The 144,179-nt window shown below is 40.6% G+C and overlaps 1 pseudogene; it reads left to right on the top strand.

Annotated features, from left to right (window-relative positions):
- LOC145982629 (large subunit ribosomal RNA) overlaps nucleotides 1–5,578 on the top strand; it is a 5,849-nt pseudogene extending 271 nt beyond the window's left edge.
- Nucleotides 5,579–144,179: the final 138,601 nt, after the last annotated feature.

The following is a 144,179-nucleotide window of genomic DNA, read 5'->3' as shown; positions in this document are numbered from 1 at the left end:
GCTGGGCGCTTTCCCAAGGATTCGGGATGCTTTGGAATGCATCCCTAAGTGGGAGGTAGATTCCTCCTAAGGCTAAATATCACCACGAGACCGATAGCGAACAAGTACCGCGAGGGAAAGTTGAAAAGAACTTTGAAGAGAGAGTTCAAGAGTACGTGAAACCGCCTGGGGGTCAAACGGATGGAGCTCGAGAGTTCGATGGGGGAAGGTGATTCAAGGGTTAAGGACCAAGTCTCCGGCCCCCGAGCGGGGTTGTCCCCTTCCTTAGGGACCTCCCGTCTGCGAGGGTGCGTCCGGGACGGTCCCCCTTCATTCCGCGCCCGGTAGGGCACCGCGGCTCGTTGGGATCCGTCCTAAGGGCCTGGGGTGGAGCTCTCCGGCTCGTCCGGAGAACCCCCGGTGACCCGGACGGAACCCGACGGCTCATGGGCAGGCCTGGGGATCCGCCGCCGTTTTTAGGCGGAAGGCGTAGAGGTCGCAGCTCGCTGTGGCGTGCCTGGCAGTGTCCCCCCGTCCCCCGCTCGTCCGGGGGGTTCGCGGGGGGCGTACTGTGAGCCCTGGGCCCGTGCGGTGGTCAACGAGTGGCCCATCCGACCCGTCTTGAAACACGGACCAAGGAGTCTAGCGCGTGGGCGAGTCTAAGGGAATCACTAAACCCGAAGGCGCAGTCAAAGCGACTGGGACGATCGAGGTGACCCGGAGTCGCTCAACGAAGGGCCCTCGCGCAGTCCCGGGGCGATCCCCCACCTCCGGGTGCGGGGATCGTACCTAAGAGCCCACTCGCTGGGACCCGAAAGATGGTGAACTATGCTCGGCCAGGACGAATCCAGGGGAAACCCTGGTGGAAGTCCGAACCGCCTCTGACGTGCAAATCGACCGTCTGAGCTAAGCATAGTGGCGAAAGGCCAATCGAACCGTCTAGTAGCTGGTTCCCTCCGAAGTGTCCCTCAGGACAGCTGGCGCTCGCAAGGGGGGTCCATCCCGGTAAAGCGAATGACCGGGGGCCTCGGGGCCGAAACGGCCTCGACCCACTCTCAAACTCTGAACGGGATGGAGGTCCCGCTTGCCCCTAGGGCGAAGCGGGGCCTTCTTGGACCCGAGTGCTCAGTGGGCCGCTCCTGGTAAGCAGGACTGGCGCTGTGGGATGAACCAAACGCCGGGTTAAGGCGCCTGAATCGACGCTGCTCAAACCATGAAAGGCGTCGGTTGCTCAAGACAGCAGGGCGGTGGCCATGGAAGTCGGCATCCGCTAAGGAGTGTGTAACGACTCACCTGCCGAAGCAACCGGCCCTGAAAATGGATGGCAATCGAGCGTCGTGCCTATACCCGGCCGCCGCCGCAATGCTAATGCATTGGCATCAATGCAAGAATGATGCGGCGGTGAGTAGGAGGGCGCGGCGGTGAGCGTGGAAGGGTCTGGGCGCGAGCCTGCCTGGAGCCGCCGTCGTTGCAGATCTTGGTGGTAGTAGCAAATAATCTGATGAGACCTCGCTGAGGTCAGACGTGGAGAAGGGTTCCGCCTCAACAGCAGTTGCAGGCGGGTGAGCCGGTCCTTAGACCGCGGAAAACTCCCACCGATGCGTCGGGTCAGTTTCGCGCTGCCACCGGGAGAGGTGTAGTGGTTAGCGCGAGGCGCCGGCGTCTCGGCCGCGGTCGAAAGGGAAGTGGGGTATCCAGCCCTCCGCCGCGTCTCGGGACCGGGAGTGCGTCGCGGGTTCCCTCGAAGTCCGTAAGTCCAGGTAACTGGTGCCACCAGGAGAATCTGTCGGGTCCCGGGGGCAGAGTTGTCTGTTCTGTCAGAGCGATCCCCTACGCTCCCCGGAATCTTCCCAGAAGGAGAAGGGGACACTGGGGAAAGCTAAGAGAACCGTAGTTGGGTGCGGTTTCCCCGGGTGCCCGTCGGACCTTGAAAATCTTGGTGGGAACAGCGCAGCAGAGTCCCGAGGCCTGGCCGTACCCGAATCCGCATCTGGCCTCCGAGGTAAAGAGCCTCTTGACGATAGACTAATGTGGGTAAGGGAAGTCGGCAATCTGGATCCGTACCTTCGGAACAAGGATTGGCTCTGGGGACCGGGGCCGGTCGGGGCCCGGGGGGCCACCGCGGGTTCGGTCCGGCGTGGGTCTTGGCGAGGGACATCCTTCCGGGGTTGTTCCAAGCTTGGACCGCGCGTCGGACTTCCGCGAGCGTCCCTGGGCTCTCTGAGGGGAACGCACCTAACCCCTGGCCCCCCTCGGGGGCGCTGGGGGGAACGTGCCTCCCCTCGAGTCGGCCGCCGACGAACGGTCGACTCAGAACCGGCACGGACCAGGGGAATCCGACTGTTTAATTAAAACAAAGCATCTCGACAGCCTGGAAGGGTGTTGACGGGATGTGATTTCTGCCCAGTGCTCTGAATGTCGCGCTGAAGAAATTCAGGGAAGCGCGGGTAAACGGCGGGAGTAACTATGACTCTCTCTATCCGCACTAGCTTACGCAGATGATATAATACTTTTCACAACCAAAGAAGAAGACATGCAGTCGCAATTAGATTTAGTGGTTGAAGAACTAGGTAAACTTGATATGACTCTAGCTCATAACAAGTGTATTGGTTTTGCAATAGAAAATTCAAAACGAAATTGGATTTCTTCTGAACCGGCATTGTACATTACAGGTATACCGATTAAAACTGTTAAGTGTGATGAACCATTTGAGTACTTAGGCAACCCATATACAGTTGCACAGGGCATATCTAATAAATTTACTATACAAAGATTTCAACAAATTCTCACCAATGTTTGCAAACTATCACTCAAACCTTATCAAAAATCAACCATAGTATGTAAGTATATTTTACCCAAAGTCCAATACAACTGGACAAATGCAGGGCTCTCTAAGAATTTCCTAGAGAAAATAGATTTCGAAATCAGGAAATTTCACAAGATCATTTATAAAATTCCAAGTAACACGACAGATTCCCTCTTCTACTCCAGAAGGAGGGATGGAGGCTTAGGGATCCCTAAGATGTCAAACATCGTCCAATTAGCAATCCTAAACAGTTGGAATAAGTTCAAACTTTCAAAGGATAGCAATGTGACTTTTTTGTACAAATTTACAAATTTAGAAAATAGAACAAAAGCCATTGCTAAAACATTGGGAATATCGGGAGAATTAAACGTTAAGCAAATTAACCTAGCCAAGAATCATTTAAAGGTTAAGTCATTCTCGGATTGGAAATCCAAACCCATACAAGGTATGGGTATAGAATATTTTAAGGACGACCCAAAATCCAATATGGTTTTATTCGACCCAGACTTGCTTAAACCTAATATGTACAATGATTTTCTCAGGATGCGAACCAACACTGTGGGTTTAAACTCCATATTGAAAATTGCAAAATGCGTATCCAGCGATCTGTGCAGAAGATGTCAGGCTTCACCTGAGACCATGGGTCACGTCCTGGGCCAATGCCCAGCTAATAAAGGATTAAGAGTGAAAAGACACGATGAAATTACGGATCTAATTTCAAAGAACTTACAGGATATGAGAATAGCTAAAGAGCAAACATTTATTAACAATAATGAAATTCTAAAACCAGATTTAGTAGCTATTAAAGGAGATACTGCTTATGTAACAGACGTTACAGTAAGATTAGAAAGTGGGCAATCACTTAAAGAAGCCCACCATGAAAAAGTCACAAAATACTCAAGGTTAAATCCTGTACTTATAGACAAACTTAATGTTAAAACAGTAGTGCATACACCCATAATTGTGGGTTCAAGAGGAGCTCTACCATCTGGAACGGTAACTTCTCTTAAAAAATTAGGAATTTACTCTTATAAATTAATGAAGACCATTAGCTTAATCGCTATCAGGACTAGTATTAGAATTCTAAATGGTCATTTGGATTCAAAATGAATTTGATAAATGCTGGAGTTTATATTTCACTAGCAATTTGAGGTAATTTCAATATTGCATTATTTTAATGGATCTCATAGACATATGCCAAAAGGTAGTTACTGGCACTAAAATAACTTCTACTATATTTTATGGATATAATAATAATTTTTAATTTTTAATTTAACTAACCTGTCAGAAGCTCACCTTGTTGATTGGTTGAACAATATTTATTATGGATCAGAATTTTTCCCTGTTCTTTTTAGAGGGATTGTTTCGTGGCACAAAAGGGAACAAAGGTGAAACATCCGTAGGGATGCTATCCTGAAGAGTCCCGTGCACAATGGACCTCATATTTTATCTGTATAGATATCCTATAAATGACATACCAAACATATTGTTTGGGAAAGACGAGGCTACTAGGCCCTGTGGAATAGCCAAATGCCTCGTCATCCAATTAGTGACGCGCATGAATGGATTAACGAGATTCCCTCTGTCCCTACCTACTGTCTAGCGAAACCACAGCCAAGGGAACGGGCTTGGAGAATGTCAGCGGGGAAAGAAGACCCTGTTGAGCTTGACTCTAGTCTGCCGCTGTCGGGAGACGTGACGAGGTGTAGCATAAGTGGGAGGGCTCCTTCGGGTGCCCGCCGGTGAAATACCACTACTCTCACGGTTTCCCGACTCACCCGGTTGGGCGGGACGCGGGTGTCGGGGCTCCGGCTTCGTCGCACGCCGTTCATGAACCAAGGCCCCTGCTACTGGCCGGCCGGACCGGACTCCCGGTCCGTGCCGGACAGGGGGCCGACCCGATCCGGGGACAACGGCAGGTGGGGAGTTCGTCTGGGGCGGAACATCTGTCAAAGGATAACGCAGGTGTCCTAAGGGCGGCTCACCGAGGCCAGAAACCTCGGGTAGAGCGAAAGGGCAAAAGCCGCCCTGATCCGCACCCTCAGTACGGGTGGGACCCGGGAAACCGGGGCCTATCGATCCTCCCCGTCCGAAGGATCTTCGGCGGGAGGTGACAGAAAAGTTACCACAGGGATAACTGGCTCGTGGCCGCCAAGCGTTCATAGCGACGCGGCTTTTTGATCCTTCGATGTCGGCTCTTCTTACCGTGGGGACGCAGCGCTCCCCGAGCGTATGATTGTTCACCAACCAACAAGGAACGTGAGCTGGGTTTAGACCGTCGTGAGACAGGTTAGTTTTATCCTCCTGGCGTTTAGAACGCGGCCAAGGTAATCCTGGTTAGTACGAGAGGAACCCCAGGTTCGGACCAATGGTACCGCGCCGGTTCGATCGAACCTTGGTGCGAAGCTACGTCCGACGGCTGAAGCCTGAACGCCTCTAAGGCCGAAGCCGTGCCCGGAGCTGCGTGACCGTGGGTCCCTGCACTCTGAAAGGCAGAACCACCAACGCTGGACCCCCTCACGGGGGACCGGTAAGGCGGGGAGTCACCAACCACCCCCCCCAACCCGGGGGGTGAGGCTCCCCGCGAGTAGTGCCATCGAGACTCCGCCCACTTGCCCCACTGACCGAGGTCTTTGGGATTCTAGATGGGGATTCACGGGGTAATCAAGCACTCGGAAGTTGGGACCCTTGAACCACTCGTAGACGACTTGAGTATCTGGCGGGGCGTCGTGAGCGGTGAAGCCTCCGTACGGTGGCGACCCGTTGAAAGGCAGCCCTCGCTTGCAGGTTCGTGCTGTCGGCTGCACGGCACCTGAAAAGCAGACTCTTTCTTTTAGGAGGTCCCCTACGGGACCTTCGCCGGGAGTCCAGACCCCAGTTTCGACCGGGGGAGGACTCCCAAACCGGCAGCCGACACCTTCACCGGGTGCTGGCAGCCGGGGCTTCCAGCAGGTGGCGGATTGCTGGACTTTGGGGTTTCGACCCAGCCGACCAAACAAGAAGAAGAAGGACCTCCCGGTTTAGCATGGGAGGCAACAACTTGACTCCAAGCCAAGTTGCGAATGAAAAATGTTCTTTCTTTTGCAGTTAGAAACTAACTGTAGAGAACGAAAGCCGCAGTTGAACACTGTGCAGGCAGAAAGATTTGTCTTTTAGACGAGAGGTGTGTATATATGTTATCACATAATGCTAAGTTAACGCTCCCACCTCCGTTGCTGATGGTGCTTGGCCGAGAAGTTTACTCTCCCAGAATTTTTACCTTTAACGGTAATCTGTGGAGCAAAATCCCAATAGAAAGTCAAGCTGGGAAGAAAACAGAGAAGCAGATTTGTGTGCCTTTGCCACATTGCGGTGTTTGTAGATGTTTGTTGGAAAGATCCATTCTCCCAGAATTTTTGCCTTTAACGGTAATCTCTGGAGCAAAAGCCGAATGGAAAGTCAAGCTGGGAAGAAAACTGAGGAGTATGATATTGTGTCAATGCCACATTGCGTTGCTTGTCCAAGTTTCTTGGGAAGATTCATTCTCCCAGAATTTTTGCCTTTAACGGCAATCTCTGGAGCAAAGGCCGAATAGAAAGCCAAGCTGGGAAGATTTATTCTCCCAGATTTTATTTGCCTTTGACGGCAATCTCTGGAGCAAAGGCCGAATAGAAAGTCAAGCTGGGAAGAAAAAAGAGGAGTATGATATTGTGTCAATGCCACATTGCGTTGCTTGTCCAAGTTTCTTGGGAAGATTCATTCTCCCAGAATTTTTGCCTTTGACGGCAATCTCTGGAGCAAAGGCCGAATAGAAAGCCAAGCTGGGAAGAAAACGGAGGAGGATGATATTGTGTCACTGCCACATTGCGTTGCTTGTACAAGTTTCTTGGGAAGCTTTAATGTTCCAGAATTTTTGCCTTTGACGGCAATCTCTGGAGCAAAAGCCGAATAGAAAGTCAAGCAGGGGAGGAAACGGAGGAGGATGATATTGTGTCAATGCCACATTGCGTTGCTTGTCCAAGTTTCTTGGGAAGATTCATTCTCCCAGAATTTTTGACTTTGACGGCAATCTCTGGAGCAAAAGCCGAATAGAAAGTCAGGCTGGGAAGAAAACGGAGGAGTATGATATTGTGTCAATGCCACATTGCGTTGCTTGTCCAAGTTTCTTGGGAAGATTCATTCTGCCAGAATGTTTGACTTTGACGGCAATCTCTGGAGCAAAAGCCGAATAGAAAGTCAGGCTGGGAAGCTTCATTCACCCAGAACTTTTACCATTAACGGCAATCTCTGGAGCAAAAGCCGAATTGAAAGTCAAGCTGGGAAGAAAACAGAGGCGAAGGAGATTTGTGCGGGTGTCACTGCCACATTGCGTTGCTTGTTCAAGTTTCTTGGGAAGCTTTAATCTCCCAGAATTCTTGCCTTTAACGGCAATCTCTGGAGCAAAAGCCCAATAGAAAGTAAAGGTGGGAAGAAAACTGAGGAGGATGATATAGTGTCACTGCCACATTATGTTGCTTGTACAAGTTTCTTGGGAAGCTTTATTCTCCCAGATTATTTTTTGCCTTTAACGGCAATCTCTGGAGCAAAAGCCGAATTGAAAGTCAAGCTGGGAAGAAAACAGAGGAGGATGATATTGTGTCACTGCCACATTGAGTTGCTTGTACAAGTTTCTTGGGAAGCTTTTTTGTCCCAGAATTTTTTTTGCCTTTAACGGTAATCTCTGGAGCAAAAGCCGAATAGAAAGTAAAGCTGGGAAGAAAACTGAGAAGGAGAATTGTTTGTGTGTGTGTGTGCCTTTGCCACATTACCGTGCTTTTAGAAGTTTGTGGAGAAGTCAAGCTGGGAAGAAAACTGAGGTGGATCATATTTTGTCAATGACACATTGCCTTGCTTGTACAAGTTTCTTGGGAAGCTTTATTCTCCCAGAATTTTTGCCTTTAACGGTAATCTCTGGAGCAAAAGCCGAATGGAAAGTCAAGCTGGGAAGCTTCATTGTCCCACATCTTTTACCTTTGACGGTAATCTGTGGAGCAAAAGCCGAATAGAAAGTAAAGCTGGGAAGCTTTATTGTCCAAGAACTTTTACCTTTGACGGTAATCTCTGGAGCAAAAGCCGAATAGAAAGTCAGGCTGGGAAGGAAACGTAGGAGGAGGAGATTTGTGCGGGTGTCACTGCCACATTGCGTTGCTTGTACAAGTTTTTTGGGAAGCTTTATTGTCCCAGAATCTTTGCCTTTGACGGCAATCTCTGGAGCAAAAGCCGAATAGAAAGTCAAGCTGGGAAGAAAACGGAGGAGGATGATATTGTGTCACTGCCACATTGCGTTGCTTGTACAAGTTTCTTGGGAAGATTTATTCTCCCAGAATTTTTGCCTTTGACGGCAATCTCTGGAGCAAAAGCCGAATAGAAAGACAAGCTGGGAAGAAAACGGAGGAGGATGATATTGTGTCAATGCCACATTGCGTTGCTTGTACAAGTTTCTTGGGAAGCTTTATTCTCCCAGAATTTTTGCCTTTGACGGCAATCTGTGGAGCAAAAGCCGAATAGAAAGTCAAGCTGGGAAGCTTTATTATTCTCCCAGAACTTTTAACTTTGACTGTAATCACTGGAGCAAAAGCCGAATAAAAAGTCAAGCTGGGAAGAAAACGGATGATATTGTGTCAATGCTTGTACAAGTTTCTTGGGAAGCTATATTGTCCCAGAATTGTTGCCTTTGACGGTAATCTCTGGAGCAAAAGCCGAATAGAAAGTAAAGGTGGGAAGAAAACTGAGGAGGGTGATATTGTGTCACTGCCACATTATGTTGATTGTACAAGTTTCTTGGGAAGCTTTATTGTCCCAGAATTTTTTTTGCCTTTGACGGCAATCTCTGGAGCAAAAGCCGAATAGAAAGTCAAGCTGGGAAGAAAACAGAGGAGGATGATATTGTGTCACTGCCACATTGCGTTGCTTGTACAAGTTTCTTGGGAAGATTTATTCTCCCAGAATTTTTTTTGCCTTTGACGGCAATCTCTGGAGCAAAAGCAGAATAGAAAGTCAAGCTGGGTAGAAAACGGATGATATTGTGTCAATGCTTGTACAAGTTTCTTGGGAAGCTATATTCTCCCAGAATATTTTTTTGCCTTTGACGGTAATCTCTGGAGCAAAAGCCGAATAGAAAGTCAAGCTGGGAAGAAAACTGAGGAGGAGAATTGTTTGTGTGTGTGTGCCTTTGCCACGTTACCGTGCTTTTAGAAGTTTGTCGAGAAGTCAAGCTGGGAAGAAAACTGAGGTGGATGATATTTTGTCAATGCCACATTGCGTTGCTTGTACAAGTTTCTTGGGAAGCTTTATTCTCCCAGAATTTTTGCCTTTGACGGCAATCTCTGGAGCAAAAGCCGAATAGAAAGTCAAGCTGGGAAGCTTTATTATTCTCCCAGAACTTTTAACTTTGACTGCAATCTCTGGAGCAAAAGCCGAATAGAATGTCAAGCTGGGAAGAAAACAAATGAGGATGATATTGTGTCACTGCCACATTGCGTTGCATGTACAAGTTTCTTGGGAAGTTTTATTGTCCCAGAATTTTTTTTGCCTTTGACGGCAATCTCTGGAGCAAAAGCCGAATAGAATGTAAAGCTGGGAAGAAAACAGATGAGGATGATATTGTGTCACTGCCACATTGCGTTGCATGTACAAGTTTCTTGGGAAGTTTTATTGTCCCAGAATTTTTTTTGCCTTTGACGGCAATCTCTGGAGCAAAAGCCGAATAGAAAGTCAAGCTGGGAAGAAAACAGAGGAGGATGATATTGTGTCACTGCCACATTGCGTTGCTTGTACAAGTTTCTTGGGAAGCTTTATTCTCCTAGAATTTTTGCCTTTGACGGCAATCTCTGGAGCAAAAGCCGAATAGAAAGTCAAGCTGGGAAGCTTTATTATTCTCCCAGAACTTTTAACTTTGACTGCAATCTCTGGAGCAAAAGCCGAATAGAATGTCAAGCTGGGAAGAAAACAAATGAGGATGATATTGTGTCACTGCCACATTGCGTTGCATGTACAAGTTTCTTGGGAAGTTTTATTGTCCCAGAATTTTTTTTGCCTTTGACGGCAATCTCTGGAGCAAAAGCCGAATAGAATGTAAAGCTGGGAAGAAAACAGATGAGGATGATATTGTGTCACTGCCACATTGCGTTGCATGTACAAGTTTCTTGGGAAGTTTTATTGTCCCAGAATTTTTTTTGCCTTTGACGGCAATCTCTGGAGCAAAAGCCGAATAGAAAGTCAAGCTGGGAAGAAAACAGAGGAGGATGATATTGTGTCACTGCCACATTGCGTTGCTTGTACAAGTTTCTTGGGAAGCTTTATTCTCCCAGAATTTTTTTTGCCTTTGACGGCAATCTCTGGAGCAAAAGCAGAATAGAAAGTCAAGCTGGGTAGAAAACGGATGATATTGTGTCAATGCTTGTACAAGTTTCTTGGGAAGCTATATTCTCCCAGAATTTTTTTTGCCTTTGACGGTAATCTCTGGAGCAAAAGCCGAATAGAAAGTCAAGCTGGGAAGAAAACTGAGGAGGAGAATTGTTTGTGTGTGTGTGCCTTTGCCACGTTACCGTGCTTTTAGAAGTTTGTCGAGAAGTCAAGCTGGGAAGAAAACTGAGGTGGATGATATTTTGTCAATGCCACATTGCGTTGCTTGTACAAGTTTCTTGGGAAGCTTTATTCTCCCAGAATTTTTGCCTTTGACGGCAATCTCTGGAGCAAAAGCCGAATAGAAAGTCAAGCTGGGAAGCTTTATTATTCTCCCAGAACTTTTAACTTTGACTGCAATCTCTGGAGCAAAAGCCGAATAGAATGTCAAGCTGGGAAGAAAACAAATGAGGATGATATTGTGTCACTGCCACATTGCGTTGCATGTACAAGTTTCTTGGGAAGTTTTATTGTCCCAGAATTTTTTTTGCCTTTGACGGCAATCTCTGGAGCAAAAGCCGAATAGAATGTAAAGCTGGGAAGAAAACAGATGAGGATGATATTGTGTCACTGCCATATTGCGTTGCATGTACAAGTTTCTTGGGAAGTTTTATTGTCCCAGAATTTTTTTTGCCTTTGACGGCAATCTCTGGAGCAAAAGCCGAATAGAAAGTCAAGCTGGGAAGCTTCATTCACCCAGAACTTTTACCTTTAACGGTAATCTATGGAGCAAAAGCAGAACAGAAAGCCAAGCTGGGAAGAAAACAGAGGAGGTTGATGTTGTGTCACTGCCACATTGCGTTGCTTGTACAAGTTTCTTGGGAAGATTCATTCTCCCAGAATTTTTGCCTTTGACGGCAATCTCTGGAGCAAAAGCCGAATAGAAAGTCAAGCTGGGAAGCTTTATTATTCTCCCAGAACTTTTAACTTTGACTGTAATCACTGGAGCAAAAGCCGAATAGAAAGTCAAGCTGGGAAGAAAACGGATGATATTGTGTCAATGCTTGTACAAGTTTCTTGGGAAGCTATATTGTCCCAGAATTGTTGCCTTTGACGGTAATCTCTGGAGCAAAAGCCGAATAGAAAGTCAAGCTGGGAAGAAAAGTGAGGAGGATGATATTGTGTCAATGCCACATTGCGTTGCTTGTACAAGTTTCTTGGGAAGATTTATTTTCCCAGAATTTTTGCCTTTGACGGCAATCTGTGGAGCAAAAGCCGAATAGAAAGTCAAGCTGGGAAGCTTTATTATTCTCCCAGAACTTTTAACTTTGACTGTAATCACTGGAGCAAAAGCCGAATAGAAAGTCAAGCTGGGAAGAAAACGGATGATATTGTGTCAATGCTTGTACAAGTTTCTTGGGAAGCTATATTGTCCCAGAATTGTTGCCTTTGACGGTAATCTCTGGAGCAAAAGCCGAATAGAAAGTCAAGCTGGGAAGAAAACGGAGGAGGATGATATTGTGTCAATGCCACATTGCGTTGCTTGTACAAGTTTCTTGGGAAGATTTATTCTCCCAGAATTTTTGCCTTTGACGGCAATCTCTGGATCAAAAGCCGAATAGAAAGTCAGGCTGGGAAGCTTCATTCACCCAGAACTTTTACCATTAACGGCAATCTCTGGAGCAAAAGCCGAATTGAAAGTCAAGCTGGGAAGAAAACAGAGGCGAAGGAGATTTGTGCGGGTGTCACTGCCACATTGCGTTGCTTGTTCAAGTTTCTTGGGAAGCTTTAATCTCCCAGAATTCTTGCCTTTAACGGCAATCTCTGGAGCAAAAGCCCAATAGAAAGTAAAGGTGGGAAGAAAACTGAGGAGGATGATATAGTGTCACTGCCACATTATGTTGCTTGTACAAGTTTCTTGGGAAGCTTTATTCTCCCAGATTATTTTTTGCCTTTAACGGCAATCTCTGGAGCAAAAGCCGAATTGAAAGTCAAGCTGGGAAGAAAACAGAGGAGGATGATATTGTGTCACTGCCACATTGAGTTGCTTGTACAAGTTTCTTGGGAAGCTTTTTTGTCCCAGAATTTTTTTTGCCTTTAACGGTAATCTCTGGAGCAAAAGCCGAATAGAAAGTAAAGCTGGGAAGAAAACTGAGAAGGAGAATTGTTTGTGTGTGTGTGTGCCTTTGCCACATTACCGTGCTTTTAGAAGTTTGTGGAGAAGTCAAGCTGGGAAGAAAACTGAGGTGGATCATATTTTGTCAATGACACATTGCCTTGCTTGTACAAGTTTCTTGGGAAGCTTTATTCTCCCAGAATTTTTGCCTTTAACGGTAATCTCTGGAGCAAAAGCCGAATGGAAAGTCAAGCTGGGAAGCTTCATTGTCCCACATCTTTTACCTTTGACGGTAATCTGTGGAGCAAAAGCCGAATAGAAAGTAAAGCTGGGAAGCTTTATTGTCCAAGAACTTTTACCTTTGACGGTAATCTCTGGAGCAAAAGCCGAATAGAAAGTCAGGCTGGGAAGGAAACGTAGGAGGAGGAGATTTGTGCGGGTGTCACTGCCACATTGCGTTGCTTGTACAAGTTTCTTGGGAAGCTTTATTGTCCCAGAATCTTTGCCTTTGACGGCAATCTCTGGAGCAAAAGCCGAATAGAAAGTCAAGCTGGGAAGAAAACGGAGGAGGATGATATTGTGTCACTGCCACATTGCGTTGCTTGTACAAGTTTCTTGGGAAGATTTATTCTCCCAGAATTTTTGCCTTTGACGGCAATCTCTGGAGCAAAAGCCGAATAGAAAGTCAAGCTGGGAAGAAAACGGAGGAGGATGATATTGTGTCAATGCCACATTGCGTTGCTTGTACAAGTTTCTTGGGAAGCTTTATTCTCCCAGAATTTTTGCCTTTGACGGCAATCTGTGGAGCAAAAGCCGAATAGAAAGTCAAGCTGGGAAGCTTTATTATTCTCCCAGAACTTTTAACTTTGACTGTAATCACTGGAGCAAAAGCCGAATAAAAAGTCAAGCTGGGAAGAAAACGGATGATATTGTGTCAATGCTTGTACAAGTTTCTTGGGAAGCTATATTGTCCCAGAATTGTTGCCTTTGACGGTAATCTCTGGAGCAAAAGCCGAATAGAAAGTAAAGGTGGGAAGAAAACTGAGGAGGGTGATATTGTGTCACTGCCACATTATGTTGATTGTACAAGTTTCTTGGGAAGCTTTATTGTCCCAGAATTTTTTTTGCCTTTGACGGCAATCTCTGGAGCAAAAGCCGAATAGAAAGTCAAGCTGGGAAGAAAACAGAGGAGGATGATATTGTGTCACTGCCACATTGCGTTGCATGTACAAGTTTCTTGGGAAGTTTTATTGTCCCAGAATTTTTTTTGCCTTTGACGGCAATCTCTGGAGCAAAAGCCGAATAGAAAGTCAAGCTGGGAAGAAAACAGAGGAGGATGATATTGTGTCACTGCCACATTGCGTTGCTTGTACAAGTTTCTTGGGAAGCTTTATTCTCCCAGAATTTTTTTTGCCTTTGACGGCAATCTCTGGAGCAAAAGCAGAATAGAAAGTCAAGCTGGGTAGAAAACGGATGATATTGTGTCAATGCTTGTACAAGTTTCTTGGGAAGCTATATTCTCCCAGAATTTTTTTTGCCTTTGACGGTAATCTCTGGAGCAAAAGCCGAATAGAAAGTCAAGCTGGGAAGAAAACTGAGGAGGAGAATTGTTTGTGTGTGTGTGCCTTTGCCACGTTACCGTGCTTTTAGAAGTTTGTCGAGAAGTCAAGCTGGGAAGAAAACTGAGGTGGATGATATTTTGTCAATTCCACATTGCGTTGCTTGTACAAGTTTCTTGGGAAGCTTTATTCTCCCAGAATTTTTGCCTTTGACGGCAATCTCTGGAGCAAAAGCCGAATAGAAAGTCAAGCTGGGAAGCTTTATTATTCTCCCAGAACTTTTAACTTTGACTGCAATCTCTGGAGCAAAAGCCGAATAGAATGTCAAGCTGGGAAGAAAACAAATGAGGATGATATTGTGTCACTGCCACATTGCGTTGCATGTACAAGTTTCTTGGGAAGTTTTATTGTCCCAGAATTTTTTTTGCCTTTGACGGCAATCTCTGGAGCAAAAGCCGAATAGAATGTAAAGCTGGGAAGAAAACAGATGAGGATGATATTGTGTCACTGCCATATTGCGTTGCATGTACAAGTTTCTTGGGAAGTTTTATTGTCCCAGAATTTTTTTTGCCTTTGACGGCAATCTCTGGAGCAAAAGCCGAATAGAAAGTCAAGCTGGGAAGCTTCATTCACCCAGAACTTTTACCTTTAACGGTAATCTATGGAGCAAAAGCAGAACAGAAAGCCAAGCTGGGAAGAAAACAGAGGAGGTTGATGTTGTGTCACTGCCACATTGCGTTGCTTGTACAAGTTTCTTGGGAAGCTTTATTGTCCCAGATTATTTTTTGCCTTTAACGGCAATCTCTGGAGCAAAAGCCGAATAGATTGTAAAACTGGGAAGAAAACTGAGGAGGAGTATTGTTTGTGTGTGTGCCTTTGCAACATTGCCGTCCTTTTAGAAGTTTGTGGAGAAGCCGAGAAGGACATTGTCTTTTCCTTTCTTCAATTTTTCATACTTTGCGTGGTTCGAACCTTATCAAATTTTACAATCTGTGAGGAGAGGTACTGATTTACCCGAATCCCAAGTTTTGTCACTTTTGCCCGGAAATTGAATTTCCTGTTCAATTTTGAAAAAGGTCCACGTTATGCAGAGAAAAAATAATACGGTCCTGCACACTTGGGAATTTTGCTTCCCAGTTTGACTCTAAAAGTAACTTTCAGCTTTCCTTCGACGTTTTCGTGTCTGGGAAGGATGTAGCTTCCATCCTAAGAAATTATTTGAGTTTTGCGCTAAAACGGGATTTTCCGTTCAAACTTGAAAAACCGTTAAGATTTAGCATTTTTCATGAATTTCAAATGGAGAATCAAACTTTTCCCGTGACTCGAACACTCCACCCACTGCTTAATTTACCGTCACGTTATCTTCACCAACCACCCTGCGTTAGGGGTTAGCGCGATTCACCGACTGGAGCCAGTTTCAACGGTTGTTCAGGGCCGGATGTGCTGGTCGCTGGGGACAAAATCCGCCATTTTCCAAGATGGAGGCCGCGTTTTTGGAAATATCTCAAAATGGCATTTACGTTTTTTTGTTCCCTTGACTTGATCTACCTCCGTGTGAAATTTGAACTCGCTTGCTCGAAATCGAAAAAATGGCTTAGGGGGCCGAGAAGCGCTTCTTGGGGGCCGAGAAGGACATTGTCTTTTCCTTTCTTCAATTTTTCATACTTTGCGTGGTTCGAACCTTATCAAATTTTACAATCTGTGAGGAGAGGTACTGATTTACCCGAATCCCAAGTTTTGTCACTTTTGCCCGGAGATTGAATTTACTGTTCAATTTTGAAAAAGGTCAACGTTATGCAGAGAAAAAATAATACGGTCCTGCACACTTGGGAATTTTGCTTCCCAGTTTGACTCTAAAAGTAACTTTCAGCTTTCCTTCGACGTTTTCGTGTCTGGGAAGGATGTAGCTTCCATCCTAAGAAATTATTTGAGTTTTGCGCCAAAACGGGATTTTCCGTTCAAACTTGAAAACCGTTAAGATTTAGCATTTTTCATGAATTTCAAATGGAGAATCAAACTTTTCCCGTGACTCGAACACTCCACCCACTGCTTAATTTACCGTCACGTTATCTTCACCAACCACCCTGCGTTAGGGGATAGCGCGATTCACCGACTGGAGCCAGTTTCAACGGTTGTTCAGGGCCGGATGTGCATGTCGCTGGGGACAAAATCCGCCATTTTCCAAGATGGAGGCCGCGTTTTTGGAAATATCTCAAAATGGCATTTACGTTTTTTTGTTCCCTTGACTTGATCTACCTCCGTGTGAAATTTGAACTCGCTTGCTCGAAATCGAAAAAATGGCTTAGGGGGCCGAGAAGGACATTGTCTTTTCCTTTCTTCAATTTTTCATACTTTGCGTGGTTCGAACCTTATCAAATTTCACAATCTGAAAGTAGAGGTACCGAATTACCAGAATCCCAAGTTTTGTCTTCCTCGGTTAGCCACAAGTACACTTTAACGGCATTTTCCCGAAATGGCGGGTTAGGGGGCCGAGAAGGACGCAGGCTCGCGGATTTAATTAGGAAAGTCACCCTTCCGACTTTGCTTTAGGCTAGCCCTGCATGTTTTCGTGTGTGGGAATGATGCAGCTTCCCTCCCACCAGATATTGTGAGTTTCGCGCCAAAACGGGATTTTCGGTTAAAAATTGAAAAACCGTTAAGATTTAGCATTTTTCACGAATTTCAAATGGAGAATCAAACTTTTCCCGTGACTCGAACACTCCACCCACTGCTTAATTTACCGTCACGTTATCTTCACCAATCACCCTGCGTTAGGGGTTAGCGCGATTCACCGACTGGAGCCAGTTTCAACGGTTGTTCAGGGCCGGATGTGCTGGTCGCTGGGGACAAAATGCGCCATTTTCCAAGATGGAGGCCGCGTTTTTGGAAATATCTCAAAATGGCATTTACGTTTTTTTGTTCCCTTGACTTGATCTACCTCCGTGTGAAATTTGAACTCGCTTGCTCGAAATCGAAAAAATGGCTTAGGGGGCCGAGAAGCGCTTCTTGGGGTCCGAGAAGGACATTGTCTTTTCCTTTCTTCAATTTTTCATACTTTGCGTGGTTCGAACCGTATCAAATTTCACAATCTGAAAGTAGAGGTACCGAATTACCAGAATCCCAAGTTTTGTCTTCCTCGGTTAGCCACAAGTACACTTTAACGGCATTTTCCCGAAATGGCGGGTTAGGGGTCGAGAAGGACGCAGGCTCGCGGATTTAATTAGAAAAGTCACCCTTTCGACTTTGATTTAGGCTAGCCCTGCATGTTTTCGTGTATGGGAAGGATGTAGCTTCCATCCTAAGAAATTATTTGAGTTTCGCGCCAAAACGGGATTTTCGGTTAAAAATTGAAAAACCGTTAAGATTTAGCATTTTTCATGAATTTCAAATGGAGAATCAAACTTTTCCCGTGACTCGAACACTCCACCCACGGCTTACTTTACCGTCAAGTTATCTTCACCAACCACCCTGCGTTAGGGGTTAGCGCGATTCACAGCCTGGAGCCAGTTTCAACGGTTGTTCAGGGGCGAAGGTGCATGTCGCTGGGGACAAAATCCGCCATTTTCCAAGATGGAATGAAACATGGTCACTCATGGTCTTTCGCTACATTTTTGTGTTTAAGAAACCGTTTATTGGGCGTTTGCTGCACAGATGGCTGGGAAGTAGACTTTCGACACTCGATGGTGGAAGAAACCGGTCTTACACGTTTCTCAGATACCTGCTTTGGGAGACCAGCTGCATTTCTGCCCCAACCCCCTCCCTTCTTCTTCGGCCGGTCGGTCGCGTAAATCCGATTGATTGACCAATAAACGACCTCGTAATTTAAATTCGAACTGGAAATCTTTTTGGGCAACCTTTTCTTCTTCCCTTCATTGTATTGCTTAACTTGAAGCAGAAAGGAAGCCATAATCTCAAGATGGATTTCAGGTGAGTGTGTGGATTTTAAAATAAGCTATTTGTTGTGTTATTTGTTGATTTATTATGTGCCACGCGCTTAACGATGTCTTGTCATTAAACGAAGGCCATTTTTCTCCAACAGTACAGAAGCTATGCTGCCTTCGGGTAACCATGCAACGCCCGTATTTGGAGGTTTGACAGGCGAGGACATCGAATTTTTAGAGTCAATTAACGGGGCTTTGATTGAACTTCAAAATGACGAAAGGGAACTTCAACTCCCCTACCCAGAGACCATGTCGGTGGAGCAGCTGGAGGCATCTTTGAAGATCGTCAACGAGTTAATTGTAAGTCCAATCAGGTGACGAAGAGGTTTCACTTGTATTTTCGTGTGTGCAATATTCTAAATTGTTATGTCCGTTTCTACAGCTATTTTTCTTTCATTTTTGTCTTTGCAGCGACAAGAGACACAGGTACAGGAAGAGCCACAACAGCAGCAGCCACACCAAATGCAACAACAGCATCTACAACAACAACAACATATTGAGGAGGCTCCGACACCCCCACCTCTACCCGCACTGAAGAAGAAGAACAACAACAACGTAAGGCGGAAGGTGAGTTATTCGTAGAAATTCAAACGTTCGCTCTGTGCCTGTATTTAATTGTAAATCGATAAATCTCTGCGTGTCGGTGTTAAACTCATGTCTTTGTCTTCCCTCTTTGTATTTTGCAGAAGATCTGCCCAGAGTGCGGGGAGGAGTCGGCAACTGTTCCACGGCACCTTCGGAGGAGGCACTTATATTCCAACAAGCAGATGGAGGACTACTTTGCCTCCTCTGAGGGGATGAGGAAGATAAAAAATCCGGACCGGCGCGTCAATTGTAAGGTCGACGGCTGCCGGGGAAGCGTCATAAAGATGGGCCAGCACCTTATTCAAGATCATTCATTGAAGCGGGGTACAAGAGAGTACAAGAGACTGATGGCGCTTTCCCGGGGGTGGGTGAGGGTTGACGAGGAGGAGAAGGGTGCAGCTTTGCAAATATTTTTAGTTTAATTGTATTTGTCGTTATCATTATTATAAACATCGAGGTGTTTAATATTTTGATTTTCTTTGATTTTAATATTGTAAATAATATTTCTTGTGTTTAATTATGTTATATTCATTGTTTCTTGTATTGTATCATAAGGCTTCTTTGATTTGTAAATATCTATGTGCTTTTTATTTTCTATTGTTATTTTTTAAAAGATTTGGTAATTTATTTTGATTGTATGTGATTCATTGTCTTATTTTTTCTATTGTTATTTTGTTAAATAAAATTATTTTTCTTTTTTTAAAAAATAAATATGGAATTTTATTTAAACCATCTTTGCTTCTTGTTTTTGTAATGAATATTTTGGTTTTGATAAAATTAAAGAAATGAGTAATGATAATCGTTAATCGCAACGACAGTGGTTGATGATGATTGAATTGTTTAAAGTAAACTTTATGCACAGAAAGGCTAATCAGGACTGGACCTACAGTTTAAAGTGGAATTCGAACCATTTGGTTTAATCGCAAAAATGAATATTTAATCGTTAAGTCCACTTTATGCACAGAAAGGCTAATCAGGACTGGACCTACTGTTTAAAGTGGGACTCGAACCATTTGGTTTAATTGCAAAAATGAATATTTAATCGTTAAGTCCACTTTATGCACAGAAAGGCTAATCAGGACTGGACCTACAGTTTAAAGTGGAATTCGAACCATTTGGTTTAATCGCAAAAATGAATATTTAATTGTTAAGTCCACTTTATGCACAGAAAGGCTAATCAGGACTGGACCTACTGTTTAAAGTGGGACTCGAACCATTTGGTTTAATTGCAAAAATGAATATTTAATCGTTAAGTCCACTTTATGCACAGAAAGGCTAATCAGGATTGGACCTACAGTTTAAAGTGGAATTCGAACCATTTGGTTTAATCGCAAAAATGAATATTTAATTGTTAAGTCCACTTTATGCACAGAAAGGCTAATCAGGACTGGACCTACAGTTTAAAGTGGAATTCGAACCATTTGGTTTAATCGGAAAAATGAATATTTAATTGTTAAGTCCACTTTATGCACAGAAAGGCTAATCAGGACTGGACCTACAGTTTAAAGTGGGATCCTATATAAGCACAGTTTCCATTGAGGCAGAAATGCTGTAGCGTCCTTGCGACTCCATCGAAGCACAAATCATGTAGCGTGCTCTGGGAGCACAGTGAACATGGAAACACAAAGCCTACGTTCGAGCCTGCTTATCCTCAGTTGACGTCTCTGCAACCTCTTGAAGAGGTCTCTCTTCTATAGCTGGAGCAAGACGGTGAGCGGTCACGGTGGAATTTGATCAGGCACCTCATCTGGATGGTGAGTTTAATCTTCGTTTTAAGTGAAGGTAGTGATTCGCCGAGAAGCGCTTCTTGGGGGCCGAGAAGGACATTGTCTTTTCCTTTCTTCAATTTTTCATACTTTGCGTGGTTCGAACCTTATCAAATTTCACAATCTGAAAGTAGAGGTACCGAATTACCAGAATCCCAAGTTTTGTCTTCCTCGGTTAGCCACAAGTACACTTTAACGGCATTTTCCCGAAATGGCGGGTTAGGGGGCCGAGAAGGACGCAGGCTCGCGGATTTAATTAGGAAAGTCACCCTTTCGACTTTGATTTAGGCTAGCCCTGCATGTTTTCGTGTGTGGGAATGATGCTGCTTCCCTCCCACCATATATTGTGAGTTTCGCGCCAAAACGGGATTTTCGGTTAAAAATTGAAAAACCGTTAATATTTAGCATTTTTCATGAATTTCAAATGGAGAATCAAACGTTTCCCGTGACTCGAACACTCCACCCAGTGCTTAATTTACCGTCACGTTGTCTTCACCTACCACCCTGAGTTAGGCGTTAGCGCGATGCGTCTGCTGGAACCAGTTTCAACGCTTGTTTAGGGGCGAAGGTGCTGGCCGCTGGGGACGAAATCCGCCATTTTCCAAGATGGAGGCCGCGTTTTTGGAAATATCTCAAAATGGCATTCACGTTTTTTTGTTCCCTTGACTTGATCTACCTCCGTGTGAAATTTGAACTCGCTAGCTCGAAATCGAAAAAATGGCTTAGGGGGCCGAGAAGCGCTTCTTGGGGGCCGAGAAGGACATTGTCTTTTCCTTTCTTCAATTATTCATACTTTGCGTGGTTCGAACCTCATCAAATTTTACAATCTGTGAGGAGAGGTACTGATTTACCCGAATCCCAAGTTTTGTCACTTTTGCCCGGAAATTGAATTTCCTGTTCAATTTTGAAAAAGGTCCACGTTATGCAGAGAAAAAATAATACGGTCCTGCACACTTGGGAATTTTGCTTCCCAGTTTGACTCTAAAAGTAACTTTCAGCTTTCCTTCGACGTTTTCGTGTATGGGAAGGATGTAGCTTCCATCCTAAGAAATTATTTGAGTTTTGCGCCAAAACGGGATTTTCCGTTCAAACTTGAAAAACCGTTAAGATTTAGCATTTTTCATGAATTTCAAATGGAGAATCAAACTTTTCCCGTGACTCGAACACTCCACCCACGGCTTACTTTACCGTCACGTTATCTTCCCCTACCTCCCTGCGTTAGGGGTTAGCGCGATTCACCGCCTGGAGCCCGTTTCAACGGTTGTTCAGGGCCGAAGGTGCATGTAGCTGGGGACAAAATCCGCCATTTTCCAAGATGGAGGCCGCGTTTTTGGAAATATCTCAAAATGGCATTTAAATTTTTTTGTTCTCTTGACTTGATCTACCAACGTGTGAAATTTGAACTCGCTTGCTCGAAATCGAAAAAATGGCTTAGGGGGGCCGAGAAGCGCTTCTTGGGGGCCGAGAAGGACAATGTCTTTTCCTTTCTTCAATTTTTCACACTTTGCGTGGTTCGAACCTTATCAAATTTTACAATCTGTGAGGAGAGGTACTGATTTACCCGAATCCCAAGTTTTGTCACTTTTGCCCGGAAATTGAATTTCCTGTTCAATTTTGAGAAAGGTCCACGTTATGCAGAGAAAAAATAATACGGTCCTGCACACTTGGGAATTTTGCTTCCCAGTTTGACTCTAAAAGTAACTTTCAGCTTTCCTTCGACGTTTTCGTGTATGGGAAGGATGTAGCTTCCATCCTAAGAAATTATTTGAGTTTTGCGCCAAAACGGAATTTTCCGTTCAAACTTGAAAAACCGTTAAGATTTAGCATTTTCCATGAATTTCAAATGGAGAATCAAACTTTTCCCGTGACTCGAACACTCCACCCACGGCTTACTTTACCGTCACGTTATCTTCCCCTACCTCCCTGCGTTAGGGGTTAGCGCGATTCACCGCCTGGAGCCAGTTTCAACGGTTGTTCAGGGCCGAAGGTTCATGTAGCTGGGGACAAAATCCGCCATTTTCCAAGATGGAGGCCGCGTTTTTGGAAATATCTCAAAATGGCATTTAAGTTTTTTTGTTCTCTTGACTTGATCTACCAACGTGTGAAATTTGAACTCGCTAGCTCGAAATCGAAAAAATGGCTTCTTCGATTTGTCTTTCTCAACTGGTCTCGTATATCGTTCCCCTTACTTGTGCAACAGTCTCGGAAAGAAAATATGGACTTTCGTTACATACGGAGCTTGGATTTTGGTTACCACGATCGAAGAAGATAACATAATCCCTAATACAAATTGGTCTTTCTGCTGCAAAACCCATGGCCTCTCGCTACATTTCTGGGTTTAAGTTACCCTATATTGGGTGATGGCTACATAGTTGGTTTAATTGCAAACATTTCCCGTGACTCGAGCCCTCCACCTCCCGATTACGTCACCTTTCAGTTATCTTCCAGGGCCCTTCCTCTGTAACAGTGGCTCAGGGGTTAGCGCTTTCTTCAATTTAAAGTGACAAAGAGGCTGTTTTATGAGTGGACCGCACAGCATCAGAACGGCTTCAGACATCATCAGAAGGAGCACACTTGGGATTTTTGCTTCCAAAAACGGACTCTAACAGTTGCGCTTAGCTTCCCTTGATACGTAAGCCGTTTCTTTTAAGGAAAAGGAGTTCCTTGTGTAAGGCAATTTTCATTTACATTGGATATTGTTTAAGTTGTGAAATGTGCAGGCGAGTGGGAAGTAACTTGTTTTCCTCCCACTCCACTGACTGGAATTTGAGACACCTGGGACGTTGATAACTTTCACTTCCTTGTTTGCTGTCTGAGACGAAGGTTGTCAAGTTTCCGATTGCAGTGTTTGTAAATCTGTACTGTGATATAGTGTAGGTTAAAGTTGATCCTTACTTATGAAATAGAAGAAAATGGTACGTATATTTAGTAGGTATTCATCAGATGTGGATAAATTTTTGTGTTATTTATTTTGTCTTTTAGGACATTGTCTTTTTCTTTATTCACTTTTTCACACTTTGCGTGGTTCGAACCTCATCAAATTTTACAATCTGGGAGGAGAGGTACTGAAATACCCGAATCCCAAGTTTTGTCTTCCTCGGTTAACCACAAGTACACTTTAACGGCCTTTTCCAGAAATGGCGGTTTGGGGGGGCGAGAAGGACGCATGCTCGCGGATTTAATTAGAAAAGTCACCCTTTCGACTTTGATTTAGGCTAGCCCTGCATGTTTTCGTGTATGGGAATGATGCTGCTTCCCTCCCACCATATATTGTGAGTTTCGCGCCAAAACGGGATTTTCGGTTAAAAATTGAAAAACCGTTAATATTTAGCATTTTTCATGAATTTCAAATGGAGAATCAAACGTTTCCCGTGACTCGAACACTCCACCCAGTGCTTAATTTACCGTCACGTTGTCTTCACCTACCACCCTGAGTTAGGCGTTAGCGCGATGCGTCTGCTGGAACCAGTTTCAACGCTTGTTTAGGGGCGAAGGTGCTGGCCGCTGGGGACGAAATCCGCCATTTTCCAAGATGGAGGCCGCGTTTTTGGAAATATCTCAAAATGGCATTCACGTTTTTTTGTTCCCTTGACTTGATCTACCTCCGTGTGAAATTTGAACTCGCTAGCTCGAAATCGAAAAAATGGCTTAGGGGGCCGAGAAGCGCTTCTTGGGGGCCGAGAAGGACATTGTCTTTTCCTTTCTTCAATTATTCATACTTTGCGTGGTTCGAACCTCATCAAATTTTACAATCTGTGAGGAGAGGTACTGATTTACCCGAATCCCAAGTTTTGTCACTTTTGCCCGGAAATTGAATTTCCTGTTCAATTTTGAAAAAGGTCCACGTTATGCAGAGAAAAAATAATACGGTCCTGCACACTTGGGAATTTTGCTTCCCAGTTTGACTCTAAAAGTAACTTTCAGCTTTCCTTCGACGTTTTCGTGTATGGGAAGGATGTAGCTTCCATCCTAAGAAATTATTTGAGTTTTGCGCCAAAACGGGATTTTCCGTTCAAACTTGAAAAACCGTTAAGATTTAGCATTTTTCATGAATTTCAAATGGAGAATCAAACTTTTCCCGTGACTCGAACACTCCACCCACGGCTTACTTTACCGTCACGTTATCTTCCCCTACCTCCCTGCGTTAGGGGTTAGCGCGATTCACCGCCTGGAGCCCGTTTCAACGGTTGTTCAGGGCCGAAGGTGCATGTAGCTGGGGACAAAATCCGCCATTTTCCAAGATGGAGGCCGCGTTTTTGGAAATATCTCAAAATGGCATTTAAATTTTTTTGTTCTCTTGACTTGATCTACCAACGTGTGAAATTTGAACTCGCTTGCTCGAAATCGAAAAAATGGCTTAGGGGGGCCGAGAAGCGCTTCTTGGGGGCCGAGAAGGACAATGTCTTTTCCTTTCTTCAATTTTTCACACTTTGCGTGGTTCGAACCTTATCAAATTTTACAATCTGTGAGGAGAGGTACTGATTTACCCGAATCCCAAGTTTTGTCACTTTTGCCCGGAAATTGAATTTCCTGTTCAATTTTGAGAAAGGTCCACGTTATGCAGAGAAAAAATAATACGGTCCTGCACACTTGGGAATTTTGCTTCCCAGTTTGACTCTAAAAGTAACTTTCAGCTTTCCTTCGACGTTTTCGTGTATGGGAAGGATGTAGCTTCCATCCTAAGAAATTATTTGAGTTTTGCGCCAAAACGGAATTTTCCGTTCAAACTTGAAAAACCGTTAAGATTTAGCATTTTCCATGAATTTCAAATGGAGAATCAAACTTTTCCCGTGACTCGAACACTCCACCCACGGCTTACTTTACCGTCACGTTATCTTCCCCTACCTCCCTGCGTTAGGGGTTAGCGCGATTCACCGCCTGGAGCCAGTTTCAACGGTTGTTCAGGGCCGAAGGTTCATGTAGCTGGGGACAAAATCCGCCATTTTCCAAGATGGAGGCCGCGTTTTTGGAAATATCTCAAAATGGCATTTAAGTTTTTTTGTTCTCTTGACTTGATCTACCAACGTGTGAAATTTGAACTCGCTAGCTCGAAATCGAAAAAATGGCTTCTTCGATTTGTCTTTCTCAACTGGTCTCGTATATCGTTCCCCTTACTTGTGCAACAGTCTCGGAAAGAAAATATGGACTTTCGTTACATACGGAGCTTGGATTTTGGTTACCACGATCGAAGAAGATAACATAATCCCTAATACAAATTGGTCTTTCTGCTGCAAAACCCATGGCCTCTCGCTACATTTCTGGGTTTAAGTTACCCTATATTGGGTGATGGCTACATAGTTGGTTTAATTGCAAACATTTCCCGTGACTCGAGCCCTCCACCTCCCGATTACGTCACCTTTCAGTTATCTTCCAGGGCCCTTCCTCTGTAACAGTGGCTCAGGGGTTAGCGCTTTCTTCAATTTAAAGTGACAAAGAGGCTGTTTTATGAGTGGACCGCACAGCATCAGAACGGCTTCAGACATCATCAGAAGGAGCACACTTGGGATTTTTGCTTCCAAAAACGGACTCTAACAGTTGCGCTTAGCTTCCCTTGATACGTAAGCCGTTTCTTTTAAGGAAAAGGAGTTCCTTGTGTAAGGCAATTTTCATTTACATTGGATATTGTTTAAGTTGTGAAATGTGCAGGCGAGTGGGAAGTAACTTGTTTTCCTCCCACTCCACTGACTGGAATTTGAGACACCTGGGACGTTGATAACTTTCACTTCCTTGTTTGCTGTCTGAGACGAAGGTTGTCAAGTTTCCGATTGCAGTGTTTGTAAATCTGTACTGTGATATAGTGTAGGTTAAAGTTGATCCTTACTTATGAAATAGAAGAAAATGGTACGTATATTTAGTAGGTATTCATCAGATGTGGATAAATTTTTGTGTTATTTATTTTGTCTTTTAGGACATTGTCTTTTTCTTTATTCACTTTTTCACACTTTGCGTGGTTCGAACCTCATCAAATTTTACAATCTGGGAGGAGAGGTACTGAAATACCCGAATCCCAAGTTTTGTCTTCCTCGGTTAACCACAAGTACACTTTAACGGCCTTTTCCAGAAATGGCGGTTTGGGGGGGCGAGAAGGACGCATGCTCGCGGATTTAATTAGAAAAGTCACCCTTTCGACTTTGATTTAGGCTAGCCCTGCATGTTTTCGTGTATGGGAAAGATGTAGCTTCCATCCTAAGAAATTATTTGAGTTTCGCGCCAAAACGGGATTTTCTGTTCAAACTTGAAAAACCGTTAATATTTAGCATTTTTCATGAATTTCAAATGGAGAATCAAACGTTTCCCGTGACTCGAACACTCCACCCAGTGCTTAATTTACCGTCACGTTGTCTTCACCTACCACCCTGAGTTAGGCGTTAGCGCGATGCGTCTGCTGGAACCAGTTTCAACGCTTGTTTAGGGGCGAAGGTGCTGGCCGCTGGGGACGAAATCCGCCATTTTCCAAGATGGAGGCCGCGTTTTTGGAAATATCTCAAAATGGCATTTACCTTTTTTTGTTCTCTTGACTTGATCTAGGTCTGTGTAAAATTTCAACTCGATTGCTCGAAATCGAAAAAATGGCTTAGGGGGGCGAGAAGCACTTCTTGGGGGGACGAGAAGGACATTGTCTTTTTCTTTATTCACTTTTTCACACTTTGCGTGGTTCGAACCTCATCAAATTTTACAATCTGGGAGGAGAGGTACTGAAATACCCGAATCCCAAGTTTTGTCTTCCTCGGTTAAACACAAGTACACTTTAACGGCCTTTTCCAGAAATGGCGGTTTGGGGGGGCGAGAAGGACGCATGCTCGCGGATTTAATTAGAAAAGTCACCCTTTCGACTTTGATTTAGGCTAGCCCTGCATGTTTTCGTGTATGGGAAAGATGTAGCTTCCATCCTAAGAAATTATTTGAGTTTCGCGCCAAAACGGGATTTTCTGTTCAAACTTGAAAAACCGTTAATATTTAGCATTTTTCATGAATTTCAAATGGAGAATCAAACGTTTCCCGTGACTCGAACACTCCACCCAGTGCTTAATTTACCGTCACGTTGTCTTCACCTACCACCCTGAGTTAGGCGTTAGCGCGATGCGTCTGCTGGAACCAGTTTCAACGCTTGTTTAGGGGCGAAGGTGCTGGCCGCTGGGGACGAAATCCGCCATTTTCCAAGATGGAGGCCGCGTTTTTGGAAATATCTCAAAATGGCATTTACCTTTTTTTGTTCTCTTGACTTGATCTAGGTCTGTGTAAAATTTCAACTCGATTGCTCGAAATCGAAAAAATGGCTTAGGGGGGCGAGAAGCACTTCTTGGGGGGACGAGAAGGACATTGTCTTTTTCTTTATTCACTTTTTAACACTTTGCGTGGTTCGAACCTCATCAAATTTTACAATCTGTGAGGAGAGGTACTGAATTACCAGAATCCCAAGTTGTGTCTTCCTCGGTTAACCACAAGTACACTTTAACGGCCTTTTCCAGAAATGGCGGTTTGGGGGGGCGAGAAGGACGCATGCTCGCGGATTTAATTAGAAAAGTCAACCTTTCGACTTTGATTTAGACTAGCCCTGCATGTTTTCGTGTATGGGAAAGATGTAGCTTCCATCCTAAGAAATTATTTGAGTTTCGCGCCAAAACGGGATTTTCGGTTGAAACTTGAAAACCGTTAAAATTTAGCATTTTTCATGCATTTCAAATGGAGAATCAAACGTTTCCCGTGACTCGAAGTTACACCCACTGCTCAATTTACCGTCACGTTGTCTTCCAGCCTCCTTCACCTACCACCCTGAGTTAGGCGTTAGCGCGATTCACCGGCTGGAGCCAGTTTCAACGCTTGTTTAGGGGCGAAGGTGCTGGCCGCTGGGGACGAAATCCGCCATTTTCCAAGATGGAGGCCGCGTTTTTGGAAATATCTCAAAATGGCATTTACCTTTTTTTGTTCTCTTGACTTGATCTAGGTCTGTGTAAAATTTCAACTCGATTGCTCGAAATCGAAAAAATGGCTTAGGGGGGCGAGAAGCACTTCTTGGGGGGACGAGAAGGACATTGTCTTTTTCTTTATTCACTTTTTCACACTTTGCGTGGTTCGAACCTCATCAAATTTTACAATCTGGGAGGAGAGGTACTGAAATACCCGAATCCCAAATTTTGTCTTCCTCGGTTAACCACAAGTACACTTTAACGGCCTTTTCCAGAAATGGCGGTTTGGGGGGGCGAGAAGGACGCATGCTCGCGCATTTAATTAGAAAAGTCACCCTTTCGACTTTGATTTAGGCTAGCCCTGCGGATTTCGTCATTCCGCACAACTTGGGGTGATGTGATTGACAGCTTTATCTGGGTACACTTGTAATCCTCTTACCTCTATGTGCTCTTTATGATTCACGGTTGGTTGGTTCCCGGCTACCTGAGGTTGCCGGCCACCTGGGGTTTTCTGATTGACAGCTTTATCTGGGTACACTTGTAATCCTCTTACCTGTATGTGCTCTTTATGTTTCGCGGTTTCAAATGGAGAATTTTCCAAGATGGAGGCCGCGTTTTTGGAAATATCTCAAAATGGCATTTACCTTTTTTTGTTCTGTTGACTTGATCTAGGTCTGTGTAAAATTTCAACTCGATTGCTCGAAATCGAAAAAATGGCTTAGGGGGGCGAGAAGCACTTCTTGGGGGGACGAGAAGGACATTGTCTTTTTCTTTATTCACTTTTTCACACTTTGCGTGGTTCGAACCTCATCAAATTTTACAATCTGGGAGGAGAGGTACTGAAATACCCGAATCCCAAGTTTTGTCTTCCTCGGTTAACCACAAGTACACTTTAACGGCCTTTTCCAGAAATGGCGGTTTGGGGGGGCGAGAAGGACGCATGCTCGCGGATATAATTAGAAAAGTCACCCTTTCGACTTTGATTTAGGCTAGCCCTGCATGTTTTCGTGTATGGGAAAGATGTAGCTTCCATCCTAAGAAATTATTTGAGTTTCGCGCCAAAACGGGATTTTCTGTTCAAACTTGAAAAACCGTTAATATTTAGCATTTTTCATGAATTTCAAATGGAGAATCAAACGTTTCCCGTGACTCGAACACTCCACCCAGTGCTTAATTTACCGTCACGTTGTCTTCACCTACCACCCTGAGTTAGGCGTTAGCGCGATGCGTCTGCTGGAACCAGTTTCAACGCTTGTTTAGGGGCGAAGGTGCTGGCCGCTGGGGACGAAATCCGCCATTTTCCAAGATGGAGGCCGCGTTTTTGGAAATATCTCAAAATGGCATTCACGTTTTTTTGTTCCTTTGACTTGATCTACCTCCGTGTGAAATTTGAACTCGCTAGCTCGAAATCGAAAAAATGGCTTAGGGGGCCGAGAAGCGCTTCTTGGGGGCCGAGAAGGACAATGTCTTTTCCTTTCTTCAATTTTTCACACTTTGCGTGGTTCGAACCTTATCAAATTTTACAATCTGTGAGGAGAGGTACTGATTTACCCAAATCCCAAGTTTTGTCACTTTTGCCCGGAAATTGAATTTCCTGTTCAATTTTGAAAAAGGTCCACGTTATGCAGAGAAAAAATAATACGGTCCTGCACACTTGGGAATTTTGCTTCCCAGTTTGACTCTAAAAGTAACTTTCAGCTTTCCTTCGACGTTTTCGTGTATGGGAAGGATGTAGCTTCCATCCTAAGAAATTATTTGAGTTTTGCGCCAAAACGGGATTTTCCGTTCAAACTTGAAAAACCGTTAAGATTTAGCATTTTCCATGAATTTCAAATGGAGAATCAAACTTTTCCCGTGACTCGAACACTCCACCCACGGCTTACTTTACCGTCACGTTATCTTCCCCTACCTCCCTGCGTTAGGGGTTAGCGCGATTCACCGCCTGGAGCCAGTTTCAACGGTTGTTCAGGGCCGAAGGTTCATGTAGCTGGGGACAAAATCCGCCATTTTCCAAGATGGAGGCCGCGTTTTTGGAAATATCTCAAAATGGCATTTAAGTTTTTTTGTTCTCTTGACTTGATCTACCAACGTGTGAAATTTGAACTCGCTAGCTCGAAATCGAAAAAATGGCTTCTTCGATTTGTCTTTCTCAACTGGTCTCGTATATCGTTCCCCTTACTTGTGCAACAGTCTCGGAAAGAAAATATGGACTTTCGTTACATACGGAGCTTGGATTTTGGTTACCACGATCGAAGAAGATAACATAATCCCTAATACAAATTGGTCTTTCTGCTGCAAAACCCATGGCCTCTCGCTACATTTCTGGGTTTAAGTTACCCTATATTGGGTGATGGCTACATAGTTGGTTTAATTGCAAACATTTCCCGTGACTCGAGCCCTCCACCTCCCGATTACGTCACCTTTCAGTTATCTTCCAGGGCCCTTCCTCTGTAACAGTGGCTCAGGGGTTAGCGCTTTCTTCAATTTAAAGTGACAAAGAGGCTGTTTTATGAGTGGACCGCACAGCATCAGAACGGCTTCAGACATCATCAGAAGGAGCACACTTGGGATTTTTGCTTCCAAAAACGGACTCTAACAGTTGCGCTTAGCTTCCCTTGATACGTAAGCCGTTTCTTTTAAGGAAAAGGAGTTCCTTGTGTAAGGCAATTTTCATTTACATTGGATATTGTTTAAGTTGTGAAATGTGCAGGCGAGTGGGAAGTAACTTGTTTTCCTCCCACTCCACTGACTGGAATTTGAGACACCTGGGACGTTGATAACTTTCACTTCCTTGTTTGCTGTCTGAGACGAAGGTTGTCAAGTTTCCGATTGCAGTGTTTGTAAATCTGTACTGTGATATAGTGTAGGTTAAAGTTGATCCTTACTTATGAAATAGAAGAAAATGGTACGTATATTTAGTAGGTATTCATCAGATGTGGATAAATTTTTGTGTTATTTATTTTGTCTTTTAGGACATTGTCTTTTTCTTTATTCACTTTTTCACACTTTGCGTGGTTCGAACCTCATCAAATTTTACAATCTGGGAGGAGAGGTACTGAAATACCCGAATCCCAAGTTTTGTCTTCCTCGGTTAACCACAAGTACACTTTAACGGCCTTTTCCAGAAATGGCGGTTTGGGGGGGCGAGAAGGACGCATGCTCGCGGATTTAATTAGAAAAGTCACCCTTTCGACTTTGATTTAGGCTAGCCCTGCATGTTTTCGTGTATGGGAAAGATGTAGCTTCCATCCTAAGAAATTATTTGAGTTTCGCGCCAAAACGGGATTTTCTGTTCAAACTTGAAAAACCGTTAATATTTAGCATTTTTCATGAATTTCAAATGGAGAATCAAACGTTTCCCGTGACTCGAACACTCCACCCAGTGCTTAATTTACCGTCACGTTGTCTTCACCTACCACCCTGAGTTAGGCGTTAGCGCGATGCGTCTGCTGGAACCAGTTTCAACGCTTGTTTAGGGGCGAAGGTGCTGGCCGCTGGGGACGAAATCCGCCATTTTCCAAGATGGAGGCCGCGTTTTTGGAAATATCTCAAAATGGCATTTACCTTTTTTTGTTCTCTTGACTTGATCTAGGTCTGTGTAAAATTTCAACTCGATTGCTCGAAATCGAAAAAATGGCTTAGGGGGGCGAGAAGCACTTCTTGGGGGGACGAGAAGGACATTGTCTTTTTCTTTATTCACTTTTTAACACTTTGCGTGGTTCGAACCTCATCAAATTTTACAATCTGTGAGGAGAGGTACTGAATTACCAGAATCCCAAGTTGTGTCTTCCTCGGTTAACCACAAGTACACTTTAACGGCCTTTTCCAGAAATGGCGGTTTGGGGGGGCGAGAAGGACGCATGCTCGCGGATTTAATTAGAAAAGTCACCCTTTCGACTTTGATTTAGGCTAGCCCTGCATGTTTTCGTGTATGGGAAAGATGTAGCTTCCATCCTAAGAAATTATTTGAGTTTCGCGCCAAAACGGGATTTTCGGTTGAAACTTGAAAACCGTTAAAATTTAGCATTTTTCATGCATTTCAAATGGAGAATCAAACGTTTCCCGTGACTCGAAGTTACACCCACTGCTCAATTTACCGTCACGTTGTCTTCCAGCCTCCTTCACCTACCACCCTGAGTTAGGCGTTAGCGCGATTCACCGGCTGGAGCCAGTTTCAACGCTTGTTTAGGGGCGAAGGTGCTGGCCGCTGGGGACGAAATCCGCCATTTTCCAAGATGGAGGCCGCGTTTTTGGAAATATCTCAAAATGGCATTTACCTTTTTTTGTTCTCTTGACTTGATCTAGGTCTGTGTAAAATTTCAACTCGATTGCTCGAAATCGAAAAAATGGCTTAGGGGGGCGAGAAGCACTTCTTGGGGGGACGAGAAGGACATTGTCTTTTTCTTTATTCACTTTTTCACACTTTGCGTGGTTCGAACCTCATCAAATTTTACAATCTGGGAGGAGAGGTACTGAAATACCCGAATCCCAAATTTTGTCTTCCTCGGTTAACCACAAGTACACTTTAACGGCCTTTTCCAGAAATGGCGGTTTGGGGGGGCGAGAAGGACGCATGCTCGCGCATTTAATTAGAAAAGTCACCCTTTCGACTTTGATTTAGGCTAGCCCTGCGGATTTCGTCATTCCGCACAACTTGGGGTGATGTGATTGACAGCTTTATCTGGGTACACTTGTAATCCTCTTACCTCTATGTGCTCTTTATGATTCACGGTTGGTTGGTTCCCGGCTACCTGAGGTTGCCGGCCACCTGGGGTTTTCTGATTGACAGCTTTATCTGGGTACACTTGTAATCCTCTTACCTGTATGTGCTCTTTATGTTTCGCGGTTTCAAATGGAGAATTTTCCAAGATGGAGGCCGCGTTTTTGGAAATATCTCAAAATGGCATTTACCTTTTTTTGTTCTGTTGACTTGATCTAGGTCTGTGTAAAATTTCAACTCGATTGCTCGAAATCGAAAAAATGGCTTAGGGGGGCGAGAAGCACTTCTTGGGGGGACGAGAAGGACATTGTCTTTTTCTTTATTCACTTTTTCACACTTTGCGTGGTTCGAACCTCATCAAATTTTACAATCTGGGAGGAGAGGTACTGAAATACCCGAATCCCAAGTTTTGTCTTCCTCGGTTAACCACAAGTACACTTTAACGGCCTTTTCCAGAAATGGCGGTTTGGGGGGGCGAGAAGGACGCATGCTCGCGGATTTAATTAGAAAAGTCACCCTTTCGACTTTGATTTAGGTTAGCCCTGCATGTTTTCGTGTATGGGAAGGATGTAGCTTCCATCCTAAGAAATTATTTGAGTTTCGCGCCAAAACGGGATTTTCTGTTCAAACTTGAAAAACCGTTAAAATTTAGAATTTTTCATGCATTTCAAATGGAGAATCAAACGTTTCCCGTGACTCGAAGTTACACCCACTGCTCAATTTACCGTCACGTTGTCTTCCAGCCTCCTTCACCTACCACCCTGAGTTAGGCGTTAGCGCGATTCACCGGCTGGAGCCAGTTTCAACGCTTGTTTAGGGGCGAAGGTGCTGGCCGCTGGGGACGAAATCCGCCATTTTCCAAGATGGAGGCCGCGTTTTTGGAAATATCTCAAAATGGCATTTACCTTTTTTTGTTCTCTTGACTTGATCTAGGTCTGTGTAAAATTTCAACTCGATTGCTCGAAATCGAAAAAATGGCTTAGGGGGGCGAGAAGCACTTCTTGGGGGGACGAGAAGGACATTGTCTTTTTCTTTATTCACTTTTTAACACTTTGCGTGGTTCGAACCTCATCAAATTTTACAATCTGTGAGGAGAGGTACTGAATTACCAGAATCCCAAGTTGTGTCTTCCTCGGTTAACCACTAGTACACTTTAACGGCCTTTTCCAGAAATGGCGGTTTGGGGGGGCGAGAAGGACGCATGCTCGCGGATTTAATTAGAAAAGTCACCCTTTCGACTTTGATTTAGGTTAGCTCTGCATGTTTTCGTGTATGGGAAGGATGTAGCTTCCATCCTAAGAAATTATTTGAGTTTCGCGCCAAACCGGGATTTTCTGTTCAAACTTGAAAAACCGTTAAAATTTAGCATTTTTCATGCATTTCAAATGGAGAATCAAACGTTTCCCGTGACTCGAAGTTACACCCACTGCTCAATTTACCGTCACGTTGTCTTCCAGCCTCCTTCACCTACCACCCTGAGTTAGGCGTTAGCGCGATTCACCGGCTGGAGCCAGTTTCAACGCTTGTTTAGGGGCGAAGGTGCTGGCCGCTGGGGACGAAATCCGCCATTTTCCAAGATGGAGGCCGCGTTTTTGGAAATATCTCAAAATGGCATTTACCTTTTTTTGTTCTCTTGACTTGATCTAGGTCTGTGTAAAATTTCAACTCGATTGCTCGAAATCGAAAAAATGGCTTAGGGGGGCGAGAAGCACTTCTTGGGGGGACGAGAAGGACATTGTCTTTTTCTTTATTCACTTTTTAACACTTTGCGTGGTTCGAACCTCATCAAATTTTACAATCTGTGAGGAGAGGTACTGAATTACCAGAATCCCAAGTTGTGTCTTCCTCGGTTAACCACAAGTACACTTTAACGGCCTTTTCCAGAAATGGCGGTTTGGGGGGGCGAGAAGGACGCATGCTCGCGGATTTAATTAGAAAAGTCACCCTTTCGACTTTGATTTAGGTTAGCCCTGCATGTTTTCGTGTATGGGAAGGATGTAGCTTCCATCCTAAGAAATTATTTGAGTTTCGCGCCAAAACGGGATTTTCTGTTCAAACTTGAAAAACCGTTAAAATTTAGCATTTTTCATGCATTTCAAATGGAGAATCAAACGTTTCCCGTGACTCGAAGTTACACCCACTGCTCAATTTACCGTCACGTTGTCTTCCAGCCTCCTTCACCTACCACCCTGAGTTAGGCGTTAGCGCGATTCACCGGCTGGAGCCAGTTTCAACGCTTGTTTAGGGGCGAAGGTGCTGGCCGCTGGGGACGAAATCCGCCATTTTCCAAGATGGAGGCCGCGTTTTTGGAAATATCTCAAAATGGCATTTACCTTTTTTTGTTCTCTTGACTTGATCTAGGTCTGTGTAAAATTTCAACTCGATTGCTCGAAATCGAAAAAATGGCTTAGGGGGGCGAGAAGCACTTCTTGGGGGGACGAGAAGGACATTGTCTTTTTCTTTATTCACTTTTTAACACTTTGCGTGGTTCGAACCTCATCAAAGTTTACAATCTGTGAGGAGAGGTACTGAATTACCAGAATCCCAAGTTGTGTCTTCCTCGGTTAACCACAAGTACACTTTAACGGCCTTTTCCAGAAATGGCGGTTTGGGGGGGCGAGAAGGACGCATGCTCGCGGATTTAATTAGAAAAGTCACCCTTTCGACTTTGATTTAGGTTAGCCCTGCATGTTTTCGTGTATGGGAAGGATGTAGCTTCCATCCTAAGAAATTATTTGAGTTTCGCGCCAAAACGGGATTTTCTGTTTAAACTTGAAAAACCGTTAAAATTTAGCATTTTTCATGCATTTCAAATGGAGAATCAAACGTTTCCCGTGACTCGAAGTTACACCCACTGCTCAATTTACCGTCACGTTGTCTTCCAGCCTCCTTCACCTACCACCCTGAGTTAGGCGTTAGCGCGATTCACCGGCTGGAGCCAGTTTCAACGCTTGTTTAGGGGCGAAGGTGCTGGCCGCTGGGGACGAAATCCGCCATTTTCCAAGATGGAGGCCGCGTTTTTGGAAATATCTCAAAATGGCATTTACCTTTTTTTGTTCTCTTGACTTGATCTAGGTCTGTGTAAAATTTCAACTCGATTGCTCGAAATCGAAAAAATGGCTTAGGGGGGCGTGAAGCACTTCTTGGGGGGACGAGAAGGACATTGTCTTTTTCTTTATTCACTTTTTAACACTTTGCGTGGTTCGAACCTCATCAAATTTTACAATCTGTGAGGAGAGGTACTGAATTACCAGAATCCCAAGTTGTGTCTTCCTCGGTTAACCACAAGTACACTTTAACGGCCTTTTCCAGAAATGGCGGTTTGGGGGGGCGAGAAGGACGCATGCTCGCGGATTTAATTAGAAAAGTCACCCTTTCGACTTTGATTTATGTTAACCCTGCATGTTTTCGTGTATGGGAAGGATGTAGCTTCCATCCTAAGAAATTATTTGAGTTTCGCGCCAAAACGGGATTTTCTGTTCAAACTTGAAAAACCGTTAAAATTTAGCATTTTTCATGCATTTCAAATGGAGAATCAAACGTTTCCCGTGACTCGAAGTTACACCCACTGCTCAATTTACCGTCACGTTGTCTTCCAGCCTCCTTCACCTACCACCCTGAGTTAGGCGTTAGCGCGATTCACCGGCTGGAGCCAGTTTCAACGCTTGTTTAGGGGCGAAGGTGCTGGCCGCTGGGGACGAAATCCGCCATTTTCCAAGATGGAGGCCGCGTTTTTGGAAATATCTCAAAATGGCATTTACCTTTTTTTGTTCTCTTGACTTGATCTAGGTCTGTGTAAAATTTCAACTCGATTGCTCGAAATCGAAAAAATGGCTTAGGGGGGCGAGAAGCACTTCTTGGGGGGACGAGAAGGACATTGTCTTTTTCTTTATTCACTTTTTAACACTTTGCGTGGTTCGAACCTCATCAAATTTTACAATCTGTGAGGAGAGGTACTGATTTACCAGAATCCCAAGTTGTGTCTTCCTCGGTTAACCACAAGTACACTTTAACGGCCTTTTCCTGAAATGGCGGTTTGGGGGGCGAGAAGGACGCATGCTCGCGGATTTAATTAGAAAAGTCACCCTTTCGACTTTGATTTAGGTTAGCCCTGCATGTTTTCGTGTATGGGAAGGATGTAGCTTCCATCCTAAGAAATTATTTGAGTTTCGCGCCAAAACGGGATTTTCTGTTCAAACTTGAAAAACCGTTAAAATTTAGCATTTTTCATGCATTTCAAATGGAGAATCAAACGTTTCCCGTGACTCGAAGTTACACCCACTGCTCAATTTACCGTCACGTTGTCTTCCAGCCTCCTTCACCTACCACCCTGAGTTAGGCGTTAGCGCGATTCACCGGCTGGAGCCAGTTTCAACGCTTGTTTAGGGGCGAAGGTGCTGGCCGCTGGGGACGAAATCCGCCATTTTCCAAGATGGAGGCCGCGTTTTTGGAAATATCTCAAAATGGCATTTACCTTTTTTTGTTCTCTTGACTTGATCTAGGTCTGTGTAAAATTTCAACTCGATTGCTCGAAATCGAAAAAATGGCTTAGGGGGGCGAGAAGCACTTCTTGGGGGGACGAGAAGGACATTGTCTTTTTCTTTATTCACTTTTTAACACTTTGCGTGGTTCGAACCTCATCAAATTTTACAATCTGTGAGGAGAGGTACTGAATTACCAGAATCCCAAGTTGTGTCTTCCTCGGTTAACCACAAGTACACTTTAACGGCCTTTTCCAGAAATGGCGGTTTGGGGGGGCGAGAAGGACGCATGCTCGCGGATTTAATTAGAAAAGTCACCCTTTCGACTTTGATTTAGGTTAGCCCTGCATGTTTTCGTGTATGGGAAGGATGTAGCTTCCATCCTAAGAAATTATTTGAGTTTCGCGCCAAAACGGGATTTTCTGTTCAAACTTGAAAAACCGTTAAAATTTAGCATTTTTCATGCATTTCAAATGGAGAATCAAACGTTTCCCGTGACTCGAAGTTACACCCACTGCTCAATTTACCGTCACGTTGTCTTCCAGCCTCCTTCACCTACCACCCTGAGTTAGGCGTTAGCGCGATTCACCGGCTGGAGCCAGTTTCAACGCTTGTTTAGGGGCGAAGGTGCTGGCCGCTGGGGACGAAATCCGCCATTTTCCAAGATGGAGGCCGCGTTTTTGGAAATATCTCAAAATGGCATTTACCTTTTTTTGTTCTCTTGACTTGATCTAGGTCTGTGTAAAATTTCAACTCGATTGCTCGAAATCGAAAAAATGGCTTAGGGGGGCGAGAAGCACTTCTTGGGGGGACGAGAAGGACATTGTCTTTTTCTTTATTCACTTTTTAACACTTTGCGTGGTTCGAACCTCATCAAAGTTTACAATCTGTGAGGAGAGGTACTGAATTACCAGAATCCCAAGTTGTGTCTTCCTCGGTTAACCACAAGTACACTTTAACGGCCTTTTCCAGAAATGGCGGTTTGGGGGGGCGAGAAGGACGCATGCTCGCGGATTTAATTAGAAAAGTCACCCTTTCGACTTTGATTTAGGTTAGCCCTGCATGTTTTCGTGTATGGGAAGGATGTAGCTTCCATCCTAAGAAATTATTTGAGTTTCGCGCCAAAACGGGATTTTCTGTTCAAACTTGAAAAACCGTTAAAATTTAGCATTTTTCATGCATTTCAAATGGAGAATCAAACGTTTCCAGTGACTCGAACACTCAACCCACTGCTCAATTTACCGTCACGTTGTCTTCCCTACCACCCTGCGTTAGGCGTTAGCGCGATGCGTCTGCTGGAACGAGTTTGAAAGGGTGTTCAGGGGCGAAGGTGCTGTTCGCTGGGGACGAAATCCGCCATTTTCCAAGATGGAGGCCGCGTTTTTGGAAATATCTCGAAATCGCATTTACCTTTTTTTGTTCTCTTGACTTGATCTAGGTCTGTGTAAAATTTCAACTCGATTGCTCGAAATCGAAAAAATGGCTCGGGGGGGCGAGAAGCACTTCTTGGGGGGACGAGAAGGACATTGTCTTTTTCTTTGTTCACTTTTTCACACTTTGCGTGGTTCGAACCTCATCAAATTTTACAATCTGGAAGGAGAGGTACTGAAATACCCGAATCCCAAGTATTGTCTTCCTCGGTTAACCACAAGTACACTTTAACGGCCTTTTCCAGAAATGGCGGTTTGGGGGGGCGAGAAGGACGCATGCTCGCGGATTTAATTAGAAAAGTCACCCTTTCGACTTTGATTTATGCTAGCCCTGCATGTTTTCGTGTATGGGAAAGATGTAGCTTCCATCCTAAGAAATTATTTGAGTTTCGCGCCAAAACGGGATTTTCGGTTGAAACTTGAAAACCGTTAAAATTTAGCATTTTTCATGCATTTCAAATGGAGAATCAAACGTTTCCCGTGACTCGAAGTTACACCCACTGCTCAATTTACCGTCACGTTGTCTTCCAGCCTCCTTCACCTACCACCCTGAGTTAGGCGTTAGCGCGATTCACCGGCTGGAGCCAGTTTCAACGCTTGTTTAGGGGCGAAGGTGCTGGCCGCTGGGGACGAAATCCGCCATTTTCCAAGATGGAGGCCGCGTTTTTGGAAATATCTCAAAATGGCATTTACCTTTTTTTGTTCTCTTGACTTGATCTAGGTCTGTGTAAAATTTCAACTCGATTGCTCGAAATCGAAAAAATGGCTTAGGGGGGCGAGAAGCACTTCTTGGGGGGACGAGAAGGACATTGTCTTTTTCTTTATTCACTTTTTCACACTTTGCGTGGTTCGAACCTCATCAAATTTTACAATCTGGGAGGAGAGGTACTGAAATACCCGAATCCCAAATTTTGTCTTCCTCGGTTAACCACAAGTACACTTTAACGGCCTTTTCCAGAAATGGCGGTTTGGGGGGGGCGAGAAGGACGCATGCTCGCGCATTTAATTAGAAAAGTCACCCTTTCGACTTTGATTTAGGCTAGCCCTGCGGATTTCGTCATTCCGCACAACTTGGGGTGATGTGATTGACAGCTTTATCTGGGTACACTTGTAATCCTCTTACCTCTATGTGCTCTTTATGATTCACGGTTGGTTGGTTCCCGGCTACCTGAGGTTGCCGGCCACCTGGGGTTTTCTGATTGACAGCTTTATCTGGGTACACTTGTAATCCTCTTACCTGTATGTGCTCTTTATGTTTCGCGGTTTCAAATGGAGAATTTTCCAAGATGGAGGCCGCGTTTTTGGAAATATCTCAAAATGGCATTTACCTTTTTTTGTTCTGTTGACTTGATCTAGGTCTGTGTAAAATTTCAACTCGATTGCTCGAAATCGAAAAAATGGCTTAGGGGGGCGAGAAGCACTTCTTGGGGGGACGAGAAGGACATTGTCTTTTTCTTTATTCACTTTTTCACACTTTGCGTGGTTCGAACCTCATCAAATTTTACAATCTGGGAGGAGAGGTACTGAAATACCCGAATCCCAAGTTTTGTCTTCCTCGGTTAACCACAAGTACACTTTAACGGCCTTTTCCAGAAATGGCGGTTTGGGGGGGCGAGAAGGACGCATGCTCGCGGATATAATTAGAAAAGTCACCCTTTCGACTTTGATTTAGGCTAGCCCTGCATGTTTTCGTGTATGGGAAAGATGTAGCTTCCATCCTAAGAAATTATTTGAGTTTCGCGCCAAAACGGGATTTTCTGTTCAAACTTGAAAAACCGTTAATATTTAGCATTTTTCATGAATTTCAAATGGAGAATCAAACGTTTCCCGTGACTCGAACACTCCACCCAGTGCTTAATTTACCGTCACGTTGTCTTCACCTACCACCCTGAGTTAGGCGTTAGCGCGATGCGTCTGCTGGAACCAGTTTCAACGCTTGTTTAGGGGCGAAGGTGCTGGCCGCTGGGGACGAAATCCGCCATTTTCCAAGATGGAGGCCGCGTTTTTGGAAATATCTCAAAATGGCATTCACGTTTTTTTGTTCCTTTGACTTGATCTACCTCCGTGTGAAATTTGAACTCGCTAGCTCGAAATCGAAAAAATGGCTTAGGGGGCCGAGAAGCGCTTCTTGGGGGCCGAGAAGGACAATGTCTTTTCCTTTCTTCAATTTTTCACACTTTGCGTGGTTCGAACCTTATCAAATTTTACAATCTGTGAGGAGAGGTACTGATTTACCCAAATCCCAAGTTTTGTCACTTTTGCCCGGAAATTGAATTTCCTGTTCAATTTTGAAAAAGGTCCACGTTATGCAGAGAAAAAATAATACGGTCCTGCACACTTGGGAATTTTGCTTCCCAGTTTGACTCTAAAAGTAACTTTCAGCTTTCCTTCGACGTTTTCGTGTATGGGAAGGATGTAGCTTCCATCCTAAGAAATTATTTGAGTTTTGCGCCAAAACGGGATTTTCCGTTCAAACTTGAAAAACCGTTAAGATTTAGCATTTTCCATGAATTTCAAATGGAGAATCAAACTTTTCCCGTGACTCGAACACTCCACCCACGGCTTACTTTACCGTCACGTTATCTTCCCCTACCTCCCTGCGTTAGGGGTTAGCGCGATTCACCGCCTGGAGCCAGTTTCAACGGTTGTTCAGGGCCGAAGGTTCATGTAGCTGGGGACAAAATCCGCCATTTTCCAAGATGGAGGCCGCGTTTTTGGAAATATCTCAAAATGGCATTTAAGTTTTTTTGTTCTCTTGACTTGATCTACCAACGTGTGAAATTTGAACTCGCTAGCTCGAAATCGAAAAAATGGCTTCTTCGATTTGTCTTTCTCAACTGGTCTCGTATATCGTTCCCCTTACTTGTGCAACAGTCTCGGAAAGAAAATATGGACTTTCGTTACATACGGAGCTTGGATTTTGGTTACCACGATCGAAGAAGATAACATAATCCCTAATACAAATTGGTCTTTCTGCTGCAAAACCCATGGCCTCTCGCTACATTTCTGGGTTTAAGTTACCCTATATTGGGTGATGGCTACATAGTTGGTTTAATTGCAAACATTTCCCGTGACTCGAGCCCTCCACCTCCCGATTACGTCACCTTTCAGTTATCTTCCAGGGCCCTTCCTCTGTAACAGTGGCTCAGGGGTTAGCGCTTTCTTCAATTTAAAGTGACAAAGAGGCTGTTTTATGAGTGGACCGCACAGCATCAGAACGGCTTCAGACATCATCAGAAGGAGCACACTTGGGATTTTTGCTTCCAAAAACGGACTCTAACAGTTGCGCTTAGCTTCCCTTGATACGTAAGCCGTTTCTTTTAAGGAAAAGGAGTTCCTTGTGTAAGGCAATTTTCATTTACATTGGATATTGTTTAAGTTGTGAAATGTGCAGGCGAGTGGGAAGTAACTTGTTTTCCTCCCACTCCACTGACTGGAATTTGAGACACCTGGGACGTTGATAACTTTCACTTCCTTGTTTGCTGTCTGAGACGAAGGTTGTCAAGTTTCCGATTGCAGTGTTTGTAAATCTGTACTGTGATATAGTGTAGGTTAAAGTTGATCCTTACTTATGAAATAGAAGAAAATGGTACGTATATTTAGTAGGTATTCATCAGATGTGGATAAATTTTTGTGTTATTTATTTTGTCTTTTAGGACATTGTCTTTTTCTTTATTCACTTTTTCACACTTTGCGTGGTTCGAACCTCATCAAATTTTACAATCTGGGAGGAGAGGTACTGAAATACCCGAATCCCAAGTTTTGTCTTCCTCGGTTAACCACAAGTACACTTTAACGGCCTTTTCCAGAAATGGCGGTTTGGGGGGGCGAGAAGGACGCATGCTCGCGGATTTAATTAGAAAAGTCACCCTTTCGACTTTGATTTAGGCTAGCCCTGCATGTTTTCGTGTATGGGAAAGATGTAGCTTCCATCCTAAGAAATTATTTGAGTTTCGCGCCAAAACGGGATTTTCTGTTCAAACTTGAAAAACCGTTAATATTTAGCATTTTTCATGAATTTCAAATGGAGAATCAAACGTTTCCCGTGACTCGAACACTCCACCCAGTGCTTAATTTACCGTCACGTTGTCTTCACCTACCACCCTGAGTTAGGCGTTAGCGCGATGCGTCTGCTGGAACCAGTTTCAACGCTTGTTTAGGGGCGAAGGTGCTGGCCGCTGGGGACGAAATCCGCCATTTTCCAAGATGGAGGCCGCGTTTTTGGAAATATCTCAAAATGGCATTTACCTTTTTTTGTTCTCTTGACTTGATCTAGGTCTGTGTAAAATTTCAACTCGATTGCTCGAAATCGAAAAAATGGCTTAGGGGGGCGAGAAGCACTTCTTGGGGGGACGAGAAGGACATTGTCTTTTTCTTTATTCACTTTTTAACACTTTGCGTGGTTCGAACCTCATCAAATTTTACAATCTGTGAGGAGAGGTACTGAATTACCAGAATCCCAAGTTGTGTCTTCCTCGGTTAACCACAAGTACACTTTAACGGCCTTTTCCAGAAATGGCGGTTTGGGGGGGCGAGAAGGACGCATGCTCGCGGATTTAATTAGAAAAGTCACCCTTTCGACTTTGATTTAGGCTAGCCCTGCATGTTTTCGTGTATGGGAAAGATGTAGCTTCCATCCTAAGAAATTATTTGAGTTTCGCGCCAAAACGGGATTTTCGGTTGAAACTTGAAAACCGTTAAAATTTAGCATTTTTCATGCATTTCAAATGGAGAATCAAACGTTTCCCGTGACTCGAAGTTACACCCACTGCTCAATTTACCGTCACGTTGTCTTCCAGCCTCCTTCACCTACCACCCTGAGTTAGGCGTTAGCGCGATTCACCGGCTGGAGCCAGTTTCAACGCTTGTTTAGGGGCGAAGGTGCTGGCCGCTGGGGACGAAATCCGCCATTTTCCAAGATGGAGGCCGCGTTTTTGGAAATATCTCAAAATGGCATTTACCTTTTTTTGTTCTCTTGACTTGATCTAGGTCTGTGTAAAATTTCAACTCGATTGCTCGAAATCGAAAAAATGGCTTAGGGGGGCGAGAAGCACTTCTTGGGGGGACGAGAAGGACATTGTCTTTTTCTTTATTCACTTTTTCACACTTTGCGTGGTTCGAACCTCATCAAATTTTACAATCTGGGAGGAGAGGTACTGAAATACCCGAATCCCAAATTTTGTCTTCCTCGGTTAACCACAAGTACACTTTAACGGCCTTTTCCAGAAATGGCGGTTTGGGGGGGCGAGAAGGACGCATGCTCGCGCATTTAATTAGAAAAGTCACCCTTTCGACTTTGATTTAGGCTAGCCCTGCGGATTTCGTCATTCCGCACAACTTGGGGTGATGTGATTGACAGCTTTATCTGGGTACACTTGTAATCCTCTTACCTCTATGTGCTCTTTATGATTCACGGTTGGTTGGTTCCCGGCTACCTGAGGTTGCCGGCCACCTGGGGTTTTCTGATTGACAGCTTTATCTGGGTACACTTGTAATCCTCTTACCTGTATGTGCTCTTTATGTTTCGCGGTTTCAAATGGAGAATTTTCCAAGATGGAGGCCGCGTTTTTGGAAATATCTCAAAATGGCATTTACCTTTTTTTGTTCTGTTGACTTGATCTAGGTCTGTGTAAAATTTCAACTCGATTGCTCGAAATCGAAAAAATGGCTTAGGGGGGCGAGAAGCACTTCTTGGGGGGACGAGAAGGACATTGTCTTTTTCTTTATTCACTTTTTCACACTTTGCGTGGTTCGAACCTCATCAAATTTTACAATCTGGGAGGAGAGGTACTGAAATACCCGAATCCCAAGTTTTGTCTTCCTCGGTTAACCACAAGTACACTTTAACGGCCTTTTCCAGAAATGGCGGTTTGGGGGGGCGAGAAGGACGCATGCTCGCGGATTTAATTAGAAAAGTCACCCTTTCGACTTTGATTTAGGTTAGCCCTGCATGTTTTCGTGTATGGGAAGGATGTAGCTTCCATCCTAAGAAATTATTTGAGTTTCGCGCCAAAACGGGATTTTCTGTTCAAACTTGAAAAACCGTTAAAATTTAGCATTTTTCATGCATTTCAAATGGAGAATCAAACGTTTCCCGTGACTCGAAGTTACACCCACTGCTCAATTTACCGTCACGTTGTCTTCCAGCCTCCTTCACCTACCACCCTGAGTTAGGCGTTAGCGCGATTCACCGGCTGGAGCCAGTTTCAACGCTTGTTTAGGGGCGAAGGTGCTGGCCGCTGGGGACGAAATCCGCCATTTTCCAAGATGGAGGCCGCGTTTTTGGAAATATCTCAAAATGGCATTTACCTTTTTTTGTTCTCTTGACTTGATCTAGGTCTGTGTAAAATTTCAACTCGATTGCTCGAAATCGAAAAAATGGCTTAGGGGGGCGAGAAGCACTTCTTGGGGGGACGAGAAGGACATTGTCTTTTTCTTTATTCACTTTTTAACACTTTGCGTGGTTCGAACCTCATCAAATTTTACAATCTGTGAGGAGAGGTACTGAATTACCAGAATCCCAAGTTGTGTCTTCCTCGGTTAACCACTAGTACACTTTAACGGCCTTTTCCAGAAATGGCGGTTTGGGGGGGCGAGAAGGACGCATGCTCGCGGATTTAATTAGAAAAGTCACCCTTTCGACTTTGATTTAGGTTAGCCCTGCATGTTTTCGTGTATGGGAAGGATGTAGCTTCCATCCTAAGAAATTATTTGAGTTTCGCGCCAAACCGGGATTTTCTGTTCAAACTTGAAAAACCGTTAAAATTTAGCATTTTTCATGCATTTCAAATGGAGAATCAAACGTTTCCCGTGACTCGAAGTTACACCCACTGCTCAATTTACCGTCACGTTGTCTTCCAGCCTCCTTCACCTACCACCCTGAGTTAGGCGTTAGCGCGATTCACCGGCTGGAGCCAGTTTCAACGCTTGTTTAGGGGCGAAGGTGCTGGCCGCTGGGGACGAAATCCGCCATTTTCCAAGATGGAGGCCGCGTTTTTGGAAATATCTCAAAATGGCATTTACCTTTTTTTGTTCTCTTGACTTGATCTAGGTCTGTGTAAAATTTCAACTCGATTGCTCGAAATCGAAAAAATGGCTTAGGGGGTCGAGAAGCACTTCTTGGGGGGACGAGAAGGACATTGTCTTTTTCTTTATTCACTTTTTAACACTTTGCGTGGTTCGAACCTCATCAAAGTTTACAATCTGTGAGGAGAGGTACTGAATTACCAGAATCCCAAGTTGTGTCTTCCTCGGTTAACCACAAGTACACTTTAACGGCCTTTTCCAGAAATGGCGGTTTGGGGGGGCGAGAAGGACGCATGCTCGCGGATTTAATTAGAAAAGTCACCCTTTCGACTTTGATTTAGGTTAGCCCTGCATGTTTTCGTGTATGGGAAGGATGTAGCTTCCATCCTAAGAAATTATTTGAGTTTCGCGCCAAAACGGGATTTTCTGTTTAAACTTGAAAAACCGTTAAAATTTAGCATTTTTCATGCATTTCAAATGGAGAATCAAACGTTTCCCGTGACTCGAACACTCCACCCAGTGCTTAATTTACCGTCACGTTGTCTTCACCTACCACCCTGAGTTAGGCGTTAGCGCGATGCGTCTGCTGGAACCAGTTTCAACGCTTGTTTAGGGGCGAAGGTGCTGGCCGCTGGGGACGAAATCCGCCATTTTCCAAGATGGAGGCCGCGTTTTTGGAAATATCTCAAAATGGCATTTACCTTTTTTTGTTCTCTTGACTTGATCTAGGTCTGTGTAAAATTTCAACTCGATTGCTCGAAATCGAAAAAATGGCTCGGGGGGGCGAGAAGCACTTCTTGGGGGGACGAGAAGGACATTGTCTTTTTCTTTGTTCACTTTTTCACACTTTGCGTGGTTCGAACCTCATCAAATTTTACAATCTGGAAGGAGAGGTACTGAAATACCCGAATCCCAAGTATTGTCTTCCTCGGTTAACCACAAGTACACTTTAACGGCCTTTTCCAGAAATGGCGGTTTGGGGGGGCGAGAAGGACGCATGCTCGCGGATTTAATTAGAAAAGTCACCCTTTCGACTTTGATTTATGCTAGCCCTGCATGTTTTCGTGTATGGGAAAGATGTAGCTTCCATCCTAAGAAATTATTTGAGTTTCGCGCCAAAACGGGATTTTCGGTTGAAACTTGAAAACCGTTAAAATTTAGCATTTTTCATGCATTTCAAATGGAGAATCAAACGTTTCCAGTGACTCGAACACTCAACCCACTGCTCAATTTACCGTCACGTTGTCTTCCCTACCACCCTGCGTTAGGCGTTAGCGCGATGCGTCTGCTGGAACGAGTTTGAAAGGGTGTTCAGGGGCGAAGGTGCTGTTCGCTGGGGACGAAATCCGCCATTTTCCAAGATGGAGGCCGCGTTTTTGGAAATATCTCGAAATCGCATTTACCTTTTTTTGTTCTCTTGACTTGATCTAGGTCTGTGTAAAATTTCAACTCGATTGCTCGAAATCGAAAAAATGGCTCGGGGGGGCGAGAAGCACTTCTTGGGGGGACGAGAAGGACATTGTCTTTTTCTTTGTTCACTTTTTCACACTTTGCGTGGTTCGAACCTCATCAAATTTTACAATCTGGAAGGAGAGGTACTGAAATACCCGAATCCCAAGTATTGTCTTCCTCGGTTAACCACAAGTACACTTTAACGGCCTTTTCCAGAAATGGCGGTTTGGGGGGGCGAGAAGGACGCATGCTCGCGGATTTAATTAGAAAAGTCACCCTTTCGACTTTGATTTATGCTAGCCCTGCATGTTTTCGTGTATGGGAAAGATGTAGCTTCCATCCTAAGAAATTATTTGAGTTTCGCGCCAAAACGGGATTTTCGGTTGAAACTTGAAAACCGTTAAAATTTAGCATTTTTCATGCATTTCAAATGGAGAATCAAACGTTTCCCGTGACTCGAAGTTACACCCACTGCTCAATTTACCGTCACGTTGTCTTCCAGCCTCCTTCACCTACCACCCTGAGTTAGGCGTTAGCGCGATTCACCGGCTGGAGCCAGTTTCAACGCTTGTTTAGGGGCGAAGGTGCTGGCCGCTGGGGACGAAATCCGCCATTTTCCAAGATGGAGGCCGCGTTTTTGGAAATATCTCAAAATGGCATTTACCTTTTTTTGTTCTCTTGACTTGATCTAGGTCTGTGTAAAATTTCAACTCGATTGCTCGAAATCGAAAAAATGGCTTAGGGGGGCGAGAAGCACTTCTTGGGGGGACGAGAAGGACATTGTCTTTTTCTTTATTCACTTTTTAACACTTTGCGTGGTTCGAACCTCATCAAATTTTACAATCTGTGAGGAGAGGTACTGAATTACCAGAATCCCAAGTTGTGTCTTCCTCGGTTAACCACAAGTACACTTTAACGGCCTTTTCCAGAAATGGCGGTTTGGGGGGGCGAGAAGGACGCATGCTCGCGGATTTAATTAGAAAAGTCACCCTTTCGACTTTGATTTAGGCTAGCCCTGCATGTTTTCGTGTATGGGAAAGATGTAGCTTCCATCCTAAGAAATTATTTGAGTTTCGCGCCAAAACGGGATTTTCGGTTGAAACTTGAAAACCGTTAAAATTTAGCATTTTTCATGCATTTCAAATGGAGAATCAAACGTTTCCCGTGACTCGAAGTTACACCCACTGCTCAATTTACCGTCACGTTGTCTTCCAGCCTCCTTCACCTACCACCCTGAGTTAGGCGTTAGCGCGATTCACCGGCTGGAGCCAGTTTCAACGCTTGTTTAGGGGCGAAGGTGCTGGCCGCTGGGGACGAAATCCGCCATTTTCCAAGATGGAGGCCGCGTTTTTGGAAATATCTCAAAATGGCATTTACCTTTTTTTGTTCTCTTGACTTGATCTAGGTCTGTGTAAAATTTCAACTCGATTGCTCGAAATCGAAAAAATGGCTTAGGGGGGCGAGAAGCACTTCTTGGGGGGACGAGAAGGACATTGTCTTTTTCTTTATTCACTTTTTCACACTTTGCGTGGTTCGAACCTCATCAAATTTTACAATCTGGGAGGAGAGGTACTGAAATACCCGAATCCCAAATTTTGTCTTCCTCGGTTAACCACAAGTACACTTTAACGGCCTTTTCCAGAAATGGCGGTTTGGGGGGGCGAGAAGGACGCATGCTCGCGCATTTAATTAGAAAAGTCACCCTTTCGACTTTGATTTAGGCTAGCCCTGCGGATTTCGTCATTCCGCACAACTTGGGGTGATGTGATTGACAGCTTTATCTGGGTACACTTGTAATCCTCTTACCTCTATGTGCTCTTTATGATTCACGGTTGGTTGGTTCCCGGCTACCTGAGGTTGCCGGCCACCTGGGGTTTTCTGATTGACAGCTTTATCTGGGTACACTTGTAATCCTCTTACCTGTATGTGCTCTTTATGTTTCGCGGTTTCAAATGGAGAATTTTCCAAGATGGAGGCCGCGTTTTTGGAAATATCTCAAAATGGCATTTACCTTTTTTTGTTCTGTTGACTTGATCTAGGTCTGTGTAAAATTTCAACTCGATTGCTCGAAATCGAAAAAATGGCTTAGGGGGGCGAGAAGCACTTCTTGGGGGGACGAGAAGGACATTGTCTTTTTCTTTATTCACTTTTTCACACTTTGCGTGGTTCGAACCTCATCAAATTTTACAATCTGGGAGGAGAGGTACTGAAATACCCGAATCCCAAGTTTTGTCTTCCTCGGTTAACCACAAGTACACTTTAACGGCCTTTTCCAGAAATGGCGGTTTGGGGGGGCGAGAAGGACGCATGCTCGCGGATTTAATTAGAAAAGTCACCCTTTCGACTTTGATTTAGGTTAGCCCTGCATGTTTTCGTGTATGGGAAGGATGTAGCTTCCATCCTAAGAAATTATTTGAGTTTCGCGCCAAAACGGGATTTTCTGTTCAAACTTGAAAAACCGTTAAAATTTAGAATTTTTCATGCATTTCAAATGGAGAATCAAACGTTTCCCGTGACTCGAAGTTACACCCACTGCTCAATTTACCGTCACGTTGTCTTCCAGCCTCCTTCACCTACCACCCTGAGTTAGGCGTTAGCGCGATTCACCGGCTGGAGCCAGTTTCAACGCTTGTTTAGGGGCGAAGGTGCTGGCCGCTGGGGACGAAATCCGCCATTTTCCAAGATGGAGGCCGCGTTTTTGGAAATATCTCAAAATGGCATTTACCTTTTTTTGTTCTCTTGACTTGATCTAGGTCTGTGTAAAATTTCAACTCGATTGCTCGAAATCGAAAAAATGGCTTAGGGGGGCGAGAAGCACTTCTTGGGGGGACGAGAAGGACATTGTCTTTTTCTTTATTCACTTTTTAACACTTTGCGTGGTTCGAACCTCATCAAATTTTACAATCTGTGAGGAGAGGTACTGAATTACCAGAATCCCAAGTTGTGTCTTCCTCGGTTAACCACTAGTACACTTTAACGGCCTTTTCCAGAAATGGCGGTTTGGGGGGGCGAGAAGGACGCATGCTCGCGGATTTAATTAGAAAAGTCACCCTTTCGACTTTGATTTAGGTTAGCCCTGCATGTTTTCGTGTATGGGAAGGATGTAGCTTCCATCCTAAGAAATTATTTGAGTTTCGCGCCAAACCGGGATTTTCTGTTCAAACTTGAAAAACCGTTAAAATTTAGCATTTTTCATGCATTTCAAATGGAGAATCAAACGTTTCCCGTGACTCGAAGTTACACCCACTGCTCAATTTACCGTCACGTTGTCTTCCAGCCTCCTTCACCTACCACCCTGAGTTAGGCGTTAGCGCGATTCACCGGCTGGAGCCAGTTTCAACGCTTGTTTAGGGGCGAAGGTGCTGGCCGCTGGGGACGAAATCCGCCATTTTCCAAGATGGAGGCCGCGTTTTTGGAAATATCTCAAAATGGCATTTACCTTTTTTTGTTCTCTTGACTTGATCTAGGTCTGTGTAAAATTTCAACTCGATTGCTCGAAATCGAAAAAATGGCTTAGGGGGGCGAGAAGCACTTCTTGGGGGGACGAGAAGGACATTGTCTTTTTCTTTATTCACTTTTTAACACTTTGCGTGGTTCGAACCTCATCAAATTTTACAATCTGTGAGGAGAGGTACTGAATTACCAGAATCCCAAGTTGTGTCTTCCTCGGTTAACCACAAGTACACTTTAACGGCCTTTTCCAGAAATGGCGGTTTGGGGGGGCGAGAAGGACGCATGCTCGCGGATTTAATTAGAAAAGTCACCCTTTCGACTTTGATTTAGGTTAGCCCTGCATGTTTTCGTGTATGGGAAGGATGTAGCTTCCATCCTAAGAAATTATTTGAGTTTCGCGCCAAAACGGGATTTTCTGTTCAAACTTGAAAAACCGTTAAAATTTAGCATTTTTCATGCATTTCAAATGGAGAATCAAACGTTTCCCGTGACTCGAAGTTACACCCACTGCTCAATTTACCGTCACGTTGTCTTCCAGCCTCCTTCACCTACCACCCTGAGTTAGGCGTTAGCGCGATTCACCGGCTGGAGCCAGTTTCAACGCTTGTTTAGGGGCGAAGGTGCTGGCCGCTGGGGACGAAATCCGCCATTTTCCAAGATGGAGGCCGCGTTTTTGGAAATATCTCAAAATGGCATTTACCTTTTTTTGTTCTCTTGACTTGATCTAGGTCTGTGTAAAATTTCAACTCGATTGCTCGAAATCGAAAAAATGGCTTAGGGGGGCGAGAAGCACTTCTTGGGGGGACGAGAAGGACATTGTCTTTTTCTTTATTCACTTTTTAACACTTTGCGTGGTTCGAACCTCATCAAATTTTACAATCTGTGAGGAGAGGTACTGAATTACCAGAATCCCAAGTTGTGTCTTCCTCGGTTAACCACAAGTACACTTTAACGGCCTTTTCCAGAAATGGCGGTTTGGGGGGGCGAGAAGGACGCATGCTCGCGGATTTAATTAGAAAAGTCACCCTTTCGACTTTGATTTAGGTTAGCCCTGCATGTTTTCGTGTATGGGAAGGATGTAGCTTCCATCCTAAGAAATTATTTGAGTTTCGCGCCAAAACGGGATTTTCTGTTCAAACTTGAAAAACCGTTAAAATTTAGCATTTTTCATGCATTTCAAATGGAGAATCAAACGTTTCCCGTGACTCGAAGTTACACCCACTGCTCAATTTACCGTCACGTTGTCTTCCAGCCTCCTTCACCTACCACCCTGAGTTAGGCGTTAGCGCGATTCACCGGCTGGAGCCAGTTTCAACGCTTGTTTAGGGGCGAAGGTGCTGGCCGCTGGGGACGAAATCCGCCATTTTCCAAGATGGAGGCCGCGTTTTTGGAAATATCTCAAAATGGCATTTACCTTTTTTTGTTCTCTTGACTTGATCTAGGTCTGTGTAAAATTTCAACTCGATTGCTCGAAATCGAAAAAATGGCTTAGGGGGGCGAGAAGCACTTCTTGGGGGGACGAGAAGGACATTGTCTTTTTCTTTATTCACTTTTTAACACTTTGCGTGGTTCGAACCTCATCAAAGTTTACAATCTGTGAGGAGAGGTACTGAATTACCAGAATCCCAAGTTGTGTCTTCCTCGGTTAACCACAAGTACACTTTAACGGCCTTTTCCAGAAATGGCGGTTTGGGGGGCGAGAAGGACGCATGCTCGCGGATTTAATTAGAAAAGTCACCCTTTCGACTTTGATTTAGGTTAGCCCTGCATGTTTTCGTGTATGGGAAGGATGTAGCTTCCATCCTAAGAAATTATTTGAGTTTCGCGCCAAAACGGGATTTTCTGTTTAAACTTGAAAAACCGTTAAAATTTAGCATTTTTCATGCATTTCAAATGGAGAATCAAACGTTTCCCGTGACTCGAAGTTACACCCACTGCTCAATTTACCGTCACGTTGTCTTCCAGCCTCCTTCACCTACCACCCTGAGTTAGGCGTTAGCGCGATTCACCGGCTGGAGCCAGTTTCAACGCTTGTTTAGGGGCGAAGGTGCTGGCCGCTGGGGACGAAATCCGCCATTTTCCAAGATGGAGGCCGCGTTTTTGGAAATATCTCAAAATGGCATTTACCTTTTTTTGTTCTCTTGACTTGATCTAGGTCTGTGTAAAATTTCAACTCGATTGCTCGAAATCGAAAAAATGGCTTAGGGGGGCGAGAAGCACTTCTTGGGGGGACGAGAAGGACATTGTCTTTTTCTTTATTCACTTTTTAACACTTTGCGTGGTTCGAACCTCATCAAATTTTACAATCTGTGAGGAGAGGTACTGAATTACCAGAATCCCAAGTTGTGTCTTCCTCGGTTAACCACAAGTACACTTTAACGGCCTTTTCCAGAAATGGCGGTTTGGGGGGGCGAGAAGGACGCATGCTCGCGGATTTAATTAGAAAAGTCACCCTTTCGACTTTGATTTATGTTAACCCTGCATGTTTTCGTGTATGGGAAGGATGTAGCTTCCATCCTAAGAAATTATTTGAGTTTCGCGCCAAAACGGGATTTTCTGTTCAAACTTGAAAAACCGTTAAAATTTAGCATTTTTCATGCATTTCAAATGGAGAATCAAACGTTTCCCGTGACTCGAAGTTACACCCACTGCTCAATTTACCGTCACGTTGTCTTCCAGCCTCCTTCACCTACCACCCTGAGTTAGGCGTTAGCGCGATTCACCGGCTGGAGCCAGTTTCAACGCTTGTTTAGGGGCGAAGGTGCTGGCCGCTGGGGACGAAATCCGCCATTTTCCAAGATGGAGGCCGCGTTTTTGGAAATATCTCAAAATGGCATTTACCTTTTTTTGTTCTCTTGACTTGATCTAGGTCTGTGTAAAATTTCAACTCGATTGCTCGAAATCGAAAAAATGGCTTAGGGGGGCGAGAAGCACTTCTTGGGGGGACGAGAAGGACATTGTCTTTTTCTTTATTCACTTTTTAACACTTTGCGTGGTTCGAACCTCATCAAATTTTACAATCTGTGAGGAGAGGTACTGATTTACCAGAATCCCAAGTTGTGTCTTCCTCGGTTAACCACAAGTACACTTTAACGGCCTTTTCCTGAAATGGCGGTTTGGGGGGCGAGAAGGACGCATGCTCGCGGATTTAATTAGAAAAGTCACCCTTTCGACTTTGATTTAGGTTAGCCCTGCATGTTTTCGTGTATGGGAAGGATGTAGCTTCCATCCTAAGAAATTATTTGAGTTTCGCGCCAAAACGGGATTTTCTGTTCAAACTTGAAAAACCGTTAAAATTTAGCATTTTTCATGCATTTCAAATGGAGAATCAAACGTTTCCCGTGACTCGAAGTTACACCCACTGCTCAATTTACCGTCACGTTGTCTTCCAGCCTCCTTCACCTACCACCCTGAGTTAGGCGTTAGCGCGATTCACCGGCTGGAGCCAGTTTCAACGCTTGTTTAGGGGCGAAGGTGCTGGCCGCTGGGGACGAAATCCGCCATTTTCCAAGATGGAGGCCGCGTTTTTGGAAATATCTCAAAATGGCATTTACCTTTTTTTGTTCTCTTGACTTGATCTAGGTCTGTGTAAAATTTCAACTCGATTGCTCGAAATCGAAAAAATGGCTTAGGGGGGCGAGAAGCACTTCTTGGGGGGACGAGAAGGACATTGTCTTTTTCTTTATTCACTTTTTAACACTTTGCGTGGTTCGAACCTCATCAAATTTTACAATCTGTGAGGAGAGGTACTGAATTACCAGAATCCCAAGTTGTGTCTTCCTCGGTTAACCACAAGTACACTTTAACGGCCTTTTCCAGAAATGGCGGTTTGGGGGGGCGAGAAGGACGCATGCTCGCGGATTTAATTAGAAAAGTCACCCTTTCGACTTTGATTTAGGTTAGCCCTGCATGTTTTCGTGTATGGGAAGGATGTAGCTTCCATCCTAAGAAATTATTTGAGTTTCGCGCCAAAACGGGATTTTCTGTTCAAACTTGAAAAACCGTTAAAATTTAGCATTTTTCATGCATTTCAAATGGAGAATCAAACGTTTCCCGTGACTCGAAGTTACACCCACTGCTCAATTTACCGTCACGTTGTCTTCCAGCCTCCTTCACCTACCACCCTGAGTTAGGCGTTAGCGCGATTCACCGGCTGGAGCCAGTTTCAACGCTTGTTTAGGGGCGAAGGTGCTGGCCGCTGGGGACGAAATCCGCCATTTTCCAAGATGGAGGCCGCGTTTTTGGAAATATCTCAAAATGGCATTTACCTTTTTTTGTTCTCTTGACTTGATCTAGGTCTGTGTAAAATTTCAACTCGATTGCTCGAAATCGAAAAAATGGCTTAGGGGGGCGAGAAGCACTTCTTGGGGGGACGAGAAGGACATTGTCTTTTTCTTTATTCACTTTTTAACACTTTGCGTGGTTCGAACCTCATCAAAGTTTACAATCTGTGAGGAGAGGTACTGAATTACCAGAATCCCAAGTTGTGTCTTCCTCGGTTAACCACAAGTACACTTTAACGGCCTTTTCCAGAAATGGCGGTTTGGGGGGGCGAGAAGGACGCATGCTCGCGGATTTAATTAGAAAAGTCACCCTTTCGACTTTGATTTAGGTTAGCCCTGCATGTTTTCGTGTATGGGAAGGATGTAGCTTCCATCCTAAGAAATTATTTGAGTTTCGCGCCAAAACGGGATTTTCTGTTCAAACTTGAAAAACCGTTAAAATTTAGCATTTTTCATGCATTTCAAATGGAGAATCAAACGTTTCCAGTGACTCGAACACTCAACCCACTGCTCAATTTACCGTCACGTTGTCTTCCCTACCACCCTGCGTTAGGCGTTAGCGCGATGCGTCTGCTGGAACGAGTTTGAAAGGGTGTTCAGGGGCGAAGGTGCTGTTCGCTGGGGACGAAATCCGCCATTTTCCAAGATGGAGGCCGCGTTTTTGGAAATATCTCGAAATCGCATTTACCTTTTTTTGTTCTCTTGACTTGATCTAGGTCTGTGTAAAATTTCAACTCGATTGCTCGAAATCGAAAAAATGGCTCGGGGGGGCGAGAAGCACTTCTTGGGGGGACGAGAAGGACATTGTCTTTTTCTTTGTTCACTTTTTCACACTTTGCGTGGTTCGAACCTCATCAAATTTTACAATCTGGAAGGAGAGGTACTGAAATACCCGAATCCCAAGTATTGTCTTCCTCGGTTAACCACAAGTACACTTTAACGGCCTTTTCCAGAAATGGCGGTTTGGGGGGGCGAGAAGGACGCATGCTCGCGGATTTAATTAGAAAAGTCACCCTTTCGACTTTGATTTATGCTAGCCCTGCATGTTTTCGTGTATGGGAAAGATGTAGCTTCCATCCTAAGAAATTATTTGAGTTTCGCGCCAAAACGGGATTTTCGGTTGAAACTTGAAAACCGTTAAAATTTAGCATTTTTCATGCATTTCAAATGGAGAATCAAACGTTTCCCGTGACTCGAAGTTACACCCACTGCTCAATTTACCGTCACGTTGTCTTCCAGCCTCCTTCACCTACCACCCTGAGTTAGGCGTTAGCGCGATTCACCGGCTGGAGCCAGTTTCAACGCTTGTTTAGGGGCGAAGGTGCTGGCCGCTGGGGACGAAATCCGCCATTTTCCAAGATGGAGGCCGCGTTTTTGGAAATATCTCAAAATGGCATTTACCTTTTTTTGTTCTCTTGACTTGATCTAGGTCTGTGTAAAATTTCAACTCGATTGCTCGAAATCGAAAAAATGGCTTAGGGGGGCGAGAAGCACTTCTTGGGGGGACGAGAAGGACATTGTCTTTTTCTTTATTCACTTTTTCACACTTTGCGTGGTTCGAACCTCATCAAATTTTACAATCTGGGAGGAGAGGTACTGAAATACCCGAATCCCAAATTTTGTCTTCCTCGGTTAACCACAAGTACACTTTAACGGCCTTTTCCAGAAATGGCGGTTTGGGGGGGGCGAGAAGGACGCATGCTCGCGCATTTAATTAGAAAAGTCACCCTTTCGACTTTGATTTAGGCTAGCCCTGCGGATTTCGTCATTCCGCACAACTTGGGGTGATGTGATTGACAGCTTTATCTGGGTACACTTGTAATCCTCTTACCTCTATGTGCTCTTTATGATTCACGGTTGGTTGGTTCCCGGCTACCTGAGGTTGCCGGCCACCTGGGGTTTTCTGATTGACAGCTTTATCTGGGTACACTTGTAATCCTCTTACCTGTATGTGCTCTTTATGTTTCGCGGTTTCAAATGGAGAATTTTCCAAGATGGAGGCCGCGTTTTTGGAAATATCTCAAAATGGCATTTACCTTTTTTTGTTCTGTTGACTTGATCTAGGTCTGTGTAAAATTTCAACTCGATTGCTCGAAATCGAAAAAATGGCTTAGGGGGGCGAGAAGCACTTCTTGGGGGGACGAGAAGGACATTGTCTTTTTCTTTATTCACTTTTTCACACTTTGCGTGGTTCGAACCTCATCAAATTTTACAATCTGGGAGGAGAGGTACTGAAATACCCGAATCCCAAGTTTTGTCTTCCTCGGTTAACCACAAGTACACTTTAACGGCCTTTTCCAGAAATGGCGGTTTGGGGGGGCGAGAAGGACGCATGCTCGCGGATATAATTAGAAAAGTCACCCTTTCGACTTTGATTTAGGCTAGCCCTGCATGTTTTCGTGTATGGGAAAGATGTAGCTTCCATCCTAAGAAATTATTTGAGTTTCGCGCCAAAACGGGATTTTCTGTTCAAACTTGAAAAACCGTTAATATTTAGCATTTTTCATGAATTTCAAATGGAGAATCAAACGTTTCCCGTGACTCGAACACTCCACCCAGTGCTTAATTTACCGTCACGTTGTCTTCACCTACCACCCTGAGTTAGGCGTTAGCGCGATGCGTCTGCTGGAACCAGTTTCAACGCTTGTTTAGGGGCGAAGGTGCTGGCCGCTGGGGACGAAATCCGCCATTTTCCAAGATGGAGGCCGCGTTTTTGGAAATATCTCAAAATGGCATTCACGTTTTTTTGTTCCTTTGACTTGATCTACCTCCGTGTGAAATTTGAACTCGCTAGCTCGAAATCGAAAAAATGGCTTAGGGGGCCGAGAAGCGCTTCTTGGGGGCCGAGAAGGACAATGTCTTTTCCTTTCTTCAATTTTTCACACTTTGCGTGGTTCGAACCTTATCAAATTTTACAATCTGTGAGGAGAGGTACTGATTTACCCAAATCCCAAGTTTTGTCACTTTTGCCCGGAAATTGAATTTCCTGTTCAATTTTGAAAAAGGTCCACGTTATGCAGAGAAAAAATAATACGGTCCTGCACACTTGGGAATTTTGCTTCCCAGTTTGACTCTAAAAGTAACTTTCAGCTTTCCTTCGACGTTTTCGTGTATGGGAAGGATGTAGCTTCCATCCTAAGAAATTATTTGAGTTTTGCGCCAAAACGGGATTTTCCGTTCAAACTTGAAAAACCGTTAAGATTTAGCATTTTCCATGAATTTCAAATGGAGAATCAAACTTTTCCCGTGACTCGAACACTCCACCCACGGCTTACTTTACCGTCACGTTATCTTCCCCTACCTCCCTGCGTTAGGGGTTAGCGCGATTCACCGCCTGGAGCCAGTTTCAACGGTTGTTCAGGGCCGAAGGTTCATGTAGCTGGGGACAAAATCCGCCATTTTCCAAGATGGAGGCCGCGTTTTTGGAAATATCTCAAAATGGCATTTAAGTTTTTTTGTTCTCTTGACTTGATCTACCAACGTGTGAAATTTGAACTCGCTAGCTCGAAATCGAAAAAATGGCTTCTTCGATTTGTCTTTCTCAACTGGTCTCGTATATCGTTCCCCTTACTTGTGCAACAGTCTCGGAAAGAAAATATGGACTTTCGTTACATACGGAGCTTGGATTTTGGTTACCACGATCGAAGAAGATAACATAATCCCTAATACAAATTGGTCTTTCTGCTGCAAAACCCATGGCCTCTCGCTACATTTCTGGGTTTAAGTTACCCTATATTGGGTGATGGCTACATAGTTGGTTTAATTGCAAACATTTCCCGTGACTCGAGCCCTCCACCTCCCGATTACGTCACCTTTCAGTTATCTTCCAGGGCCCTTCCTCTGTAACAGTGGCTCAGGGGTTAGCGCTTTCTTCAATTTAAAGTGACAAAGAGGCTGTTTTATGAGTGGACCGCACAGCATCAGAACGGCTTCAGACATCATCAGAAGGAGCACACTTGGGATTTTTGCTTCCAAAAACGGACTCTAACAGTTGCGCTTAGCTTCCCTTGATACGTAAGCCGTTTCTTTTAAGGAAAAGGAGTTCCTTGTGTAAGGCAATTTTCATTTACATTGGATATTGTTTAAGTTGTGAAATGTGCAGGCGAGTGGGAAGTAACTTGTTTTCCTCCCACTCCACTGACTGGAATTTGAGACACCTGGGACGTTGATAACTTTCACTTCCTTGTTTGCTGTCTGAGACGAAGGTTGTCAAGTTTCCGATTGCAGTGTTTGTAAATCTGTACTGTGATATAGTGTAGGTTAAAGTTGATCCTTACTTATGAAATAGAAGAAAATGGTACGTATATTTAGTAGGTATTCATCAGATGTGGATAAATTTTTGTGTTATTTATTTTGTCTTTTAGGACATTGTCTTTTTCTTTATTCACTTTTTCACACTTTGCGTGGTTCGAACCTCATCAAATTTTACAATCTGGGAGGAGAGGTACTGAAATACCCGAATCCCAAGTTTTGTCTTCCTCGGTTAACCACAAGTACACTTTAACGGCCTTTTCCAGAAATGGCGGTTTGGGGGGGCGAGAAGGACGCATGCTCGCGGATTTAATTAGAAAAGTCACCCTTTCGACTTTGATTTAGGCTAGCCCTGCATGTTTTCGTGTATGGGAAAGATGTAGCTTCCATCCTAAGAAATTATTTGAGTTTCGCGCCAAAACGGGATTTTCTGTTCAAACTTGAAAAACCGTTAATATTTAGCATTTTTCATGAATTTCAAATGGAGAATCAAACGTTTCCCGTGACTCGAACACTCCACCCAGTGCTTAATTTACCGTCACGTTGTCTTCACCTACCACCCTGAGTTAGGCGTTAGCGCGATGCGTCTGCTGGAACCAGTTTCAACGCTTGTTTAGGGGCGAAGGTGCTGGCCGCTGGGGACGAAATCCGCCATTTTCCAAGATGGAGGCCGCGTTTTTGGAAATATCTCAAAATGGCATTTACCTTTTTTTGTTCTCTTGACTTGATCTAGGTCTGTGTAAAATTTCAACTCGATTGCTCGAAATCGAAAAAATGGCTTAGGGGGGCGAGAAGCACTTCTTGGGGGGACGAGAAGGACATTGTCTTTTTCTTTATTCACTTTTTCACACTTTGCGTGGTTCGAACCTCATCAAATTTTACAATCTGGGAGGAGAGGTACTGAAATACCCGAATCCCAAATTTTGTCTTCCTCGGTTAACCACAAGTACACTTTAACGGCCTTTTCCAGAAATGGCGGTTTGGGGGGGGCGAGAAGGACGCATGCTCGCGCATTTAATTAGAAAAGTCACCCTTTCGACTTTGATTTAGGCTAGCCCTGCGGATTTCGTCATTCCGCACAACTTGGGGTGATGTGATTGACAGCTTTATCTGGGTACACTTGTAATCCTCTTACCTCTATGTGCTCTTTATGATTCACGGTTGGTTGGTTCCCGGCTACCTGAGGTTGCCGGCCACCTGGGGTTTTCTGATTGACAGCTTTATCTGGGTACACTTGTAATCCTCTTACCTGTATGTGCTCTTTATGTTTCGCGGTTTCAAATGGAGAATTTTCCAAGATGGAGGCCGCGTTTTTGGAAATATCTCAAAATGGCATTTACCTTTTTTTGTTCTGTTGACTTGATCTAGGTCTGTGTAAAATTTCAACTCGATTGCTCGAAATCGAAAAAATGGCTTAGGGGGGCGAGAAGCACTTCTTGGGGGGACGAGAAGGACATTGTCTTTTTCTTTATTCACTTTTTCACACTTTGCGTGGTTCGAACCTCATCAAATTTTACAATCTGGGAGGAGAGGTACTGAAATACCCGAATCCCAAGTTTTGTCTTCCTCGGTTAACCACAAGTACACTTTAACGGCCTTTTCCAGAAATGGCGGTTTGGGGGGGCGAGAAGGACGCATGCTCGCGGATTTAATTAGAAAAGTCACCCTTTCGACTTTGATTTAGGCTAGCCCTGCATGTTTTCGTGTATGGGAAAGATGTAGCTTCCATCCTAAGAAATTATTTGAGTTTCGCGCCAAAACGGGATTTTCTGTTCAAACTTGAAAAACCGTTAATATTTAGCATTTTTCATGAATTTCAAATGGAGAATCAAACGTTTCCCGTGACTCGAACACTCCACCCAGTGCTTAATTTACCGTCACGTTGTCTTCACCTACCACCCTGAGTTAGGCGTTAGCGCGATGCGTCTGCTGGAACCAGTTTCAACGCTTGTTTAGGGGCGAAGGTGCTGGCCGCTGGGGACGAAATCCGCCATTTTCCAAGATGGAGGCCGCGTTTTTGGAAATATCTCAAAATGGCATTCACGTTTTTTTGTTCCTTTGACTTGATCTACCTCCGTGTGAAATTTGAACTCGCTAGCTCGAAATCGAAAAAATGGCTTAGGGGGCCGAGAAGCGCTTCTTGGGGGCCGAGAAGGACAATGTCTTTTCCTTTCTTCAATTTTTCACACTTTGCGTGGTTCGAACCTTATCAAATTTTACAATCTGTGAGGAGAGGTACTGATTTACCCAAATCCCAAGTTTTGTCACTTTTGCCCGGAAATTGAATTTCCTGTTCAATTTTGAAAAAGGTCCACGTTATGCAGAGAAAAAATAATACGGTCCTGCACACTTGGGAATTTTGCTTCCCAGTTTGACTCTAAAAGTAACTTTCAGCTTTCCTTCGACGTTTTCGTGTATGGGAAGGATGTAGCTTCCATCCTAAGAAATTATTTGAGTTTTGCGCCAAAACGGGATTTTCCGTTCAAACTTGAAAAACCGTTAAGATTTAGCATTTTCCATGAATTTCAAATGGAGAATCAAACTTTTCCCGTGACTCGAACACTCCACCCACGGCTTACTTTACCGTCACGTTATCTTCCCCTACCTCCCTGCGTTAGGGGTTAGCGCGATTCACCGCCTGGAGCCAGTTTCAACGGTTGTTCAGGGCCGAAGGTTCATGTAGCTGGGGACAAAATCCGCCATTTTCCAAGATGGAGGCCGCGTTTTTGGAAATATCTCAAAATGGCATTTAAGTTTTTTTGTTCTCTTGACTTGATCTACCAACGTGTGAAATTTGAACTCGCTAGCTCGAAATCGAAAAAATGGCTTCTTCGATTTGTCTTTCTCAACTGGTCTCGTATATCGTTCCCCTTACTTGTGCAACAGTCTCGGAAAGAAAATATGGACTTTCGTTACATACGGAGCTTGGATTTTGGTTACCACGATCGAAGAAGATAACATAATCCCTAATACAAATTGGTCTTTCTGCTGCAAAACCCATGGCCTCTCGCTACATTTCTGGGTTTAAGTTACCCTATATTGGGTGATGGCTACATAGTTGGTTTAATTGCAAACATTTCCCGTGACTCGAGCCCTCCACCTCCCGATTACGTCACCTTTCAGTTATCTTCCAGGGCCCTTCCTCTGTAACAGTGGCTCAGGGGTTAGCGCTTTCTTCAATTTAAAGTGACAAAGAGGCTGTTTTATGAGTGGACCGCACAGCATCAGAACGGCTTCAGACATCATCAGAAGGAGCACACTTGGGATTTTTGCTTCCAAAAACGGACTCTAACAGTTGCGCTTAGCTTCCCTTGATACGTAAGCCGTTTCTTTTAAGGAAAAGGAGTTCCTTGTGTAAGGCAATTTTCATTTACATTGGATATTGTTTAAGTTGTGAAATGTGCAGGCGAGTGGGAAGTAACTTGTTTTCCTCCCACTCCACTGACTGGAATTTGAGACACCTGGGACGTTGATAACTTTCACTTCCTTGTTTGCTGTCTGAGACGAAGGTTGTCAAGTTTCCGATTGCAGTGTTTGTAAATCTGTACTGTGATATAGTGTAGGTTAAAGTTGATCCTTACTTATGAAATAGAAGAAAATGGTACGTATATTTAGTAGGTATTCATCAGATGTGGATAAATTTTTGTGTTATTTATTTTGTCTTTTAGGACATTGTCTTTTTCTTTATTCACTTTTTCACACTTTGCGTGGTTCGAACCTCATCAAATTTTACAATCTGGGAGGAGAGGTACTGAAATACCCGAATCCCAAGTTTTGTCTTCCTCGGTTAACCACAAGTACACTTTAACGGCCTTTTCCAGAAATGGCGGTTTGGGGGGGCGAGAAGGACGCATGCTCGCGGATTTAATTAGAAAAGTCACCCTTTCGACTTTGATTTAGGCTAGCCCTGCATGTTTTCGTGTATGGGAAAGATGTAGCTTCCATCCTAAGAAATTATTTGAGTTTCGCGCCAAAACGGGATTTTCTGTTCAAACTTGAAAAACCGTTAATATTTAGCATTTTTCATGAATTTCAAATGGAGAATCAAACGTTTCCCGTGACTCGAACACTCCACCCAGTGCTTAATTTACCGTCACGTTGTCTTCACCTACCACCCTGAGTTAGGCGTTAGCGCGATGCGTCTGCTGGAACCAGTTTCAACGCTTGTTTAGGGGCGAAGGTGCTGGCCGCTGGGGACGAAATCCGCCATTTTCCAAGATGGAGGCCGCGTTTTTGGAAATATCTCAAAATGGCATTTACCTTTTTTTGTTCTCTTGACTTGATCTAGGTCTGTGTAAAATTTCAACTCGATTGCTCGAAATCGAAAAAATGGCTTAGGGGGGCGAGAAGCACTTCTTGGGGGGACGAGAAGGACATTGTCTTTTTCTTTATTCACTTTTTAACACTTTGCGTGGTTCGAACCTCATCAAATTTTACAATCTGTGAGGAGAGGTACTGAATTACCAGAATCCCAAGTTGTGTCTTCCTCGGTTAACCACAAGTACACTTTAACGGCCTTTTCCAGAAATGGCGGTTTGGGGGGGCGAGAAGGACGCATGCTCGCGGATTTAATTAGAAAAGTCACCCTTTCGACTTTGATTTAGGCTAGCCCTGCATGTTTTCGTGTATGGGAAAGATGTAGCTTCCATCCTAAGAAATTATTTGAGTTTCGCGCCAAAACGGGATTTTCGGTTGAAACTTGAAAACCGTTAAAATTTAGCATTTTTCATGCATTTCAAATGGAGAATCAAACGTTTCCCGTGACTCGAAGTTACACCCACTGCTCAATTTACCGTCACGTTGTCTTCCAGCCTCCTTCACCTACCACCCTGAGTTAGGCGTTAGCGCGATTCACCGGCTGGAGCCAGTTTCAACGCTTGTTTAGGGGCGAAGGTGCTGGCCGCTGGGGACGAAATCCGCCATTTTCCAAGATGGAGGCCGCGTTTTTGGAAATATCTCAAAATGGCATTTACCTTTTTTTGTTCTCTTGACTTGATCTAGGTCTGTGTAAAATTTCAACTCGATTGCTCGAAATCGAAAAAATGGCTTAGGGGGGCGAGAAGCACTTCTTGGGGGGACGAGAAGGACATTGTCTTTTTCTTTATTCACTTTTTCACACTTTGCGTGGTTCGAACCTCATCAAATTTTACAATCTGGGAGGAGAGGTACTGAAATACCCGAATCCCAAATTTTGTCTTCCTCGGTTAACCACAAGTACACTTTAACGGCCTTTTCCAGAAATGGCGGTTTGGGGGGGCGAGAAGGACGCATGCTCGCGCATTTAATTAGAAAAGTCACCCTTTCGACTTTGATTTAGGCTAGCCCTGCGGATTTCGTCATTCCGCACAACTTGGGGTGATGTGATTGACAGCTTTATCTGGGTACACTTGTAATCCTCTTACCTCTATGTGCTCTTTATGATTCACGGTTGGTTGGTTCCCGGCTACCTGAGGTTGCCGGCCACCTGGGGTTTTCTGATTGACAGCTTTATCTGGGTACACTTGTAATCCTCTTACCTGTATGTGCTCTTTATGTTTCGCGGTTTCAAATGGAGAATTTTCCAAGATGGAGGCCGCGTTTTTGGAAATATCTCAAAATGGCATTTACCTTTTTTTGTTCTGTTGACTTGATCTAGGTCTGTGTAAAATTTCAACTCGATTGCTCGAAATCGAAAAAATGGCTTAGGGGGGCGAGAAGCACTTCTTGGGGGGACGAGAAGGACATTGTCTTTTTCTTTATTCACTTTTTCACACTTTGCGTGGTTCGAACCTCATCAAATTTTACAATCTGGGAGGAGAGGTACTGAAATACCCGAATCCCAAGTTTTGTCTTCCTCGGTTAACCACAAGTACACTTTAACGGCCTTTTCCAGAAATGGCGGTTTGGGGGGGCGAGAAGGACGCATGCTCGCGGATTTAATTAGAAAAGTCACCCTTTCGACTTTGATTTAGGTTAGCCCTGCATGTTTTCGTGTATGGGAAGGATGTAGCTTCCATCCTAAGAAATTATTTGAGTTTCGCGCCAAAACGGGATTTTCTGTTCAAACTTGAAAAACCGTTAAAATTTAGCATTTTTCATGCATTTCAAATGGAGAATCAAACGTTTCCCGTGACTCGAAGTTACACCCACTGCTCAATTTACCGTCACGTTGTCTTCCAGCCTCCTTCACCTACCACCCTGAGTTAGGCGTTAGCGCGATTCACCGGCTGGAGCCAGTTTCAACGCTTGTTTAGGGGCGAAGGTGCTGGCCGCTGGGGACGAAATCCGCCATTTTCCAAGATGGAGGCCGCGTTTTTGGAAATATCTCAAAATGGCATTTACCTTTTTTTGTTCTCTTGACTTGATCTAGGTCTGTGTAAAATTTCAACTCGATTGCTCGAAATCGAAAAAATGGCTTAGGGGGGCGAGAAGCACTTCTTGGGGGGACGAGAAGGACATTGTCTTTTTCTTTATTCACTTTTTAACACTTTGCGTGGTTCGAACCTCATCAAATTTTACAATCTGTGAGGAGAGGTACTGAATTACCAGAATCCCAAGTTGTGTCTTCCTCGGTTAACCACTAGTACACTTTAACGGCCTTTTCCAGAAATGGCGGTTTGGGGGGGCGAGAAGGACGCATGCTCGCGGATTTAATTAGAAAAGTCACCCTTTCGACTTTGATTTAGGTTAGCCCTGCATGTTTTCGTGTATGGGAAGGATGTAGCTTCCATCCTAAGAAATTATTTGAGTTTCGCGCCAAACCGGGATTTTCTGTTCAAACTTGAAAAACCGTTAAAATTTAGCATTTTTCATGCATTTCAAATGGAGAATCAAACGTTTCCCGTGACTCGAAGTTACACCCACTGCTCAATTTACCGTCACGTTGTCTTCCAGCCTCCTTCACCTACCACCCTGAGTTAGGCGTTAGCGCGATTCACCGGCTGGAGCCAGTTTCAACGCTTGTTTAGGGGCGAAGGTGCTGGCCGCTGGGGACGAAATCCGCCATTTTCCAAGATGGAGGCCGCGTTTTTGGAAATATCTCAAAATGGCATTTACCTTTTTTTGTTCTCTTGACTTGATCTAGGTCTGTGTAAAATTTCAACTCGATTGCTCGAAATCGAAAAAATGGCTTAGGGGGGCGAGAAGCACTTCTTGGGGGGACGAGAAGGACATTGTCTTTTTCTTTATTCACTTTTTAACACTTTGCGTGGTTCGAACCTCATCAAATTTTACAATCTGTGAGGAGAGGTACTGAATTACCAGAATCCCAAGTTGTGTCTTCCTCGGTTAACCACAAGTACACTTTAACGGCCTTTTCCAGAAATGGCGGTTTGGGGGGGCGAGAAGGACGCATGCTCGCGGATTTAATTAGAAAAGTCACCCTTTCGACTTTGATTTAGGTTAGCCCTGCATGTTTTCGTGTATGGGAAGGATGTAGCTTCCATCCTAAGAAATTATTTGAGTTTCGCGCCAAAACGGGATTTTCTGTTCAAACTTGAAAAACCGTTAAAATTTAGCATTTTTCATGCATTTCAAATGGAGAATCAAACGTTTCCCGTGACTCGAAGTTACACCCACTGCTCAATTTACCGTCACGTTGTCTTCCAGCCTCCTTCACCTACCACCCTGAGTTAGGCGTTAGCGCGATTCACCGGCTGGAGCCAGTTTCAACGCTTGTTTAGGGGCGAAGGTGCTGGCCGCTGGGGACGAAATCCGCCATTTTCCAAGATGGAGGCCGCGTTTTTGGAAATATCTCAAAATGGCATTTACCTTTTTTTGTTCTCTTGACTTGATCTAGGTCTGTGTAAAATTTCAACTCGATTGCTCGAAATCGAAAAAATGGCTTAGGGGGGCGAGAAGCACTTCTTGGGGGGACGAGAAGGACATTGTCTTTTTCTTTATTCACTTTTTAACACTTTGCGTGGTTCGAACCTCATCAAATTTTACAATCTGTGAGGAGAGGTACTGAATTACCAGAATCCCAAGTTGTGTCTTCCTCGGTTAACCACAAGTACACTTTAACGGCCTTTTCCAGAAATGGCGGTTTGGGGGGGCGAGAAGGACGCATGCTCGCGGATTTAATTAGAAAAGTCACCCTTTCGACTTTGATTTAGGTTAGCCCTGCATGTTTTCGTGTATGGGAAGGATGTAGCTTCCATCCTAAGAAATTATTTGAGTTTCGCGCCAAAACGGGATTTTCTGTTCAAACTTGAAAAACCGTTAAAATTTAGCATTTTTCATGCATTTCAAATGGAGAATCAAACGTTTCCCGTGACTCGAAGTTACACCCACTGCTCAATTTACCGTCACGTTGTCTTCCAGCCTCCTTCACCTACCACCCTGAGTTAGGCGTTAGCGCGATTCACCGGCTGGAGCCAGTTTCAACGCTTGTTTAGGGGCGAAGGTGCTGGCCGCTGGGGACGAAATCCGCCATTTTCCAAGATGGAGGCCGCGTTTTTGGAAATATCTCAAAATGGCATTTACCTTTTTTTGTTCTCTTGACTTGATCTAGGTCTGTGTAAAATTTCAACTCGATTGCTCGAAATCGAAAAAATGGCTTAGGGGGGCGAGAAGCACTTCTTGGGGGGACGAGAAGGACATTGTCTTTTTCTTTATTCACTTTTTAACACTTTGCGTGGTTCGAACCTCATCAAAGTTTACAATCTGTGAGGAGAGGTACTGAATTACCAGAATCCCAAGTTGTGTCTTCCTCGGTTAACCACAAGTACACTTTAACGGCCTTTTCCAGAAATGGCGGTTTGGGGGGGCGAGAAGGACACATGCTCGCGGATTTAATTAGAAAAGTCACCCTTTCGACTTTGATTTAGGTTAGCCCTGCATGTTTTCGTGTATGGGAAGGATGTAGCTTCCATCCTAAGAAATTATTTGAGTTTCGCGCCAAAACGGGATTTTCTGTTTAAACTTGAAAAACCGTTAAAATTTAGCATTTTTCATGCATTTCAAATGGAGAATCAAACGTTTCCCGTGACTCGAAGTTACACCCACTGCTCAATTTACCGTCACGTTGTCTTCCAGCCTCCTTCACCTACCACCCTGAGTTAGGCGTTAGCGCGATTCACCGGCTGGAGCCAGTTTCAACGCTTGTTTAGGGGCGAAGGTGCTGGCCGCTGGGGACGAAATCCGCCATTTTCCAAGATGGAGGCCGCGTTTTTGGAAATATCTCAAAATGGCATTTACCTTTTTTTGTTCTCTTGACTTGATCTAGGTCTGTGTAAAATTTCAACTCGATTGCTCGAAATCGAAAAAATGGCTTAGGGGGGCGAGAAGCACTTCTTGGGGGGACGAGAAGGACATTGTCTTTTTCTTTATTCACTTTTTAACACTTTGCGTGGTTCGAACCTCATCAAATTTTACAATCTGTGAGGAGAGGTACTGAATTACCAGAATCCCAAGTTGTGTCTTCCTCGGTTAACCACAAGTACACTTTAACGGCCTTTTCCAGAAATGGCGGTTTGGGGGGGCGAGAAGGACGCATGCTCGCGGATTTAATTAGAAAAGTCACCCTTTCGACTTTGATTTATGTTAACCCTGCATGTTTTCGTGTATGGGAAGGATGTAGCTTCCATCCTAAGAAATTATTTGAGTTTCGCGCCAAAACGGGATTTTCTGTTCAAACTTGAAAAACCGTTAAAATTTAGCATTTTTCATGCATTTCAAATGGAGAATCAAACGTTTCCCGTGACTCGAAGTTACACCCACTGCTCAATTTACCGTCACGTTGTCTTCCAGCCTCCTTCACCTACCACCCTGAGTTAGGCGTTAGCGCGATTCACCGGCTGGAGCCAGTTTCAACGCTTGTTTAGGGGCGAAGGTGCTGGCCGCTGGGGACGAAATCCGCCATTTTCCAAGATGGAGGCCGCGTTTTTGGAAATATCTCAAAATGGCATTTACCTTTTTTTGTTCTCTTGACTTGATCTAGGTCTGTGTAAAATTTCAACTCGATTGCTCGAAATCGAAAAAATGGCTTAGGGGGGCGAGAAGCACTTCTTGGGGGGACGAGAAGGACATTGTCTTTTTCTTTATTCACTTTTTAACACTTTGCGTGGTTCGAACCTCATCAAATTTTACAATCTGTGAGGAGAGGTACTGATTTACCAGAATCCCAAGTTGTGTCTTCCTCGGTTAACCACAAGTACACTTTAACGGCCTTTTCCTGAAATGGCGGTTTGGGGGGCGAGAAGGACGCATGCTCGCGGATTTAATTAGAAAAGTCACCCTTTCGACTTTGATTTAGGTTAGCCCTGCATGTTTTCGTGTATGGGAAGGATGTAGCTTCCATCCTAAGAAATTATTTGAGTTTCGCGCCAAAACGGGATTTTCTGTTCAAACTTGAAAAACCGTTAAAATTTAGCATTTTTCATGCATTTCAAATGGAGAATCAAACGTTTCCCGTGACTCGAAGTTACACCCACTGCTCAATTTACCGTCACGTTGTCTTCCAGCCTCCTTCACCTACCACCCTGAGTTAGGCGTTAGCGCGATTCACCGGCTGGAGCCAGTTTCAACGCTTGTTTAGGGGCGAAGGTGCTGGCCGCTGGGGACGAAATCCGCCATTTTCCAAGATGGAGGCCGCGTTTTTGGAAATATCTCAAAATGGCATTTACCTTTTTTTGTTCTCTTGACTTGATCTAGGTCTGTGTAAAATTTCAACTCGATTGCTCGAAATCGAAAAAATGGCTTAGGGGGGCGAGAAGCACTTCTTGGGGGGACGAGAAGGACATTGTCTTTTTCTTTATTCACTTTTTAACACTTTGCGTGGTTCGAACCTCATCAAATTTTACAATCTGTGAGGAGAGGTACTGAATTACCAGAATCCCAAGTTGTGTCTTCCTCGGTTAACCACAAGTACACTTTAACGGCCTTTTCCAGAAATGGCGGTTTGGGGGGGCGAGAAGGACGCATGCTCGCGGATTTAATTAGAAAAGTCACCCTTTCGACTTTGATTTAGGTTAGCCCTGCATGTTTTCGTGTATGGGAAGGATGTAGCTTCCATCCTAAGAAATTATTTGAGTTTCGCGCCAAAACGGGATTTTCTGTTCAAACTTGAAAAACCGTTAAAATTTAGCATTTTTCATGCATTTCAAATGGAGAATCAAACGTTTCCCGTGACTCGAAGTTACACCCACTGCTCAATTTACCGTCACGTTGTCTTCCAGCCTCCTTCACCTACCACCCTGAGTTAGGCGTTAGCGCGATTCACCGGCTGGAGCCAGTTTCAACGCTTGTTTAGGGGCGAAGGTGCTGGCCGCTGGGGACGAAATCCGCCATTTTCCAAGATGGAGGCCGCGTTTTTGGAAATATCTCAAAATGGCATTTACCTTTTTTTGTTCTCTTGACTTGATCTAGGTCTGTGTAAAATTTCAACTCGATTGCTCGAAATCGAAAAAATGGCTTAGGGGGGCGAGAAGCACTTCTTGGGGGGACGAGAAGGACATTGTCTTTTTCTTTATTCACTTTTTAACACTTTGCGTGGTTCGAACCTCATCAAATTTTACAATCTGTGAGGAGAGGTACTGAATTACCAGAATCCCAAGTTGTGTCTTCCTCGGTTAACCACAAGTACACTTTAACGGCCTTTTCCAGAAATGGCGGTTTGGGGGGGCGAGAAGGACGCATGCTCGCGGATTTAATTAGAAAAGTCACCCTTTCGACTTTGATTTAGGTTAGCCCTGCATGTTTTCGTGTATGGGAAGGATGTAGCTTCCATCCTAAGAAATTATTTGAGTTTCGCGCCAAAACGGGATTTTCTGTTCAAACTTGAAAAACCGTTAAAATTTAGCATTTTTCATGCATTTCAAATGGAGAATCAAACGTTTCCCGTGACTCGAAGTTACACCCACTGCTCAATTTACCGTCACGTTGTCTTCCAGCCTCCTTCACCTACCACCCTGAGTTAGGCGTTAGCGCGATTCACCGGCTGGAGCCAGTTTCAACGCTTGTTTAGGGGCGAAGGTGCTGGCCGCTGGGGACGAAATCCGCCATTTTCCAAGATGGAGGCCGCGTTTTTGGAAATATCTCAAAATGGCATTTACCTTTTTTTGTTCTCTTGACTTGATCTAGGTCTGTGTAAAATTTCAACTCGATTGCTCGAAATCGAAAAAATGGCTTAGGGGGGCGAGAAGCACTTCTTGGGGGGACGAGAAGGACATTGTCTTTTTCTTTATTCACTTTTTAACACTTTGCGTGGTTCGAACCTCATCAAATTTTACAATCTGTGAGGAGAGGTACTGTATTACCAGAATCCCAAGTTGTGTCTTCCTCGGATAACCACAAGTACACTTTAACGGCCTTTTCCAGAAATGGCGGTTTGGGGGGGCGAGAAGGACGCATGCTCGCGGATTTAATTAGAAAAGTCACCCTTTCGACTTTGATTTAGGTTAGCCCTGCATGTTTTCGTGTATGGGAAGGATGTAGCTTCCATCCTAAGAAATTATTTGAGTTTCGCGCCAAAACGGGATTTTCTGTTCAAACTTGAAAAACCGTTAAAATTTAGCATTTTTCATGCATTTCAAATGGAGAATCAAACGTTTCCCGTGACTCGAAGTTACACCCACTGCTCAATTTACCGTCACGTTGTCTTCCAGCCTCCTTCACCTACCACCCTGAGTTAGGCGTTAGCGCGATTCACCGGCTGGAGCCAGTTTCAACGCTTGTTTAGGGGCGAAGGTGCTGGCCGCTGGGGACGAAATCCGCCATTTTCCAAGATGGAGGCCGCGTTTTTGGAAATATCTCAAAATGGCATTTACCTTTTTTTGTTCTCTTGACTTGATCTAGGTCTGTGTAAAATTTCAACTCGATTGCTCGAAATCGAAAAAATGGCTTAGGGGGGCGAGAAGCACTTCTTGGGGGGACGAGAAGGACATTGTCTTTTTCTTTATTCACTTTTTAACACTTTGCGTGGTTCGAACCTCATCAAATTTTACAATCTGTGAGGAGAGGTACTGAATTACCAGAATCCCAAGTTGTGTCTTCCTCGGTTAACCACAAGTACACTTTAACGGCCTTTTCCGGAAATGGCGGTTTGGGGGGGCGAGAAGGACGCATGCTCGCGGATTTAATTAGAAAAGTCACCCTTTCGACTTTGATTTAGGTTAGCCCTGCATGTTTTCGTGTATGGGAAGGATGTAGCTTCCATCCTAAGAAATTATTTGAGTTTCGCGCCAAAACGGGATTTTCTGTTCAAACTTGAAAAACCGTTAAAATTTAGCATTTTTCATGCATTTCAAATGGAGAATCAAACGTTTCCCGTGACTCGAAGTTACACCCACTGCTCAATTTACCGTCACGTTGTCTTCCAGCCTCCTTCACCTACCACCCTGAGTTAGGCGTTAGCGCGATTCACCGGCTGGAGCCAGTTTCAACGCTTGTTTAGGGGCGAAGGTGCTGGCCGCTGGGGACGAAATCCGCCATTTTCCAAGATGGAGGCCGCGTTTTTGGAAATATCTCAAAATGGCATTTACCTTTTTTTGTTCTCTTGACTTGATCTAGGTCTGTGTAAAATTTCAACTCGATTGCTCGAAATCGAAAAAATGGCTTAGGGGGGCGAGAAGCACTTCTTGGGGGGACGAGAAGGACATTGTCTTTTTCTTTATTCACTTTTTAACACTTTGCGTGGTTCGAACCTCATCAAATTTTACAATCTGTGAGGAGAGGTACTGAATTACCAGAATCCCAAGTTGTGTCTTCCTCGGTTAACCACAAGTACACTTTAACGGCCTTTTCCAGAAATGGCGGTTTGGGGGGGCGAGAAGGACGCATGCTCGCGGATTTAATTAGAAAAGTCACCCTTTCGACTTTGATTTAGGTTAGCCCTGCATGTTTTCGTGTATGGGAAGGATGTAGCTTCCATCCCAAGAAATTATTTGAGTTTCGCGCCAAAACGGGATTTTCTGTTCAAACTTGAAAAACCGTTAAAATTTAGCATTTTTCATGCATTTCAAATGGAGAATCAAACGTTTCCCGTGACTCGAAGTTACACCCACTGCTCAATTTACCGTCACGTTGTCTTCCAGCCTCCTTCACCTACCACCCTGAGTTAGGCGTTAGCGCGATTCACCGGCTGGAGCCAGTTTCAACGCTTGTTTAGGGGCGAAGGTGCTGGCCGCTGGGGACGAAATCCGCCATTTTCCAAGATGGAGGCCGCGTTTTTGGAAATATCTCAAAATGGCATTTACCTTTTTTTGTTCTCTTGACTTGATCTAGGTCTGTGTAAAATTTCAACTCGATTGCTCGAAATCGAAAAAATGGCTTAGGGGGGCGAGAAGCACTTCTTGGGGGGACGAGAAGGACATTGTCTTTTTCTTTATTCACTTTTTAACACTTTGCGTGGTTCGAACCTCATCAAATTTTACAATCTGTGAGGAGAGGTACTGAATTACCAGAATCCCAAGTTGTGTCTTCCTCGGTTAACCACAAGTACACTTTAACGGCCTTTTCCAGAAATGGCGATTTGGGGGGGCGAGAAGGACGCATGCTCGCGGATTTAATTAGAAAAGTCACCCTTTCGACTTTGATTTATGTTAACCCTGCATGTTTTCGTGTATGGGAAGGATGTAGCTTCCATCCTAAGAAATTATTTGAGTTTCGCGCCAAACCGGGATTTTCTGTTCAAACTTGAAAAACCGTTAAAATTTAGCATTTTTCATGCATTTCAAATGGAGAATCAAACGTTTCCCGTGACTCGAAGTTACACCCACTGCTCAATTTACCGTCACGTTGTCTTCCAGCCTCCTTCACCTACCACCCTGAGTTAGGCGTTAGCGCGATTCACCGGCTGGAGCCAGTTTCAACGCTTGTTTAGGGGCGAAGGTGCTGGCCGCTGGGGACGAAATCCGCCATTTTCCAAGATGGAGGCCGCGTTTTTGGAAATATCTCAAAATGGCATTTACCTTTTTTTGTTCTCTTGACTTGATCTAGGTCTGTGTAAAATTTCAACTCGATTGCTCGAAATCGAAAAAATGGCTTAGGGGGGCGAGAAGCACTTCTTGGGGGGACGAGAAGGACATTGTCTTTTTCTTTATTCACTTTTTCACACTTTGCGTGGTTCGAACCTCATCAAATTTTGCAATCTGTGAGGAGAGGTACCGAGTTACCAGAATCCCAAATTTTGTCTTCCTCGGTTAACCACAAGTACACTTTAACGGCCTTTTCCAGAAATGGCGGTTTGGGGGGGCGAGAAGGACGCATGCTCGCGCATTTAATTAGAAAAGTCACCCTTTCGACTTTGATTTAGGCTAGCCCTGCGGATTTCGTCATTCCGCAAGACCTGGGGTGATGTGATTGACAGCTTTATCTGGGTACACTTGTAATCCTCTTACCTGTATGTGCTCTTTATGTTTCATTGTGAATGAAAATGGCAATTAAGATGTAAAGTAAAACTTTGTTTTCTTTTGTCTCCAGGAAAACAAGCGTGCACGCAACAGGAAGGTGTGCCCGGCTTGCGGAATTTCCATGATGGACGTCCCGAGGCATCTCAGAAACAAACACGGATGGAGCCGCGAGAAGTCTTCTGCATTCCCTTACTTGCCAAGCTCTTTGAGGAAAAGCATTCAAAAGAGACGTTTGAAAGTTTGCCCGATTTCCGGCTGCCCTGCTAAGGTGAGGAGGTTGGACCAGCATGCGGTGGTGGTTCACGGATACGACAGGAGTTCCAAGGACTACAGAGGTCTGCTTGCAGAGGAGCGGCGAATGAGAGTCGACTCAAGATCGTGTCGAGAGGATGAAGATGGTGCTGGTGGAGAATATGAAGAGGATGTAGTGGATGCAAGATCTGTGATATCGGAACGACTGTATGCAGATTTTCGGTCGTGGCTTGGGACGCTGGATGGCGGGCTCGTAAGGGAACGTCGGATAGTGGATCAACATGCATTTCAGGCAAAGTCGGCGATTGACTTTGCTTGCTTGGAACATCTGAACGAGTTAGCTTCGGCTCGAGGGATCTCCAAGACTAGAGCTTTTTTCGAAGACAGCCTGGCCGACCGAAGACCGGGAACTTGCCTCTCCTACCTCGGTTCTCTGTCGAACCTTGTGAAATTTGCGCTGCAGCGGAAATTGGTTTCTTCCGAGCAAGCTGGATGCTGTCTGGGTCACTACCAGAAATGGGCAAAGTCGTTTCGAGTTCTGGAGAAGAAGAGGCGATCCGAGGTAATGGAAATAGAACAGAAAAATGCCGTAACCCCCGAAAATGTGTCAAAGTTTGAAAATGGGCCGGTATCCCGGCGCTTCGAGGAGATTCTGCGGAAGGTAACTTCGGACGAAAGCTTCACGCCATCAAGAGCTGATCGCACCACTGTCCGCAACTACTTGTTGTTGCAGATTCTACTCTCCACCGCGCAAAGGCCGTCAGCAATTGTAAACATGACACTGAAGGAATTCCAGGAGACTTCCTGCTTGCAGGTACAGGTGGAGGAAGGGAAACGTGATGTGCACGTCATTAGAGTTCATGATCACAAGACGGCGGCACACTGTGGACCTGCTAACATTTGCGTCACCCACAAAGTGTACGGCCATTTGAAGACCTACGTTGAAAACATTAGACCCGGCTGTTTCCCCGATCACGACTTTGTCTTCGTTACAGACGGAGGGAAGAGGATGTCGGTTTCCCAATTTTCACACTGCATACAGAGTATATGGGCCCAGGCTGGGTGCAACACCAAGATTACCTCCAGGGTTATGAGAAAGACGGCTGTTTCTCTTGTACACTCCCAAGCGCCGAACGAAAGGAACGATCTGGCAGGTTTGATGAGCCATTCGCTCACCACGGCTGAGAACACTTACAAGTTTTACACGCGTCCCTACCAGAGTGCTTTAACATCGGTAACCCTTCAAAACATGCTGAGGAAACCAACCAGCGCACCACACTCGGATGCAATAAGAAATGAGGACATTCAGCCTTTGTGAAATTGACACGTGTATGTTTCAGTTTGTGTTGTGGCGCAGTGTAATTTGAAACATGTTTGAACAAATGTGTAATTATCTCTCATCTATAGTATAATTTGAAATAAGGCTAGATCGATCGTTCAAGTATGAACAAATGCATTTGGTGTATTTTAATCATTATCTCTCATCTTTAGTAAAATTTGAAAAAAGTTAGATCAATCCTTCAAGTGTGAACAAATGTATTTTCAACCAATGTATCTCTCATCTTTGTTGTGATCACTGTAGATAAGGGAAAATGTTTTCCGACAAGTCGTGCTCTCATTATTTTAATCGTGTAAGTGTACTCTAGATATCAATGTTTAACGTAATTGCTATTTTTGTGAGGTATTGTATAGATTACGCAATAAAACATGGAAATTACGTACATTACTATTTTTCTAATGATGTGTAAGAATCTACCTGCAATTGAATATTTCTGTGTAAGGGCCTCCCCGATGGCGCAGTGGTAGAGTTCGTCGCCTTGTAATCAAGGGGTCCCGGGTTCGATACCCGGTGGAGGCACATAGTGGTTCGGATCCCACTTTAAACTGTAGGTCGCATCCCGATTAGCCTTACTGTGCACAAAGTGGACTTAAAATACCAAATCAATCAATATTTCTGTGAGAAAACCTTGACCTTTCCTTATGGAAAGAGTTACATTACACGTGTCTGCATCAAGGATGTTGATTGATTGATGGATAATTGCCAAGGTAAGGACAAGTGATGATACACCGAGATTTTTCGTGCTAACCACTACCCCACGGAGGTCGGCACCAGCATATATATATATATAATAAAAATATCTGATAGGTTCAATGTAATGAATTACGTATTCAACAACATAACTACACAAATTATTAATTATGGTAGTTTATTTATGTAGTTGGATGCTTTGTAATAAAGGGGTCACGGGTTCGATACACAGATGGTTCGTACTGTAGATTAGCCTTACCGTCCTAGAAGTAATTCCATTCATTCCATTCCCGTGGTTTATTTCTAATTCGCTATTCTGACACTTTTCGCTAATCGCGAAGACGAGGATGAGTGGTGATGCAATCACCTAAAGCTGTTCGCGTTGCTATGTAGCACAAGGCACGGTCTCCAGAGTACACCCTGATCTTTGCGACTCCCTGTTTGACTTTTGGCATCCCTTAACTTCGCTTATAAAAGGAAGTGTGTCATCTTCTCTCTGTTGCATTTGGGGTTTGTGCTACTTTCCGCACAGTTCTTTGAGCTTCATGGAGGAACCCAGAGACCAATGCACCTCGGTGAGCAGCGATGCTGTTGCACCCATCGACAAATTTGAGGGAGAAGGTGGATTCTTGCGAGTCCTGCCTCACCAGGCAGAGGAAGTTGGCCGCATCGAGTTGGAAGGCCTGAAGCCGGGGGAGACCGAAAGCGTTCAAACTCTAACCACTCTCCCAGAGTTGCAGGAAACGGAGTCAAACTCGCTAGTTCCAAAGGATGTCGCCTTTACGATGGGGCTCTTGCGAGCGTACAGAAGGATCAAGGAAAAAGCCATGGTAATTTTTTACTTTCATTCTCTGTGCGTGTATTCAAGTGTGAAGTTTTCTTTCTAATCAATGTATATTATAATTGTAATAATTTATCTTGATATAGTAACTTTTTGTTACATTTGTTTGTATGCTTGCTTACTTATATTTCATTTATCACATATTAAAAACATCATTCTCACATTACAACGTGCATTTGGGCATGATTGTTTTGCACAAGGTACTTGCTCCCATTGTTGCTTACTCCTTTGAATGGTGTTCTATTCCACGTAAACTCCCAGTCCATTTTATGCAGTTGAGGTAATCACGACGGTGTCATGTTGGCCGGGATTCGAACCCACGTCCACTGCATTGCCAGGATAGCAATATGATGCATGTTCTAAACTTATTTTTACGATTCATCTTTAAAATTGTGCGATCGGAAAGCTTGATTATAATTACTTGGAACTTCTTATCTTTTCAGGTTACCGGCAGCGAGCGGAAGCGGATGAAAAAGGTCTGTCCCGAATGTGAAGCCAGTTTAGTCAACGTCCCGAGACATCTCCGCAGGAAGCATTCCTGGAGCCACGAGAGATCTGCGGCCTATCGCTACACGCCGGGAGGATTGAGGGAATGTATCAGGGCAGGGCGTCGCAAGGACTGTCCTCTTCCTGGTTGTCCCTCGAAGGTGAAAAGGTTGGATAAGCACTGCAAGTTTGTTCACGGTTACAAGAAGAACGCGATGCCTTTCGGAAAGTTCACGGCCGAGTCGTCGAACTGCTTGGAGCAGGTTGCCAACCACAACTACGAGAAAGAACAAGCATGTCCCCCCAACCCCGAAATGGACTCGTTTGCCGAATTCCGGGAGTGGTTGAGATCGACGGATGGGATCACTGATTCTAGGATTGCAGCACAGCACATGTCACAGGCGAAGTCGGTCATCGACACCGCCGGTCTGGAAAGTCACGACGAAATCGCCAAGGAACCGGCAATTGCCAAAGTCGGTCTCTTCTTTCGAGATCAAATACGGGATAGAAGACCTGGGACGTGTCTATCTTATCTAGGTTCCATTTCTCGTTTCGTTAAATTTCTTGAGCTTCGGAGGAAGGCCATTTCATCAGACGAGGCAGAACGCTGTCTCGCCGAGTATCGTGAGATTGGAAGATGGTTACGTGCTTCGGGGAACAAGAAAAGATAAAAAACTTTGATATAAAACTTTTTGAAAGCTCGTTGGTGGCTGTAGGCCTTATGCATTTTGACTGAAATATTTGCTGTTGGTATTTTTAAAATCAGATAATTATAATAATTTTTCAATCTTCAGTATACGTTAATGAGGCTGAAACTTTGTATTGTTTTTTCTCTTGGACATTGAAAACGAACGAATCGCATACAGAAGAAACTTTACGAACTTGAATGTGTATCTTGCAAATTTAATGTAAAGAACAGTGTTTTCTATTTTGTGTATTGTGGAGTGCAGTTAGTTTAAATAAATCACTCATTCATAATAAAAAATGTACTTTCACTCTGTTGCATGTAATTTGAAATAATAAATGAACATTTAATTTCAAACAAATATTCAGAAGTTTTACGAACTTGAATGTGTATCTCCCAAATTTAATGTAAAGAAAAGTGTTTTCTATTTTGTGTATTGTGGAGTGCAGTTTAAATAATTCACTTATTGTTAATAAAGAAATATGTACTTTCACTCTGTTGCATGTTATTTGAAATAATATATGAACATTTAATTTAAAACAAATATTGAGAAACACTTTCTTTATTCCACTCTAAAAATGTCTTTCTCAACTGGTTCCACAAATAGTTCCACGTATATGTGCTACATCCGGAGGTTGGATTTTGGTTACCACGAGAGAACCTACCCTAACCTAACCTAACCTAACCTAACCTAACCTAACCTAACCTAACCTAACCTAACCTAACCTAACCTAACCTAACCTAACCTAACCTAACCTAACCTAACCTAACCTAACCTAACCTAACCTAACCTAACCTAACCTAACCTAACCTAACCTAACCTAACCTAACCTAACCTAACCTAACCTAACCTAACCTAACCTAACCTAACCTAACCTAACCTAACCTAACCTAACCTAACCTAACCTAACCTAACCTAACCTAACCTAACCTAACCTAACCTAACCTAACCTAACCTAACCTAACCTAACCTAACCTAACCTAACCTAACCTAACCTAACCTAACCTAACCTAACCTAACCTAACCTAACCTAACCTAACCTAACCTAACCTAACCTAACCTAACCTAACCTAACCTAACCTAACCTAACCTAACCTAACCTAACCTAACCTAACCTAACCTAACCTAACCTAACCTAACCTAACCTAACCTAACCTAACCTAACCTAACCTAACCTAACCTAACCTAACCTAACCTAACCTAACCTAACCTAACCTAACCTAACCTAACCTAACCTAACCTAACCTAACCTAACCTAACCTAACCTAACCTAACCTAACCTAACCTAACCTAACCCAAATTGGTCTTTCTGCTGCCAAACCTATGGTCTTTCGTTCCTTTCTTGGGTTTAAGAAACCGGGTATTGGGTGTTTGCTGCACAGCTGGTTTATTAGCAACCGGTCTTTTATCAGCATCTGGTTTAATTGCAACCAAAACAGTACACGATCCGGCAATCTCGCGATTCCGGTTCAAAAAAGGGTGCTCATCCCTTCGCGATAAACCTCCCTTGTACAAATTCTGTTAGGGCAAGGACCTAGCCTGCTTCCACCCGACTTTTTACACTTTCGCGCAGAAATTGAATTTTGTGTGAAATTTTGAAAAAGGTCCACCTTATGCAGAAAAAACAGCACACGTTCCTGCACACTTGGGAATTTTGCTTCCCAGTTTGACTCTAAAAATAAATCACTTTCAGCTTTCCTTCAACTTTTTCGTGTAGAGGAATGATGCAGCTTCCATCCTGAGAAATATTGTCAGTTTCGCGCCAAAACTCAATTTTCGATTCAAATTTGAAAAACGGTTAAATTTAGCATTTTTCATGAATTTCAAATGGAGAATCAAACTTTTCCCGTGACTCGAACACTCCACCCACGGCTTACTTTACCCTCACGTTGTCTTCCCCTACCAACCTGCGTTAGGCGTTAGCGCGATACGTCTGCTGGAACCAGTTTGAAAGGGTGTTCAGGGGCGAAGGTGCTGGTCGCTGGGGACAAAATCCGCCATTTTCCAAGATGGAGGCCGCGTTTTTGGAAATATCTCAAAATGGCATTTAACTTTTTTTGTTCTCTTGACTTGATCTACGTCTGTGTAAAATTTCAACTCGCTAGCTCGAAATCGAAAAATGGCTGAGGGGGCCGAGAAGCGCTTCTTGGGGGGCCGAGAAGAACATTGTCTTTTCCATTCTTCAATTTTTCATACTTTGCGTTGTTCGAACCTTATCAAATTTTACAATCTGAAAGGAGAGGTACCGAATTACCCGAATCCCAAGTTTTGTCTTCCTCGGTTAGCCACAAGTACACTTTAACGGCATTTTCCCGAAATGGCGGTTGGGGGGGCGAGAAGGACGCAGGCTCGCGGATTTCATTAGAAAAGTCACCCTTTCGACTTTGATTTAGGATAGCCCTGCATGTTTTCGTGTATGGGAAGGATGTAGCTTCCATCCTAAGAAATTATTTGAATTTCGCGCCAAAACGGGATTTTCTGTTCAAACTTGAAAAACCGTTAAAATTTATCATTTTTCATGAATTTCAAATGGAGAATCAAACGTTTCCCGTGACTCGAACACTCCACCCACTGCTTAATTTACCGTCACGTTGTCTTCACCTACCACCCTGCGTTAGGCGTTAGCGCGATGCGTCTGCTGGAACCAGTTTGAAAAGGTGTTCAGGGGCGGAAGTGCATGTTGCTGGGGACAAAATCCGCCATTTTCCAAGATGGAGGCCGCGTTTTTGGAAATATCTCAAAATGGCATATAACTTTTTTTGTTCTCTTGACTTGATCTACGTCTGTGTAAAATTTCAACTCGATTGCTCGAAATCGAGAAAATGGCACAGGGGGGCGAGAAGCACTTCTTGGGGGGACGAGAAGGACATTGTCTTTTTCTTTGTTCACTTTTTCACACTTTGCGTGGTTCGAACCTCATCAAATTTTACAATCTGTGAGGAGAGGTACTGAGTTACCAGAATCCCAAGTTTTGTCTAACTCGGTTAACCACAAGTACACTTTAACGGCCTTTTCCAGAAATGACGGTTTGGGGGGGCGAGAAGGACGCAGGCTCGCGTCCTAACCTAACCTAACCCAACCCAACCCAACCCAACCTAACCTAACCCAACCCAACCTAACCCAACCCAACCTAACCCAACCCAACCTAACCCAACCTAACCCAACCGAACCCAACCGAACCCAACCCAACCCAACCCAACCCAACCCAACCCAACCCAACCCAACCTAACCCAACCTAACCCAACCCAACCCAACCGAACCCAACCCAACCCAACCCAACCCAACCCAACCGAACCCAACCTAACCTAACCTAACCTAACCCAACCTAACCCAACCTAACCTAACCTAACCTAACCTAACCTAACCTAACCTAACCTAACCTAACCTAACCTAACCTAACCTAACCTAACCTAACCTAAATCTTGATGTCACCAATCCTATGTTTTGTATGTTTTTTCCACGTGTCTTGACATGCAAAGTATTCCTGCAAAGTTTGGTGAAGATCTGAGTATGTAGTTTTTGACCTCATCTGGAACCTCCTATCTGAAAATTTGAAAATTCTTAAAAAATTCGTCCAAAATCTTGATGTCTCCAATCTCTTGTTTTGTACGTTTTTTCCACGTGTCTTGACATCCAATGTATCCCTGCAAAGTTTGGTGAAGATCTGAGTATGTAGTTTTTGACCTTATCTGGAACCTCCTATCTGAAAATTTGAAAATTCTTAAAAAAATCGTCCAAAATCTTGATGTCTCCAATCTCTTGTTTTGTACGTTTTTTCCACGTGTCTTGATATCCAATGTATCCCTGCAAAGTTTGGTGAAGATCTGAGTATGTCGTTTTTGACCTTATCTGGAACATCCTTTCTGAAAATTTGAAAATTGTTAAAAAATTCGTCCAAAATCTTGATGTCTCCTATCTCTTGTTTTGTACGTTTTTTCCACGTGTCTTGACATCCAATGTATCCCTGCAAAGTTTGGTGAAGATCTGAGTATGTAGTTTTTGACCTTATCTGGAACCTCCCATCTGAAAATTTGAAAATTCTTAAAAAATTCGACCAAAATCCTGATGTCTCCAATCTCTTGTTTTGTACGTTTTTTCCACGTGTCTTCACACATAATGTATCCATGCAAAGTTTGGTGAAGATCTGAGTATGTAGTTTTTGACCTTATATGGAACCTCCTATCTGAAAATTTGAAAATTCTTAAAAAATTCGTCCAAAATCTTGATGTCTCTCTTGTTTTGTACGTTTTTTCCACGTGTCTTGACATCCAATGTATCCCTGCAAAGTTTGGTGAAGATCTGAGTATGTAGTTTTTGACCTTATCTGGAACCTCCCATCTGAAAATTTGAAAATTCCTAAAAAATCCGTCCAAAATCTTGATGACCACAATCTCTTGTTTTGTACGTTTTTTCCACGTGTCTTGACATTCAATGTATCCCTGCAAAGTTTGGTGAAGATCTGAGTATGTAGTTTTTGACCTTATATGGAACCTCCTTTCTGAAAATTTGAAAATTCTTAAAAAATTCGTCCAAAATCTTGAAGACCCCAATCTCTTGTTTTGTACGTTTTTTCCACGTGTCTTGACATCCAATGTATCCCTGCAAAGTTTGGTGAAGATCTGAGTATGTAGTTTTTGACCTTATATGGAACCTCCTTTCTGAAAATTTGAGAATTCTTAAAAAATTCGTCCAAAATCTTGATGTCTCCAATCTCTTGTTTTGTACGTTTTTTCCACGTGTCTTGACATCCAATGTATCCATGCAAAGTTTGGTGAAGATCTGAGTATGTCGTTTTTGACCTTATCTGGAACCTCCCATCCGAAAATTTGAAAATTCTTAAAAAATTCGTCGAAAATCTTGATGTCTCCAATCTCTTGTTTTGTACGTTTTTTCCACGTGTCTTGACATGCAAAGTATCCCTGCAACGTTTGGTGAAGATCTGAGTATGTAGTTTTTGACCTTATCTGGAACCTCCTATCTGAAAATTTGAAAATTCTTCAAAAATTCGTCGAAAATCTTGATGTCTCCAATCTCTTGCTTTGTACGTTTTTTCCACATGTCTTGACATCCAATGTATCCCTGCAATGTTTGGTGGAGATCTGAGTATGTAGTTTTTGACCTTATCTGGAACCTCCTATCTGAAAATTTGAAAATTCTTCAAAAATTCGTCCAAAATCTTGATGTCTCCAATCTCTTGTTTTGTACGTTTTTTCCACGTGTCTCGACCTCCAATGTATCCCTGCAAAGTTAGTGAAGATCTGAGTATGTCGTTTTTGACCTTATCTGGAACATCCTTTCTGAAAATTTGAAAATTCTTAAAAAATTCGTCGAAAATCTTGATGTCTCCAATCTCTTGTTTTGTACGTTTTTTCCACGTTTCTTGACATCCAATGTATCCCTGCAAAGTTTGGTGAAGATCTGAGTATGTAGTTTTTGACCTTATATGGAACCTCCTTTCTGAAAATTTGAAAATTCTCAAAAAATTCGTCCATAATCTTGATGTCTCCAATCTCTTGTTTTGTACGTTTTTTCCACGTGTCTTGACATCCAATGTATCCCTGCAAAGTTTGGTGAAGATCTGAGCATGTAGTTTTTGACCTTATATGGAACCTCCTATCTGAAAATTTGAAAATTCTTAAAAAATTCGTCGAAAATCTTGATGTCACCAATCCTATGTTTTGTATTTTTTTTCCACGTGTCTTAACATCCAATGTATCCATGCAAAGTTTGGTGAAGATCTGAGTATGTCGTTTTTGACCTTATCTGGAACCTCCCATCTGAAAATTTGAAAATTCTTAAAAAATTCGTCGAAAATCTTGATGTCTCCGATCTCTTGTTTTGTACGTTTTTTCCACGTGTCTTGACATGCAAAGTATTCCTGCAAAGTTTGGTGAAGATCTGAGTATGTAGTTTTTGACCTCATCTGGAACCTCCTATCTGAAAATTTAAAAATTCTTAAAAAATTCGTCCAAAATCTTGATGTCTCCAATCTCTTGTTTTGTACGTTTTTTCCACGTGTCTTGACATCCAATGTATCCCTGCAATGTTTGGTGAAGATCTGAGTATGTAGTTTTTGATCTTATCTGGAACCTCCCATCTGAAAATTTGAAAATTCCTAAAAAATCCGTCCAAAATCTTGATGACCCCAATCTCTTGTTTTGTACGTTTTTTCCACGTGTCTTGACATCCAATGTATCCCTGCAAAGTTTGGTGAAGATCTGAGTATGTAGTTTTTGACCTTATCTGGAACCTCCCATCTGAAAATTTGAAAATTCCTAAAAAATCCGTGCAAAATCTTGATGACCCCAATCTCTTGTTTTGTACGTTTTTTCCACGTGTCTTGACATCCAATGTATTCCTGCAATGTTTGGTGAAGATCTGAGTATGTAGTTTTTGACCTTATATGGAACCTCCTACCTGAAAATTTAAAAATTCTTAAAAAATTCGACCAAAATCTTGATGTTCCGAATCCTATGTTTTGTATGTTTTTTCCACGTGTCTTGACATCCAATGTATCCATGCAAAGTTTGGTGAAGATCTGAGTATGTAGTTTTTGACCTTATATTGAACCTCCCATCTGAAAATTTGAAAATTCTTAAAAAATTCGTCCAAAATCTTGATGACCCCAATCTCTTGTTTTGTACGTTTTTTCCACGTGTCTTGACATCCAAAGTATCCCTGCAAAGTTTGGTGAAGATCTGAGTATGTAGTTTTTGACCTTATATGGAACCTCCTTTCTGAAAATTTGAGAATTCTTAAAAAATTCGTCCAAAATCTTGATGTCTCCAATCTCTTGTTTTGTACGTTTTTTCCACGTGTCTTGTCATCCAATGTATCCATGCAAAGTTTGGTGAAGATCTGAGTATGTCGTTTTTGACCTTATCTGGAACCTCCCATCTGAAAATTTGAAAATTCTTAAAAAATTCGTCGAAAATCTTGATGTCTCCAATCTTTTGTTTTGTACGTTTTTTCCACGTGTCTTGACATGCAAAGTATCCCTGCAACGTTTGGTGAAGATCTGAGTATGTAGTTTTTGACCTTATCTGGAACCTCCTATCTGAAAATTTGAAAATTCTTCAAAAATTCGTCGAAAATCTTGATGTCTCCAATCTCTTGTTTTGTACGTTTTTTCCACGTGTTTTGACATCCAATGTATTCCTGCAATGTTTGGTGGAGATCTGAGTATGTAGTTTTAGACCTTATCTGGAACCTCCTATCTGAAAATTTGAAAATTCTTCAAAAATTCGTCCAAAATCTTGATGTCTCAAATCTCTTGTTTTGTACGTTTTTTCCACGTGTCTCGACCTCCAATGGATCCCTGCAAAGTTTGGTGAAGATCTGAGTATGTCGTTTTTGACCTTATCTGGAACCTCCCATCTGAAAATTTGAAAATTCTTAAAAAATTCGTCGAAAATCTTGATGTCTCCGATCTCTTGTTTTGTACGTTTTTTCCACGTGTCTTGACATGCAAAGTATTCCTGCAAAGTTTGGTGAAGATCTGAGTATGTAGTTTTTGACCTCATCTGGAACCTCCTATCTGAAAATTTGAAAATTCTTAAAAAATTCGTCCAAAATCTTGATGTCTCCAATCTCTTGTTTTGTACGTTTTTTCCACGTGTCTTGACATCCTATGTATCCCTGCAATGTTTGGTGAAGATCTGAGTATGTAGTTTTTGACCTTATCTGGAACCTCCCATCTGAAAATTTGAAAATTCCTAAAAAATCCGTCCAAAATCTTGATGACCCCAATCTCTTGTTTTGTACTTTTTTTCCACGTGTCTTGACATCCAATGTATCCCTGCAAAGTTTGGTGAAGATCTGAGTATGTAGTTTTTGATCTTATCTGGAACCTCCTATCTGAAAATTTGAAAATTCTTAATAAATTCGTCCAAAATCTTGATGTCTCCTATCTCTTGTTTTGTACGTTTTTTCCACGTGTCTTGACATCCAATGTATCCCTGCAAAGTTTGGTGAAGATCTGAGTATGTAGTTTTTGACCTTATCTGGAACCTCCCATCTGAAAATTTGAAAATTCTTAAAAAATTCGACCAATATCTTGATGTCTCCAATCTTTTGTTTTGTACGTTTTTTCCACGTGTCTTGACATCCAATGTATTCCTGCAATGTTTGGTGGAGATCTGAGTATGTAGTTTTAGACCTTATCTGGAACCTCCTATCTGAAAATTTGAAAATTCTTCAAAAATTCGTCCAAAATCTTGATGTCTCCAATCTCTTGTTTTGTACGTTTTTTCCACGTGTCTCGACCTCCAATGGATCCCTGCAAAGTTTGGTGAAGATCTGAGTATGTCGTTTTTGACCTTATCTGGAACCTCCCATCTGAAAATTTGAAAATTCTTAAAAAATTCGTCGAAAATCTTGATGTCTCCGATCTCTTGTTTTGTACGTTTTTTCCACGTGTCTTGACATGCAAAGTATTCCTGCAAAGTTTGGTGAAGATCTGAGTATGTAGTTTTTGACCTCATCTGGAACCTCCTATCTGAAAATTTGAAAATTCTTAAAAAATTCGTCCAAAATCTTGATGTCTCCAATCTCTTGTTTTGTACGTTTTTTCCACGTGTCTTGACATCCTATGTATCCCTGCAATGTTTGGTGAAGATCTGAGTATGTAGTTTTTGACCTTATCTGGAACCTCCCATCTGAAAATTTGAAAATTCCTAAAAAATCCGTCCAAAATCTTGATGACCCCAATCTCTTGTTTTGTACTTTTTTTCCACGTGTCTTGACATCCAATGTATCCCTGCAAAGTTTGGTGAAGATCTGAGTATGTAGTTTTTGATCTTATCTGGAACCTCCTATCTGAAAATTTGAAAATTCTTAAAAAATTCGTCCAAAATCTTGATGTCTCCTATCTCTTGTTTTGTACGTTTTTTCCACGTGTCTTGACATCCAATGTATCCCTGCAAAGTTTGGTGAAGATCTGAGTATGTAGTTTTTGACCTTATCTGGAACCTCCCATCTGAAAATTTGAAAATTCTTAAAAAATTCGACCAATATCTTGATGTCTCCAATCTTTTGTTTTGTACGTTTTTTCCACGTGTCTTGACACATAATGTATCCATGCAAAGTTTGGTGAAGATCTGAGTATGTAGTTTTTGACCTTATATGGAACCTCCTATCTGAAAATTTGAAAATTCTTAAAAAATTCGTCCAAAATCTTGATGTCTCCAATCTCTTGTTTTGTACGTTTTTTCCACGTGTCTTGACATCCAATGTATCCCTGCAAAGTTTGGTGAAGATCTGAGTATGTAGTTTTTGACCTTATCTGGAACCTCCCATCTGAAAATTTGAAAATTCCTAAAAAATCCGTGCAAAATCTTGATGACCCCAATCTCTTGTTTTGTACGTTTTTTCCACGTGTCTTGACATCCAATGTATTCCTGCAATGTTTGGTGAAGATCTGAGTATGTAGTTTTTGACCTTATATGGAACCTCCTATCTGAAAATTTGAAAATTCTTAAAAAATTCGACCAAAATCTTGATGTTCCGAATCCTATGTTTTGTATGTTTTTTCCACGTGTCTTGACATCCAATGTATCCATGCAAAGTTTGGTGAAGATCTGAGTATGTAGTTTTTGACCTTATATTGAACCTCCCATCTGAAAATTTGAAAATTCTTAAAAAATTCGTCCAAAATCTTGATGACCCCAATCTCTTGTTTTGTACGTTTTTTCCACGTGTCTTGACATCCAAAGTATCCCTGCAAAGTTTGGTGAAGATCTGAGTATGTAGTTTTTGACCTTATATGGAACCTCCTTTCTGAAAATTTGAGAATTCTTAAAAAATTCGTCCAAAATCTTGATGTCTCCAATCTCTTGTTTTGTACGTTTTTTCCACGTGTCTTGACATCCAATGTATCCATGCAAAGTTTGGTGAAGATCTGAGTATGTCGTTTTTGACCTTATCTGGAACCTCCCATCCGAAAATTTGAAAATTCTTAAAAAATTCGTCGAAAATCTTGATGTCTCCAATCTCTTGTTTTGTACGTTTTTTCCACGTGTCTCGACATGCAAAGTATCCCTGCAACGTTTGGTGAAGATCTGAGTATGTAGTTTTTGACCTTATCTGGAACCTCCTATCTGAAAATTTGAAAATTCTTCAAAAATTCGTCGAAAATCTTGATGACCACAATCTCTTGTTTTGTACGTTTTTTCCACGTGTCTTGACATTCAATGTATCCCTGCAAAGTTTGGTGAAGATCTGAGTATGTAGTTTTTGACCTTATATGGAACCTCCTTTCTGAAAATTTGAAAATTCTTAAAAAATTCGTCCAAAATCTTGAAGACCCCAATCTCTTGTTTTGTACGTTTTTTCCACGTGTCTTGACATCCAATGTATCCCTGCAAAGTTTGGTGAAGATCTGAGTATGTAGTTTTTGACCTTATCTGGAACCTCCCATCTGAAAATTTGAAAATTCTTAAAAAATTCGACCAATATCTTGATGTCTCCAATCTTTTGTTTTGTACGTTTTTTCCACGTGTCTTGACACATAATGTATCCATGCAAAGTTTGGTGAAGATCTGAGTATGTAGTTTTTGACCTTATATGGAACCTCCTATCTGAAAATTTGAAAATTCTTAAAAAATTCGTCCAAAATCTTGATGTCTCCAATCTCTTGTTTTGTACGTTTTTTCCACGTGTCTTGACATCCAATGTATCCCTGCAAAGTTTGGTGAAGATCTGAGTATGTAGTTTTTGACCTTATCTGGAACCTCCCATCTGAAAATTTGAAAATTCCTAAAAAATCCGTGCAAAATCTTGATGACCCCAATCTCTTGTTTTGTACGTTTTTTCCACGTGTCTTGACATCCAATGTATTCCTGCAATGTTTGGTGAAGATCTGAGTATGTAGTTTTTGACCTTATATGGAACCTCCTATCTGAAAATTTGAAAATTCTTAAAAAATTCGACCAAAATCTTGATGTTCCGAATCCTATGTTTTGTATGTTTTTTCCACGTGTCTTGACATCCAATGTATCCATGCAAAGTTTGGTGAAGATCTGAGTATGTAGTTTTTGACCTTATATTGAACCTCCCATCTGAAAATTTGAAAATTCTTAAAAAATTCGTCCAAAATCTTGATGACCCCAATCTCTTGTTTTGTACGTTTTTTCCACGTGTCTTGACATCCAAAGTATCCCTGCAAAGTTTGGTGAAGATCTGAGTATGTCGTTTTTGACCTTATCTGGAACCTCCCATCCGAAAATTTGAAAATTCTTAAAAAATTCGTCGAAAATCTTGATGTCTCCAATCTCTTGTTTTGTACGTTTTTTCCACGTGTCTCGACATGCAAAGTATCCCTGCAACGTTTGGTGAAGATCTGAGTATGTAGTTTTTGACCTTATCTGGAACCTCCTATCTGAAAATTTGAAAATTCTTCAAAAATTCGTCGAAAATCTTGATGACCACAATCTCTTGTTTTGTACGTTTTTTCCACGTGTCTTGACATTCAATGTATCCCTGCAAAGTTTGGTGAAGATCTGAGTATGTAGTTTTTGACCTTATATGGAACCTCCTTTCTGAAAATTTGAAAATTCTTAAAAAATTCGTCCAAAATCTTGATGACCCCAATCTCTTGTTTTGTAATTTTTTTCCACGTGTCTTGACATCCAATGTATCCCTGCAAAGTTTGGTGAAGATCTGAGTATGTAGTTTTTGATCTTATCTGGAACCTCCTATCTGAAAATTTGAAAATTCTTAAAAAATTCGTCCAAAATCTTGATGTCTCCTATCTCTTGTTTTGTACGTTTTTTCCAAGTGTCTTGACATCCAATGTATCCCTGCAAAGTTTGGTGAAGATCTGAGTATGTAGTTTTTGACCTTATCTGGAACCTCCCATCTGAAAATTTGAAAATTCTTAAAAAATTCGACCAATATCTTGATGTCTCCAATCTTTTGTTTTGTACGTTTTTTCCACGTGTCTTGACACATAATGTATCCATGCAAAGTTTGGTGAAGATCTGAGTATGTAGTTTTTGACCTTATATGGAACCTCCTATCTGAAAATTTGAAAATTCTTAAAAAATTCGTCCAAAATCTTGATGTCTCCAATCTCTTGTTTTGTACGTTTTTTCCACGTGTCTTGACATCCAATGTATCCCTGCAAAGTTTGGTGAAGATCTGAGTATGTAGTTTTTGACCTTATCTGGAACCTCCCATCTGAAAATTTGAAAATTCCTAAAAAATCCGTGCAAAATCTTGATGACCCCAATCTCTTGTTTTGTACGTTTTTTCCACGTGTCTTGACATCCAATGTATTCCTGCAATGTTTGGTGAAGATCTGAGTATGTAGTTTTTGACCTTATATGGAACCTCCTATCTGAAAATTTGAAAATTCTTAAAAAATTCGACCAAAATCTTGATGTTCCGAAACCTATGTTTTGTATGTTTTTTCCACGTGTCTTGACATCCAATGTATCCATGCAAAGTTTGGTGAAGATCTGAGTATGTAGTTTTTGACCTTATATTGAACCTCCCATCTGAAAATTTGAAAATTCTTAAAAAATTCGTCCAAAATCTTGATGACCCCAATCTCTTGTTTTGTACGTTTTTTCCACGTGTCTTGACATCCAAAGTATCCCTGCAAAGTTTGGTGAAGATCTGAGTATGTAGTTTTTGACGTTATATGGAACCTCCTTTCTGAAAATTTGAGAATTCTTAAAAAATTCGTCCAAAATCTTGATGTCTCCAATCTCTTGTTTTGTACGTTTTTTCCACGTGTCTTGACATCCAATGTATCCATGCAAAGTTTGGTGAAGATCTGAGTATGTCGTTTTTGACCTTATCTGGAACCTCCCATCCGAAAATTTGAAAATTCTTAAAAAATTCGTCGAAAATCTTGATGTCTCCAATCTCTTGTTTTGTACGTTTTTTCCACGTGTCTCGACATGCAAAGTATCCCTGCAACGTTTGGTGAAGATCTGAGTATGTAGTTTTTGACCTTATCTGGAACCTCCTATCTGAAAATTTGAAAATTCTTCAAAAATTCGTCGAAAATCTTGATGACCACAATCTCTTGTTTTGTACGTTTTTTCCACGTGTCTTGACATTCAATGTATCCCTGCAAAGTTTGGTGAAGATCTGAGTATGTAGTTTTTGACCTTATATGGAACCTCCTTTCTGAAAATTTGAAAATTCTTAAAAAATTCGTCCAAAATCTTGAAGACCCCAATCTCTTGTTTTGTACGTTTTTTCCACGTGTCTTGACATCCAATGTATCCCTGCAAAGTTTGGTGAAGATCTGAGTATGTAGTTTTTGACCTTATATGGAACCTCCTTGCTGAAAATTTGAGAATTCTTAAAAAATTCGTCCAAAATCTTGATGTCTCCAATCTCTTGTTTTGTACGTTTTTTCCACGTGTCTTGACATCCAATGTATCCATGCAAAGTTTGGTGAAGATCTGAGTATGTCGTTTTTTACCTTTTCTGGAACCTCCCATCCGAAAATTTGAAAATTCTTAAAAAATTCGACCAATATCTTGATGTCTCCAATCTTTTGTTTTGTACGTTTTTTCCACGTGTCTTGACACATAATGTATCCATGCAAAGTTTGGTGAAGATCTGAGTATGTAGTTTTTGACCTTATATGGAACCTCCTATCTGAAAATTTGAAAATTCTTAAAAAATTCGTCCAAAATCTTGATGTCTCCAATCTCTTGTTTTGTACGTTTTTTCCACGTGTCTTGACATCCAATGTATCCCTGCAAAGTTTGGTGAAGATCTGAGTATGTAGTTTTTGACCTTATCTGGAACCTCCCATCTGAAAATTTGAAAATTCCTAAAAAATCCGTGCAAAATCTTGATGACCCCAATCTCTTGTTTTGTACGTTTTTTCCACGTGTCTTGACATCCAATGTATTCCTGCAATGTTTGGTGAAGATCTGAGTATGTAGTTTTTGACCTTATATGGAACCTCCTATCTGAAAATTTGAAAATTCTTAAAAAATTCGACCAAAATCTTGATGTTCCGAATCCTATGTTTTGTATGTTTTTTCCACGTGTCTTGACATCCAATGTATCCATGCAAAGTTTGGTGAAGATCTGAGTATGTAGTTTTTGACCTTATATTGAACCTCCCATCTGAAAATTTGAAAATTCTTAAAAAATTCGTCCAAAATCTTGATGACCCCAATCTCTTGTTTTGTACGTTTTTTCCACGTGTCTTGACATCCAAAGTATCCCTGCAAAGTTTGGTGAAGATCTGAGTATGTAGTTTTTGACCTTATATGGAACCTCCTTTCTGAAAATTTGAGAATTCTTAAAAAATTCGTCCAAAATCTTGATGTCTCCAATCTCTTGTTTTGTACGTTTTTTCCACGTGTCTTGACATCCAATGTATCCATGCAAAGTTTGGTGAAGATCTGAGTATGTCGTTTTTGACCTTATCTGGAACCTCCCATCTAAAATTTGAAAATTCTTAAAAAATTCGTCGAAAATCTTGATGTCTCCAATCTCTTGTTTTGTACGTTTTTTCCACGTGTCTCGACATGCAAAGTATCCCTGCAACGTTTGGTGAAGATCTGAGTATGTAGTTTTTGACCTTATCTGGAACCTCCTATCTGAAAATTTGAAAATTCTTCAAAAATTCGTCGAAAAACTTGATGACCACAATCTCTTGTTTTGTACGTTTTTTCCACGTGTCTTGACATTCAATGTATCCCTGCAAAGTTTGGTGAAGATCTGAGTATGTAGTTTTTGACCTTATATGGAACCTCCTTTCTGAAAATTTGAAAATTCTTAAAAAATTCGTCCAAAATCTTGAAGACCCCAATCTCTTGTTTTGTACGTTTTTTCCACGTGTCTTGACATCCAATGTATCCCTGCAAAGTTTGGTGAAGATCTGAGTATGTAGTTTTTGACCTTATATGGAACCTCCTTTCTGAAAATTTGAGAATTCTTAAAAAATTCGTCCAAAATCTTGATGTCTCCAATCTCTTGTTTTGTACGTTTTTTCCACGTGTCTTGACATCCAATGTATCCATGCAAAGTTTGGTGAAGATCTGAGTATGTCGTTTTTTACCTTATCTGGAACCTCCCATCTGAAAATTTGAAAATTTTTAAAAAATTCGTCGAAAATCTTGATGTCTCCGATCTCTTGTTTTGTACGTTTTTTCCACGTGTCTTGACATCCAATGTATCCATGCAAAGTTTGGTGAAGATCTGAGTATGTCGTTTTTGACCTTATCTGGAACCTCCCATCCGAAAATTTGAAAATTCTTAAAAAATTCGTCGAAAATCTTGATGTCTCCAATCTCTTGTTTTGTACGTTTTTTCCACGTGTCTTGACATGCAAAGTATCCCTGCAACGTTTGGTGAAGATCTGAGTATGTAGTTTTTGACCTTATCTGGAACCTCCTATCTGAAAATTTGAAAATTCTTCAAAAATTCGTCGAAAATCTTGATGACCACAATCTCTTGTTTTGTACGTTTTTTCCACGTGTCTTGACATTCAATGTATCCCTGCAAAGTTTGGTGAAGATCTGAGTATGTAGTTTTTGACCTTATATGGAACCTCCTTTCTGAAAATTTGAAAATTCTTAAAAAATTCGTCCAAAATCTTGAAGACCCCAATCTCTTGTTTTGTAAGTTTTTTCCACGTGTCTTGACATCCAATGTATCCCTGCAAAGTTTGGTGAAGATCTGAGTATGTAGTTTTTGACCTTATATGGAACCTCCTTTCTGAAAATTTGAGAATTCTTAAAAAATTCGTCCAAAATCTTGATGTCTCCAATCTCTTGTTTTGTACGTTTTTTCCACGTGTCTTGACATCCAATGTATCCATGCAAAGTTTGGTGAAGATCTGAGTATGTCGTTTTTGACCTTATCTGGAACCTCCCATCCGAAAATTTGAAAATTCTTAAAAAATTCGTCGAAAATCTTGATGTCTCCAATCTCTTGTTTTGTACGTTTTTTCCACGTGTCTTGACATGCAAAGTATCCCTGCAACGTTTGGTGAAGATCTGAGTATGTAGTTTTTGACCTTATCTGGAACCTCCTATCTGAAAATTTGAAAATTCTTCAAAAATTCGTCGAAAATCTTGATGTCTCCAATCTCTTGCTTTGTACGTTTTTTCCACGTGTCTTGACAACCAATGTATCCCTGCAATGTTTGGTGGAGATCTGAGTATGTAGTTTTTGACCTTATCTGGAACCTCCTATCTGAAAATTTGAAAATTCTTCAAAAATTCGTCCAAAATCTTGATGTCTCCAATCTCTTGTTTTGTACGTTTTTTCCACGTGTCTCGACCTCCAATGTATCCCTGCAAAGTTAGTGAAGATCTGAGTATGTCGTTTTTGACCTTATCTGGAACATCCTTTCTGAAAATTTGAAAATTCTTAAAAAATTCGTCGAAAATCTTGATGTCTCCAATCTCTTGTTTTGTACGTTTTTTCCACGTGTCTTGACATCCAATGTATCCCTGCAAAGTTTGGTGAAGATCTGAGTATGTAGTTTTTGACCTTATATGGAACCTCCTTTCTGAAAATTTGAAAATTCTCAAAAAATTCGTCCATAATCTTGATGTCTCCAATCTCTTGTTTTGTACGTTTTTTCCACGTGTCTTGACATTCAATGTATCCCTGCAAAGTTTGGTGAAGATCTGAGTATGTAGTTTTTGACCTTATATGGAACCTCCTTTCTGAAAATTTGAAAATTCTTAAAAAATTCGTCCAAAATCTTGAAGACCCCAATCTCTTGTTTTGTACGTTTTTTCCACGTGTCTTGACATCCAATGTATCCCTGCAAAGTTTGGTGAAGATCTGAGTATGTAGTTTTTGACCTTATCTGGAACCTCCCATCTGAAAATTTGAAAATTCTTAAAAAATTCGACCAATATCTTGATGTCTCCAATCTTTTGTTTTGTACGTTTTTTCCACGTGTCTTGACACATAATGTATCCATGCAAAGTTTGGTGAAGATCTGAGTATGTAGTTTTTGACCTTATATGGAACCTCCTATCTGAAAATTTGAAAATTCTTAAAAAATTCGTCCAAAATCTTGATGTCTCCAATCTCTTGTTTTGTACGTTTTTTCCACGTGTCTTGACATCCAATGTATCCCTGCAAAGTTTGGTGAAGATCTGAGTATGTAGTTTTTGACCTTATCTGGAACCTCCCATCTGAAAATTTGAAAATTCCTAAAAAATCCGTGCAAAATCTTGATGACCCCAATCTCTTGTTTTGTACGTTTTTTCCACGTGTCTTGACATCCAATGTATTCCTGCAATGTTTGGTGAAGATCTGAGTATGTAGTTTTTGACCTTATATGGAACCTCCTATCTGAAAATTTGAAAATTCTTAAAAAATTCGACCAAAATCTTGATGTTCCGAATCCTATGTTTTGTATGTTTTTTCCACGTGTCTTGACATCCAATGTATCCATGCAAAGTTTGGTGAAGATCTGAGTATGTAGTTTTTGACGTTATATTGAACCTCCCATCTGAAAATTTGAAAATTCTTAAAAAATTCGTCCAAAATCTTGATGACCCCAATCTCTTGTTTTGTACGTTTTTTCCACGTGTCTTGACATCCAAAGTATCCCTGCAAAGTTTGGTGAAGATCTGAGTATGTCGTTTTTGACCTTATCTGGAACCTCCCATCCGAAAATTTGAAAATTCTTAAAAAATTCGTCGAAAATCTTGATGTCTCCAATCTCTTGTTTTGTACGTTTTTTCCACGTGTCTCGACATGCAAAGTATCCCTGCAACGTTTGGTGAAGATCTGAGTATGTAGTTTTTGACCTTATCTGGAACCTCCTATCTGAAAATTTGAAAATTCTTCAAAAATTCGTCGAAAATCTTGATGACCACAATCTCTTGTTTTGTACGTTTTTTCCACGTGTCTTGACATTCAATGTATCCCTGCAAAGTTTGGTGAAGATCTGAGTATGTAGTTTTTGACCTTATATGGAACCTCCTTTCTGAAAATTTGAAAATTCTTAAAAAATTCGTCCAAAATCTTGATGACCCCAATCTCTTGTTTTGTACTTTTTTTCCACGTGTCTTGACATCCAATGTATCCCTGCAAAGTTTGGTGAAGATCTGAGTATGTAGTTTTTGATCTTATCTGGAACCTCCTATCTGAAAATTTGAAAATTCTTAAAAAATTCGTCCAAAATCTTGATGTCTCCTATCTCTTGTTTTGTACGTTTTTTCCACGTGTCTTGACATCCAATGTATCCCTGCAAAGTTTGGTGAAGATCTGAGTATGTAGTTTTTGACCTTATCTGGAACCTCCCATCTGAAAATTTGAAAATTCTTAAAAAATTCGACCAATATCTTGATGTCTCCAATCTTTTGTTTTGTACGTTTTTTCCACGTGTCTTGACACATAATGTATCCATGCAAAGTTTGGTGAAGATCTGAGTATGTAGTTTTTGACCTTATATGGAACCTCCTATCTGAAAATTTGAAAATTCTTAAAAAATTCGTCCAAAATCTTGATGTCTCCAATCTCTTGTTTTGTACGTTTTTTCCACGTGTCTTGACATCCAATGTATCCCTGCAAAGTTTGGTGAAGATCTGAGTATGTAGTTTTTGACCTTATCTGGAACCTCCCATCTGAAAATTTGAAAATTCCTAAAAAATCCGTGCAAAATCTTGATGACCCCAATCTCTTGTTTTGTACGTTTTTTCCACGTGTCTTGACATCCAATGTATTCCTGCAATGTTTGGTGAAGATCTGAGTATGTAGTTTTTGACCTTATATGGAACCTCCTATCTGAAAATTTGAAAATTCTTAAAAAATTCGACCAAAATCTTGATGTTCCGAAACCTATGTTTTGTATGTTTTTTCCACGTGTCTTGACATCCAATGTATCCATGCAAAGTTTGGTGAAGATCTGAGTATGTAGTTTTTGACCTTATATTGAACCTCCCATCTGAAAATTTGAAAATTCTTAAAAAATTCGTCCAAAATCTTGATGACCCCAATCTCTTGTTTTGTACGTTTTTTCCACGTGTCTTGACATCCAAAGTATCCCTGCAAAGTTTGGTGAAGATCTGAGAATGTAGTTTTTGACCTTATATGGAACCTCCTTTCTGAAAATTTGAGAATTCTTAAAAAATTCGTCCAAAATCTTGATGTCTCCAATCTCTTGTTTTGTACGTTTTTTCCACGTGTCTTGACATCCAATGTATCCATGCAAAGTTTGGTGAAGATCTGAGTATGTCGTTTTTGACCTTATCTGGAACCTCCCATCCGAAAATTTGAAAATTCTTAAAAAATTCGTCGAAAATCTTGATGTCTCCAATCTCTTGTTTTGTACGTTTTTTCCACGTGTCTCGACATGCAAAGTATCCCTGCAACGTTTGGTGAAGATCTGAGTATGTAGTTTTTGACCTTATCTGGAACCTCCTATCTGAAAATTTGAAAATTCTTCAAAAATTCGTCGAAAATCTTGATGACCACAATCTCTTGTTTTGTACGTTTTTTCCACGTGTCTTGACATTCAATGTATCCCTGCAAAGTTTGGTGAAGATCTGAGTATGTAGTTTTTGACCTTATATGGAACCTCCTTTCTGAAAATTTGAAAATTCTTAAAAAATTCGTCCAAAATCTTGAAGACCCCAATCTCTTGTTTTGTACGTTTTTTCCACGTGTCTTGACATCCAATGTATCCCTGCAAAGTTTGGTGAAGATCTGAGTATGTAGTTTTTGACCTTATATGGAACCTCCTTGCTGAAAATTTGAGAATTCTTAAAAAATTCGTCCAAAATCTTGATGTCTCCAATCTCTTGTTTTGTACGTTTTTTCCACGTGTCTTGACATCCAATGTATCCATGCAAAGTTTGGTGAAGATCTGAGTATGTCGTTTTTTACCTTTTCTGGAACCTCCCATCCGAAAATTTGAAAATTCTTAAAAAATTCGACCAATATCTTGATGTCTCCAATCTTTTGTTTTGTACGTTTTTTCCACGTGTCTTGACACATAATGTATCCATGCAAAGTTTGGTGAAGATCTGAGTATGTAGTTTTTGACCTTATATGGAACCTCCTATCTGAAAATTTGAAAATTCTTAAAAAATTCGTCCAAAATCTTGATGTCTCCAATCTCTTGTTTTGTACGTTTTTTCCACGTGTCTTGACATCCAATGTATCCCTGCAAAGTTTGGTGAAGATCTGAGTATGTAGTTTTTGACCTTATCTGGAACCTCCCATCTGAAAATTTGAAAATTCCTAAAAAATCCGTGCAAAATCTTGATGACCCCAATCTCTTGTTTTGTACGTTTTTTCCACGTGTCTTGACATCCAATGTATTCCTGCAATGTTTGGTGAAGATCTGAGTATGTAGTTTTTGACCTTATATGGAACCTCCTATCTGAAAATTTGAAAATTCTTAAAAAATTCGACCAAAATCTTGATGTTCCGAATCCTATGTTTTGTATGTTTTTTCCACGTGTCTTGACATCCAATGTATCCATGCAAAGTTTGGTGAAGATCTGAGTATGTAGTTTTTGACCTTATATTGAACCTCCCATCTGAAAATTTGAAAATTCTTAAAAAATTCGTCCAAAATCTTGATGACCCCAATCTCTTGTTTTGTACGTTTTTTCCACGTGTCTTGACATCCAAAGTATCCCTGCAAAGTTTGGTGAAGATCTGAGTATGTAGTTTTTGACCTTATATGGAACCTCCTTTCTGAAAATTTGAGAATTCTTAAAAAATTCGTCCAAAATCTTGATGTCTCCAATCTCTTGTTTTGTACGTTTTTTCCACGTGTCTTGACATCCAATGTATCCATGCAAAGTTTGGTGAAGATCTGAGTATGTCGTTTTTGACCTTATCTGGAACCTCCCATCTAAAATTTGAAAATTCTTAAAAAATTCGTCGAAAATCTTGATGTCTCCAATCTCTTGTTTTGTACGTTTTTTCCACGTGTCTCGACATGCAAAGTATCCCTGCAACGTTTGGTGAAGATCTGAGTATGTAGTTTTTGACCTTATCTGGAACCTCCTATCTGAAAATTTGAAAATTCTTCAAAAATTCGTCGAAAATCTTGATGACCACAATCTCTTGTTTTGTACGTTTTTTCCACGTGTCTTGACATTCAATGTATCCCTGCAAAGTTTGGTGAAGATCTGAGTATGTAGTTTTTGACCTTATATGGAACCTCCTTTCTGAAAATTTGAAAATTCTTAAAAAATTCGTCCAAAATCTTGAAGACCCCAATCTCTTGTTTTGTACGTTTTTTCCACGTGACTTGACATCCAATGTATCCCTGCAAAGTTTGGTGAAGATCTGAGTATGTAGTTTTTGACCTTATATGGAACCTCCTTTCTGAAAATTTGAGAATTCTTAAAAAATTCGTCCAAAATCTTGATGTCTCCAATCTCTTGTTTTGTACGTTTTTTCCACGTGTCTTGACATCCAATGTATCCATGCAAAGTTTGGTGAAGATCTGAGTATGTCGTTTTTTACCTTATCTGGAACCTCCCCTCTGAAAATTTGAAAATTCTTAAAAAATTCGTCGAAAATCTTGATGTCTCCGATCTCTTGTTTTGTACGTTTTTTCCACGTGTCTTGACATCCAATGTATCCATGCAAAGTTTGGTGAAGATCTGAGTATGTCGTTTTTGACCTTATCTGGAACCTCCCATCCGAAAATTTGAAAATTCTTAAAAAATTCGTCGAAAATCTTGATGTCTCCAATCTCTTGTTTTGTACGTTTTTTCCACGTGTCTTGACATGCAAAGTATCCCTGCAACGTTTGGTGAAGATCTGAGTATGTAGTTTTTGACCTTATCTGGAACCTCCTATCTGAAAATTTGAAAATTCTTCAAAAATTCGTCGAAAATCTTGATGACCACAATCTCTTGTTTTGTACGTTTTTTCCACGTGTCTTGACATTCAATGTATCCCTGCAAAGTTTGGTGAAGATCTGAGTATGTAGTTTTTGACCTTATATGGAACCTCCTTTCTGAAAATTTGAAAATTCTTAAAAAATTCGTCCAAAATCTTGAAGACCCCAATCTCTTGTTTTGTAAGTTTTTTCCACGTGTCTTGACATCCAATGTATCCCTGCAAAGTTTGGTGAAGATCTGAGTATGTAGTTTTTGACCTTATATGGAACCTCCTTTCTGAAAATTTGAGAATTCTTAAAAAATTCGTCCAAAATCTTGATGTCTCCAATCTCTTGTTTTGTACGTTTTTTCCACGTGTCTTGACATCCAATGTATCCATGCAAAGTTTGGTGAAGATCTGAGTATGTCGTTTTTGACCTTATCTGGAACCTCCCATCCGAAAATTTGAAAATTCTTAAAAAATTCGTCGAAAATCTTGATGTCTCCAATCTCTTGTTTTGTACGTTTTTTCCACGTGTCTTGACATGCAAAGTATCCCTGCAACGTTTGGTGAAGATCTGAGTATGTAGTTTTTGACCTTATCTGGAACCTCCTATCTGAAAATTTGAAAATTCTTCAAAAATTCGTCGAAAATCTTGATGTCTCCAATCTCTTGCTTTGTACGTTTTTTCCACGTGTCTTGACAACCAATGTATCCCTGCAATGTTTGGTGGAGATCTGAGTATGTAGTTTTTGACCTTATCTGGAACCTCCTATCTGAAAATTTGAAAATTCTTCAAAAATTCGTCCAAAATCTTGATGTCTCCAATCTCTTGTTTTGTACGTTTTTTCCACGTGTCTCGACCTCCAATGTATCCCTGCAAAGTTAGTGAAGATCTGAGTATGTCGTTTTTGACCTTATCTGGAACATCCTTTCTGAAAATTTGAAAATTCTTAAAAAATTCGTCGAAAATCTTGATGTCTCCAATCTCTTGTTTTGTACGTTTTTTCCACGTTTCTTGACATCCAATGTATCCCTGCAAAGTTTGGTGAAGATCTGAGTATGTAGTTTTTGACCTTATATGGAACCTCCTTTCTGAAAATTTGAAAATTCTCAAAAAATTCGTCCATAATCTTGATGTCTCCAATCTCTTGTTTTGTACGTTTTTTCCACGTGTCTTGACATCCAATGTATCCCTGCAAAGTTTGGTGAAGATCTGAGCATGTAGTTTTTGACCTTATATGGAACCTCCTATCTGAAAATTTAAAAATTCTTAAAAAATTCGTCGAAAATCTTGATGTCACCAATCCTATGTTTTGTATGTTTTTTCCACGTGTCTTGACATCCAATGTATCCCTGCAATGTTTGGTGGAGATCTGAGTATGTAGTTTTTGACTTTATCTGGAACCTCCTATCTGAAAATTTGAAAATTCTTCAAAAATTCGTCCAAAATCTTGATGTCTCCAATCTCTTGTTTTGTACGTTTTTTCCACGTGTCTCGACCTCCAATGTATCCCTGCAAAGTTAGTGAAGATCTGAGTATGTCGTTTTTGACCTTATCTGGAACATCCTTTCTGAAAATTTGAAAATTCTTAAAAAATTCGTCGAAAATCTTGATGTCTCCAATCTCTTGTTTTGTACGTTTTTTCCACGTTTCTTGACATCCAATGTATCCCTGCAAAGTTTGGTGAAGATCTGAGTATGTAGTTTTTGACCTTATATGGAACCTCCTTTCTGAAAATTTGAAAATTCTCAAAAAATTCGTCCATAATCTTGATGTCTCCAATCTCTTGTTTTGTACGTTTTTTCCACGTGTCTTGACATCCAATGTATCCCTGCAAAGTTTGGTGAAGATCTGAGCATGTAGTTTTTGACCTTATATGGAACCTCCTATCTGAAAATTTGAAAATTCTTAAAAAATTCGTCGAAAATCTTGATGTCACCAATCCTATGTTTTGTATGTTTTTTCCACGTGTCTTGACATCCAATGTATCCATGCAAAGTTTGGTGAAGATCTGAGTATGTCGTTTTTGACCTTATCTGGAACCTCCCATCTGAAAATTTGAAAATTCTTAAAAAATTCGTCGAAAATCTTGATGTCTCCGATCTCTTGTTTTGTACGTTTTTTCCACGTGTCTTGACATGCAAAGTATTCCTGCAAAGTTTGGTGAAGATCTGAGTATGTAGTTTTTGACCTCATCTGGAACCTCCTATCTGAAAATTTGAAAATTCTTAAAAAATTCGTCCAAAATCTTGATGTCTCCAATCTCTTGTTTTGTACGTTTTTTCCACGTGTCTTGACATCCAATGTATCCCTGCAATGTTTGGTGAAGATCTGAGTATGTAGTTTTTGACCTTATCTGGAACCTCCCATCTGAAAATTTGAAAATTCCTAAAAAATCCGTCCAAAATCTTGATGACCCCAATCTCTTGTTTTGTACGTTTTTTCCACGTGTCTTGACATCCAATGTATCCCTGCAAAGTTTGGTGAAGATCTGAGTATGTAGTTTTTGACCTTATCTGGAACCTCCTATCTGAAAATTTGAAAATTCTTAAAAAATTCGTCCAAAATCTTGATGTCTCCAATCTCTTGTTTTGTACGTTTTTTCCACGTGTCTTGATATCCAATGTATCCCTGCAAAGTTTGGTGAAGATCTGAGTATGTCGTTTTTGACCTTATCTGGAACATCCTTTCTGAAAATTTGAAAATTCTTAAAAAATTCGACCAAAATCTTGATGTTCCGAATCCTATGTTTTGTATGTTTTTTCCACGTGTCTTGACATCCAATGTATCCATGCAAAGTTTGGTGAAGATCTGAGTATGTAGTTTTTGACCTTATATTGAACCTCCCATCTGAAAATTTGAAAATTCTTAAAAAATTCGTCCAAAATCTTGATGACCCCAATCTCTTGTTTTGTACGTTTTTTCCACGTGTCTTGACATCCAATGTATCCATGCAAAGTTTGGTGAAGATCTGAGTATGTCGTTTTTGACCTTATCTGGAACCTCCCATCTGAAAATTTGAAAATTCTTAAAAAATTCGTCGAAAATCTTGATGTCTCCAATCTTTTGTTTTGTACGTTTTTTCCACGTGTCTTGACATGCAAAGTATCCCTGCAACGTTTGGTGAAGATCTGAGTATGTAGTTTTTGACCTTATCTGGAACCTCCTATCTGAAAATTTGAAAATTCTTCAAAAATTCGTCGAAAATCTTGATGTCTCCAATCTCTTGTTTTGTACGTTTTTTCCACGTGTCTTGACATCCAATGTATTCCTGCAATGTTTGGTGGAGATCTGAGTATGTAGTTTTAGACCTTATCTGGAACCTCCTATATGAAAATTTGAAAATTCTTCAAAAATTCGTCCAAAATCTTGATGTCTCCAATCTCTTGTTTTGTACGTTTTTTCCACGTGTCTCGACCTCCAATGGATCCCTGCAAAGTTTGGTGAAGATCTGAGTATGTCGTTTTTGACCTTATCTGGAACATCCTTTCTGAAAATTTGAAAATTCTTAAAAAATTCGTCGAAAATCTTGATGTCTCCAATCTCTTGTTTTGTACGTTTTCTCAACGTGTCTTGACATCCAATGTATCCCTACAAAGTTTGGTGAAGATCTGAGTATGTAGTTTTTGACCTTATCTGGAACATCCTTTCTGAAAATTTGAAAATTGTTAAAAAATTCGTCGAAAATCTTGATGTCACCAATCCTATGTTTTGTATGTTTTTTCCACGTGTCTTGACATCCAATGTATCCATGCAAAGTTTGGTGAAGATCTGAGTATGTCGTTTTTGACCTTATCTGGAACCTCCCATCTGAAAATTTGAAAATTCTTAAAAAATTCGTCGAAAATCTTGATGTCTCCGATCTCTTGTTTTGTACGTTTTTTCCACGTGTCTTGACATGCAAAGTATTCCTGCAAAGTTTGGTGAAGATCTGAGTATGTAGTTTTTGACCTCATCTGGAACCTCCTATCTGAAAATTTGAAAATTCTTAAAAAATTCCTCCAAAATCTTGATGTCTCCAATCTCTTGTTTTGTACGTTTTTTCCACGTGTCTTGACATCCAATGTATCCCTGCAATGTTTGGTGAAGATCTGAGTATGTAGTTTTTGACCTTATCTGGAACCTCCCATCTGAAAATTTGAAAATTCCTAAAAAATCCGTCCAAAATCTTGATGACCCCAATCTCTTGTTTTGTACGTTTTTTCCACGTGTCTTGACATCCAATGTATCCCTGCAAAGTTTGGTGAAGATCTGAGTATGTAGTTTTTGACCTTATATGGAACCTCCTATCTGAAAATTTGAAAATTCTTAAAAAACTCGTCCAAAATCTTGATGTCTCCAATCTCTTGTTTTGTACGTTTTTTCCACGTGTCTTGATATCCAATGTATCCCTGCAAAGTTTGGTGAAGATCTGAGTATGTCGTTTTTGACCTTATCTGGAACATCCTTTCTGAAAATTTGAAAATTCTTAAAAAATTCGACCAAAATCTTGATGTTCCGAATCCTATGTTTTGTATGTTTTTTCCACGTGTCTTGACATCCAATGTATCCATGCAAAGTTTGGTGAAGATCTGAGTATGTAGTTTTTGACCTTATATTGAACCTCCCATCTGAAAATTTGAAAATTCTTAAAAAATTCGTCCAAAATCTTGATGACCCCAATCTCTTGTTTTGTACGTTTTTTCCACGTGTCTTGACATCCAATGTATCCATGCAAAGTTTGGTGAAGATCTGAGTATGTCGTTTTTGACCTTATCTGGAACCTCCCATCTGAAAATTTGAAAATTCTTAAAAAATTCGTCGAAAATCTTGATGTCTCCAATCTTTTGTTTTGTACGTTTTTTCCACGTGTCTTGACATGCAAAGTATCCCTGCAACGTTTGGTGAAGATCTGAGTATGTAGTTTTTGACCTTATCTGGAACCTCCTATCTGAAAATTTGAAAATTCTTCAAAAATTCGTCGAAAATCTTGATGTCTCCAATCTCTTGTTTTGTACGTTTTTTCCACGTGTCTTGACATCCAATGTATTCCTGCAATGTTTGGTGGAGATCTGAGTATGTAGTTTTAGACCTTATCTGGAACCTCCTATATGAAAATTTGAAAATTCTTCAAAAATTCGTCCAAAATCTTGATGTCTCCAATCTCTTGTTTTGTACGTTTTTTCCACGTGTCTCGACCTCCAATGGATCCCTGCAAAGTTTGGTGAAGATCTGAGTATGTCGTTTTTGACCTTATCTGGAACATCCTTTCTGAAAATTTGAAAATTCTTAAAAAATTCGTCGAAAATCTTGATGTCTCCAATCTCTTGTTTTGTACGTTTTCTCAACGTGTCTTGACATCCAATGTATCCCTGCAAAGTTTGGTGAAGATCTGAGTATGTAGTTTTTGACCTTATATGGAACCTCCTATCTGAAAATTTGAAAATTCTTAAAAAATTCGTCCAAAATCTTGATGTCTCCAATCTCTTGTTTTGTACGTTTTTTCCACGTGTCTCGACCTCCAATGGATCCCTGCAAAGTTTGGTGAAGATCTGAGAATGTCGTTTTTGACCTTATCTGGAACCTCCCATCTGAAAATTTGAAAATTCTTAAAAAATTCGTCGAAAATCTTGATGTCTCCGATCTCTTGTTTTGTACGTTTTTTCCACGAGTCTTGACATGCAAAGTATTCCTGCAAAGTTTGGTGAAGATCTGAGTATGTAGTTTTTGACCTCATCTGGAACCTCCTATCTGAAAATTTGAAAATTCTTAAAAAATTCGTCCAAAATCTTGAAGTCTCCAATCTCTTGTTTTGTACGTTTTTTCCACGTGTCTTGACATCCAATGTATCCCTGCAATGTTTGGTGAAGATCTGAGTATGTAGTTTTTGACCTTATCTGGAACCTCCCATCTGAAAATTTGAAAATTCCTAAAAAATCCGTCCAAAATCTTGATGACCCCAATCTCTTGTTTTGTACTTTTTTTCCACGTGTCTTGACATCCAATGTATCCCTGCAAAGTTTGGTGAAGATCTGAGTATGTAGTTTTTGATCTTATATGGAACCTCCTATCTGAAAATTTGAAAATTCTTAAAAAATTCGTCCAAAATCTTGATGTCTCCAATCTCTTGTTTTGTACGTTTTTTCCACGTGTCTTGATATCCAATGTATCCCTGCAAAGTTTGGTGAAGATCTGAGTATGTTGTTTTTGACCTTATCTGGAACATCCTTTCTGAAAATTTGAAAATTGTTAAAAAATTCGTCCAAAATCTTGATGTCTCCTATCTCTTGTTTTGTACGTTTTTTCCACGTGTCTTGACATCCAATGTATCCCTGCAAAGTTTGGTGAAGATCTGAGTATGTAGTTTTTGACCTTATCTGGAACCTCCCATCTGAAAATTTGAAAATTCTTAAAAAATTCGACCAATATCTTGATGTCTCCAATCTTTTGTTTTGTACGTTTTTTCCACGTGTCTTGACACATAATATATCCATGCAAAGTTTGGTGAAGATCTGAGTATGTAGTTTTTGACCTTATATGGAACCTCCTATCTGAAAATTTGAAAATTCTTAAAAAATTCGTCCAAAATCTTGATGTCTCCAATCTCTTGTTTTGTACGTTTTTTCCACGTGTCTTGACATCCAATGTATCCCTGCAAAGTTTGGTGAAGATCTGAGTATGTAGTTTTTGACCTTATCTGGAACCTCCCATCTGAAAATTTGAAAATTCCTAAAAAATCCGTGCAAAATCTTGATGACCCCAATCTCTTGTTTTGTACGTTTTTTCCACGTGTCTTGACATCCAATGTATTCCTGCAATGTTTGGTGAAGATCTGAGTATGTAGTTTTTGACCTTATATGGAACCTCCTATCTGAAAATTTGAAAATTCTTAAAAAATTCGACCAAAATCTTGATGTTCCGAATCCTATGTTTTGTATGTTTTTTCCACGTGTCTTGACATCCAATGTATCCATGCAAAGTTTGGTGAAGATCTGAGTATGTAGTTTTTGACCTTATATTGAACCTCCCATCTGAAAATTTGAAAATTCTTAAAAAATTCGTCCAAAATCTTGATGACCCCAATCTCTTGTTTTGTACGTTTTTTCCACGTGTCTTGACATCCAAAGTATCCCTGCAAAGTTTGGTGAAGATCTGAGTATGTAGTTTTTGACCTTATATGGAACCTCCTTTCTGAAAATTTGAGAATTCTTAAAAAATTCGTCCAAAATCTTGATGTCTCCAATCTCTTGTTTTGTACGTTTTTTCCACGTGTCTTGATATCCAATGTATCCCTGCAAAGTTTGGTGAAGATCTGAGTACGTCGTTTTTGACCTTATCTGGAACATCCTTTCTGAAAATTTGAAAATTGTTAAAAAATTCGTCCAAAATCTTGATGTCTCCTATCTCTTGTTTTGTACGTTTTTTCCACGTGTCTTGACATCCAATGTATCCCTGCAAAGTTTGGTGAAGATCTGAGTATGTAGTTTTTGACCTTATCTGGAACCTCCCATCTGAAAATTTGAAAATTCTTAAAAAATTCGACCAAAATCTTGATGTCTCCAATCTCTTGTTTTGTACGTTTTTTCCACGTGTCTTGACACATAATGTATCCATGCAAAGTTTGGTGAAGATCTGAGTATGTAGTTTTTGACCTTATATGGAACCTCCTATCTGAAAATTTGAAAATTCTTAAAAAATTTGACCAAAATCTTGATGTCCCCAATCCTATGTTTTGTATGTTTTTTCCACGTGTCTTGACATCCAATGTATCCATGCAAAGTTTGGTGAAGATCTGAGTATGTAGTTTTTGACCTTATCTGGAACCTCCCATCTGAAAATTTGAAAATTCTTAAAAAATTCGTCGAAAATCTTGATGTCTCCAATCTCTTGTTTTGTACGTTTTTTCCACGTGTCTTGACATGCAAAGTATCCCCGCAACGTTTGGTGAAGATCTGAGTATGTAGTTTTTGACCTTATCTGGAACCTCCTATCTGAAAATTTGAAAATTCTTAAAAAATTCGTCCAAAATCTTGATGTCTCCAATCTCTTGTTTTGTACGTTTTTCCACGTGTCTTGACATCCAATGTATCCCTGCAATGTTTGGTGAAGATCTGAGTATGTAGTTTTTGACCTTATATGGAGCCTCCTATCTGAAAATTTGAAAATTCTTAAAAAATTCGTCCAAAATCTTGATGTCTCCAATCTCTTGTTTTGTACGTTCTTTCCACGTGTCTTGACATCCAATGTATCCCTGCAATGTTTGGTGAAGATCTGAGTATGTAGTTTTTGACCTTATATGGAACCTCCTATCTGAAAATTTGAAAATTCTTAAAAGAATTTAACAAAATCTTGATGTCCCCAATCCTATGTTTTGTTTTTTTTTTCCACGTGTCTTGACATACAATGTATCCCTGCAGAGTTTGGTGAAGATCTGAGTATGTAGTTTTTGACCTTATCTGGAACCTCCCATCTGAAAATTTGAAAATTCCTAAAAAATCCGTCCAAAATCTAGTTGACCCGAATCTCTTGTTTTGTACGTTTTTTCCACGTGTCTTGACATCCAATGTATCCCTGCAAAGTTTGGTGAAGATCTGAGTATGTAGTTTTTGACCTTATCTGGAACCGCATTTCTGAAAATTTGAAAATTTTTAAAAAAATCGTCCAAAATCTTGATGTCTCCAATCTCTTGTTTTGTACGTTTTTTCCACGTGTCTTGACATCCAATGTATCCCTGCAAAGTTTGGTGAAGATCTGAGTATGTAGTTTTTGACCTTATATGGAACCTCCTATCTGAAAATTTGAAAATTCTTAAAAAATTCGTCCAAAATCTTGATGTCTCCAATCTCTTGTTTTGTACGTTTTTTCCACGTGTCTCGACCTCCAATGGATCCCTGCAAAGTTTGGTGAAGATCTGAGTATGTCGTTTTTGACCTTATCTGGAACCTCCCATCTGAAAATTTGAAAATTCTTAAAAAATTCGTCGAAAATCTTGATGTCTCCGATCTCTTGTTTTGTACGTTTTTTCCACGTGTCTTGACATGCAAAGTATTCCTGCAAAGTTTGGTGAAGATCTGAGTATGTAGTTTTTGACCTCATCTGGAACCTCCTATCTGAAAATTTGAAAATTCTTAAAAAATTCGTCCAAAATCTTGATGTCTCCAAACTCTTGTTTTGTACGTTTTTTCCACGTGTCTTGACTTCCAATGTATCCCTGCAAAGTTTGGTGAAGATCTGAGTATGTAGTTTTTGACCTTATCTGGAACCTCCTATCTGAAAATTTGAAAATTCTTAAAAAATTCGTCCAAAATCTTGATGTCTCCAATCTCTTGTTTTGTACGTTTTTTCCACGTGTCTTGATATCCAATGTATCCCTGCAAAGTTTGGTGAAGATCTGAGTATGTCGTTTTTGACGTTATCTGGAACATCCTTTCTGAAAATTTGAAAATTGTTAAAAAATTCGTCCAAAATCTTGATGTCTCCTATCTCTTGTTTTGTACGTTTTTTCCACGTGTCTTGACATCCAATGTATCCCTGCAAAGTTTGGTGAAGATCTGAGTATGTAGTTTTTGACCTTATCTGGAACCTCCCATCTGAAAATTTGAAAATTCTTAAAAAATTCGACCAAAATCTTGATGTCTCCAATCTCTTGTTTTGTACGTTTTTTCCACGTGTCTTGACACATAATGTATCCATGCAAAGTTTGGTGAAGATCTGAGTATGTAGTTTTTGACCTTATATGGAACCTCCTATCTGAAAATTTGAAAATTCTTAAAAAATTCGTCCAAAATCTTGATGTCTCCAATCTCTTGTTTTGTACGTTTTTTCCACGTGTCTTGACATCCAATGTATCCCTGCAAAGTTTGGTGAAGATCTGAGTATGTAGTTTTTGATCTTATCTGGAACCTCCCATCTGAAAATTTGAAAATTCCTAAAAAACCGTCCAAAATCTTGATGACCACAATCTCTTGTTTTGTACGTTTTTTCCACGTGTCTTGACATTCAATGTATCCCTGCAAAGTTTGGTGAAGATCTGAGTATGTAGTTTTTGACCTTATATGGAACCTCCTTTCTGAAAATTTGAAAATTCTTAAAAAATTCTTCCAAAATCTTGAAGACCCCAATCTCTTGTTTTGTACGTTTTTTCCACGTGTCTTGACATCCAATGTATCCCTGCAAAGTTTGGTGAAGATCTGAGTATGTAGTTTTTGACCTTATATGGAACCTCCTTTCTGAAAATTTGAGAATTCTTAAAAAATTCGTCCAAAATCTTGATGTCTCCAATCTCTTGTTTTGTACGTTTTTTCCACGTGTCTTGACATCCAATGTATCCATGCAAAGTTTGGTGAAGATCTGAGTATGTCGTTTTTGACCTTATCTGGAACCTCCCATCCGAAAATTTGAAAATTCTTAAAAAATTCGTCGAAAATCTTGATGTCTCCAATCTCTTGTTTTGTACGTTTTTTCCACGTGTCTTGACATGCAAAGTATCCCTGCAACGTTTGGTGAAGATCTGAGTATGCAGTTTTTGACCTTATCTGGAACCTCCTATCTGAAAATTTGAAAATTCTTCAAAAATTCGTCGAAAATCTTGATGTCTCCAATCTCTTGCTTTGTACGTTTTTTCCACGTGTCTTGACATCCAATGTATCCCTGCAATGTTTGGTGGAGATCTGAGTATGTAGTTTTTGACCTTATCTGGAACCTCCTATCTGAAAATTTGAAAATTCTTCAAAAATTCGTCCAAAATCTTGATGTCTCCAATCTCTTGTTTTGTACGTTTTTTCCACGTGTCTCGACCTCCAATGTATCCCTGCAAAGTTAGTGAAGATCTGAGTATGTCGTTTTTGACCTTATCTGGAACATCCTTTCTGAAAATTTGAAAATTCTTAAAAAATTCGTCGAAAATCTTGATGTCACCAATCCTATGTTTTGTATGTTTTTTCCACGTGTCTTGACATCCAATGTATCCATGCAAAGTTTGGTGAAGATCTGAGTATGTCGTTTTTGACCTTATCTGGAACCTCCCATCTGAAAATTTGAAAATTCTTAAAAAATTCGTCGAAAATCTTGATGTCTCCGATCTCTTGTTTTGTACGTTTTTTCCACGTGTCTTGACATGCAAAGTATTCCTGCAAAGTTTGGTGAAGATCTGAGTATGTAGTTTTTGACCTCATCTGGAACCTCCTATCTGAAAATTTGAAAATTCTTAAAAAATTCGTCCAAAATCTTGATGTCTCCAATCTCTTGTTTTGTACGTTTTTTCCACGTGTCTTGACATCCAATGTATCCCTGCAATGTTTGGTGAAGATCTGAGTATGTAGTTTTTGACCTTATCTGGAACCTCCCATCTGAAAATTTGAAAATTCCTAAAAAATCCGTCCAAAATCTTGATGACCCCAATCTCTTGTTTTGTACGTTTTTTCCACGTGTCTTGACATCCAATGTATCCCTGCAAAGTTTGGTGAAGATCTGAGTATGTAGTTTTTGACCTTATCTGGAACCTCCCATCTGAAAATTTGAAAATTCCTAAAAAATCCGTGCAAAATCTTGATGACCCCAATCTCTTGTTTTGTACGTTTTTTCCACGTGTCTTGACATCCAATGTATTCCTGCAATGTTTGGTGAAGATCTGAGTATGTAGTTTTTGACCTTATATGGAACCTCCTATCTGAAAATTTGAAAATTCTTAAAAAATTCGACCAAAATCTTGATGTTCCGAATCCTATGTTTTGTATGTTTTTTCCACGTGTCTTGACATCCAATGTATCCATGCAAAGTTTGGTGAAGATCTGAGTATGTAGTTTTTGACCTTATATTGAACCTCCCATCTGAAAATTTGAAAATTCTTAAAAAATTCGTCCAAAATCTTGATGACCCCAATCTCTTGTTTTGTACGTTTTTTCCACGTGTCTTGACATCCAAAGTATCCCTGCAAAGTTTGGTGAAGATCTGAGTATGTAGTTTTTGACCTTATATGGAACCTCCTTTCTGAAAATTTGAGAATTCTTAAAAAATTCGTCCAAAATCTTGATGTCTCCAATCTCTTGTTTTGTACGTTTTTTCCACGTGTCTTGTCATCCAATGTATCCATGCAAAGTTTGGTGAAGATCTGAGTATGTCGTTTTTGACCTTATCTGGAACCTCCCATCTGAAAATTTGAAAATTCTTAAAAAATTCGTCGAAAATCTTGATGTCTCCAATCTTTTGTTTTGTACGTTTTTTCCACGTGTCTTGACATGCAAAGTATCCCTGCAACGTTTGGTGAAGATCTGAGTATGTAGTTTTTGACCTTATCTGGAACCTCCTATCTGAAAATTTGAAAATTCTTCAAAAATTCGTCGAAAATCTTGATGTCTCCAATCTCTTGTTTTGTACGTTTTTTCCACGTGTCTTGACATCCAATGTATTCCTGCAATGTTTGGTGGAGATCTGAGTATGTAGTTTTTGACCTTATCTGGAACCTCCTATCTGAAAATTCTTAAAAAATTCGTCCAAAATCTTGATGTCTCCAATCTCTTGTTTTGTACGTTTTTTCCACGTGTCTCGACCTCCAATGGATCCCTGCAAAGTTTGGTGAAGATCTGAGTATGTCGTTTTTGACCTTATCTGGAACCTCCCATCTGAAAATTTGAAAATTCTTAAAAAATTCGTCGAAAATCTTGATGTCTCCGATCTCTTGTTTTGTACGTTTTTTCCACGTGTCTTGACATGCAAAGTATTCCTGCAAAGTTTGGTGAAGATCTGAGTTTGTAGTTTTTGACCTCATCTGGAACCTCCTATCTGAAAATTTGAAAATTCTTAAAAAATTCGTCCAAAATCTTGATGTCTCCAATCTCTTGTTTTGTACGTTTTTTCCACGTGTCTTGACATCCAATGTATCCCTGCAATGTTTGGTGAAGATCTGAGTATGTAGTTTTTGACCTTATCTGGAACCTCCATCTGAAAATTTGAAAATTCCTAAAAAATCCGTCCAAAATCTTGATGACCCCAATCTCTTGTTTTGTACGTTTTTTCCACGTGTCTTGACATCCAATGTATCCCTGCAAAGTTTGGTGAAGATCTGAGTATGTAGTTTATGATCTTATCTGGAACCTCCTATCTGAAAATTTGAAAATTCTTAAAAAATTCGTCCAAAATCTTGATGTCTCCAATCTCTTGTTTTGTACGTTTTTTCCACGTGTCTTGATATCCAATGTATCCCTGCAAAGTTTGGTGAAGATCTGAGTATGTTGTTTTTGACCTTATCTGGAACATCCTTTCTGAAAATTTGAAAATTGTTAAAAAATTCGTCCAAAATCTTGATGTCTCCTATCTCTTGTTTTGTACGTTTTTTCCACGTGTCTTGACATCCAATGTATCCCTGCAAAGTTTGGTGAAGATCTGAGTATGTAGTTTTTGACCTTATCTGGAACCTCCCATCTGAAAATTTGAAAATTCTTAAAAAATTCGACCAATATCTTGATGTCTCCAATCTTTTGTTTTGTACGTTTTTTCCACGTGTCTTGACACATAATGTATCCATGCAAAATTTGTTGAAGATCTGAGTATGTAGTTTTTGACCTTATATGGAACCTCCTATCTGAAAATTTGAAAATTCTTAAAAAATTCGTCCAAAATCTTGATGTCTCCAATCTCTTGTTTTGTACGTTTTTTCCACGTGTCTTGACATCCAATGTATCCCTGCAAAGTTTGGTGAAGATCTGAGTATGTAGTTTTTGACCTTATCTGGAACCTCCCATCTGAAAATTTGAAAATTCCTAAAAAATCCGTGCAAAATCTTGATGACCCCAATCTCTTGTTTTGTACGTTTTTTCCACGTGTCTTGACATCCAATGTATTCCTGCAATGTTTGGTGAAGATCTGAGTATGTAGTTTTTGACCTTATATGGAACCTCCTATCTGAAAATTTGAAAATTCTTAAAAAATTCGACCAAAATCTTGATGTTCCGAATCCTATGTTTTGTATGTTTTTTCCACGTGTCTTGACATCCAATGTATCCATGCAAAGTTTGGTGAAGATCTGAGTATGTAGTTTTTGACCTTATATTGAACCTCCCATCTGAAAATTTGAAAATTCTTAAACAATTCGTTCAAAATCTTGATGACCCCAATCTCTTGTTTTGTACGTTTTTTCCACGTGTCTTGACATCCAAAGTATCCCTGCAAAGTTTGGTGAAGATCTGAGTATGTAGTTTTTGACCTTATATGGAACCTCCTTTCTGAAAATTTGAGAATTCTTAAAAAATTCGTCCAAAATCTTGATGTCTCCAATCTCTTGTTTTGTACGTTTTTTCCACGTGTCTTGACATCCAATGTATCCATGCAAAGTTTGGTGAAGATCTGAGTATGTCGTTTTTGACCTTATCTGGAACCTCCCATCCGAAAATTTGAAAATTCTTCAAAAATTCGTCGAAAATCTTGATGTCTCCAATCTCTTGTTTTGTACGTTTTTTCCACGTGTCTCGACCTCCAATGTATCCCTGCAAAGTTAGTGAAGATCTGAGTATGTCGTTTTTGACCTTATCTGGAACATCCTTTCTGAAAATTTGAAAATTCTTAAAAAATTCGTCGAAAATCTTGATGTCACCAATCCTATGTTTTGTATGTTTTTTCCACGTGTCTTGACATCCAATGTATCCATGCAAAGTTTGGTGAAGATCTGAGTATGTCGTTTTTGACCTTATCTGGAACCTCCCATCTGAAAATTTGAAAATTCTTAAAAAATTCGTCGAAAATCTTGATGTCTCCGATCTCTTGTTTTGTACGTTTTTTCCACGTGTCTTGACATGCAAAGTATTCCTGCAAAGTTTGGTGAAGATCTGAGTATGTAGTTTTTGACCTCATCTGGAACCTCCTATCTGAAAATTTGAAAATTCTTAAAAAATTCGTCCAAAATCTTGATGTCTCCAATCTCTTGTTTTGTACGTTTTTTCCACGTGTCTTGACATCCAATGTATCCCTGCAATGTTTGGTGAAGATCTGAGTATGTAGTTTTTGACCTTATCTGGAACCTCCCATCTGAAAATTTGAAAATTCCTAAAAAATCCGTCCAAAATCTTGATGACCCCAATCTCTTGTTTTGTACGTTTTTTCCACGTGTCTTGACATCCAATGTATCCCTGCAAAGTTTGGTGAAGATCTGAGTATGTAGTTTTTGACCTTATCTGGAACCTCCCATCTGAAAATTTGAAAATTCCTAAAAAATCCGTGCAAAATCTTGATGACCCCAATCTCTTGTTTTGTACGTTTTTTCCACGTGTCTTGACATCCAATGTATTCCTGCAATGTTTGGTGAAGATCTGAGTATGTAGTTTTTGACCTTATATGGAACCTCCTATCTGAAAATTTGAAAATTCTTAAAAAATTCGACCAAAATCTTGATGTTCCGAATCCTATGTTTTGTATGTTTTTTCCACGTGTCTTGACATCCAATGTATCCATGCAAAGTTTGGTGAAGATCTGAGTATGTAGTTTTTGACCTTATATTGAACCTCCCATCTGAAAATTTGAAAATTCTTAAAAAATTCGTCCAAAATCTTGATGACCCCAATCTCTTGTTTTGTACGTTTTTTCCACGTGTCTTGACATCCAAAGTATCCCTGCAAAGTTTGGTGAAGATCTGAGTATGTAGTTTTTGACCTTATATGGAACCTCCTTTCTGAAAATTTGAGAATTCTTAAAAAATTCGTCCAAAATCTTGATGTCTCCAATCTCTTGTTTTGTACGTTTTTTCCACGTGTCTTGTCATCCAATGTATCCATGCAAAGTTTGGTGAAGATCTGAGTATGTCGTTTTTGACCTTATCTGGAACCTCCCATCTGAAAATTTGAAAATTCTTAAAAAATTCGTCGAAAATCTTGATGTCTCCAATCTTTTGTTTTGTACGTTTTTTCCACGTGTCTTGACATGCAAAGTATCCCTGCAACGTTTGGTGAAGATCTGAGTATGTAGTTTTTGACCTTATCTGGAACCTCCTATCTGAAAATTTGAAAATTCTTCAAAAATTCGTCGAAAATCTTGATGTCTCCAATCTCTTGTTTTGTACGTTTTTTCCACGTGTCTTGACATCCAATGTATTCCTGCAATGTTTGGTGGAGATCTGAGTATGTAGTTTTTGACCTTATCTGGAACCTCCTATCTGAAAATTTGAAAATTCTTAAAAAATTCGTCCAAAATCTTGATGTCTCCAATCTCTTGTTTTGTACGTTTTTTCCACGTGTCTCGACCTCCAATGGATCCCTGCAAAGTTTGGTGAAGATCTGAGTATGTCGTTTTTGACCTTATCTGGAACCTCCCATCTGAAAATTTGAAAATTCTTAAAAAATTCGTCGAAAATCTTGATGTCTCCGATCTCTTGTTTTGTACGTTTTTTCCACGTGTCTTGACATGCAAAGTATTCCTGCAAAGTTTGGTGAAGATCTGAGTTTGTAGTTTTTGACCTCATCTGGAACCTCCTATCTGAAAATTTGAAAATTCTTAAAAAATTCGTCCAAAATCTTGATGTCTCCAATCTCTTGTTTTGTACGTTTTTTCCACGTGTCTTGACATCCAATGTATCCCTGCAATGTTTGGTGAAGATCTGAGTATGTAGTTTTTGACCTTATCTGGAACCTCCATCTGAAAATTTGAAAATTCCTAAAAAATCCGTCCAAAATCTTGATGACCCCAATCTCTTGTTTTGTACGTTTTTTCCACGTGTCTTGACATCCAATGTATCCCTGCAAAGTTTGGTGAAGATCTGAGTATGTAGTTTATGATCTTATCTGGAACCTCCTATCTGAAAATTTGAAAATTCTTAAAAAATTCGTCCAAAATCTTGATGTCTCCAATCTCTTGTTTTGTACGTTTTTTCCACGTGTCTTGATATCCAATGTATCCCTGCAAAGTTTGGTGAAGATCTGAGTATGTTGTTTTTGACCTTATCTGGAACATCCTTTCTGAAAATTTGAAAATTGTTAAAAAATTCGTCCAAAATCTTGATGTCTCCTATCTCTTGTTTTGTACGTTTTTTCCACGTGTCTTGACATCCAATGTATCCCTGCAAAGTTTGGTGAAGATCTGAGTATGTAGTTTTTGACCTTATCTGGAACCTCCCATCTGAAAATTTGAAAATTCTTAAAAAATTCGACCAATATCTTGATGTCTCCAATCTTTTGTTTTGTACGTTTTTTCCACGTGTCTTGACACATAATGTATCCATGCAAAATTTGTTGAAGATCTGAGTATGTAGTTTTTGACCTTATATGGAACCTCCTATCTGAAAATTTGAAAATTCTTAAAAAATTCGTCCAAAATCTTGATGTCTCCAATCTCTTGTTTTGTACGTTTTTTCCACGTGTCTTGACATCCAATGTATCCCTGCAAAGTTTGGTGAAGATCTGAGTATGTAGTTTTTGACCTTATCTGGAACCTCCCATCTGAAAATTTGAAAATTCCTAAAAAATCCGTGCAAAATCTTGATGACCCCAATCTCTTGTTTTGTACGTTTTTTCCACGTGTCTTGACATCCAATGTATTCCTGCAATGTTTGGTGAAGATCTGAGTATGTAGTTTTTGACCTTATATGGAACCTCCTATCTGAAAATTTGAAAATTCTTAAAAAATTCGACCAAAATCTTGATGTTCCGAATCCTATGTTTTGTATGTTTTTTCCACGTGTCTTGACATCCAATGTATCCATGCAAAGTTTGGTGAAGATCTGAGTATGTAGTTTTTGACCTTATATTGAACCTCCCATCTGAAAATTTGAAAATTCTTAAACAATTCGTTCAAAATCTTGATGACCCCAATCTCTTGTTTTGTACGTTTTTTCCACGTGTCTTGACATCCAAAGTATCCCTGCAAAGTTTGGTGAAGATCTGAGTATGTAGTTTTTGACCTTATATGGAACCTCCTTTCTGAAAATTTGAGAATTCTTAAAAAATTCGTCCAAAATCTTGATGTCTCCAATCTCTTGTTTTGTACGTTTTTTCCACGTGTCTTGACATCCAATGTATCCATGCAAAGTTTGGTGAAGATCTGAGTATGTCGTTTTTGACCTTATCTGGAACCTCCCATCCGAAAATTTGAAAATTCTTCAAAAATTCGTCGAAAATCTTGATGTCTCCAATCTCTTGTTTTGTACGTTTTTTCCACGTGTCTTGACATGCAAAGTATCCCTGCAACGTTTGGTGAAGATCTGAGTATGTAGTTTTTGACCTTATCTGGAACCTCCTATCTGAAAATTTGAAAATTCTTCAAAAATTCGTCGAAAATCTTGATGACCACAATCTCTTGTTTTGTACGTTTTTTCCACGTGTCTTGACATTCAATGTATCCCTGCAAAGTTTGGTGAAGATCTGAGTATGTAGTTTTTGACCTTATATGGAACCTCCTTTCTGAAAATTTGAAAATTCTTAAAAAATTCGTCCAAAATCTTGAAGACCCCAATCTCTTGTTTTGTACGTTTTTTCCACGTGTCTTGACATCCAATGTATCCCTGCAAAGTTTGGTGAAGATCTGAGTATGTAGTTTTTGACCTTATATGGAACCTCCTTTCTGAAAATTTGAGAATTCTTAAAAAATTCGTCCAAAATCTTGATGTCTCCAATCTCTTGTTTTGTACGTTTTTTCCACGTGTCTTGACATCCAATGTATCCATGCAAAGTTTGGTGAAGATCTGAGTATGTCGTTTTTGACCTTATCTGGAACCTCCCATCCGAAAATTTGAAAATTCTTAAAAAATTCGTCGAAAATCTTGATGTCTCCAATCTCTTGTTTTGTACGTTTTTTCCACGTGTCTTGACATGCAAAGTATCCCTGCAACGTTTGGTGAAGATCTGAGTATGTAGTTTTTGACCTTATCTGGAACCTCCTATCTGAAAATTTGAAAATTCTTCAAAAATTCGTCGAAAATCTTGATGTCTCCAATCTCTTGCTTTGTACGTTTTTTCCACGTGTCTTGACATCCAATGTATCCCTGCAATGTTTGGTGGAGATCTGAGTATGTAGTTTTTGACCTTATCTGGAACCTCCTATCTGAAAATTTGAAAATTCTTCAAAAATTCGTCCAAAATCTTGATGTCTCCAATCTCTTGTTTTGTACGTTTTTTCCACGTGTCTCGACCTCCAATGTATCCCTGCAAAGTTAGTGAAGATCTGAGTATGTCGTTTTTGACCTTATCTGGAACATCCTTTCTGAAAATTTGAAAATTCTTAAAAAATTCGTCGAAAATCTTGATGTCTCCAATCTCTTGTTTTGTACGTTTTTTCCACGTTTCTTGACATCCAATGTATCCCTGCAAAGTTTGGTGAAGATCTGAGTATGTAGTTTTTGACCTTATATGGAACCTCCTTTCTGAAAATTTGAAAATTCTCAAAAAATTCGTCCATAATCTTGATGTCTCCAATCTCTTGTTTTGTACGTTTTTTCCACGTGTCTTGACATCCAATGTATCCCTGCAAAGTTTGGTGAAGATCTGAGCATGTAGTTTTTGACCTTATATGGAACCTCCTATCTGAAAATTTGAAAATTCTTAAAAAATTCGTCGAAAATCTTGATGTCACCAATCCTATGTTTTGTATGTTTTTTCCACGTGTCTTGACATCCAATGTATCCCTGCAATGTTTGGTGGAGATCTGAGTATGTAGTTTTTGACTTTATCTGGAACCTCCTATCTGAAAATTTGAAAATTCTTCAAAAATTCGTCCAAAATCTTGATGTCTCCAATCTCTTGTTTTGTACGTTTTTTCCACGTGTCTCGACCTCCAATGTATCCCTGCAAAGTTAGTGAAGATCTGAGTATGTCGTTTTTGACCTTATCTGGAACATCCTTTCTGAAAATTTGAAAATTCTTAAAAAATTCGTCGAAAATCTTGATGTCTCCAATCTCTTGTTTTGTACGTTTTTTCCACGTTTCTTGACATCCAATGTATCCCTGCAAAGTTTGGTGAAGATCTGAGTATGTAGTTTTTGACCTTATATGGAACCTCCTATCTGAAAATTTGAAAATTCTTAAAAAATTCGACCAAAATCTTGATGTTCCGAATCCTATGTTTTGTATGTTTTTTCCACGTGTCTTGACATCCAATGTATCCAGGCAAAGTTTGGTGAAGATCTGAGTATGTAGTTTTTGACCTTATATTGAACCTCCCATCTGAAAATTTGAAAATTCTTAAACAATTCGTTCAAAATCTTGATGACCCCAATCTCTTGTTTTGTACGTTTTTTCCACGTGTCTTGACATCCAAAGTATCCCTGCAAAGTTTGGTGAAGATCTGAGTATGTAGTTTTTGACCTTATATGGAACCTCCTTTCTGAAAATTTGAGAATTCTTAAAAAATTCGTCCAAAATCTTGATGTCTCCAATCTCTTGTTTTGTACGTTTTTTCCACGTGTCTTGACATCCAATGTATCCATGCAAAGTTTGGTGAAGATCTGAGTATGTCGTTTTTGACCTTATCTGGAACCTCCCATCCGAAAATTTGAAAATTCTTCAAAAATTCGTCGAAAATCTTGATGTCTCCAATCTCTTGTTTTGTACGTTTTTTCCACGTGTCTTGACATGCAAAGTATCCCTGCAACGTTTGGTGAAGATCTGAGTATGTAGTTTTTGACCTTATCTGGAACCTCCTATCTGAAAATTTGAAAATTCTTCAAAAATTCGTCGAAAATCTTGATGACCACAATCTCTTGTTTTGTACGTTTTTTCCACGTGTCTTGACTTTCAATGTATCCCTGCAAAGTTTGGTGAAGATCTGAGTATGTAGTTTTTGACCTTATATGGAACCTCCTTTCTGAAAATTTGAAAATTCTTAAAAAATTCGTCCAAAATCTTGAAGACCCCAATCTCTTGTTTTGTACGTTTTTTCCACGTGTCTTGACATCCAATGTATCCCTGCAAAGTTTGGTGAAGATCTGAGTATGTAGTTTTTGACCTTATATGGAACCTCCTTTCTGAAAATTTGAGAATTCTTAAAAAATTCGTCCAAAATCTTGATGTCTCCAATCTCTTGTTTTGTACGTTTTTTCCACGTGTCTTGACATTCAATGTATCCATGCAAAGTTTGGTGAAGATCTGAGTATGTCGTTTTTGACCTTATCTGGAACCTCCCATCCGAAAATTTGAAAATTCTTAAAAAATTCGTCGAAAATCTTGATGTCTCCAATCTCTTGTTTTGTACGTTTTTTCCACGTGTCTTGACATGCAAAGTATCCCTGCAACGTTTGGTGAAGATCTGAGTATGTAGTTTTTGACCTTATCTGGAACCTCCTATCTGAAAATTTGAAAATTCTTCAAAAATTCGTCGAAAATCTTGATGTCTCCAATCTCTTGCTTTGTACGTTTTTTCCACGTGTCTTGACATCCAATGTATCCCTGCAATGTTTGGTGGAGATCTGAGTATGTAGTTTTTGACCTTATCTGGAACCTCCTATCTGAAAATTTGAAAATTCTTCAAAAATTCGTCCAAAATCTTGATGTCTCCAATCTCTTGTTTTGTACGTTTTTTCCACGTGTCTCGACCTCCAATGTATCCCTGCAAAGTTAGTGAAGATCTGAGTATGTCGTTTTTGACCTTATCTGGAACATCCTTTCTGAAAATTTGAAAATTCTTAAAAAATTCGTCGAAAATCTTGATGTCTCCAATCTCTTGTTTTGTACGTTTTTTCCACGTTTCTTGACATCCAATGTATCCCTGCAAAGTTTGGTGAAGATCTGAGTATGTAGTTTTTGACCTTATATGGAACCTCCTTTCTGAAAATTTGAAAATTCTCAAAAAATTCGTCCATAATCTTGATGTCTCCAATCTCTTGTTTTGTACGTTTTTTCCACGTGTCTTGACATCCAATGTATCCCTGCAAAGTTTGGTGAAGATCTGAGCATGTAGTTTTTGACCTTATATGGAACCTCCTATCTGAAAATTTGAAAATTCTTAAAAAATTCGTCGAAAATCTTGATGTCACCAATCCTATGTTTTGTATGTTTTTTCCACGTGTCTTGACATCCAATGTATCCCTGCAATGTTTGGTGGAGATCTGAGTATGTAGTTTTTGACTTTATCTGGAACCTCCTATATGAAAATTTGAAAATTCTTCAAAAATTCGTCCAAAATCTTGATGTCTCCAATCTCTTGTTTTGTACGTTTTTTTCCACGTGTCTCGACCTCCAATGTATCCCTGCAAAGTTAGTGAAGATCTGAGTATGTCGTTTTTGACCTTATCTGGAACATCCTTTCTGAAAATTTGAAAATTCTTAAAAAATTCGTCGAAAATCTTGATGTCTCCAATCTCTTGTTTTGTACGTTTTTTCCACGTTTCTTGACATCCAATGTATCCCTGCAAAGTTTGGTGAAGATCTGAGTATGTAGTTTTTGACCTTATATGGAACCTCCTTTCTGAAAATTTGAAAATTCTCAAAAAATTCGTCCATAATCTTGATGTCTCCAATCTCTTGTTTTGTACGTTTTTTCCACGTGTCGTGACATCCAATGTATCCCTGCAAAGTTTGGTGAAGATCTGAGCATGTAGTTTTTGACCTTATCTGGAACCTCCTATCTGAAAATTTGAAAATTCTTAAAAAATTCGTCGAAAATCTTGATGTCACCAATCCTATGTTTTGTATGTTTTTTCCACGTGTCTTGACATCCAATGTATCCATGCAAAGTTTGGTGAAGATCTGAGTATGTCGTTTTTGACCTTATCTGGAACCTCCCATCTGAAAATTTGAAAATTCTTAAAAAATTCGTCGAAAATCTTGATGTCTCCGATCTCTTGTTTTGTACGTTTTTTCCACGTGTCTTGACATGCAAAGTATTCCTGCAAAGTTTGGTGAAGATCTGAGTATGTAGTTTTTGACCTCATCTGGAACCTCCTATCTGAAAATTTGAAAATTCTTAAAAAATTCGTCCAAAATCTTGATGTCTCCAATCTCTTGTTTTGTACGTTTTTTCCACGTGTCTTGACATCCAATGTATCCCTGCAAAGTTTGGTGAAGATCTGAGTATGTAGTTTTTGACCTTATCTGGAACCTCCCATCTGAAAATTTGAAAATTCCTAAAAAATCCGTGCAAAATCTTGATGACCCCAATCTCTTGTTTTGTACGTTTTTTCCACGTGTCTTGACATCCAATGTATTCCTGCAATGTTTGGTGAAGATCTGAGTATGTAGTTTTTGACCTTATATGGAACCTCCTATCTGAAAATTTGAAAATTCTTAAAAAATTCGACCAAAATCTTGATGTTCCGAATCCTATGTTTTGTATGTTTTTTCCACGTGTCTTGACATCCAATGTATCCATGCAAAGTTTGGTGAAGATCTGAGTATGTAGTTTTTGACCTTATATTGAACCTCCCATCTGAAAATTTGAAAATTCTTAAAAAATTCGTCCAAAATCTTGATGACCTCAATCTCTTGTTTTGTACGTTTTTTCCACGTGTCTTGACATCCAAAGTATCCCTGCAAAGTTTGGTGAAGATCTGAGTATGTAGTTTTTGACCTTATATGGAACCTCCTTTCTGAAAATTTGAGAATTCTTAAAAAATTCGTCCAAAATCTTGATGTCTCCAATCTCTTGTTTTGTACGTTTTTTCCACGTGTCTTGACATCCAATGTATCCATGCAAAGTTTGGTGAAGATCTGAGTATGTCGTTTTTGACCTTATCTGGAACCTCCCATCCGAAAATTTGAAAATTCTTAAAAAATTCGTCGAAAATCTTGATGTCTCCAATCTCTTGTTTTGTACGTTTTTTCCACGTGTCTTGACATGCAAAGTATCCCTGCAACGTTTGGTGAAGATCTGAGTATGTAGTTTTTGACCTTATCTGGAACCTCCTATCTGAAAATTTGAAAATTCTTCAAAAATTCGTCGAAAATCTTGATGACCATAATCTCTTGTTTTGTACGTTTTTTCCACGTGTCTTGACATTCAATGTATCCCTGCAAAGTTTGGTGAAGATCTGAGTATGTAGTTTTTGACCTTATATGGAACCTCCTTTCTGAAAATTTGAAAATTCTTAAAAAATTCGTCCAAAATCTTGAAGACCCCAATCTCTTGTTTTGTACGTTTTTTCCACGTGTCTTGACATCCAATGTATCCCTGCAAAGTTTGGTGAAGATCTGAGTATGTAGTTTTTGACCTTATATGGAACCTCCTTTCTGAAAATTTGAGAATTCTTAAAAAATTCGTCCAAAATCTTGATGTCTCCAATCTCTTGTTTTGTACGTTTTTTCCACGTGTCTTGACATCCAATGTATCCATGCAAAGTTTGGTGAAGATCTGAGTATGTCGTTTTTGACCTTATCTGGAACCTCCCATCCGAAATTTTGAAAATTCTTAAAAAATTCGTCGAAAATCTTGATGTCTCCAATCTCTTGTTTTGTACGTTTTTTCCACGTGTCTTGACATGCAAAGTATCCATGCAACGTTTGGTGAAGATCTGAGTATGTAGTTTTTGACCTTATCTGGAACCTCCTATCTGAAAATTTGAAAATTCTTCAAAAATTCGTCGAAAATCTTGATGTCTCCAATCTCTTGCTTTGTACGTTTTTTCCACGTGTCTTGACATCCAGTGTATCCCTGCAATATTTGGTGGAGATCTGAGTATGTAGTTTTTGACCTTATCTGGAACCTCCTATCTGAAAATTTGAAAATTCTTAAAAAATTCGTCCAAAATCTTGATGTCTCCAATCTCTTGTTTTGTACGTTTTTTCCACGTGTCTCGACCTCCAATGTATCGATGCAAAGTTAGTGAAGATCTGAGTATGTCGTTTTTGACCTTATCTGGAACATCCTTTCTGAAAATTTGAAAATTCTTAAAAAATTCGTCGAAAATCTTGATGTCTCCAATCTCTTGTTTTGTACGTTTTTTCCACGTTTCTTGACATCCAATGTATCCCTGCAAAGTTTGGTGAAGATCTGAGTATGTAGTTTTTGACCTTATATGGAACCTCCTTTCTGAAAATTTGAAAATTCTCAAAAAATTCGTCCATAATCTTGATGTCTCCAATCTCTTGTTTTGTACGTTTTTTCCACGTGTCTTGACATCCAATGTATCCCTGCAAAGTTTGGTGAAGATCTGAGCATGTAGTTTTTGACCTTATATGGAACCTCCTATCTGAAAATTTGAAAATTCTTAAAAAATTCGTCGAAAATCTTGATGTCACCAATCCGATGTTTTGTATGTTTTTTCCACGTGTCTTGACATCCAATGTATCCCTGCAATGTTTGGTGGAGATCTGAGTATGTAGTTTTTGACCTTATCTGGAACCTCCTATCTGAAAATTTGAAAATTCTTCAAAAATTCGTCCAAAATCTTGATGTCTCCAATCTCTTGTTTTGTACGTTTTTTCCACGTGTCTCGACCTCCAATGTATCCCTGCAAAGTTAGTGAAGATCTGAGTATGTCGTTTTTGACCTTATCTGGAACATCCTTTCTGAAAATTTGAAAATTCTTAAAAAATTCGTCGAAAATCTTGATGTCTCCAATCTCTTGTTTTGTACGTTTTTTCCACGTTTCTTGACATCCAATGTATCCCTGCAAAGTTTGGTGAAGATCTGAGTATGTAGTTTTTGACCTTATATGGAACCTCCTTAGTAGTTGTATTGACTGTACTACTGGCGCGAGAAAGTACGAACCCCTCTCCAGCAGCTTTGCTACACTTAAAACTTGCTCAACATGTCCATATAAGTTTTTTTGCTCAAGTGTGGAGCTCTTATAATTCAAGATTTTTGTAAAAAATGCCCTCGGGAATTTTTCAGAAAGTACGAGCTCTTCAGTGGGGACAGTGCGAGAAAGTACGAACCCCTCTCCAGCAGCTTTGCTACACTTAAAACTTGCTCAACATGTCCATTTGTTCAAGTGTAGCACCTGCCTAACCCAAGAATTTTATAATTCGGAAAATATCAAACCCCCCTCAAGCAGATTTACAAAAATTGCATTAGTTTGTCTATAAACTTGTATCTATACCTACCTATACATATTTACTTCAGGTTTAAGTTTAATTGGATACTATTCAATTTGCTTATCCAATATTAAAACAATGCAATATGCAGAGCCTACCTCTAGAATTGCTTCGTGTTTGCATGTTTCTCCTCTGCGTCAGTGTGTGGAATTCCCGAGACGGTAGTATTGATTTTTTCCTCAGCGCCAGTATTTACAGAAATTCCCGATTATTGCATCATTCAGTATTGTAAGACTGATTGAGGAGAACAGACGTGTTGATACAGTACTTCTCATACTTACAGGTTTAAATTCATATTGAACAATATAAAATCTGTTATTTGTTGTAATCCACTCATATTTAGAGTCAAGCTTATATTTGTCCCAGCCTGTTATACATAACAAGGTTATTGCTATTCAAGATATGCCTGTTCGTGCAGGCATTTGAGCCGGGTCAGTGTGAATGATTTTCCACTTGTGGGCTATTGGCTTTACAACCTGTCATAAGATTAATATTATTAATATTAATCCATAGAGATTAGATTTGAATCCCAGGAAATTTTATATAAATACCAAAGCCAAAAATATTAAGTGTATACACACATACATACATATACACACATACAAATCACACGGCTGAACCCAACTGATATTTTTATCCAGTATAAAATTTTGAATTGAAACCCAGGAAATTGTATATAATAAACAACAGCAAAAATGCCGAATCAAAAATATTGTAATCAGTGCAATAAGAATATATCCAGCTCTAATTGGGCCAAGCATCAAAAAATTTGTAATCCAAACAAATACAAAACTCCCACAAAAATTTGCCCCAAATGCAATAGAAAATATAACATGGAATACTTCACGTATAAACATAAAGATACTTGCTCTGCACAGTCATCAATATTGCCCCCTCAACCATCTACATCTGGTCTGAAAAGAAAGTACGAAGCACCTCTTAATGCCAGGGCAACAAAGCAGCCACGCTATGCACCCATCCGTAGCAGTTTTAACGGCCAATTAAGGGATTATCGGTTTGTATCAGAGCCAAGATGTGGCATTGAGAATTTCTTGAACAGTGTAAATTCTGATCTGCAGGCAATTCTTAATGCACAAAATGGATCTTATAAGCTATCCCTCAAATTGTTTGTACAATATAAGAAACCAGACGGCACAAAATTTACACACCCCCACGTAACAGAAACTGTACCGGTATATTCAAACGCAAATTTAGACACAATAATAAGCAGGTTGATAGATCAATTGAACATCAAACACTCTGAATTTGCGGCAAAAGAGTCAGGATGGAGCCTATGCGGTTCATCACACAAGTTATATGTTAATATTTCTGAATTCAGCCCATTACAAGGATCTACATATTTGCCATTACCTGCCAATATCAAAAAACAAACAAGCCGTGGTTAATATAAAAAACGCCGACCAGAAATGCTTTTTGTGGTGTATTTTAGCTGCTTTGTATCCAGTTTCAAGGGATCCTCAGAGAATAACTTATTACAAACAACATGAACATCTTTTTGACGATGCAATGGAGGGTTTGGAATATCCAATGTCAGTTCAGAATATTGATAAATTTGAAAAAAAGGCCAGGCACATCAATGGCAAACAATTATCTATTAATGTATTTATTTGTTCCACTGGCAATTGCCCGATAGCACCTCTCAGAATCAGTACACTTGATGATGAAGCTGCAATTCCGATTGATCTGCTCTTAATTGAAGGGGATGGCACATATCATTACACTCTGATACACAGTCTTGAAGCTTTAGTCAGAAAACAACTAGACAAAACTCATACAATATTCAAGTTGTGCAGAAGATGCTTAACTGTATTTTATGGTCAAAAAATGGTAAATGGGGTTCGGGAAGAGAGTGCAGAAATTGCTAAAAACAAGTTAATTGATCATCTGAAATACTGTGGCAACCATAAACCTGTTCATATGGTGATGCCCAATCCAAGTGAAAATTGCAAATTCAAAAAGTATGAAGCCTTGTTGGAACACCCAGTATATATTGTCTGGGATTCCGAATCAAATCTCAAATCTCTTGCATTCTGCAATCCAGATCCAGAAGAATCTTCAATTACACCATACCAGCAACATGAACCTTCCAGCTTTTGTTTTATGGTTATACGGGATGGTGTTGTTATTAAAGAATATTCATACAAGGGCCCAAATGCCATCAAAATATTTGCATATATAATAGAAAATGTGTGCCGTGACATAGCATCTAACATCTTATTAATATCAAAGCCTATGTTGCCTTTAACAGAGGAACAGATTGAGGATTTCAACAATGCAGAAAAATGCCCGGTATGTGATTGTGAATTTTCAGATACAAATATCAAGGTACATCACCATTCTCATACAGATGGTAAATTCTTAATGGCCCTGTGTAATAGCTGCAATATTAAGATCAAGAGACCAAGATTTATCCCCATATTTTGCCACGGAGCATCCAATTATGATTTCCATCATCTGATCAGGTACGAGGGGTTTGAGAAGCAGAATTTAAATATTTTAGCTGAAAATGATGAGAAATATATATCTATTAGCAAGATAATTAAAGTTGATGGTGTTCCTATTCACATAAGATTTCTTGATTCTTACAGATTTTTATCTGCTAGCCTGGATACACTGGCCTCTCAATTATCTGATGATAAATTAAAAATCACACGTGCATTGTTTCCAAATCAGGACCTGAAATTAATTAGGCGGAAGGGTGTATATCCATATGACTATGTTACAGATTTTTCTAAATTTGATGAGTGTTCCCTGCCACCACAAGAAGAGTTTTACAGCAAAATCAGAGGATCTGGAATCACTGATGAAGATTATCACCATGCTCAGTTGATGTGGAACAATTTAAAATGCAAGACATTTGGTGATTATCACATGGCTTATTTGAAACTTGATGTCACCCTCTTAGCTGATATACTGCAAGCATTCAGAAAATCTTCCATGCAAAATTATGGACTGGACCCAGTGTATTTTTACAGTGCCCCGGGCCTAGCATGGTCTGCAATGTTTTTCAACACCAAAAAGCAATTGGATCTGATCCACGATCAAGATATGTATCTGTTTATGGAAAATGTATAAGAGGAGGGATGGTGCAATGTTCCCAGAGATATGCCAGAGCAAATAACAAGCATATGCCTGATTATGATCCAGCACGGCCATCAAATTATATACTGTATGTAGATGCAAACAACCTCTATGGTCACGCTATGATGGATAAACTGCCATATGCAGGGCTTGAGTGGGTTGAAGATTTCAATATTGAGGATCTTCAGGATTTTGATGACAGTGACTATGGTCTCTTCTTAGAGGTTGATCTGACAATTCCTGATGATTTGCACAATAAATTTTCTGATCTGCCCCCAATACCCGAGGTTCAGTGCTCACCTGGCTCTAAACAGAAGAAGCTCATGATGACTCTGGAGTCAAAACAGGGCTATGTCATATATTACAAAAACCTCCAGTTCCTGATGCATCATGGTGTTCAAGTGACCAAAGTTGGCAAAGTCTTGAGGTTCAGGCACTCAAGATGGTTGAAACCATACATTGATACAAACACGGAGCTTCGAACATCTGCAAAAAGCGAATTTGGTAAGGGCTTGTTTAAATTGATGGTGAATTCTGTGTATGGCAAAACAATTGAAAATGTCAGAAAACATACCGATGTTAAAATAATTACTGACCCCAGCCTGAGCAAAAAATTGGTTGCAAAGCCCAACTTCAATTACAGAAGAATTTATGATGAGCACATGGCACTTTTCAACATGATGAAAACAAAGATCAAGTTTGATAAACCTATTTATGTAGGGGCTGTGATATTGGAATTGTCCAAATTACATATGTTAATATTGTATTATGATGTGTTGAAACCTTTTTATGGTGATCGTGTAAAATTATTGTACATGGACACGGATAGTTTTATTCTTGATATTCAAACAGAAGATGTTTATCAAGATATGTCACAGCCTGAATTGTTTCAATACTTTGATACCAGTGAACATACAAGAATTCAACATCACCACAACAAAAAGGTGCCTGGCAAGTTAAAAGATGAGACACTTGGTGATGTTATTGTGGCATTTGCTGGGTTAAGGGCCAAGATGTACAGTTTTAAAACATGTAGTGGTGCTGTTGCCAAAAAAGCCAAGGGCATTGGCAGAGTAACTGTGGAAAAAGAGCTTGTATTTGAAGATTATAAAAATTGCATCAAATCACAGAGTTCAATCAGAACATCAGAAAATAGAATTCAGAGTGAGGATCACTTGCTGACTTCAAATATTGTAAGAAAAGTGGCCCTGGACCCACATGATGATAAGAGATGCATTTTATCATGTGACATACATACTTTACCTTGGGGGCATTGTGATTTGAAAAGTGGGAAACAATGCCCAATTACAGAGCATGATTTGAAATAAATAAACATGCCTATGAACTTATTTGGGTTCAAAAAACAGGCTATTATGGAGCTGCTACCACCACAACCCTCTCCTGATATGCTGTCTAAACTGAGTGGCTTGTTAATTATTCATCTGAACAGCATACTTACAGATAATGATGATGAAACAGGCAAAACATTGTACATATTTAACAATAATTTAAATCATTACCAATTACCTGTAGGTGGGCAATTGCAATTTATTACAACCCCTGAGGGTGATGTCAAGATTTCAGTAGGGAGAAATATTTACAGAATTAAGCACTCAAACATGGTTTCTGGCACTGTATATACTGTTTCTGCTGGTGACTGCTTATATATTGAGGTCCCTGGATCATATGACAAGCTTATACCCTTTTTTATAGAATTAAGAATCAGATATTCAATAATAAATAACCATTAAAACAAAAATGCCTAATGATATTTTTGGCCATACAAGGCATGAAGATCACAGTGATGAGATTCTGATGCTTGATGTCAGAGTCAAGAAATTAAGAAGTGATTTACAAGCTTTACAAACCACACTCAATGCCAGTCTTCAATTAGAAATTACAAATTTGCAATCACAATGCATGGACCCTCTTCTTAAAATTGATTCTGAACTCAAAGTGCTGCTTCAGAAATATACTGATTTGGCAACATTGGATAATTTTCAAAGTTTAGAAGAAGCTGTAGCAGCTCTTCAAGCCAAATTTAAGACCCAGACCACCAACTCCGAGCAATTGAAACAGCAATTGGAAGAGCAGATAAATAATGTCCAGGCACAGCTCCAAACAATTGTCAAAAGCATAAAATCACAAGAAGATTTTGATCTAGTGATTTCCACTCTAAAGGAACAGATTCAGTCACTCCAGATACCTAATCTGGATCCTCTGAACAATGCCATAGCCGAGGTTAAAGAAAAAATTGTGACACTTGAAAATTTTATGAACAACTTGCCATCTTCTGATGCTTTGAATGCAATAACTCGGAGTGTTGCCAACATTAAGCTGCAACTTGAAACATATGAAGATTTTGGAAAAATTCAAAGTTCCATAACCCATCTTGAGGGTACAATAGCAGCAGTGCAAAGTGATTTAGCAAATGTACTAGAATCCCGATTGCCTGGAATTGTAGATACACTTGTCAGTGTCCAGCACCAAATCACAAAGCTTGAAAACCTCAACACCGAATCTGAACTATCTCATTTTCATCACTTGATCGATGATATCCAAACAAAGCTTGAAATTTTACAACAATCAACACCCACTCAGGCAGATATAGCCCTGCTCCAAAATGCTATGCAAAATGTGGCTGATGCTTCTGAATTAAACAATGTAAAATTGGCACTTGAATTTTTGCAGAATACTGTTTCAAATCTTCCCACATCACAGGAACTTAAAAATATTAAGAGGGCAGTGAATAGGATATTGAAATCAGAAGATATCAAGAATATCCAAGCAGAGATCAAACAACTCACTCAGACAGTGGCCACTCTTCCAACCAATCAACATATTAATGAACTGCATGCCCTGTTTGAGGATATCAGAAGACAGGTCCATGATCTTACTGCTCAAAATTCAAAATTGGCAGTTGTTGAAAATTTGCAACAAATTGTAGCCAATATCAAGCAACAGCTAGGGACCATGGAATCCAATCAAGCAAATGCTCTGTCTGTTTTTGCCACCCAGCTTCAAGAAATTGTGCAACAATACAAGAGACTTGCTGTGGACATAAAAATCAAGCCAGGCCATGATGATGTTGTTAGGACCATCAATGAGCACCTTGAATCTGTAACAAGCAGATTGCTTACAGCAGAAAAAGAAATAACGGGCATAATTGAAAATCCAAAACATACAGTAATTCTTGAATTGTACAGCATCCCCAACAAAGAATATGATTCACCATTTACACCAGGAGGCAAAATATATATGCTGTCCCCTGCACAATTTTATTACCAGTTTTTTGTTGGAGGCACACTGAGACCAATCAAGATCAAATATTGGCATCAGCCACAGGCACACCACTACCCTACCTTATCAATAACAAATGCTGATAACAAAGTAAAAATCACCAGTGTAGAGTTAGAGGATTTTACAGATCCCAATACATTAGAAACAGCATATGTTGAAGATGATGGCTCTTTGGAATTTAAAATACAAATAGGGGACAAATTATATTTAGAAAATCCTGCAGTATCAGCTGCTGAACATCCTATAGTTGCAATATTCTTGTTTTCATATTATGTCTAGACAAATTATTGTTGATGAATTACACAGACAAGCCCGACATAATTATAAGAGACTGCCAGTAGTCACAAAGGGCATAGATGATTTATGGCAGAGCGACTTGATTGAGATGGCAACTGGGCAGTTGAAAAATTTAGACAAAATCAACAAGGGCTACAAGTATCTACTCACTGTAATAGATACATTTTCAAAATTTGCATGGGCTGTGCCACTCAAATCCAAGACTGGAAAATGTGTTACAGAAGCCCTCAGGACAATCATCAATCATTCAGGAAGATCCCCGCGCTATTTGCAAACAGATAATGGCAAAGAATTTTATAATTCAGTGTTCCAACAATTTATTAAAAGCCAGTCAATAAAACATTATTCGAGTTACAGTGATCTCAAAGCCTCAATTGTAGAGAGATTCAACAGAACCTTAAAAAATCTTATGTATAAACAATTTACACTTCAAGGTAATTATAAATGGATTAATATTCTTCCAGAACTTCTACATAAATATAACAATTCTGTCCATTCCACAATCAACATGAAACCCTCCGAAGTAACTTCATCTGATGAGCAAAAATTGATCAGGACTGTTTATTATCCTAGATACCAGCCAACAACAAGAAAGGCCAAATACAGGGTAGGCGATCAAGTAAGAATCAGCAAATATAAGCACTTATTCAAAAGAGGCTTTACGAGAAACTGGAGCACCGAATTATTTACAGTTGTTCAAGTTAAACCCGGGACCCTTAACACATATATAATAAAAGATCACCGAGGAGAAATTCTCAAAGGCAGGTTCTATGAACAAGAGCTCAGCAAAACTAAACAGCCTGATACATATCTCATAGAAAAAATCATCCGCAGAAAAGGCAACAAGTTATTTGTCAAATGGCTGGGTCATCCGGAAAACAGTTGGATCGATGCAGACAAAGTGATAATATGAGCACCTGGGATGTTATAAAGAGGCTGCCAGAACCTGAACAGCAGAATAAGAGAAATGGCAAATTGTTACCTGATAATATTAGGTGTCTTATTGTTGGGCCATCTGCTTGTGGTAAAACTACACTAATGGTTGATAATTTTTTATTGGCACCCAACTGGTTAGACTGGAAAAACAGGCACTTGTATGTCTTCTCTAAGAGCTTGGAACAATTAAAATATCAGCAGCTGATGAAGCTATATGATGGATTGGATATAGCCACTTTTGAACCAGATGTTAAGCCACTTGATGACTGTCTCGATAACTCTGTTGTTGTGTTTGATGACATTATACTGGATAATCAAAACAAGGTTAGAAATTTCTTTACACAGGGCCGACACAAAAACATAGATTGCTTCTACCTGGCACAGACTTTTTCTAAAATTCCGAAGCAACTGATCCGGGACAACAGCAATTTTATATGTGTGTTTCATCAAGACCATACCAACCTCAAACACATACATGATGAATATGTAGGTGGGGACTTGAGCTACAATGACTTTTCCAAGTTTTGCAGCAAGTGCTGGAACCAGGACAGTTATGGGTTTTTCACAATTGATATGACAAGAACACCCAATAGTGGAAAATACAGAAGTAAAATCAACGATTTTCTAGACGTAGAGACGTATATAAACAACCATGAAACGACCAGTCATTGATGATCTTAAGTTAAGAGATTATCTTGTAAAAAGATTTAAGGGATGGAAATCGGAGAACCGTGGAATTTATGAAAAACACAAACTAACAGAACAGCCTGTCATTGATGCTATTAATAATTTAGGTAAGAATATCAAAACTGTTACAGAGCAAAATCAAGATTTGATCACAGAGCTTGTACCTGTAGCTGCAAGGAACATATTAGATTATCCATTCACCCCACTTTCCAGCATTCATACACCTAGTCCTGTTGCTCCTCGAAGAATTGAAGCTACTCTGGATCCTATTGAATTGGGTCTTCTTGCTCAAAAATATTTAACAACACCTAAAGACAACAAAGATGAGGTGTTTGGCTTATATGCCGACACAGAGCTTGATGGCAGCATTATTCATAGAATCGGTAATTTCAGAGTAACTTTTATGGGGGATGATATAATTGTTTATTCAGAATCTCGTCTCGGAGAAAAAGGTGCTTTTGTTAAGTACCCCGGCACACCTGGATTGTGGGAACTGATGACTAGGAAAAGGCCTGGCAGCTATACAGATCAAGATTATGAACATTACAAAGAAATATTAATAAAATCAGATGCTCTGTACCAGAACAATGATCCCACACAAAAAAGAGTCAAGTCTAGCAGTGGAGCAAAATACAATAATTTAATCAAGCCCATATGGTCTCAGATCAAGACAGGTAGTGGGATCAAACAATACAATACTCTGCCTAAAGAATTTGTGTGGGTTGATGATGTCAGGAAACTTGTAGATAGGTTATTGGTGATAGCTGGGGAGGAAAATGCTGGGAACCACAATTTTTACAATGAAAAGGTTGGAATTATGGACATGATAAGCACAAAATTGTCTAATTTTATAGTGAATGACCCTAAAGGGATTGGATATCTCATAAAAATTATTAATACTCTACCCCCCAAATTTTGGAATGTTTCTGAGGGTCGGGGCCTTGTTAATGACATTATAAACAAGCTGCCATTTGAACTGCACATTCCAGGCTATCAGTATTGTGGTCCAGGCACAAAATTGGACCATAGATTAAACAGAGGGGACCCTGGTGTTAATCCCCTTGATGCTGCTTGCAGAGACCATGACATGGCATACAACACACATTCTGATCTTGACAAGAGACATGTTGCAGACAAGAAATTAGAAGAGGCTGCATTTGGTAGATTTGTAAGCAAAGACGCTTCTTTGAGTGAAAAAATAGCAGCATTGGGAACCACCATAGCTATGAGCACCAAACAAAAACTGGGGTGGGGGTTGTGAATATGTATATAATAAACCTACAATGAAGGCCAAGGGTGTTATGTATCAAATACCTTATGCAGGTCTCAAATCTCTTAAAACTATTGACAGTCTTTTAACCAAAAAGCAGCGCAAGAAAAAAAGCTCTTGTCTTGCAAAGGGGCATGGTATGAAATTATTACTTAGCACCCCCCAATTAAAAAAATTACAGCAATCAAGAAAAAAATCACATGTAGGGGGGTTCATATTTACCATCCCTGCCATCTTAGCTGCTCTCGGGGCTGTGGGGAGCTTGGCTGGGGGATCAGCTGCCATAGCAAAAACAGTAATAGATGCCAAGAAAAATAGGGCAGAATTAGATGAGCAGAGGCGCCATAACCTGGCCATGGAGAAAAAAGGCAAAGGTGTTAAGAGAGCCATGAATAAGTTTAAAAAAAACAAGAGCCGCTTACAAACCAAGATATTGAAACTTTGATCAAGCCACTGGGCATCAAACATTTTAGAGGTGTGTTCATGTCTGATTCTTTACCGGAACAACCACTCAACAAAGAGTGTGGCATTGTTAATTTGGATCAGTACAAAAATCAGGGCACTCACTGGATCTGTTATCTTAAATATTTAAAAAATGAGGCATTTGTGTTCGATTCATTTGGAGGTGTTCCACCTGAAAATTTAGTAAAATATCTAAATTCAGCTAATCTTTATTACAATAATGCCCGTGTTCAAAACTTCAAAGATGTTAATTGCGGACATTTGTGTTTATCTGTTCTCAGATATATGTCTCAAATAAATAAACCATCAATTGAAGATTTTCAAAAGGCCCTGTGGTATCTGAAACATCATGGGGGTATTCCATCTCACCAGCCAAAATTCAATATTGAAACTCAAATTACATGATGATATAGTGTATCCCAAAACAATAGCTCTCAGAGCATTTTACGGCATGTACTTGATCCCTAATATTACGCACCACAACAACACAATTGCAATAGGGGATCAAAAAATTGTCATAACTCCAGAGCAATATAATCTGTCCACTATAAATGCTCAATTACCCAGAGGTGTAGTGTTAACTCAAAATTCTGTCACTCACAGAGTAGAGATTGTATCTGCCACAGAAACAGTGGATCTGGGTACTATAGGAGAGCTGTTAGGCTTTGAGAACAACACAAAACTTGAACCGGCCATCAAACACACTGCTATGAATATACCTAAATTCTTAGCCATAGAGACTCTGAACATTCACTGTAATGTGGCCGAGGGTATGATCACCAAATCAAATGGCATAGGCACTCACAAACAAACCGGCATCATTGCAACATTCAAACCTAATTCCGAATTCATGGAGCCCATCATCTACAATCCATCCCCAACATTATATTTTCCTGTGTGTCATAATAGAATAGATTACATTGAATTGATGGTCACTAATGAAAAAGAAGAATTAGTTGATTTTGCTGGAGCCACAACAACTGCAATCGTAGAGATTAACATTTAAATAAAAATACATACAATGGAAAATATTGAGAGTTATGAGCTACAATCGTTCCCCCCAAACAGGAGGACATTTGCAAATTTAAATCAACCCAACACGGAGGTTGAGGTTGATCTTGATGTAGGGGATGGCTTTATACACCCCCACAGAGCAGATCTATACATCAAATTTGATGTTGTAAAGCTCGATGGAACAGATTACCCGGCAAATTCAAACATAAGATTGGTAGACAATTTTGTGCCGCATCTGTTCTCTGAAATTGAGATCAGAAAGCATGGCGTTGTTATAAACAGAATAGATTATCCCGGCATTACCTCCACGGCTTTGGCCACTCTAAAATTATCCAAAACCGAGGCTTCATACTACAAAATAGGTGGATTTGAGGCTGGTGATAAGATATTATCTAAAAATCACACAGTGCTGTTCCCCATGCGCCTGTTGCCAGGATTCTTCTCGGATTACAAAGACATTATGTGGAAGGGTGGTTTAAGAATTACATTTAGAAGAGCTGCCAATGATAATAATGCATTGATGAGGTACAGCACATTAAACTCTACAGGGGAAGCTATGCCTAATACCTTACCAGATGCAGGAAAATGCATTATTCAGACTATGGAGCTAAGAATTCCAGTTGTTGAATATGAAGCCAGTTACGCTCTTAAATACAAAGCGGATATAGTAAAAAATCCACAGATTCCTCTTCAATTTTACACATATCAATGCGTACAGAAGGTTGCCACTGGTTCTTATTATGAATTTGATGCTACAAATTCATTCTCCAGTATTCAATTTGACATGCCCGATTTTGTGGTAATATTGTTTAAGACTGGAAGACACAACAATCAGGAAAAAAATTCAAGTAGATTTGATAACTGCAACATCAAAAACATATATCTTAAAAATGGCAGAAATGAGGTATTCCCTAGGGAAAATTATAATTTAGACATGTCCAAGGATGATTTTCTTAAATTATATGAGGCTTTTTCTTCCTTCAAGCGCGTCACTACTGGCAGTACTGACCTGTACTACGCACCAGATGAATTCAAGGAACGGAGACCCATGTTTGTAATTAACACTTCAAAAAGAAAACAAGTTGTGGTTAATGACAGAACAAACATTAAAATTATCTGTGAATTCCACGAGGCTTTACCAGATGACACCATATGTAGCGTTATTCTCATAGGTGAAAAATCATATGTTTATGATGTAAGAAATGAGCGAGTCACGGAGCAGTTCTAGAAGCACGATTCAAACACAGAGGCCCCTTGATTATAAAACAACACTTTACCGTCAGTTACCTACCCATTTTATACCACCTCTGCTCGTGGCAGATACCTACCCAAGTAACAGAGCCAAAAGCCTAAAATACAGAAATATTGCAATAATTATTCTGTAAGTTACAGACTTGTGTGCAACAAGACCAAACCTGCTATTCAGTTTGCATGACAATATCCAGAAATGTCCTCAATATGATGAAATGGTCCCTGAAAGGAGGCACAGTACAGATAAGAATTTCTCGTTGAGTTCCATGACAAATTACATGTCATTTCCCTCGGAAAAGGCACAGTGTAGGTACTATCAACAGATATAATCACTCAGGCATTTACTAATGTCTCTTTGATGATGAATAACTCTCTGAAAAGACACAATAAAGATTATATCTATTGGCATTAATTTCCCGGGCAAGCATGATTAATTGTTGGCAGAAACATGGGACTGATCAAAAGATTGGAAAGAACATGGAATGTTTACTTGACCTCCATTCTATTGTATCGATCAGGCAGTTTTGCCCGTATTGTTGAGCTGATATTTTTACCCAGATAACAAAACTCTGGTGATTCTTAATAGAGAATAATTTTGCTCTGTTATACAACATTTTTACTAAATTTAAGATCTGGGGGCTATCAACTAGCATCAAAATCTCACATATGGAATACCACATCTATCAGGACTCGAACCCAGAGCCCCTTGTTTACAAAACTACAATATTAACATTTTGCCATCAGATTTTATGAGGACTCAAACCCGAACCTTTTGATTACAAGGCAATGCACCACACTCCACTCGGTCTCAGAACCCAATAGATATCAATTCAAGATTCCTGGGATTTTGACAGAAAAACATACTATAAGCTTAATTTCTGGTGTGGCCATAAATTTGTCAAATTTATGGATAAAAATCTGAATAATGCAATAATCGGGAATTTCTGTAAATACTGGCGCTGAGGAAAAAATCAATACTACCGTCTCGGGAATTCCACACACTGACGCAGAGGAGAAACATGCAAACACGAAGCAATTCTAGAGGTAGGCTCTGCATATTGCATTGTTTTAATATTGGATAAGCAAATTGAATAGTATCCAATTAAACTTAAACCTGAAGTAAATATGTATAGGTAGGTATAGATACAAGTTTATAGACAAACTAATGCAATTTTTGTAAATCTGCTTGAGGGGGTTTTGATATTTTCCGAATTATAAAATTCTTGGGTTAGGCAGGTGCTACACTTGAACAAATGGACATGTTGAGCAAGTTTTAAGTGTAGCAAAGCTGCTGGAGAGGGGTTCGTACTTTCTCGCACTGTCCCCACTGAAGAGCTCGTACTTTCTGAAAAATTCCCGAGGGCATTTTTTACAAAAATCTTGAATTATAAGAGCTCCACACTTGAGCAAAAAAACTTATATGGACATGTTGAGCAAGTTTTAAGTGTAGCAAAGCTGCTGGAGAGGGGTTCGTACTTTCTCGCGCCAGTAGTACAGTCAATACAACTACTCTCCTTTCTGAAAATTTGAAAATTCTCAAAAAATTCGTCCATAATCTTGATGTCTCCAATCTCTTGTTTTGTACGTTTTTTCCACGTGTCTTGACATCCAATGTATCCCTGCAATGTTTGGTGAAGATCTGAGCATGTAGTTTTTGACCTTATATGGAACCTCCTATCTGAAAATTTGAAAATTCTTAAAAAATTCGTCGAAAATCTTGATGTCACCAATCCTATGTTTTGTATGTTTTTTCCACGTGTCTTGACATCCAATGTATCCATGCAAAGTTTGGTGAAGATCTGAGTATGTCGTTTTTGACCTTATCTGGAACCTCCCATCTGAAAATTTGAAAATTCTTAAAAAATTCGTCGAAAATCTTGATGTCTCCGATCTCTTGTTTTGTACGTTTTTTCCACGTGTCTTGACATGCAAAGTATTCCTGCAAAGTTTGGTGAAGATCTGAGTATGTAGTTTTTGACCTCATCTTTAACCTCCTATCTGAAAATTTGAAAATTCTTAAAAAATTCGTCCAAAATCTTGATGTCTCCAATCTCTTGTTTTGTACGTTTTTTCCACGTGTCTTGACATCCAATGTATCCCTGCAATGTTTGGTGAAGATCTGAGTATGTAGTTTTTGACCTTATCTGGAACCTCCCATCTGAAAATTTGAAAATTCCTAAAAAATCCGTCCAAAATCTTGATGACCCCAATCTCTTGTTTTGTACGTTTTTTCCACGTGTCTTGACATCCAATGTATCCCTGCAAAGTTTGGTGAAGATCTGAGTATGTAGTTTTTGACCTTATCTGGAACCTCCTATCTGAAAATTTGAAAATTCTTAAAAAATTCGTCCAAAATCTTGATGTCTCCAATCTCTTGTTTTGTACGTTTTTTCCACGTGTCTTGATATTTAATGTATCCCTGCAAAGTTTGGTGAAGATCTGAGTATGTCGTTTTTGACCTTATCTGGAACATCCTTTCTGAAAATTTGAAAATTCTTAAAAAATTCGACCAAAATCTTGATGTTCCGAATCCTATGTTTTGTATGTTTTTTCCACGTGTCTTGACATCCAATGTATCCATGCAAAGTTTGGTGAAGATCTGAGTATGTAGTTTTTGACATTATATTGAACCTCCCATCTGAAAATTTGAAAATTCTTAAAAAATTCGTCCAAAATCTTGATGACCCCAATCTCTTGTTTTGTACGTTTTTTCCACGTGTCTTGACATCCAATGTATCCATGCAAAGTTTGGTGAAGATCTGAGTATGTCGTTTTTGAACTTATCTGGAACCTCCCATCTGAAAATTTGAAAATTCTTAAAAAATTCGTCGAAAATCTTGATGTCTCCAATCTTTTGTTTTGTACGTTTTTTCCACGTGTCTTGACATGCAAAGTATCCCTGCAACGTTTGGTGAAGATCTGAGTATGTAGTTTTTGACCTTATCTGGAACCTCCTATCTGAAAATTTGAAAATTCTTCAAAAATTCGTCGAAAACCTTGATGTCTCCAATCTCTTGTTTTGTACGTTTTTTCCACGTGTCTTGACATCCAATGTATTCCTGCAATGTTTGGTGGAGATCTGAGTATGTAGTTTTAGACCTTATCTGGAACCTCCTATCTGAAAATTTGAAAATTCTTCAAAAATTCGTCCAAAATCTTGATGTCTCCAATCTCTTGTTTTGTACGTTTTTTCCACGTGTCTCGACCTCCAATGGATCCCTGCAAAGTTTGGTGAAGATCTGAGTATGTCGTTTTTGACCTTATCTGGAACATCCTTTCTGAAAATTTGAAAATTCTTAAAAAATTCGTCGAAAATCTTGATGTCTCCAATCTCTTGTTTTGTACGTTTTTTCCACGTGTCTTGACATCCAATGTATCCCTGCAAAGTTTGGTGAAGATCTGAGTATGTAGTTTTTGACCTTATATGGAACCTCCTATCTGAAAATTTGAAAATTCTTAAAAAATTCGTCCAAAATCTTGATGTCTCCAATCTCTTGTTTTGTACGTTTTTTCCACGTGTCTCGACCTCCAATGGATCCCTGCAAAGTTTGGTGAAGATCTGAGTATGTCGTTTTTGACCTTATCTGGAACCTCCCATCTGAAAATTTGAAAATTCTTAAAAAATTCGTCGAAAATCTTGATGTCTCCGATCTCTTGTTTTGTACGTTTTTTCCACGTGTCTTGACATGCAAAGTATTCCTGCAAAGTTTGGTGAAGATCTGAGTATGTAGTTTTTGACCTCATCTGGAACCTCCTATCTGAAAATTTGAAAATTCTTCAAAAATTCGTCCAAAATCTTGATGTCTCCAATCTCTTGTTTTGTACGTTTTTTCCACGTGTCTTGACATCCAATGTATCCCTGCAATGTTTGGTGAAGATCTGAGTATGTAGTTTTTGACCTTATCTGGAACCTCCCATCTGAAAATTTCAAAATTCCTAAAAAATCCGTCCAAAATCTTGATGACCCCAATCTCTTGTTTTGTACTTTTTTTCCACGTGTCTTGACATCCAATGTATCCCTGCAAAGTTTGGTGAAGATCTGAGTATGTAGTTTTTGATCTTATCTGGAACCTCCTATCTGAAAATTTGAAAATTCTTAAAAAATTCGTCCAAAATCTTGATGTCTCCAATCTCTTGTTTTGTACGTTTTTTCCACGTGTCGTGATATCCAATGTATCCCTGCAAAGTTTGGTGAAGATCTGAGTATGTTGTTTTTGACCTTATCTGGAACATCCTTTCTGAAAATTTGAAAATTGTTAAAAAATTCGTCCAAAATCTTGATGTCTCCTATCTCTTGTTTTGTACGTTTTTTCCACGTGTCTTGACATCCAATGTATCCCTGCAAAGTTTGGTGAAGATCTGAGTATGTAGTTTTTGACCTTATATGGAACCTCCCATCTGAAAATTTGAAAATTCTTAAAAAATTCGACCAATATCTTGATGTCTCCAATCTTTTGTTTTGTACGTTTTTTCCACGTGTCTTGACACATAATGTATCCATGCAAAGTTTGGTGAAGATCTGAGTATGTAGTTTTTGACCTTATATGGAACCTCCTATCTGAAAATTTGAAAATTCTTAAAAAATTCGTCCAAAATCTTGATGTCTCCAATCTCTTGTTTTGTACGTTTTTTCCACGTGTCTTGACATCCAATGTATCCCTGCAAAGTTTGGTGAAGATCTGAGTATGTAGTTTTTGACCTTATCTGGAACCTCCCATCTGAAAATTTGAAAATTCCTAAAAAATCCGTGCAAAATCTTGATGACCCCAATCTCTTGTTTTGTACGTTTTTTCCACGTGTCTTGACATCCAATGTATTCCTGCAATGTTTGGTGAAGATCTGAGTATGTAGTTTTTGACCTTATATGGAACCTCCTATCTGAAAATTTGAAAATTCTTAAAAAATTCGACCAAAATCTTGATGTTCCGAATCCTATGTTTTGTATGTTTTTCCACGTGTCTTGACATCCAATGTATCCATGCAAAGTTTGGTGAAGATCTGAGTATGTAGTTTTTGACCTTATATTGAACCTCCCATCTGAAAATTTGAAAATTCTTAAAAAATTCGTCCAAAATCTTGATGACCCCAATCTCTTGTTTTGTACGTTTTTTCCACGTGTCTTGACATCCAAAGTATCCCTGCAAAGTTTGGTGAAGATCTGAGTATGTAGTTTTTGACCTTATATGGAACCTCCTTTCTGAAAATTTGAGAATTCTTAAAAAATTCGTCCAAAATCTTGATGTCTCCAATCTCTTGTTTTGTACGTTTTTTCCACGTGTCTTGACATCCAATGTATCCCTGCAAAGTTTGGTGAAGATCTGAGTATGTAGTTTTTGACCTTATCTGGAACCTCCTATCTGAAAATTTGAAAATTCTTAAAAAATTCGTCCAAAATCTTG

This window comes from Lepisma saccharinum, unplaced genomic scaffold (genome assembly GCF_977018435.1).
Source record: "Lepisma saccharinum unplaced genomic scaffold, izLepSacc3.1 HAP1_SCAFFOLD_263, whole genome shotgun sequence".
Lineage (NCBI taxonomy): Eukaryota > Metazoa > Arthropoda > Insecta > Zygentoma > Lepismatidae > Lepisma > Lepisma saccharinum.
Note: the sequence above shows the minus strand (reverse complement) of the source record. Positions and strands in the feature narration are given on the sequence as shown.